General features: G+C 42.7%; 23 protein-coding genes across 31 annotated transcripts in view; 13 read left to right on the top strand and 10 right to left on the bottom strand.

Annotated features, from left to right (window-relative positions):
• Nucleotides 1-29,596: 29,596 nt before the first annotated feature.
• LOC128255819 (uncharacterized) lies at nt 29,597-47,967 on the top strand. Of its 3 annotated transcripts, XR_008267685.1 has the most exons (4): nt 29,597-29,611; nt 46,898-47,015; nt 47,079-47,806; nt 47,870-47,967. XR_008267685.1 is itself a non-coding variant. In XM_052985580.1 (3 exons), the coding sequence occupies exons 2-3, from the start codon at nt 46,962-46,964 to the stop codon at nt 47,196-47,198; spliced, it is 174 nt and encodes a 57-aa protein (XP_052841540.1). In that variant the 5' UTR covers nt 46,708-46,835; nt 46,898-46,961; the 3' UTR covers nt 47,199-47,375. The 3 variants fall into 3 exon arrangements, 2 of the variants coding, with proteins under 2 accessions (XP_052841540.1, XP_052841539.1); XM_052985580.1 differs by lacking the exons at nt 29,597-29,611; nt 47,870-47,967 and adding an exon at nt 46,708-46,835 and having other exon boundaries at nt 47,079-47,375; XM_052985579.1 differs by lacking the exons at nt 29,597-29,611; nt 47,870-47,967 and adding an exon at nt 46,737-46,835 and having other exon boundaries at nt 46,895-47,015; nt 47,079-47,375.
• Nucleotides 42,169-42,493, top strand: LOC128255817 (uncharacterized). Its single transcript, XM_052985578.1, has 2 exons — nt 42,169-42,299; nt 42,353-42,493. Exons 1-2 carry the CDS (start codon nt 42,198-42,200, stop codon nt 42,425-42,427), a joined length of 177 nt encoding a protein of 58 aa, XP_052841538.1. The 5' UTR covers nt 42,169-42,197; the 3' UTR covers nt 42,428-42,493.
• Nucleotides 43,565-44,086, bottom strand: LOC128255814 (diptericin-A). Its single transcript, XM_052985575.1, has 2 exons — nt 43,934-44,086; nt 43,565-43,876 (listed from the first exon to the last, which is right to left on the bottom strand). The coding sequence occupies exons 1-2, from the start codon at nt 44,054-44,056 to the stop codon at nt 43,628-43,630; spliced, it is 372 nt and encodes a 123-aa protein (XP_052841535.1). The 5' UTR covers nt 44,057-44,086; the 3' UTR covers nt 43,565-43,627.
• On the bottom strand, nt 45,526-46,036 carry LOC128255816 (diptericin A). Its single transcript, XM_052985577.1, has one exon. The coding sequence runs from the start codon at nt 45,979-45,981 to the stop codon at nt 45,670-45,672; it is 312 nt and encodes a 103-aa protein (XP_052841537.1). The 5' UTR covers nt 45,982-46,036; the 3' UTR covers nt 45,526-45,669.
• Nucleotides 47,414-48,213, bottom strand: LOC128255813 (uncharacterized). 2 transcript variants are annotated; one of them, XM_052985574.1, is made up of 5 exons: nt 48,079-48,213; nt 47,936-48,027; nt 47,749-47,830; nt 47,603-47,690; nt 47,414-47,544 (listed from the first exon to the last, which is right to left on the bottom strand). In XM_052985574.1, exons 1-4 carry the CDS (start codon nt 48,179-48,181, stop codon nt 47,641-47,643), a joined length of 327 nt encoding a protein of 108 aa, XP_052841534.1. In that variant the 5' UTR covers nt 48,182-48,213; the 3' UTR covers nt 47,414-47,544; nt 47,603-47,640. The 2 variants fall into 2 exon arrangements, with proteins under 2 accessions (XP_052841534.1, XP_052841533.1); XM_052985573.1 differs by having other exon boundaries at nt 47,419-47,544; nt 47,882-48,027.
• On the bottom strand, nt 47,850-49,656 carry LOC128255815 (small ubiquitin-related modifier). Its single transcript, XM_052985576.1, has 3 exons — nt 48,917-49,656; nt 48,657-48,853; nt 47,850-47,920 (listed from the first exon to the last, which is right to left on the bottom strand). Exon 1 carries the CDS (start codon nt 49,455-49,457, stop codon nt 49,098-49,100), a length of 360 nt encoding a protein of 119 aa, XP_052841536.1. The 5' UTR covers nt 49,458-49,656; the 3' UTR covers nt 47,850-47,920; nt 48,657-48,853; nt 48,917-49,097.
• Nucleotides 49,657-50,471: 815 nt separating this feature from the next.
• On the top strand, nt 50,472-52,408 carry LOC128255809 (juvenile hormone epoxide hydrolase 1). The gene is made up of 3 exons (XM_052985568.1): nt 50,472-51,029; nt 51,093-51,297; nt 51,427-52,408. The coding sequence occupies exons 1-3, from the start codon at nt 50,629-50,631 to the stop codon at nt 52,225-52,227; spliced, it is 1,407 nt and encodes a 468-aa protein (XP_052841528.1). The 5' UTR covers nt 50,472-50,628; the 3' UTR covers nt 52,228-52,408.
• A 1,209-nt stretch (nt 52,409-53,617) lies between these two features.
• On the top strand, nt 53,618-56,111 carry LOC128255826 (juvenile hormone epoxide hydrolase 1). The gene is made up of 4 exons (XM_052985589.1): nt 53,618-53,907; nt 54,210-54,409; nt 54,531-54,738; nt 55,202-56,111. Exons 1-4 carry the CDS (start codon nt 53,710-53,712, stop codon nt 55,985-55,987), a joined length of 1,392 nt encoding a protein of 463 aa, XP_052841549.1. The 5' UTR covers nt 53,618-53,709; the 3' UTR covers nt 55,988-56,111.
• Nucleotides 56,112-56,862: 751 nt separating this feature from the next.
• LOC128255831 (juvenile hormone epoxide hydrolase 1) lies at nt 56,863-58,584 on the top strand. The gene is given in 5 exon segments (XM_052985593.1): nt 56,863-57,122; nt 57,201-57,400; nt 57,452-57,662; nt 57,721-58,438; nt 58,441-58,584. Coding segments are annotated over 5 exon segments (1,422 nt in total). The 5' UTR covers nt 56,863-56,912; the 3' UTR covers nt 58,524-58,584.
• Nucleotides 58,585-58,955: 371 nt separating this feature from the next.
• LOC128255833 (microtubule-associated protein RP/EB family member 1) lies at nt 58,956-60,113 on the top strand. 3 transcript variants are annotated; one of them, XM_052985598.1, is made up of 3 exons: nt 58,956-59,154; nt 59,234-59,367; nt 59,424-60,113. In XM_052985598.1, the coding sequence occupies exons 2-3, from the start codon at nt 59,238-59,240 to the stop codon at nt 60,038-60,040; spliced, it is 747 nt and encodes a 248-aa protein (XP_052841558.1). In that variant the 5' UTR covers nt 58,956-59,154; nt 59,234-59,237; the 3' UTR covers nt 60,041-60,113. The 3 variants fall into 3 exon arrangements, with proteins under 3 accessions (XP_052841558.1, XP_052841556.1, XP_052841557.1); XM_052985596.1 differs by having other exon boundaries at nt 59,231-59,367; XM_052985597.1 differs by having other exon boundaries at nt 59,208-59,367.
• On the bottom strand, nt 60,030-61,147 carry LOC128255832 (coiled-coil domain-containing protein 130 homolog). The gene has a single exon (XM_052985595.1). It carries the CDS (start codon nt 61,058-61,060, stop codon nt 60,110-60,112), a length of 951 nt encoding a protein of 316 aa, XP_052841555.1. The 5' UTR covers nt 61,061-61,147; the 3' UTR covers nt 60,030-60,109.
• A 276-nt stretch (nt 61,148-61,423) lies between these two features.
• Nucleotides 61,424-65,188, top strand: LOC128255952 (methionine--tRNA ligase, cytoplasmic). The gene is made up of 6 exons (XM_052985874.1): nt 61,424-61,660; nt 61,748-61,869; nt 61,944-62,779; nt 62,836-62,940; nt 63,001-64,152; nt 64,208-65,188. Exons 1-6 carry the CDS (start codon nt 61,558-61,560, stop codon nt 64,950-64,952), a joined length of 3,063 nt encoding a protein of 1,020 aa, XP_052841834.1. The 5' UTR covers nt 61,424-61,557; the 3' UTR covers nt 64,953-65,188.
• Nucleotides 65,189-65,435: 247 nt separating this feature from the next.
• Nucleotides 65,436-75,385, top strand: LOC128255954 (protein dopey-1 homolog). The gene is given in 12 exon segments (XM_052985877.1): nt 65,436-65,577; nt 66,115-66,365; nt 66,492-66,670; nt 66,725-67,957; nt 68,032-68,332; nt 68,392-69,160; nt 69,289-69,397; nt 69,429-69,819; nt 69,821-73,757; nt 74,001-74,196; nt 74,258-74,600; nt 74,663-75,385. Coding segments are annotated over 11 exon segments (8,097 nt in total). The 5' UTR covers nt 65,436-65,577; nt 66,115-66,212; the 3' UTR covers nt 75,149-75,385.
• A 174-nt stretch (nt 75,386-75,559) lies between these two features.
• Nucleotides 75,560-77,536, bottom strand: LOC128255953 (uncharacterized). The gene is made up of 4 exons (XM_052985876.1): nt 77,287-77,536; nt 76,036-76,103; nt 75,815-75,977; nt 75,560-75,743 (listed from the first exon to the last, which is right to left on the bottom strand). The coding sequence occupies exons 1-4, from the start codon at nt 77,405-77,407 to the stop codon at nt 75,646-75,648; spliced, it is 450 nt and encodes a 149-aa protein (XP_052841836.1). The 5' UTR covers nt 77,408-77,536; the 3' UTR covers nt 75,560-75,645.
• Nucleotides 77,537-78,531: 995 nt separating this feature from the next.
• On the bottom strand, nt 78,532-82,183 carry LOC128255847 (putative ATP-dependent RNA helicase BoYb). Its single transcript, XM_052985623.1, has one exon. It carries the CDS (start codon nt 82,139-82,141, stop codon nt 78,923-78,925), a length of 3,219 nt encoding a protein of 1,072 aa, XP_052841583.1. The 5' UTR covers nt 82,142-82,183; the 3' UTR covers nt 78,532-78,922.
• A 1,434-nt stretch (nt 82,184-83,617) lies between these two features.
• Nucleotides 83,618-85,092, top strand: LOC128255844 (uncharacterized). Its single transcript, XM_052985619.1, has 4 exons — nt 83,618-83,910; nt 83,973-84,058; nt 84,299-84,455; nt 84,650-85,092. The coding sequence occupies exons 1-4, from the start codon at nt 83,724-83,726 to the stop codon at nt 84,781-84,783; spliced, it is 564 nt and encodes a 187-aa protein (XP_052841579.1). The 5' UTR covers nt 83,618-83,723; the 3' UTR covers nt 84,784-85,092.
• Nucleotides 85,093-86,043: 951 nt separating this feature from the next.
• On the bottom strand, nt 86,044-89,745 carry LOC128255739 (submandibular gland secretory Glx-rich protein CA). 2 transcript variants are annotated; one of them, XM_052985460.1, is made up of 3 exons: nt 89,462-89,745; nt 87,708-88,208; nt 86,044-86,481 (listed from the first exon to the last, which is right to left on the bottom strand). In XM_052985460.1, the coding sequence occupies exons 1-3, from the start codon at nt 89,514-89,516 to the stop codon at nt 86,159-86,161; spliced, it is 879 nt and encodes a 292-aa protein (XP_052841420.1). In that variant the 5' UTR covers nt 89,517-89,745; the 3' UTR covers nt 86,044-86,158. The 2 variants fall into 2 exon arrangements, with proteins under 2 accessions (XP_052841420.1, XP_052841419.1); XM_052985459.1 differs by having other exon boundaries at nt 86,044-86,484; nt 89,462-89,742.
• Nucleotides 89,746-91,989: 2,244 nt separating this feature from the next.
• LOC128255722 (kelch-like protein 17) lies at nt 91,990-101,624 on the top strand. The gene is made up of 6 exons (XM_052985422.1): nt 91,990-92,232; nt 95,547-95,739; nt 96,136-96,319; nt 97,135-97,231; nt 99,275-100,607; nt 100,666-101,624. Exons 2-6 carry the CDS (start codon nt 95,714-95,716, stop codon nt 100,877-100,879), a joined length of 1,854 nt encoding a protein of 617 aa, XP_052841382.1. The 5' UTR covers nt 91,990-92,232; nt 95,547-95,713; the 3' UTR covers nt 100,880-101,624.
• LOC128255732 (prohibitin-2) lies at nt 101,564-104,502 on the bottom strand. 2 transcript variants are annotated; one of them, XM_052985451.1, is made up of 7 exons: nt 104,393-104,502; nt 104,160-104,304; nt 103,250-103,596; nt 102,954-103,187; nt 102,667-102,744; nt 102,505-102,604; nt 101,564-101,836 (listed from the first exon to the last, which is right to left on the bottom strand). In XM_052985451.1, exons 2-7 carry the CDS (start codon nt 104,290-104,292, stop codon nt 101,712-101,714), a joined length of 1,017 nt encoding a protein of 338 aa, XP_052841411.1. In that variant the 5' UTR covers nt 104,293-104,304; nt 104,393-104,502; the 3' UTR covers nt 101,564-101,711. The 2 variants fall into 2 exon arrangements, with proteins under 2 accessions (XP_052841411.1, XP_052841412.1); XM_052985452.1 differs by having other exon boundaries at nt 104,399-104,444.
• Nucleotides 104,503-111,338: 6,836 nt separating this feature from the next.
• LOC128255730 (putative inorganic phosphate cotransporter) lies at nt 111,339-118,800 on the top strand. Of its 2 annotated transcripts, none has more exons than XM_052985445.1 (4): nt 111,339-111,740; nt 116,213-116,349; nt 116,994-118,079; nt 118,363-118,800. In XM_052985445.1, exons 1-4 carry the CDS (start codon nt 111,653-111,655, stop codon nt 118,525-118,527), a joined length of 1,476 nt encoding a protein of 491 aa, XP_052841405.1. In that variant the 5' UTR covers nt 111,339-111,652; the 3' UTR covers nt 118,528-118,800. The 2 variants fall into 2 exon arrangements, with proteins under 2 accessions (XP_052841405.1, XP_052841406.1); XM_052985446.1 differs by lacking the exon at nt 111,339-111,740 and adding an exon at nt 114,791-114,951.
• Nucleotides 118,801-125,915: 7,115 nt separating this feature from the next.
• On the top strand, nt 125,916-131,305 carry LOC128255728 (putative inorganic phosphate cotransporter). The gene is made up of 4 exons (XM_052985443.1): nt 125,916-126,303; nt 128,939-129,129; nt 129,500-130,579; nt 130,644-131,305. The coding sequence occupies exons 1-4, from the start codon at nt 126,255-126,257 to the stop codon at nt 130,818-130,820; spliced, it is 1,497 nt and encodes a 498-aa protein (XP_052841403.1). The 5' UTR covers nt 125,916-126,254; the 3' UTR covers nt 130,821-131,305.
• Nucleotides 131,306-131,689: 384 nt separating this feature from the next.
• On the top strand, nt 131,690-133,810 carry LOC128255729 (putative inorganic phosphate cotransporter). Its single transcript, XM_052985444.1, has 4 exons — nt 131,690-131,916; nt 132,005-132,141; nt 132,261-133,358; nt 133,424-133,810. Exons 1-4 carry the CDS (start codon nt 131,856-131,858, stop codon nt 133,619-133,621), a joined length of 1,494 nt encoding a protein of 497 aa, XP_052841404.1. The 5' UTR covers nt 131,690-131,855; the 3' UTR covers nt 133,622-133,810.
• A 15-nt stretch (nt 133,811-133,825) lies between these two features.
• The window catches only part of LOC128255718 (mucin-5AC), an 8,882-nt gene continuing 6,654 nt past the window's right edge, over nt 133,826-136,053 (bottom strand). The window contains 3 exon segments of the mRNA XM_052985417.1: nt 133,826-135,148; nt 135,200-135,480; nt 135,546-135,731. Coding sequence (XP_052841377.1) covers nt 134,329-135,148; nt 135,200-135,480; nt 135,546-135,731 — 1,287 coding nt within the window. The 3' untranslated portion in view covers nt 133,826-134,328.

The following is a 136,053-nucleotide window of genomic DNA, read 5'->3' as shown; positions in this document are numbered from 1 at the left end:
GCGGCAACAATGCACAATAGCGTGCTACAGACAGCCGAAAACACCAATTGGTGTCAAAGCAACAAAATGCTACCGAATTGCAACTGCCACAGCTAAGGGAATTTCTCGCTGTCGAAATTAGCAATAAATCAAAGATTGCGAGTACGGAACGCGACTAACTAATTTCACTAAAGGGAAACGCGCAACACAGACAAAAAGTTGTTTCAACAATTTCAAGGCTTTATAAATTTGTTTTAAAGATGTTAGAAATGTTAAATTTATTTTATGGTTGATATGTTAAATGAATTGTATCTCTAGTAGATAATAAAATGGTATTTTTTTGTAAATAATTTATAATAATTTGCTTGAGGGAGCTTAGCAAATAGTTAACTTAAATCCACAATCATTTGAAATTCCAAACTACTTTAAAAGAAGTTTGAAATTGCTAATGTTGCTAGTAATTTACAATACTTTCCCAAATTTAATTGTTATAACAATTATTTTTGTTATCTTCTTCTCAATGTCAGTGTATTGCAAAATAAAAGCATCGATCAATAGATTTAAGGATTTTATTTTCAGCTCTAATTTCAAGCCGACTTATTGCACCAAAATCGATTGAGGTTTTTCAAACGTCCTTAATTTAATTTACTTTGGAATCGCCTCACATTTAAAATAATTATTGAGATTTACTAAGTTTGCTTTAGCTGTTTATAAAAAAAGGCATACGATTATTGCGATAAGTAAATTAAACTAAATTTTAAAAATGAAAAAACTAATTCTTATCCAAGCTAATTTTCTATTATAGAAATAATTTAAAATATAGGCAAAAAATAAATATTTTACGAAAATGTGTGCCATATTTTTTTCTCTGCACTTGGAGCACTTTGCAACCGTTTTGGACTGCCGAAAACGCGCAGAAAGGCAGCGAAAAGCACTTGGAGCCGCGGAGCTGCCCACGCCACTTGAGAGAGCAACAGCAGCCCGCCAGTCACATAAATAAGTCACCATCAGAGTCAGATTCAGATTTAGATTGAGAATGAGCGACGCTGACGCCGAGCGCACACTTGGCCATAAATCTCCAGAAGCGTGGGCAGGTCGGAACCCCCTCCCCCCTCCCCCTACCTCTCGACCCACCTCTTTAGCAAACCGAAAAAGACGTCAGCGGCAAATGGGGCCACGCCTCAACGAGCTTGTTGGCCAAAAATCTCCAGAGTGAGAGGTGGCATCAAGTGCGTATTAAACACTCTGCCAGAGCCATAATCAAGCTAATGCCAGCTTATGACTCAACTTGAAAGCATCTCCTCCACGGCTAATGGCAATAAAAAGAAAAGTGAGCGCTGCAGTATTTGTTCATAATCTGTTTATGGTCAACAAAACTAGGCCTCATTTCCATATGAGCCCGTGCGAGCTGCCACAAACATAAATAAGCCAGAAAGTTGCCGTTAGGCCAACGCACTTAGAACCAACCAATGGAGACGGTAATTCGGGCGAAGAGGGAGCGGATTCTCCTCAATTGACACATTTGGCACAGAGTTGGTTTCTCGCTTTTGATTTGCATTTATTTTTAGTAAATTGCAGGAAAAATAGCAATGCACTTGAGTTAGTGCCAAGCCAGTGCAAAATGGGAACAGCTTTTAAAGTCCTAAAGAAGTTGTTATGACACATTAAGAGCACTAAAGTATACATGTTTTCAATAAATAAATAAATTTACTAGCACATAATTGTAAAGCTTTAAACTTTTTAATTGTGTTTTTATGGCAAGAAAATTGACTTAAAACATGTCAATTCTTTATTGTACGTATATATGGGCTTAGCCTTCAATCACATGTAACTTATACGTTGTAACATATATATTAAAAAATGCTAATCCCCAACTTACCCAAACAAACACGTTGAGATGCGGCAAAACCAAGTCAGAAGCTTTTCTGTAACGAGCAAACGGGGTAAAACATGGTTTTTAGTTATTCGCAAGGTATTAAATCAAAAGGTGCAAAATTTATGGGACGTAAAGTAACATAAATTGATTTACGCTTTGGGTCACGTCGCGAATTCGACTTAAATTATCACTTGAATCTGTTGTACGAGTTGTTGGAGCAAACACTTTCTATGACAAACTTGAGGTACACTCGTGTGCATACGGCAACAATGGCCAGCACATGTACTGCGGCTAGCTTGTTAACTCATCCAAAAAGTAAACCACATTCTTGAGAGCATTAGAAAAATAAAACTACAGGCACAACAAAAAGATAGAGCCATGAATAGCTGGACCACAAAAAACATGTTCGGCGCGTGTAGCAGCAGCAGCAGCAACATCAACTTAAATATCAACAACAGGGGGGGGGGCGTTGGGCGTGGCCCGAGTGCAAAATGCAAAACAACATTGAAGACGAGAAAATCTGGCTACTGTAATTTGTCTGCCCACCAAAGACACGACCCCCAATCCCCCTCGTCGTCCCCTTTTCCATATCTCCAAGCCCCCAAACTTGGCTGCAATATGTTCGTCCATTCGTTCGCTGGGTTGTTGATCGCGTTTGCCCAGCCGGTTGTTGTTGCTACCACGACTTGGTCCGGGCCAGTTTGCAATTGCTGCTCTACTTTTGAGTGTGTGCTCTGCTCCGACCACCCCCCACCCCCCCCTTTGCAGCCCCTCCCCCCCGCATTCTGTCCGGTTGTATTCGCTTCCTAAAGTTGCCGGCGTCGTTGGCCGCCTTTTGTCGCTGAGGTCAATTTTTATGTTGCAGCCGTTTTTCAGCGACACAGCAACAAAGAGACTAAATAGAAAAATTTGTTTTTTGCACTGAAAAAATCTGTGGAAATTACAGAATACACTATTAGGGGCAAGCAAATGATAGCGATTTAAAGTTATTATAATTTTAAGATTAAATTTACATTTTAAATTGCCATTATTACTGTTAGAAGACAAAAGTAATGAAGTTTTACTAGCTACAATATTTTGTATGGTTAGTGCTAGTAGTAATAAATTAAATTAAATTAAATAATTAATTAAGTTGCTAGAGGCTCAGCAATTTATGAAATTATTGGTGTATCAAGTTCCCTTGCACATTAAAATCTGTGCTTGATTTAAAAAACTTTTTGATAATATATATAATAATGATAAAAAAAAATAATTTTATCACTTAATTTTCTTAATTAATTTAAATTAAATGAAAAAATGAGTTTAGTGATTTATATGGTTTTGGTCATGACATAATTTATATAATTTGTTTTAATTTTTAGTTATATTGCATTTTGTTAGTTACAATTTGTTCCCTCTGTGTATTGTCTTTGGATTGTTTTTCTTCAACATACATTTTTAATAACTAACGTATATTTTATACCCTTTTTAACGCCCTTACGTAATCAGTATATGCGCTATAGCTTATGTCAAGGGCCTGTTATTTCACGATGTTTATGCATCCTTGGGGTGATTTTTCTTTTATAATTGTTTTTTTTTTTGCCCTATTGGCGAACAATTTATCAAATGTGCGAGAGCTGTATCTTTTTTATTTTTACAGAGTATTAAGTTTTCTGTATTCAAGTGTACAACCTCCTCTGCTTCTTCCTCTGGTTTCTATTCCACTTCTGGTGATTTTTTTTGGCTTTGTACATTTTTCGTGTTGTCTGCTGCACTTAAAGTACGTATGAACATTTTGTGTAGGTCCACTTTGCCCCTTTTTTTGTTACAACCTTTGTTGCCGACAAACTTTTTCAACTTGACACTTGAACTGAGAGAACTCCAACCGAATGAACACTCGACTACAAGAGGCAGCCTCAATGGCTTGACACTTTCAGTTGGTAATTAGTTTTGCGGCCATGCATGTAAAGTGCAATTTTGCACTATAGCCCCAAAGAGGAAGCTGCTCAGACCAAAAGCAAAATCCCAATTCCGATCCAACTAAAATGATGAATTTCGACTAGACAATAATCGATAGACTAGCAGTGAATAAAGTTTTGGGCCCTTTGTTTACTGGTAACCTTGAACTGTTGCAAGTTGCCGAGTTGCCGAGCTGCGATTGCAACAGTCCGAAGTGACTGGCAAATGATTGGGGCAGTACTTTCGAGTGTCTGTCAATCAAGTCGAATCCGAATTAAATCATTGACAAATAAATATAATCAGTAACAAGGCTGTAACCTGCTGCTGCCTTTGCCTATTGTTGCATGCGGCATGCAATGTTGCAGCTGCCCTGCAGCAATGAAAAGTGAAAATTCTTGGCTGGCTGCTGAAAACTTTTGGCCCACCAGCGGGGATTTCTGCATGTTTTTCAAACAAATATGAAGAGGCGCCCTTTCTCCTTCCGTTTGTTGATTGCAAACTGTGCCGTCGTCATGTGCCACATTTGCAGTAAGCTGAAAGTAAAAATAAAGCCCACTGAACTGAAACTGAAACTGAGCATGCAGCATAAGTATGTGAATAATGCATAAACAACTAGAACACATTGCAGTGGCAGTGGAAGGCAGCAACTGTTGCTGTGTTGCATGCTCACAAGGCAACAAAAACCTCGAAAAAATGGCTCAGCTACAAAAATAAATATGAACATTTACTGGGAAAAGTTTATGCACAGGTAATTAGAGCCAGCAGTTTTGTTTGCCCATGCTCATGTCGAATGCAACTGCAGTTGCTGCGTTCTTTTTACCCAAATAAAGCGGACGAGTCCAGACTTTGCTGCTACTTTAATTAAATTCTTCTTCGTACAATCGAGGGGGCAGCAGCGGATTCTTTGCGGCAAACAATTGGCGAATGCTCTTTGTGCGCATGTTTCAATTCATAATATGAATGGCAGTCGGCAAAGTTGTAAAACTTTAAAAAGAAAATAGGGGCAATCAAACGAATGGTAAATACTCTTAAGTATACCTAAGAACATAATAAGGCCAGGTACTCTAAGACTGCTACTTCTTCAACAAGTTTATCAGAAACTTGTTAAAAGAAATTCGTATCTTTCATGTTAGACAAAAATAGACTCCTGCAAATCATTTTGGTTTGCATATATTTTTTATAAAATTTAAGTATGCTGTCAAATAGGAAGTGACTTTAGTATTTCGTGAAGAATGCTTATTGTATCTCCAGAAAACCTAACCCATATACCTCAATAAGTAGCCATAATCTCAGCCAGGGGAAGAGGAAAAAATGGGGAAAATGAGGAATTTTCACAGTTGCAGCCCAAAGTTCATCAAAACAGCATAACTACAGTTGCAGTTGCAGTTTGCCACAGTCAAAGCCAACGACCAGAGCCACCCACTCGGCGTTGAAGCGGGTAAATAGGCCAACTAGAAGGGGGTTACTGCCACAGAGGCGTGGGGGAAGGGAGCCGAGGGGGGCGAACTGTGCCCAAGGGGCTCTTGGCTAACAATGCATATGACAAACTTTTGTCAATTTATTAAGAAGCGAAGAAATATGGTTTCTCTCTGCAAGCCAGGCTAACCTGATTCCCAGGAGAAACCAGGCAAAGCCAAAGTGGTCAGCTGGAGGAAGAGTTTCCTGCTGGATGCACTCGTCGTGGAAGCCCCTCACGGATCTCCCTCATGTTACCACTGATACTCATCAACATCATCATCATCAGCAGCAGCAGTTGCAGTTGCAGTTGCAGGAGCAGCAGCAGCAACCAAGTCGCAGTTCAAACAACTTTCGTTCGCATAAATTGATGATAACAAAGGCCGGGAATCGGAGTTGGCTACCCAAACTGGTTGCACTGGACCTGGACGCGTTGTGCACAGAGACAAAAATAAATGATAAATAAATATTATTATCAAATCTAGTTTGGTTGAGGAGGAAATCAAAAAAACTGGTAGCTTAATTCAACAGTCGTAACAAACCGCATATTGCTTTTGTATCCTTTTAAAAAAAGGACAAAACAAACAAAAGTGTCGTATTTACAAAGTATGCTACTTTAAATTTGTTCTAACTTTTAACCAATCTCCATGATGTATTGTTTTGAGTGTTCTGTTCCAGCGGCAGTTATGAATTATGTCAAATGGCATAATTGCCAGTCCAGCATCAGCGGCTTCAGCAGCTGCTGCAGTCGTCGGCGGTTTTAGTTTTGGGCTTAAGTTTGAGTTAGAGTTCGAGCTCGAGTTTGAGTTTGAGTCGTAGTTTTGGGTTTTGGCATCGCGCGCTGGCAGGAAGCAATAAATTCTATGCATTGCACCCGATACAATTTGTGGCTGATGGGATAGGATGGGGATAGGATAGGATAGGATGGAATGCTTGGGGATCGCCAGATAGATGCCCGTAGATAGATGGCTGGCACAGATGCGGAAATGCGAGGAGCAGAAGCCGCCGGCTAATGAACGTGGCTCTCTGCCTTAACGGTTCTGGTTAAATTGTTGGTAATTTGCCTTTTCAGCATGCCGCAGCCAATCATCAATTTATGCATTTATCTCAATACAGTTATGGCACGCATCTTGCCGTCTACTCTACATACTAGTATAAGCAAACATGTGATCCATACTATACTGTAGGGTACCCCTTGTTTACCCAACTTTCCCTTGCTCGCTGGAGCTTTGCAAGCAGATTTGTACTCTAATTATCAGGCCTCATGAGCTTCAGCTGTGGCCGCTCCATCTTGGCTAAGGTTTCACACTCGCGCTGATGAGGGTCGCCTCCTCCCCCCTTTGGCCATTTTCCCCAGCGCCCCTGCTCGTCATGCACATGAATCCGAATCTGAGAACTCGGCTGGTGAAAAGTGAAACCGAAAAAGGGAAAACTCTCGGCGAGAAACATGAGAGCTCCCCCGAAGACTTTTACCCTTTTAACAACAAATGGAAGATGGCCAAGGGAGGCGGTGTGTGTGTGCTTGTCTGTAACTCGGATTGAGGTTATTAGTAACAAGGCCGCTGCAGCCCACACAAAAAGTGGGAGGTAGGAAGTTGGGTTTCGGGCGGGGGCTGTATGCACTTTGGCTCTCAAAATGATAATTTATGTCGGCAGTATTTGAATACAATTGAAGTTGCCAGCCAGCTGGCATAAGCAAAATTTCAAATTTTCAATTTCCCTTTTACACAGAACAGCCATTGCAAACAATGAGCAATAGGAAAATTCACAAATGTACGAAAGCAGCATTTGAAATTCAATGTGTAACTGTAGCTGTCACAAAAAATGGCATAAAATAAATGCATACTAGGAAATTCAGGCATTTGGAAATGGTTTGTCAAGCTATTATATCCAAACATTGTATAAACGTTTTTTTTTCATTTGGCTTATCAAAATGTGTTCATGGAAAATGTAGAATATTAATTTATTATACGAAATGCGGATAACTATTTGACCAGCTGTTTCCCCAAATTTGTTTTTTTTTTGGTTGTTCATTTTGGCCAAAAACCTTCAACATCACCCTCTCACATACATGACTTCACGTTATGACATCAGAGGCAAATTCTTTGGGATTCTTTAAAACCCCATTTGATACGCAGAATGACAATCAAACCCCATATTTAACCAAATTAGCGGCTTATAACATCATAAAACAAAAACTAAAGCAGAGACCACAAAACATAAAAAAAAGTTGATGGAAAAGGCATAACAAAATAAACGCAAACAAAAGCATATTTTCGCATTCGATGAAGAGGCAAACAGAGAACATATTAAACGTTGTTCACAATTATAATAGTTGGCCCAGAAAAATGGGTAAAAGCATTTTATTTTTAAGTTCTGTAAATTCAAACAAGCTTTAAATTCCATAAAGGTTTCAGTAGTATAGTAGCAGTATAATAACAATAACATTCTGTTAAATAAAAAAATGTAAGCTAAAAAAACAAGTTTACAGTTAATTTAAATAAAAAGCAACAACTAAATGCGAAAATACATAAATAGTTCTAAAATTTATTTAAACATATAGGATCTGCTATTGTTTTGACCTCAGCTGTAGCTTTAGAGAGGGAATAGGGAATCAAAATTGAAGTTAATTTGCATGTTTCCAGGGCGTTTCGGAAGAAACTCAAAAAACGCAGCCACAACAAAGCAAATAAATTATGCTGAGCATTTCGAAAGAACTTTGTGCAACACAGAGAGGGGCTGGCCACGACCACGCCCACAATCAAGGCCAAATACCTTCATTTTTTTCGCTGTATTCTTTTGCCTCTGAGAATTTATTACGAAATTGATGCGGCCAAGAGCTTGTTGCAATTTGGATTTCAGGCAGCTCCGAGACTTTGTTTTTGCGAGCGCAGAGTTAACGTTTGCCCACTGACCAAACATTTAATTACAAAAAACGTCGCGACCTGCAATAAATTTCATTCCGCAGTTGCAATCGCCTCCCTTGGCCGGAGGCCCGGCAAATAAATACATAAAAATTGCCACTTTGCCCGCAGCCCCTTTGTTCTGGGCCAAAGTTGCTGCAGCACTTATCCGGCCGTTTCGAAAAGGATCATCCTTATCCTTGGTCTTAGCCTTGCATAAATATGTTTTTATTTATAAGATGGGCGGCCGGGTCTGAAACAAAAAGCCAACTTATTCAAAGCCAGCGAAATTTGTAGCCCTGGTCGGCCTTTTGTTCCAGGCTCCCCCTTTCGCCCCGCTTTTCCTTCTCTTTACACCCTTTGGCATAAAGAGTTGGCGAAACGAGAATATAATATATATATACATATAAAAAAAGCTGAAACTGAAACTTTGTTGCCGCTTCGTTGCGCCTTTTTGCCGGACTTGGTTGCCCCTTTTTCTGTTGCCTCTTCTGTTAACAGAACTTATTTTACTACAGCTCTCTTTATCCCCTCGAATTTCCCCATCTTTGGGGGCAATCTAAGTTTCTGCACTATAAGGATATTCGTGTCGGTGGGAGGAATAACTAAATGATAAGAGTTTTAATCGGATCATCATCAACTTGTTCGCGCGAATTCTCAGCACTTTCAGAGAGTGAGGGGCGAGAAAAAATTAAATCCGATGGCAATATGGTGTGAAGAGATTAGGAAAAGTGCTGTGAATATATGGAATACGGGTTGAACCTAGAAAGCAATCTCATTTTTTCAAACCTACATTTTGTTTTAAAATGTAATAAGTAAATTAAAAATAAGTAGCCTACGCCTTGTGAAGAGATTCAAACCCTTATTACAATCACACTTAATCTGGAGTATTCAATCATCGAGTCTTCTTTCCTTAATATTGTTGTTTGATATGCTTTAACTTTCGTTTCTTCAACATCCACTCACACCTGGTAATTGCATTTCAGCCGCAGAGCAATTTTTAACTTATTACAATTTATATTAAAAAAAAAATGTGGCTTACATCAGCGTGGTTGTGTCCACTCGCCCGCAATTGCCACAAACATCTGCCCTCCGCTTGCGAGTTAATTTCGTTTTAATTAAAACTCCAAATGTGCAGCGACAATGACAACATCAGCTCTCAAGGGAGAGTCCTTCGACTTGGGTGCTTTTCCTTCAACGGCCGCCGCTTTTTCTTTCCACAAGTTTTGTGCTGACGACGCCCATGCGGCGTATATGTAACGTTATGTGCTTGCCGCCCATTAACGATTGCGGCTGCCACAGAATTACCTAGGAAATTTCGTGACCTCCACGAACACTCGACCCTTTCCGCCCACTTAATGCCCCCAGCTCCCCAATCGCCAGTTCTTAGTCACTTTAATCAAGTGCACGTTGAGGAGCTCAACTTGGCTGAGTCGCTTTATCAGGCCATGTAGTGTGCATGTTTATGGCCAGAGAGAAATGGTGTGGCGAAAAGCCGAAACAAAGGGCAAAAAGGAGCCCAAAACAGCTTTGCATGCCTTTTCGCCCGGACTAAGCCTGATGTCAGCCAAAGTTTCATATGTCATAATTTTATCAGCCAACTCTGTACGTCGCACATATGTGTGCAGGCAGCCCTAAAGTGGAAACATTGCGATGCCATTCATGACACGCAGGCATTAAAGTCTGCCACAGACAACACAGGTGAGAGTGGAAGCCGCAAGGAGCAGATTAGCTCGAGAACCCGAATTCAGGAATACTCTGGCACTTAAATATGACTTCTGGATATTAATCCTTTTAATTTAAAACAAATAATATCTTATAAAACATTTAAAGTGAATGTGAATTTGAAGTATCACAAATTTAAATCATAATTGGAACATTTTTGTATCAAGAAGGTGTAAAGCATGTACAATTGTTGTTATTTATAGGACAAATTTGAAACCGGATAAGTTTCATCCGAATGAGGGTGAATAGAAACAAATTTTATAATAAATTTAAATAGAAAATAACTATATTTTATCTTTTAAAAATATAAAATAAATCATAAAATTAATATAAAATTGTTACATTTACTTGTAGCTATACATATTATTTTAAAGGAATGGCTTAGAATAATCTCTATACCCTTTCGTAGAGTAAAATGACAGGCGGCAAAGTCAACTCGACTCAACCTCAAGTCAAACCAAGTCGCTGGCAGGTGCTCACACATGTGTGCGAGTGTTGAGCATGCTAACAGGTACATTTGCTGTTGACTTTGATTACGGCCAGGGGAGAGCTGACTCAGAGGGTCGGGCACTGTGACTGCCTTTAAGAGTTCTGGCATTTTATTAACTATTAGCTGCAAGCGCCCTGAACCCTCCGCCCCGATCCCTTCAGCAACACGCGAACTTGCAACACACTACTTCAATGTGAGCGCAAAGTGCAATAGCAACTGCAACAGCCACAAGAACTATGAAAAATATTATGTTATTTTTAACACACTGAAAGCGTGTGGAAAAGCTATTTTTAGACGAATCGCCACGCCACAAAAAGTGGAAATGGGATTAAAGAGGAGGAAAAAGTGGTTGGAAGAAAAGCAGCAGCAGCAGCAGCAATGCCACAAATTGCAGAAACTTGAACAGAGACTTTGGCTTTCTCGTATTTTTCTTGGTGGCATTTTCCTCGCATTTTCCGCTTCTCCTTTTTCCGGCTCTCAACCATTTCTGAGCTCCATGATTTATAATAAATATGGCCAATAAATTGCGCTTTTTAAGTGTGTCCTTGGTCAGCTCAAAAAGCTTAAAGAATAAAAATGCAATTTTATGGAACAAAACGCTTTATTTGCCTAACATGTGATTTGGTTGCGAAGCGAAAGTAAACAAGATATTGTTTTTTGGCTAAAATTGAAAATAAACTTAAGCTTGGCAAACACAGCCGCAAACACGTTGCACAAACAGTGAAGCGCCAGCAACAGCAACAACTTGTGACAAATGCAACTAAAAAAGCAAAGACAAATAGAAAAACAAAAAACTTCAACCGCAAATGCATTTCGTTGAAGTTTTTAGTGCTGCGGGAATTGAAGCTGGGTGGAAAATCTAAATCGAACTGTGGCATGTTGGGAAAACAACAGAAGCAGAGTGAAAAAAATTCAGATCGATATAAATTTAATGTTTATTTATTTGGTAATATCGATGATGATTGAAACATATACAGAACTAGAACAGAATTGTCAATAGAGAGATCAGCTAGAAGGTCAATTTAATATTTATTTGGAATCAAGTCTCAAAACACGACTTCCACATTTTTAAAATACTAACTGTGTTAGTATACAGATTGAAAGACAAAATTCAACATTTGGATTAATATATTACAGATATTGGTTTCTGTGCACCGGTCAGCCGCTAAGCTAAATGCATATTAAAGTAAGCACATATACACACGCGAATGCAATTTCATCGATGGATTAGAAAGGGGTTGGTGGGTTTCGGGGGCTTGAACGAAAGACATTGATTTGTTTCCCTCTCAAGGCTCGACTTCCAGTCTCTCCAGGGCAGACAGCTCACGTAATGCCAAGTTAGAGGTGCAAAAACCACATACCCACAACAAACAAAAAAAAGATTGAAAAATACACACTGAGATTTGAGTGCCAAAAACTTTTGAATGGAATTTACGACTCTGCATATCAAATCATTTGGAACACAGCAAGTAAAAATAAAAGAAGTACGGGCTGGAGAATGTGAAATTTATGGGGAGATAGGGCGGACAGCAACAACAATTGCGAATAAAATATTCATCGAATGGATAAAATAGAAAAAAATGCAGGAGAAAGACAAACACGGGATTGAAGGCTAAGTGAATAGTTCCCCTTTTTACAGTTCCCCTTCCTCGTTTACCTACGAAATAATTTATGTTATTATTTTAATATTGTGGCTTAATATTGTTCAAGCAGATCTACTTAATTCGCTTATTGAATGTTTAATAGAATGTGAAACATGAAACTTATTGAGTAATATGCAAATTCATTCATATACTTGCAGCTTTTGTAAAAAATACTTAAATATACTTAAATAAATACTTACACTCACTTAGTATATAATATATTTTATACAAAGCTAAATACCTTACGGCGGAAACTGTTATAATAAGTAGATAGGTCATAACACGCATAATATTTTAAGGCCAAAAATGAATTAATTTAAAGAAATTTGGTGTCGAGCTATTTTTATGAACATTTTCGATAAGCCCACAAGGAATTTGGCCCATTAATTGTTTTAATTAATCTCGGGCGAAAGCAGCCTTCATTAAGGCTTGAATTTCCTTGCCCTCCGCTCACCTGCCTACTTCTTCCTTTCACTTTAAAGTTAAAACCCTCTTCAGGAGTCGGTTGGCCCACTCCATCATTATCGCCCGGCACTTCCGCAGACGCCTTTAAGCCATTTTTCATTGTAATCAAAACCGAACTCGTTGCTGCGGTTGCCACTTGGCTTACTGTGACAGTAACTGTTACTGGCACCGCGGCAAGGCCGCAAGTCAGTCGAAAAAAAGAGAAGCAAAAAAGGTTTTTCACACTTAATTGGTAGCACAGCAAAGTACAAACATTCACGCTCCCAAATATCTGCTTATACACAGAGTTACCCAACCCGCAGCGGTGATAAATTAATGAATATGAACTGCAGCCGAGTGGGAGAGAACCGAAATTGCCCAACTGCTGGTTATGAAAACTCGTTTCTACTCTAAATGTGTAGCACATAGATACCGAGCACAAAACAAACGAACAACGAAACCAAACGAAACAAAAAATATTCCAGTAATTTAAAACGGAATATTTAAGCCAAGTGACGTTCACGTTTAACTGAATATTTTTATTCGTAAAAAATGTGAAACAAATCAAGTTGCGGCAGGTCAGTTGATTTGGTTTGCTTCGAGTGTTGAAAGCCGAACGCAGTTGGGAATGCCAACTGTCGACAAATAAATAAAATAAAATGAGATGTGTAATTTATGCACGAGCTTATGCGAATTGAGTGTGGGCCTAATCGATTCAAAATGCGTTGTGAAGGCTCGTTAACTGATCTGTCAAAGAGTAAATTATGTGAGCTTCAATAAACCCAATTTTCGGAATAACTTTCTAAATACGATTGGTTTAATGACTAAGAAGGATTCTTATTCTCTAGCGAACTGAACTGATGCGATTAATTTAAGTTGGCATTCGAATGAACCTGATTTTTCAGCTCAAAGTTTGTTTGTAAATTAAAGCATAAGCCTAAGAACTTTACTAAAAGTGATATTATACAAAAAGCCACTTATACAACACCAAATTAAGTTCCACATTTACTGTTAAAAAGAATCACATATAGTAAGCAAACCACAATTTTCACTGAAATTCAGATATTATAATTTCAAGTTGATTAACTGAAACGAACTGGTTTCGTTTTGACTTAAAAGCCATCATAATTAACCTGATTCAAAGCTCTTGTTTAACTTATAGCTTATGTTCTTATGCAGCTTATCTCATCTAAACTCATTAGGCAAACACTTCAAATATCTTTGACAACTCAACTAGAATTTCCACTTAATCGAAGGGGTCAATGGCTGTCAACACTTCTCCCTGGCTTCTAATTCCCACATCTCATTCTCCATGTCTCTATATCCCTTCTGCGCCACCCAAACAGATGGACAACAAATTGCATAATGGCATTTAAATGGCCCAGACGCATAAATGTCACAAAATGCTACAAATTGCCTTACCAAATGAACATCAATAAAAGCACTTTATGTCGCAAGTCACTTACAGACACAAATGCAGATGGCCACAGATACACACGTCGGCACACACAGCACACTCAGCACACTCAGCACACAGCACACAGCACACTCAGCACACAACACACACAGGCGGCAGCAGCGATAAGTAGCTGATGGAGGGAGTTGGCTCCGAGCTGGTCAACAAACATGGCCAACATGTCTATTCAGCAGCTCGAAAAAATACCTCCAAAGGGAGTCGCCATCAGGAATCGGGGCTGGGCAAATGGAAATGCGAATGCGAATGCGAATAAACCTGGACCCTGCAGTCCTAACACAGCCCAACGAATCGAATCGAATCGAGTCGAAACGAAACGAAACGAAACTCAATCAATGATCAATGAAAGGGCCTGACAGGGGCTCCAAGGGGCGCACTCGGGGGTCGGAGCGGTTGCCTCTTGGCGGCATTTAACATTTCCGTTGTTCGGTCTTTGGGGAGGCCCCAAGCAAAACGAACAGAACACAACCGATGAAGAGCTGCACTCGGAAAAAAATTGCACTCAAATCACTTAATAGCCTTTTTCCAAACAGTTGTTAAATTCTATTGCAATATATCAACAATACAATTTCAGTGACTTCAAATATTTTAAAAGTCTTTAAGAACCGAAAAAGGTTCAATTTTTTATAGTTTAGTTGTCTTAAATCGATTAAAAGAAATCTTATTTTATAGAGTGTTTTTAAAGATGCAAAACTATATTTCAATTAAGCTAAAGAATGCAGTATTTTAATAAAATAATAAAGCTTATTCTTGAGTTTTTATAACTAATTTTAGGTGCAATGTACTATAACGACTTCTTAAAAAAACCATTTTCTTCGCTTTTTTTCCCCTGCTATACAGTACCTACATATTCATTGCAGAAAAGTTTTCCCAGCTCCTGGACAATATTTTTCTGAGTGTGGCCGTTGGTCTGCGGAAGCTGACGAGCAACGGATGTCACTTGCCACTTCGCCCCGCACTTCCCCCGCCCTTGATTAATTCAGTTTTGTTTCAGCTGCATTCTGCAATGGCAAATATTTTTATTGCTCTCGAATGCTCTTGCTGCTCGACACGAACTAATCGCTTTGGCAAATGCAAATTTGCATTTTAAGCGGGCGACTGCCATGGGAAGAGAAGCTCTCTGTTGGCTTTTATAAATGGCCATATCCATGGCTGATTAGCTCCATCTGGTCACTCGATTATGAGGCAGTGGTGGCCGGTGCATCGCATCGCATCGTATCGCATCGGCGGCTGCCACCGTATCCTGCCACATAAGCAATTAAATGGATCGCCTTGCGGCCCGCCTCTCCGCCGCTCTTTCCTGGCCAATTGCCAACTTCCTGCCGCAGTCATATGGCTTACAAATTATGAGCCAGCTGCCAAACTGACAAACGGGCCAAGAGCACCAAGAGCCACCATTCTGCCGATCGATCCCCATGGGATGCGTTTTATTTTGTTTCGTTTCGATGGGCTTCCGTGGAGAGGGGGTCCGGGGATTCGGGGGTTCCAATGGGTAGCAATTTGTTGCGGCGACAGAAAAATATTTGCAAATTAAGCCGCTTGGGAACAGATCTAGCAACAACGTCAGAAAATGCATGTTCTCAAATGGCAAATAGTGATTAAATCGCATTTGCGTTGAGTGCTGCTCGGATTTAGGCAAAACATTTCCGATATATGTTCAAGCGTTTTTATGGTCGGACAAATTTCGGAAACCGGGCAGGCAGTCTCGTATTTGCTAGGCTGGCTTAACTTTGAATTTAATGAACACAGCCAGCTAATTTAATTAAATATGCTTTGTGTATTTGCTCGATTTCGGTTTGTTGTTTGAAGCACTCACTAGTTGTACGTGTTGCAAGTAAGAAGCTCCCTTAAATGTATTACAGTTTCCTGTATCTTGCATTATCGGAATCGATGCAATCAAACAAGTACTACCTGAACTATAAATATCACCAATAAATACAGCACCACCTGCAACAGATTTCAGTTTAATAATATTCCGAACGTTAGATATCAAGAAATTGAATGTCCAGTCCAGCTGTTGTTTTCATAACATTTCAGATATACTCTAGTAAAATCGAAACTGTCAAGCTGTAAAAATATATCCGCTTACAACGACCCCTTTGTAGGGGAATCAATTTCGCTTGAGGAACTCTCCATATAAATGCTTTTTCAATTGAACTCTCGCACATGCACACGTGACAGCAATGGAAAAAATATTTGAGACCGGCAGGCGAACATGAAATTTTCATCAGCGCCAGATGACAGCTGCTCTTCTGGGGTTAAGCCGATTTGCTTGAAGCAAAAAAGCACATTTTTATGTGGCAAGATACGTTTCTGCACTTGAACTTGAGGAAGGAGAAGCGGCATATGCGAATTTCAGCCATGTTGACGTCGCGAATATCTCTCTTTGCCTCGGCCAATTCCTCTCTTTGACCTTAAACTTCAACTTCGGGTCGGGGGGAAAACGAGAAAAGCGAAAAAAGGCGAAAAAAGCGAAAAAGCAGAGGAAAAGAGGTAATGAGGTAAGGAGAAGGCACGCAAGCCGGGCCAAAAGCAAATAGCCGCCAGCTTCAGCCAAGCTTGATGCGATCGTTGGCTGCCTCGCCAAACGACATGAGCAATTAAAAATTTGCTAAATTAATTTTTTCTCCTCCTTCGGCGTCGCTTCTTTTTTTGTTTTTGTGCAACTTTAAATAATTTTTCATTCGTTGCGCTCTCCCGCATTTTGGTATAATTCATTAAGATGGCTGCTTCAGCTGTCCCTTTTCTGGTTTATCCCATCTTTATTGCAACACTTGACATTTTGTCAGCAGTTGTGGAATATTTAATTTCATTTCGGTTTTATTAAATGCGGGCTCAGCTTTGAACGGGACAGGAAGAGCGGCTGCAGCCGCTTCTAAGTTGACATTTATTTGTGCATATTGCGTATACGCCATGCATGCCAGCAGAACATGGAATGGCACGGAACATAACAGAACAGAACAGTGTGCAGCATGCAAACTCTGCCATGGCGGTTAGCCAAGTTTGTCACAAGTTCTGGCAAACGACCACGCCCCCTCCCGCCCCAAAAAACATGTGCGCAAATGTTGGGTGTTTATCTTCATTTCGGACTTCTGGCTCCGGGCTTTTCCAGCAGCAAAGTTTTCAGTCGGATTTGGCTCGGAGATTGGATTTGGGCAACATTGGAGCGGCTTCTACAAAGTGCATAGATTCAATTACAGCTCTGTCGAATTTGTAATTAATTTAAGAAAATCATAATCTACAGTTGCCCTACCGAAAATGGAAATGTTAATGACCAGGAAATGCCCCAAGATAAAATAAATAGATTCCCTTCACTTGATTATCCTTAGTGCAGTTAAAACGAAGTTTAATTTCAATTTTAGAATGCTTATAAATTTCGGATTTAAATTATAATTTAAAGTAGAATTATTTAGCATTACCCAAAAAATTCCTGAAATATTTTAATATTGCAATTCACATGTTAAACAATTAAAATAAAACAAAAAGGCAAATTCCCTCTACATTAATTTGGTTTGCATTGAGATAAAAATACACATGACTATTACTTTTAGTCGACTTTGAAGTAGATTAAGTCCTCTTGATTGTGATCTTAATTTAAGAAAATCATAAATATAAGAGGGCAGTGTACATGCCCGGGAAATGACCCACAGAAGAACAGCAACAAATTAAATAAGTTCAGTCGATTAGCAATTAGAACCCAGGGAAACCAAAGACACGATCGCAGGGTTAAGAACTTGGGAACTTGGAGCTTAGAGCTGTGAGCTGTGAGCTATGAGCTATGAGCTATGAGAAACCTGACAGCACGATTTAGCGACAGCAAAAGGGCCAAGCTCGGGAATTATGGGCCATATTTCGTGGCTGCAGCTGCAATTGCCCGCTAACAGTTAGCAGTCGGCGGATTGAGGATTGCGGATTGAGGACCGTGGATTGCGGATTGCGGATTGCGGCTCGTTGACAGTTGGCCCGGTCAAATCGAAGCCGATTTCTAGCCCCAAGCGGCGGTCGCATTCCATGAGGAACAATAACAAACTCGATGAAAATTGTGAGCATCGATCACGATCTGACAGTCTGACAGACTAACTGACTGACATCACCCGCGGCCGGTTTATGAAGGGAAAAATCAGATTTTTGATTGCGCCCCAACCTTTGGCTAAGGTCGCCAGCCGGCTTAGGGTAACCACAAAATTTGCTGGAAATTCCCCGAAAATCCTCTTTCTCTGTGGCGCAATTAAAACTTGTTGAATGGTTTGGAAATTAATACAGCTTATGCTGCACACAATTGACAATAATTTCTAACAGCAGCAGCGGCAGCAAAACAAACAACGGCGTGTAGCTGCAAACAACGGACAATTGCCACATGCAAGCCGAAAAGTTGAGTCACTTTTAAACCGATTATCAGTCCCAAACAAAAGTGCTTTCGGACCCAGCCCGGCCAAGCTGGTCCGGGCCGCATTGCTGGCTGGTCTAGGCCGAGCCACAATTAAACAATTGCAGCGGCAGCAAACAAATTTATGAGCAACTCACTTCTTTTATTCTCGGTTTCCTCTTGTTTCCAGATAAGCATAAAGTTGCCATATGAAGGGGCCACAATGCAGCCAGCAATTAAGTTGGGTTTTGTGTGCGAGACAGTGGCCGAGCCGCACAACATGTCAAATGTCATTTGTCTGGCAATCACGATCCAAACATATTAGATAACTCCGGATCGCAGAATCGGCGAGAGAGCTGAGAGGAAACTATTGGTGATCTATTGATGGTTTTACGGCCAGCTGGCTCAGCCTAAGGTGCTTTGTTTTTAAATACCAAATCAATCAGTTATTGACTTAGGCAAATCTGATGAGTGGTTCGATTAGAGAAAGAGGATCGGTGGAAGCAGTAAAATTAATAAAAAGCAATTAAGGGTACTGATGGTAAGTAATTTATTGGCAGAAAATCTTTTTTTATACCCTTGCAGACAGTATTATAATTTCAGTCTGTGAAGGAGACATTTCCGATCCTATAAAGTATACAAATATATTCATGATCGTCCGTTCGTCCGTCTGTCCGTCCGTTTATACGCTACTAGTCTCTCAGTTTTAAAACTATCTGCATGAAACTTTCCCAAAAGTTGTCTCCCTATTGCAGGTAGTATATAAGTCGGAACTAGCCGAATCGGACGACTATAACATATAGGTCTTACAGGAACAATCACGACAAAAAATAAAAATAAGTTATAACTTAGCTGTTTTTCAATTTTGGTTGATAGTTCTTCGATATTTAGTGATAGCTTATTATTTTGGAATTGCGGTTTAAATTTGATCAAAATTGGACGACTTTATCATATAGCTCCAATGGGAGCAATCGGAATATTTAAAAATATATTTTACAAAATTCTTATTTCTCAAATTGTTTTTATAATTTGTTTGGTTATAGGAATGGTTTAATAGCTGCCATAAAAACGATCAAATAATTGAAGTGAAAATCATCATAGCCCAATGCTTTTTATTGGTTTTTATTATGTATTCAAAATTTAAATGTTTAATTTTGCTTCCTATTTTGATTTTAATTGTTTTTGATCCAAATGTTTTGAATGGAAGAAAATAGATTTATTCTAATATTTAACTAACGTTGATCATTCCTTCCAGCTAGATCGCATGCAAATATTGGCATATCCTTTGACTTTGATGAGGTCTTTCATCAAACGCTTCCCCTTTTCAGTTCCTGCACCGTTCTGTGGATCCCGGTGCAGTGCTCTTCCTGCCCCTTAACCCAACACGTTCTCCCTAAACCCTTTACACCCCTGCAGCAATTGCTGACAAATCATTTGGCATTTGACTGCGCTGCGCTGCGCTGGATTTTTTCCGACCACATTTTTTGTTACTTTGGCATTTTTACGCTGCGGTTGCCATTTTGGCATGTGCCAAGCAGCGTTTTTTGAGCCCCATATGTCTGCGTTGCCAACTGTCTGGCCATCTGTCTATCGACTGTTGTTGCATGTTGCGATGTCGCAACAACTGAGGCCCACAAAAGTGCTGGGTGAGGAGTGGAAGAGTGGTGGAAAAGTGGAAAAGTGGAAAAGTTTACCTGTCGGTCCTGTATCGAGGTATTTGTCACTTTTTTGGGCCAATTTGACTGCGCATTGTTGGTGTCGCTGCCAATGCAGTTGGCCATTTTTCACACATATCAATATGCTTTTTTCCAGCCCATGTCCCCGCTCCCAACGAACTCGTACCCCTTTTGTCAGTCTGTGGGCGCGTGCCCCAAATTGCACGGCCATGTCCGGTGCAAAAAGTTGTAAGCAAAAAGAACCAAACATGCATGAACTGGATTTATGTAGAAAAAATGCTGGCCCACAAATAGGCACTTTTTTTTTACTCCTTTGTCTGCTTTTAGCCTCGGCTAATGAAATTATTTACTTAAAGGCGCAATACCTTTTCTGGCAGCTCTATAGTTTTTCCGATAAATGAAGTCCCTTTCAAATACACATATTTTTTGTTCCAGATGTTGCTGCAAGTGAAAATAAAAAACACTGAAATTCGCCACATTGTTCCATTAAACAAAAAGTAAGGTGCAAAAAGCCATCAGTGAGCAGCAGTAAAATTTAATTTGTTCAAACTTCTATGAACTAAAAATGCGCATGGCTGAGGGGAAAATGTGGATAAAGTGCCCTCAGGAATATGTCTAAAAGCCATTTTCACTGTTTACATAGTCAGCTGCAATTTTGGGTATTGCCAACTGAAATAATCGAAAAACAGACACGATTTGGGCCCAAATTATGAATTGCAAATATTACAAAATAATCTCTGTGAATTTCTGCATTAGGCTAAAGAAATTTGAAATTGAGTTGTTTGTGGAAAGGGAAAATTATGTAAAATGTGCGCAAAAATCATCAATTCGTGCCCGAGTCATTCAAGTTCCCCCTCGAAAATAGTTTTTGTAGTCGATGATGCTTTTTTGCACTCCCCTTTTGCTTTTTTCCACCTCTATCTCTGCATTTTTCCCTTAAGTTGTTTGCCTTTGTTCGTTCATTCTGGCTTTTTGTCCAGACTGTCACCAATTGGTTTTTGTTTTCATGACTTCAGTATTGTATTTCTCCGAACAGTGAGTTTCATAACTTGAAAACCAATTTCGGTAAGTTGCAACTTTCAAGCGAAACTTGGCAAATTCAAAAATAATTGCCAAAGAATCGACGTTTACCGCATCATTAAGATAAATATTTTTCGGTTGTTGGGAAGCGTTGGCAATTGCATTCGAAACTTAAGGGCTAACGACCTGCATTAAAAATTAAAGATGTTGGCAATCTATGAATATTTACTAAGAAATCGTACTTCTTTAGTTATACTAATCTTATTACCATTAAAGAACATTCTCCTGGTATCTCTAACTAACATTTTGTCTGGGTTTGGTTGTATTCACTGTTCTTCCCTCTAGATTGCCCCCTAGTATTGATTCGTTCTTGGCAATTTTTCTGGGGCATAATTGATTTGCTGAAATCTCGATATGGCAACTTGTAATTGAATATAATTTGCGGGCATCGATTGCGCTGACCTGAATCTAATCCCCAACCGAGTCCCTTAATTTGTGGCTGCTGTCTCTCGGACTTTACTTTTTTTTTATTATTATTCTGTGCCCAACTTTTTCTTGGAGTTATTTCCTGGCGGAGGTAGAATTTCATTATCATTGCCGCGGGCCACTCGAAGAGGGAAGTTGCAGAAGAACTTCACGATCTGGCCGGCAACAACAACAACAACAACGACATACTTGCCACATGCAACATGTTATTTAAGCGTAAATCATTTCTCAACGCTGGCTAGCAACGTTGTGGCGTTGCAAGTTGCAAGTTGCGACTTGGAATTGGAATTTCGATTTTTCACAAGTTCACATGTTGCTCCCCGCGATTTCCTTGGCCGTGGTAAATGCACTGGAGCGCGGAGATGATGATGAAGCCGCCAACGCCGCCAACTACAACTGAGGATACAACTACAGCGCAGACACAAGAAGAGGAGGCATTTTCCATTTTCATTTTCACACGCGGTCATTAGAGTTGAACCCACTTAAGAAGAGAGTGAGACTCGCGCTGGAACTCCTATTTTGCTCGTTTTTCACACAGCAACAACAATGGCAAAAATGAAAATAAAAAAAAAACCAAAAACTCCTCTTCAAGCTCAGCAATTGCTGGAGAAATAAATTAAATTTAACTTGCATTTTCCCCGCCGCCGCGAAGGGCCCAAGTAGTTCTCGTTCTCCTACTTGGCATTGCATGTATACGTATCTTACAGATACTTGGTTCTGCCCTGAGTTCTGCAGCTCCGCTCGAGCGCGTTCTGCCATATGCAAATTAAAATTAAAAGCCTTTTTGTACTGCTTAACTTTATTCTCTGAACACCCCAACACCCCTCCTTCCCCTCGATCCCCGCCGCAGCCACTCGAAGAGGACCTGGAGTTGGTCATGGACTTGGACTTGGACGTGGACTTGGACTTGGACTTGGTTTGCGAGTTGGTCTTCGCTTTTCTCTTGGACTTGCTCCATGGGTCTGCGGCTGGTCTCCACTCTTGGCTATGACTTTACAATTTGTTTGGCCTGCTGCGGCCGCCGATAGGCCCTCTGAAGTGTGAAACATGGCTTCACACAAATGTACAGCGAGAGAAATGTATTTTTCTCAGCCATTTAGATCTTAAATCTATTGATTTAACAGCACACATTACCTCTTTCATCAAATTCCAACACACATCAGTTTAAAAGCATTCAAAGGATTTCTGGGCTAGGTGAAAAATAAATTTCGGAAATTTAGTTACAGTTTTTCTATGCCAAGCTCTCAAACATTTAAATTTTTATTTGTTTTCGATTTTATTGCTTCTTATTAAGTTACCCAACGTAAGAGGGTTAAGTATACAAGTAAATTTCATAATTACAATTATTAACTGATTTTGATTTTAATAAATAAATTAGACAAACAAATGGTTATTTCCTTTAAAATACTATCTTTTAACTAAGAAAAACCAATTTCTTCTTAAATTTTGTTCCAAAAAGCTAAAAATTACCTTTTGGTCAATTCTTTATGTGGCACAGACTTTAAATATTTCGGTAAGGAAGTGATGGTTTTTTGCTGTTTTTTTCTGACTGTGTAGACACACAAATAAAGATTCAGACACACAGATACAACTCAGCACAAAATGACTGCGGACGAGGCTTCGTCTTCGTCTTCGTCTTGTCATTCCAGCGCCTCCCCCACCTCCTCCTCACCAACGCCACCGCCACCGCCACCGCCACCAGCAACAACAACAACAATAATATCAACAACAACAATAACTATAACAACAACAAAGTCCGCTGGCCAACTCTGACTTCATTGGTTTGGTTTGCTTTGGTTTGCTTTGGTTTGGCTTGGCGCTCTGAACTGCGCTGAACTTCTTGAAGCGGAAGTTCAAGGCGTTCACTCAATTGTATCGTGTAATGAAATGTTTTATAACACCAAAACAGACACCAAAACACCAGCCGGCACTTGGGCCGCTCTCCGATCTTGGCCTTCTTTAGATCCGACACCCGAGACCCGGGATTCTATCAATCCAGCGTTTTATTCCGCCGCTGCGCTCTGTGGGTCATTGGCTTCTGCCACTGCCACTGCCACTCAACTCGCCCTTAATAGTCAGCGGTTTGATGGCTCATTAGCATTAATATATGTAATATTTATGCAAATATTTACTCGCACATCCAGCACGCGGACCAACTTCTGTTTCTGTTGGCCCGTTCACATCATTTGTCATAGGGCAGCCAATCAGTTTATAGCAGCTAATTATGCGCCAATAATTAAACTGAAGCAGCAAATCTAAGGAAATCGAAGGTAGCTTTAAGGGCGAAGATTGGGATACTCTATAAATAGGTATTTAAAATTTCTTTGCAATTCCGTAACTTTTTATGTGACCCTGCTCCATAATCTTTCGAACCAATGCAGATTAAAGTGGGAGCATTTGTTACCCTAATGAATCACAGCAGGCAATAAGAACTTTTAAAGGGTTCGAGAAAGACTATATCCTCGAGTAGGAATTTTACAATTGTAATTTCGATTAGCAGACAGTTTAAGGCTCTGTATCATCTCTAGTCCCGCTTAGATATGGTGTGTGGGAGGCGAAGCCCTAATCTTAGCTCATGTACCCTCAGCAGAACAGTCTGTCAAGAAGAAATCTCCTATATCGCTGGAGTTGAAGTGACAGCCAGCTCCAGTAAAGCTGACTTAACTCTCCCAAGGTTGTAGACCTTCGCAGAGCGAATACCAGAAAAGAACCAGAATAACAGCGCGAAGGGGGAGTTCGCTTGAGGAAGGGGCTTTAAAGATGGAGGAGTAGGAAGAACAAAAACGAAATGATAAAGTATTCCAACGGCCAGGGCAGACACACACAAAAATTGACGTAACTTATTCGCATTTATATCACTCCTCTCATCGGGAGAGCCTTACCGCCGATACAATGCCGCGGCATCGGACATGGCCGCAGATTCAGATACAGATACCATCATCAGTGTCGGCTCACGCAACAACCATAAACAACAACTACGGGCTGGCGCGTCAAAATTAATACGTTTTTAAATGCCAAAGCCACGCAGCTTCCTGTAGAGAAGGAGAGCGAGGGATAACCGAAAGACAGAGAAGGGAAGATACCCCCAACCCCAGACCCCCGACCCCAGAGTCCAAGATCCAAAAAGATCTTCAGGTCTCCAGTTGGCCCAGCTACGAAGTTACCAAAGTCTTACGCACATGCGTGTAATTGTTTTTATTCTGCCCGACTCCGGTTTCCAGGTCGCGCTCAAGACCATCATATTTTGGCGGGGGCAGTTTGATGAGTTTCGTGAGTACAGAATTTGTATTCCAACTAAGCAAATATCTGCCAACATAAAGCTAACTCCCACCGCCGTCCGAATTAGGAGTAGTTGACATGTTTCTTACATTCAAATTTACGGAGCTTTCCAAACACAAGAAGATCTTTTTAAAAGTTTCATAATAAGTGTTATAAAATTTTAAAAACTAAGTTTGTGTCACATAAAATCGGTTGAAAACATTAGTTCAGTTATTAAATACATTGGGATATGAAAATAAGCAATGTTTAATGAAATTTGAAATTTACTTTTATACTCAGTCATCACTATTTTATAAAGCAACAAAAGTGGCACTTTTCCTTTATTGTTATATCTTCTTTCTGTTGGTCTTGTTAGATTTCTTCGTCGACAACTCTGCTTCAAGCCCTCGCAAATTAATGATGCTTGGACCAGAGAGCCCAAAACCGAACCCTCTACGGAAAAGCAAAACCGAAATGTAAATTGAATTTTAAAAGGCAATTTAACGTGCGCGCTTGGGCCGACTGTGGCCATAATTAAAAATTATCTTCAATTTAACACTCGACAGGGCAGAAATGCTTCAATTTTTGATCTACGCAATTTATTCATTATTTTGTGCCCTAGCCTTTTGTTTTTCTTTGCACGGAATTTATTTTTTCTTTATTATTGCCATACCCAGGGAAAATATGAGTTATGTGCTGCATTTGGAATTATGCGAATCCGATTTCCGTGTTGATTTATTGGCATTTGAGATAAACCAACAAATTGCTTTAAAATTAATGCCAAATTAATTAGCTGCAAAAGGAAAATAAGTGAGAGGAGGAGTTGTAATTTCATTCAGAATAATTCCGCCCACCAACTGCTGCATTTAGTGGATTTTAATTGCATTTCTGTTCCGGCATTCAAGTGGAAAATATTTTTGGTCCAACTGAGACGAATCTCCATTGGGGATTACAGCAGAATTAAGTCGTCAAGGGAATTTATTTTTAGACAAATAAAAGTTTTCTGTTAAGAAAATGTCCGCAGTATTTAATCACAAAATTCCTTTAAATTTTCTAGTTATTTATACGGAAATGTATTGTTTGTCAAGTGGGAAATTCATAAGCCCTTGTATGTTGCTGCTCCACGGCAGTCAATCGAAAAATGCATTTAATCTCGTCTCTCAATTATAACTTTGTTTTGCTATGCGAACTGTTTTCAATTTACATAAATCAAGCTGATTCGACCTAAGCCAACCAATGCCCACGTGTATCAATTGTACACATATTTCCATCTACACAGTCAGAGTTACAGTGCGGTACAAAATTATTTGCTTTATTAATTAATTTGTAATATTTGCAAGACATTTAAAGTCGATTCCTGCATGAAAGCTTTCTTTGTTGATTTTTAGTGCGTTAGTTATAAATGAAAACTAAAAATACATTTACACTCATCAACCGACTTATGTTTATGTATTGTACTTTCCGTGCCGCATCGACAGCTGGCGAATAAATGTTGTGCATAAAATTTTACGCCTTTTTTATGATTAATTCGCTGTCATTTAATTGCCACAAAATGCGACAAAAACAGATAAAATGCCAACAAAAATGTTAAACAAAAAATGTTCGCCGCTTTATTTGCATATTTTGCAAAATGCTTTGCCCAATTGGCTTTTGAATATTCGAGAGTTGGCCAAAACATAAATCGATGAAAACGCAGCAACAGAAATAAATAAAGAGCGGCAGTTTATGCAAATGTTGCACGCGTTTGTTGATATTTGTTTTGGGGAGATATTGGAGGCCCGTCACCCTCCTTTGAAAAGAGTTTAAAACGGCAAGCATCATCATTTAGTTAGTGCAGTCGTAAAATCCCAGAGACTTTAATTGATTTGCCCCACTCGAGCATGCCGAGCACGTTTCGCTGGGCTACCATGTCGTATGGGTAATTTATTGTATATTAAGCGGCCGTGAGTGAGTGTGTAAATATACAAAATTAAATAATTGAAAGATGCTGATTAGATAGCATTACACCCGAAATACGAGCAGTTTGAGTTAGGCAAATGGGGGGTGCAAATGAGATGCAAAACAATCCAATTTAATTGCAAATTTAAATTGGAATTATGGCAAATTTACTTAAAAGCCCCCAAGAGAATAAGAGTAAGAGGGAAATAATAATGAGGACTTTAATTAATCATAGTTCAAAGATTTAGGAATAGCACAGTCTGAGAAACCAATATAACATTATATCAACTCACTTTGTCAAGATCCGATGTTTTCCTTATTTTGAAATTGTCTTTCAATCTGTTGTGATTGTTTCCACTTGATGAACGTAAATTGTAATTAATAATGAAAAATATCGACACAAAAACGAAACCGGCTTCAAAGTAAAAGACACAAATATTCAATAAAACACATTAATATTTATAAGGGAAATTTCCTTATTTTTGGTTACACATTTTCATTCAAAAAACACAAGCACAAATATTTATGGAAATTAAAACCAATTTGTATGGTTTTTGGTTGGGAACTAAATCCTTGTTTATGTGAAAAAAACTGCAAATAAAGAGAGAAATAAAAAATTAATGGAGAGTAAAGAAATAAACAACAAAATATTGTTATATAAGGAAAACAATTGCAATAGCTCTAAAACAAATTTCTAATATAAGATTAGGTTTTATGTTTATGCTTGTTGGATTATTGGCCAAATAAAATTTTGAATTGGAGTTTTTTGGAGAATTACAAAATCTGTCTAAAAGTTCTGAGAACTTAGAACCCAAAGTTATGCCCATTAAATAATCAACAAAATTAAATGATAGAAGTCGTTGATGATAGAAATTAAATTTGTTAAAGAATTAAAGCCTAGCCGTATAAATTATGAAAAAATCTGCCGGCAAGCAAATGTCTGCAAATTTTCCTTTCTACTTGGCCAACTGCCTTCCCCTCCGCCCCCAGCTTCCGCAGTCCTCCTAATTCTTCGCTGGATTCTGGAGGGATTAAGGCTATATCAAGGGCTGGAGAGAGTGCGCAGGGGGACACTGGCTACTAAAACTGTCTCAAGTTAATCGCTTTTATTTATTTTCGCCCTGTGCCAAGCAAAAAAAGCCAAACACACGCACACACACACAGCGAGTGGGAACCTTAACTGCAACCGGTTTTTCCACTCGCACACACAGGGACTTTTTTCTTTTCTTTTTTTTTTTGCGCGCTTTTAGCTATTTTCTTCTTTTTAATATAAACTTTTTTCGTTTGTTTGCTGTTGAAGAATTTATGAAAATCATAAAACAAAAGCGAATTTCATTCCACATGTGCACTAGTGTGTGTGTTTAGTCTGGGCTTAGTGGGCGCGTGTGTTGGTGAGCGCTTAGGTTGCAGTTGCAACAGATAGACACCACAAGCTTTCATGTCTAGCCAGGTAGCTAAGGTAGCTGCTCTTGGCCAGGTTAACACGCCAGGCCTGGCGACGTCATAAAGTCAGCTGCCGCTTCTGTTTTCTTTTGTTGTGACTTGCTGTCAGCCTTTTGTTGCCAGTTGTTGCTGCTGCTGTCGCTAGATGTTGCTGCTGTTGCTGCAGCAGCAACTATTCGGTTGACAGAGGCTACGAGCCAGCTTTCAAGGCTGTTTAGAAGGCAGCCATCTCACACACACACTCGGCCAAACTGGCATTAATTTCTCTTGCGATCAAACACTTGTATTATTTGCCCAAAAATGTCTGGCAAAATATGTATATATTTCAAAAACAGGCTACCGTCTATAATTAATTCAACAATTTTGTTGTGCTTTCTGTTTTTGGGTTCAAATTACCGTTTTCAATGTGCGGGAGTAAAACGTGTTTTGATTTTGTTGCTGCTGCTGCTGCTGCTGCCGCTACTGCAAGTGATGTTGCTGCTGTAGCTATTGCTGCTGCTGCTGCTGCGAGTGATATTGCTGCTTCTTTGGGTTTTCAGTTTTCAGTAGCGCGGACACGATTTGAGAGATTTGGATTGAGGATTGGGAAAACCAACACGCAAAGAAACGCAGCGTCGTATTCGACTTTTTCGTTCGGCTGGCAAAGCTCAACTGAAATGCCAAACAAAAACGCTCGCGACTGAAGCGTTGTTGGCCAAGTATAAGAGGAAGAGTTGGCCACGAACTGGTTTTCGTGCATCGCCGGCATGGCCCGAAGTCGAAGGCTTCGGCTTTGGGCCCCCTTTTGCCCACCAAGTCCATTAAGTCCACCAAGCCCCCAGCTGTTGCTCTTTTGGCCACGAATAGTAGTAGAAAAGCGTAGTAGATTTGGTTTAAAGTGGCCTAGAGCCAAAAATCCAAGGCAGTTCGCTAGTGTAGCCACAGCCAAACAAATAAAGGCAATTAGCTCCGTACTCCCATGTCCAAATTCTTCCCAAATCCCTTCAGATGACTTGGCCTTTTCCAAGCCTCTCTTCGCCTCTTGGCCCGCTCTCTTAGCTGGAAAACGCCGTCGCTCTTCGACGGAAGTAAAACTGCATCAGCCGGTTTGTTTACCTTTTTTACGTGTCATACTGTTATACCGGCTAAACAGCTGTGACTTGGCCAACACACACTCTCTCAACTTCCGTGGTGGCTTTCTCAGTAAGTGGGTGGTTGCCATGGCGTGTTGATAAATAAGCAAATAAATAAATAAACAGTTTCAAGTGTTTGCCCAAATTGAGTCAAATTTTCACTCTTCTCGATTGCAGTTGCTGGCGGGGAAGTAAATCGAAATAGTTTTAGCCCGATTGATGACTTCATTAAGTGCAATTGCAACAATTAGCCAAAGTTTGGCCCCTCGAAACACTTGGCTTGATTGGTTCCTGCTTTTTCGGGGTGAACATTTAAAGTGGTTATTGATTTACAATTTTTCAAATAGTATAAGTTTTCGTTCCATTAAGAGGCGAATGTTTTAAGGTCTGTATTAATATAAATGGCATGTCAAATGGTGAAATCTATGTAGTATTTTCGTATGAAAATCAAAACTGATTCAGGACAACATATAATTCATCGAAACATTTTTTATATTTTCCATAAATATTTAGTGATTTAAATGAAATGTGTACGCTTAAGCGAACATCTTTTAAATTTAACAGTTTACATGCACTGAAATGGTTTTTTGGACAACTAACACTTAATTGGAAAAGAAGATGTTAAAAATGTATACAATTTACATTTCCTTAAATGAAAAATTATAATAAAAAACTTAGAGATGTAATTGAGTTACTTTAAACAAATGTATTATTTTTCGCATATGGCTAAAAAAGTGACATTATAACTTAGCAGTCAGAAAACTGGAGGACACATAAACAGAAATTGTTTTGGAAAAATGCTAGTAAGCGCCTTTGTTAAAATGCAATAAATACATTTTGTGCCTTGGGATTAATCAACAGGTATTCAGGTTAAGTCACATACTGTCGCCTAATATGCAACTTGATTAATTCGAAGTCCCTAGGCGAAGTATCCCAGCTGCAAATAAACTAGATCTATAGGTTGAGTAATGTGGCTTATCCTACATTAAATCAATGAAAATCGATTCAGTTAATTGAATCGCTTAATCTAAGACAAGCTTTGGCTTGACCCACTGCAAAAGTGACAAATAAACACATTCCCCCTGCTTTCAAATCGCTGGCCTCAATTATTTTCACAAATTGTAATTACTTAATCGAAACAATTGAATTGTTTTCCGGCTACTGTTGGCCCCACTCCCACTCCCCACTGAATGCCTCCACACCCAAAAATAAATATGGTATTGAACACGGTTCGATTGTGAACCTTTTTCTTAGCCATTTTGGTGATTTCATAACTTTATTAATTCATTTGTTCATTGTTTCCTTTGATGGCTTTTCCCCCGTTGTTTACGGGTGGCAATTCAAGCGCGACAAAAGACAAGAAGCCAAAGCCGAAGCCGAAGCCGAAGCCAACAACCAGGCTACAAACTGCGGGATTCAAGTCGGACCAACGAAATTCCAATTAATGAAAATGGGACCAGCCCGGGGGAAATCGAAGGGGAGCGAAACAGGCAATAAAATTATGCAAACAGCAGGTGTTGTCCATTAGCTTTTCCAGCGTTTTGCTGCAGTCGCCAATTTGGGTCATTAGCAGGTGTTGTCATCTCTGCCAATTTCCTTTTTATGGCCATGTTACCCCGACAAGCCGGCACAACCACAAACTTCGCCTCGAGCTGTGCGCAACCAATCAAAGTTATTAAAACAAAAGAGGAGCATAAGAGTTTTTTATATTTTTAGGGAGTGGAACGGGGGCTTTCGAAGTGTAGAAAATTTAATTAACTGCTAAATTAAATACACTTTTCGGCATGCTTCTCGGTTTGTTCTAACCCTGTTCTTTTGGTTATTTTTCTGGCTTTTTGTTTTCTGTGCTTCCCCAAAGAATGGCGAACTCCGCACCAGAACGGGCACGAACTACTCGACGACCACCACCCGCAATGGAGCGTCCAGTTTCGGGTAGTTCCCATTGTTGATATTGCTGCTGTTTTTGCCGCTGTTGCCGCTGTGGCCGCAGTGCGTCGGAAGTTGTCGCCGGCAATCAACAAACCATAACGCACAACAAACAACGGTACTCCGGCGGCCGTGCCAAACTGCCAGGGAAACATTTAACGCCGCTTGCCTGACCGCCGCATCCATCTCTTTCGCCCCCTCCGATGGCATATTCTAAATAGAAAGAGAGGTGAATAAATGAAATTCATTAAAAATTTCTTTACCTCAGCGCTCAACAAATTAGCCCAAGCTTGATAAGTGGCTGCAAAGAAAATAGAACCTGAAAATAATTAAAACCACAAATAGGTGCCGAGGCCCACAAATTGTTCTAAATGCATATATTAAAAGTTTTAAAGGCGTATATCAGAAGAAGATATAATGATGAACAATAAATTAATTTACTCTAAAGATAGTCCCAATTAGTTAGAATAAATGACACAGTAAAATGCTGGAAATATCGTGTTTTATTTAAAAAAGGATTCATAGTCGATTATGTATATTTAATTCAAGTCATGTAAAAATATTGTTTTTAACGTTTGTTTAAAAAGATTTTATTGTATAAATAAATTTAAAATTAGCTATCAATATTTAATTTTATAATTCATCAAATTCAAATAAATAATTTCAAAAATAAAACGTACCCAAAATGCATTGATAAGCATTAATAAATAAAAAGCAATCAATTAATTTTAAAAGGTCAGTAAAGAAAATATTGGATACATAAATGAAATGTAGACTCTAATGCGTATTTAACTATTAACATCTTTCTTATTACTTTTTCATATTAAATAAAGAAGTTGTACATATTAATATTCTTATTATTTTTTTCATACTAAACAAAGTAGTTGTATATATATTAGTATCAACAAGCTTGAAAAATGCACACATAAATATTTAACTATATTAATGGCAAACATTTTAGGAAATTAAATAAAATAAATCCGAGTCAAGTTGGAATTAATTCTATTATTAAAACCATTACTGCACTATATTAACATTTTTTGGCTTTGACATCGGTTTAAATTGTCCATCGTTTCTCCATTTCCCGAATATTTTTGGTTTAGTTAAATAAATGATCTTGCCTAAAACATGATTAAATTTTTAAATGTTTAACATAAATTGAAATATAATTAAAGTTAAGTAGCCACTCTAAATACCATTACTGTATGAAATTAAAATGATATAGCATAGGACATCTGGCAATATCAAAATAATCGATCGTAATGAATAGTTTTAGTTCGCTTTAAATTGTCCATTGTTTTCGTTTATCAATTTCCCGGCCATAAGCTGTCAATTTTATGGCCAAAAGCGGCGCTTCTCTTTATGAGTTTCAACACCCATTCCCCAAACATTTTCCCCCTGTCTGCCCCTGTCTGCCCAACGCACTAAAAGTAAATTTATGTTGATGATTTTGTGTGCGGCGGCCTATTGCCATAGTCAGAGTAGGAATTTTGTAGCCAAAGTCATGGACATGGCCGATTGCTGGCGGCGCACGCAGACAGAGAGCCTCAAATTGGAGTTTGGAGCTGAAGTTGGGAGCTTCTATATAGTATATCCACCGAGGAGAGGCAGACAATGCAGCTCGGACCGCGGTCATTGGACTGCTGCCCACCCAAAAAGGCGGCACTAAATTGCTTTGAAATGCCGTTAGAACAATAATTGCGCGCACACCATACTGCCAACATATGATTGGAGCGTGCAGATAGAAGAGCCTTTGCCAATTTATTGAGTTGTAAAATTTGGCGGGCGGCGGCAAGGAGTCCGAGTGCGAGTGCCCCTGAGTGCAGTGTGCAGTGTGCAGCATATTAAAAATAAATAAATTAAAAGATGTAAGCCGGACCCGGACGGAGGCTGAGCTCATTAGAGGCCAACAGGCCAGGAGATGGGGGACCAGATGGAGCAGAGCTGCGAGAACAGAACGCAAACTGAGATTTAGGCCCTGTCCCGACTAATTGGATGGGAAATTCACACGAAAACCTGTGCAGCTCTACCCTAAAAACTATCAAGAACATTTTGTTGAATATGGATTATAAATCATATTCTGATGTTTATGCTTAATAAATTTTGAAGAAATATAATGATAAATAATTGTAAAAAAAAAACTAGAAATCATTAATATTATTTAAAGTTGTTTAACTACAATACCTAATATTAACAATAAAACAATGTGTTTTTGAAGGCAAAATGTTTTTGAAAGCATACTAATAGTTTTTTTTTAAAGATCTGCATTTAACTTAGGCTTTTATTGGGGAAATAAAAATCCAAATTTTCAAAATTGGTTTGTTATATGTTTGGAAATTAAAATAAATAAATTTCTTAAATATTTGAACTTTAGGAATAGATAAAGGCACTTTCCCATTTTTTCAAAATCACATAACTTGTTAGTTATTTAAGGAAAAACTTTTTGGCGAAATAGCCCCAGCTAAAAATATTTTAATACTTGGAAAACTATGTGAAGAGTTGGTGATCTGGCTTTTAAATGCATTTGTTGCCAGTGCACTTTTAGTGCTGCTGCTTTTGGCAGAGACAGTGACGAATGCCACTTCCTTATTGCAAGGTCAGTTGGCAGTATGCTGCACTCCGGGAATCCCCTCCCACAAGCTCTCGTGGAAGCCACTGCATCTGCAAATGCAACTGCATTGATTGATGCTCTGCCAGCTGCCGTTAGTCGCCGACTCGGCCGCCAAAGGAGCAAATGCAAAACTTCACACCAAATTGGCAGAGCCTAATCTGTCCCAGACCCACGGACCAGGTCCAAAAATAGTTAGCCGGGCCAATTGGCGATGTCGCTGTGTGTGTTAACAATAAACATAAATTAATGAAATGCTAAAGCAGTCGCGGCAACGCAAACTGCGAACAAGCAAATTGGAAGGGGACATGTTTATGGGAACCGATGGGAAGGCAGCATCCTTTGTATTTGCTATTGCCGTTGCCTCCGCCTTTCCCTGCCCCACTGTACAGGTCGCACTCGGCGAGTGTGTCTCACCTTGTTCGGCGCATATTGTGTGGCCATTTTCGGGGTAATTTGTTGTATCTCCCATTTAATGTGAGGGAATTTGTTGGCTTCGTGTTTGGATTTTATTTGGTTTTGTTCGGGTTTCTCCACTAAATAATTAAAATATCCAGAGAGACGGGAGGGGGGAAAAACGGGAAAACGCAGGAATGTTAACGACTCAATAAAGAGATGCAAACAAATGACACCTGTAGCGGAGGAATAAGTTTGCGTTTTCTTGGAGTGCTATACAATAAAGCATACACAGATCAAAATCGTTGACTTTGTTAATAAACTTTTGTTTGTTAGTTATAATAATAATAAGAACTTTATTAGAAACTGTATAACAAATAAAACATAATAAAATAAACAGAGACTAAATATTTATTTTCTTCCTTTTAACTTACTAGTATAATATACAAATTTGATTAAATATATATGATACTGAAAAAAAGAATTAAGAAAACTGAACAATTGTATATATTCCCCAAAAAGAATATATTTATAATATTTATAAAATAAATTTATAAGAACAAAAAGTTTTTACAAATTTCAGTTTTCACATATTTGAATAAATAATAATAGGGCGAATTTTTGTCCAGTCGAAAGTGATTTTTTTTTCCGAGTGATGCAGGCTTTCAGCGTCTTCCTCCTTCAGCTGGCCATGCAAATCATTAGAGTGTTTCAGCAGCCTCCGAGTAAAAGATGCCACAGTACAGTAGTTGAAGCTCATCATTCGGATGTGATTAACTTAAATACACAAGACATAAATATTTAAACGCTTGCGGCCATGGACGGCGAGCGTTGAGGGAAAGCCTGGCCAAATGAAGCGTGTTAAGTGCGGTCAGTGACGGACTTGGGGGGCGGGGCTGCACAGGGGCATAAAATTGCTTTTAGCCGGCAAAACGGTTAAACGGCTTTATGCAAATGCCGGCCAAGAAGACCACGTAAAACTAACAGGCGCAGAAGTATACCCCAGCAAAGGAGCGAAGGGGGCAGCCCTCCGCCGGCCAATGGCCAGTTGGCCATGGCCGATTGTGGCACCTTGTTGATCAATAATTGCCACACGACAGCTAAATGGGCTTTAATGCCACGTTAGCAGCGAAAGCCAAGGCAGCAGCCGCATCGCAAGGAAACGCAAATCAAATTCTAATGATGTTGTAATGCGGACACCCCGCGAAGGAAAACCGCACAGGGGTGGAAGGGGTGAAAGGCGGGCGCAAACCGTTTGGACAATGCCCAGGCACGCAAATATTTCCGAGGCAGTGCAAAATAACGGCTGCAGGAGAAGATTATATTATTAGAATTGAACATGCAATCTGACAAGTGTTTAGTCCGGACAAAGAGATGGAAAGCATCAGAACCCAGGCTGGCCTAACAGGAGCGGTTTTACCCTATACACCCTTTCGAATATTATGAGTACTTTTCAAGTACAACTTATTCATATGTCTTTGGCTTATTTTTATTTTTAAAATTGCCTTATACAGTTTTAATATTTATTCGCTATTCATAAGGCGTATTTTCATATAAATAAATATTTTCATATTTATGTGCAGTCGAACTTTCATAATTCCAACCACCATTTGCCACCTTAATAGGCTCCAATTCTACATTCTAATGCCAATAAAATTAGTTTGGCTAATAGAGATATCGTGTTAAAAAAGTGTGACTTATGGAGTTTTAAGAATGGCGAGAACATTTAGGAACAAGTAACATTAAATGTTTTCTGTATTAGTACAAAAATCCATCACCAAAAATATTTTTTTATCAAATATTGGGTATATCTCAAAAAAGAAAATGCTAAAATATGAATGAGAGAATTTAAATAATGGCTGCAAGCGATTAAGCATATTTATTTACAAATAATAAATAATCAAATAATCAGTACCACACAATCAATAGTTATAAATTAATAAAAATATAAAGGAATTTTTTAACATTAATAGTCATTATATCAATCACAGTTAAAAAAAGTGTTTAAGTAATTATAACGAAGCTAAAAGTATTATTTTTGTCTGCCATCTAGCGACTAGCGCACTATATATAAGTACATCGCTCTAGGTTATAATATAAATATACTTATCTCAATAAAAACAGTCTCCCTTCCTCCTGAGCGTTGCCGAGTTCTAAGAAAAATTTGAATACCCTACGCATAGTGTGCTGAGAATCGTTTCCTGGTTGGGCCCAGATCTTGGCCAGGCTAATTGCCACGCCATAAACATAAACATCGACCGATGGGACAGGGCTTCGCTAAGACGCTGCCATGGTCATCGTCATCATGGGCGATTTATGATTGCATTTCCTGTGAGTGCGACTGCGACTGCGACTGCGGCTGCGACTTTGAGCTGCAGGCCAAAAGCCGAAACGCGAATTGATCGGTCACCGTTGCTTTGTCGCCCATAGTGGCACCATGGGACTAGTTGGCGGACCAACGGAAATGCCACCGCGGTCGTCGGTACTTCGTTCTCCGTTCTCATTGATATTCCATGGAGACGGATTGCCGGCGACTTCGACCCTTGTCTAATAAGGTATTAATAAGTTTTTGCCTTGGCCAAGACCAGACAATTGCCGTTGCATTCTTGGGCTTCTTTGTTGGTTGTTAGCCGGTTGCCGATTGTTTTTGTTGATCGTGCTGCTGAATTTTAAATGCACGATTACCAATCCACACTAGGCAGCAGTGATTTCATGGGTTGTGGGCTTGACTGCCCGTAATGACGGAATATGATTCTCAGAATGATAAAATATAAATCGTTAGCCGATACTAAAACTATCGTAAGCAGCATCGGATATATGGTCAATAAACTGGCATGCTTATAATGATTTATTCACAATATAAATAATTGCTTTTACATGAATCTTCGAACTTACTGCATAGTTTAAATTGAAACTTACCTTCTTAAGTCTGGGCTAAACGAAGGCTTTAATATTTCAAAGTAGTACATATTTGAAATTATATTTGCTTTAGTATGCACCGTGTTCCGACTCACACTTCTTTTTCTGATCATTGAAACCCTATTTTCGTTAACATTTTTGCTGTTCAGTGTAAATGTAAGACAATGACACGGGCAATCTGACTGATGCAACAAGCTAAAATTAACGTATGAATGTCAGATTGCTTCTGTAGCTGTTGCTGTTGCTGATGGGTTGCTGTTGCTGCTGCAACAAAGGTCAGCCAGCGCGTGCTGTTGCTGTTGCCAGTTGCCGGTTGACGTGACCCGTTGGCAAAGCCAAGCCAAACCAAGCCAAACCAAGCCAAGCCGTTCTGGAAGTGAAGTTGAGGCTTAAAGTGGTGATTAATCGGACACATGACAAAGATGCGTCAGGTTGTGGGAATCGAGCGGAGTCTGCGACCTTAGCCGAGAGTCGGACTGCTGGTTTTGAGATTGGCCATCGATTGGCAACCACTTGGACTGGCTGGACCTGCAGTGGTCACTTGTGACACACTCGAACGGGCTACGTGAGATTGGGGAAATTGGCTGGAGAGTGACTGTGGAGTGCTGGAGGGGCAGGAGGGGCAGGGATACCAGTCCTGGGCCTGCTGCAGATGCCAATCGAGAGATAACCGCACACAGATACAAGCACACACTCACATTGGCCTACAATTTCAATACAATATTTGAAATAATTGGCTACAAATCGACATTGCAGTTGCTGCTGTTGCTGGCTGCAGTTGTTGGTTGCAGTTGCTGCTGCTGCTGCTGCTGCTGCTGCTGCTGCTGCTGCTGCTCGTAGGCCACAAATTGCAGTCGGCTTAAACTGCTGCTGCTGCCTGACCTACGACACCATCTCTCCTCCCCCAAAAACCGCCTCAAATTACTATTGATACTGATAGCAACTGCAACAGCAAGTTGCAGCTTGCAACTGGCAACTGCCAGCAGCAACATCAGCAGCATCAGTAACTTTTGTTCTTGTTCTCTTAATGCGTTACGGTAAATATTTTTGTCTTCATTTTTACTGTTAAGATCGAGATGAAGTTGAGGCATCATTCCCTGCCTCCTTCCTGTTGGTCAATGCTGCTGGTTGCTGGTTGCCGGTTGCTGCTGGACTCCAATTAGCCAAGCACTCCCCATGCAACACATGCGGGCTTTGATGGCTCAAAAAAGCAGGTGGGTAGGGGGCTAGGGCCATCGAGGCTTGGCCAGGTGCCAAGAACTCAATCATTGCATTTGTTGAAACAATTGACGGTTGCTTAATGTGCAAAACGTGAGTCCAATTTGCATGACAACAGCAATAGCTGGCAGCAACCAGCAACAAACACAACGGGCAACCTTCATTAGGAGAGAAAAAAAGCATAAGTATGCTGCGCCGAAAGACTTGTGCAGCTTTTGATGTCGATTTATTTTAAATCGAAGTTGAACAATTTATTAAACTGTTGCCCATCGTAAGCTAAGCAGATCTTCAGAGATGACAGTGGGTAGCTCTAATTGATGTTAAATATCAGCAGAATAATTTATTTTTTGATCACTCAATGATTTTTTTAATTAAGAAAAAAACTTATAAAGGGAAAAAAAACCTTAAAGATGTTCTGCATTTTGTTATTTTAAGTCAGACTTCCTTTTTCAAATTTCCATTTTTTCCCAATATTATATTTAATTTTTATGTTGTATTAAAGTTTTTCAATTAATTTAAATCTGTTATTTAAGAATTAACCAAACTGGCAACGATATTTTAGACTTTGTAGTTAACCAAAATTTAATCACCTAATGACGGTTTAAACGTATGTATTTATTAGATTGAGTTTATATACAAACATATTAGTTGATTGAAAATATTACAAAAGGATACCCGAAGTAAAAAATTGATGAATCAAGTTAGGGCTTTTCATAATACTTAGCGTAGATACGACCACATAAATTTTTTGTTAGTATTAGCATAAATATATCATGTATAAATAAAATGTAAAATTAATTTAAAACAATATTTACATTTTATAACTAATAAAGAAATAACCAACATGAATAGATTTGAGAGACTTTGCAGGTAATAAAAATTTAATCACCTAATAACTGTTTAAAACTTGTATTAATTTAAGATTACATTTTTAATATTTCAAATATTAAATTATTGAATTTAACAGAAAAGGTTACTAGAAGTATTTGAAGCGTATATTAAAAGACAAACTGTCAGTGCAACCGATCCCCATCTTTCAGCTACCTGGTGACCCCGATTCCGCTCCTCTTTTCGTGTCACGCAGCCATCGCGAGACTCACGCTCTGTTGCGATGCCTCATCGGCTGCTGCTCCGTTGCATAGGTCACGTGTTTCGTCGTGTGTCTGGCCAAAATATCAGCAATTGAACTATAGACATTTTGGCCAAATGCAGTAAGCAGGCCAAAATGCCGCGATCCCGCTTTTTGTCTAGCGGGAGTGGAGTGAAGTGGAGTTGCGGTTGCAGGTCGGCGCATCTTGGCAAATGTCAGATGCAAATGCGAAAAGCCAAGAGTCTGTCTGGCACCTGCTAGCTCTTGCACTTTTCGCTGTGACCATTTCTTTTGCCAGCAACAGTGTCAGTCATAATTAATACGCTTAATTTGAGTTAGTTAGTCTCGCTGGTGGGCAGGTTCTCGGTGGCTTCATTAAAAAGCCATTAGTGGGAGATGAACTTCGCTGACTATCATCCGCCACCGCAACCGCACCCTTCGCAACTTTCTAATTAGAAACTTTTCCAATGGAGAGCATAAATTTCAGCAATGTTTGTTCGGTTTCCGATACAATCAAAGACAAGAGCCGAGTGTTGAGTGTGTCAAACAATTTAACTGCCTTCGGTGCAAAGGCAAGTTTGCGTGGGAAATGCCGTCGATCGTCACGATCAAAAACGGCGACGGGAAAACTTCCACCGTCAACTCCAACTCCAAGTACATGGAAAATGCAAAGTTGATTTTATCGCCGTCTCTAACTCGGTCTTTGGCTCTCTGTTACTGTCTTGGTCTAAACTGATTTGCCACTTGACAAATGAGTTGGCTGCCACATGTGCAATTTGGAAAACAATCCACCCACTTTAGGCCCTCTTTTCCCCTCTGCCTTCCCCTTCCCCTTCGATCCAACAATTTTCCGAACAAGCCAATTTGCCTCTATACCAGGCTAAACCAATGGAAAACAGAGCGAAGCTAAACAAAAGAATTCTCCTGCTTTTGACTTTGACAATTTGCGCATTGATTTAGAAAATAGCTCTTCCACTGAATTGGAGCACTCTCCATATGAAAATGACATGGAAAACAGAAAAAATGAGGAGAAAAGTGCAGCTGAATGAAGTCAGTCCTTGGGCAGTTCAACCATCAAATGCTCTAATATTTTCAAAATTAATTATTTTTCTCCAAAAAATTTAAATTTAATGTATATAGATAATACATTTATTGGTTTAATTCCTATTATCGTCTTATGCAAAATAAATAAAATATGTTTTAAAATAGATTTATTTAATTAAATTAGCTTTTTTGAGGCTTAAAAGATTTAAGATAATATTTTTTTTTTTTTTTGTACAAAATGCTGAGCTCAGATTATAACCTATAACGTAGGGTAAAAAAATAGAAAAATTGGCCTGAAATTGAAGCTATCAAAAAGGAACTTGCCCAGTTAAGCCAAGACAACGATTCAGACTCAAAAACAAAACAGAGGCAAAGCGCAACGAAATTTCTGTTTCGGTTGTTTCTGCTTTTTATACCCTTGCAGAGGGTATTATAATTTCAGTCAGAAGTTTGCAACGCAGTGAAGGAGACGTTTCCGACCCTATAAAGTATATATATTCTTGATCAGCATCACTAGGAGAGTCGATCTAGCCATGTCCGTCTGTCCGTCTGTCCGTCTGTCCGTCTGTCCGTCCGTTTATATGCAAACTAGTCTCTCAGTTTTAAAGCTATCTGCATGAAACTTTCCCAAAAGTTGTCTTTCTATTGCAGGTAGTATATAAGTCGGAACGAGCCGGATCGGACGACTATAGCATATAGCTCCCATAGGAACAATCGGAAAAATAAATGAAAAAAAATTATAACTTTGCTGTTTTTTAATTTTTTGTTTAGTTCTTCGACATATAGTAATGGTAAAATATTTCCGATTTACGGTTTAAATTTCATCAAAATCGGACGACTATAGCATATAGCTCCCATAGGAACAATCGGAAAAATAAATGAAAAAAAATTATAACTTTGCTGTTTTTTAATTTTTTGTTTAGTTCTTCGAGATATAGTAATGGTTTAATATTTCAGAATTACGGTTTCAATTTCATCAAAATCGGACGACTATAGCATATAGCTCCCATAGGAACAATCGGAAAAATAAATGAAAAAAATTATAACTTTTCTGTTTTTTAATTTTTTGTTTAGTTCTTCGACATATAGCAATGTTTAATTATTTCAGAATTATGGTATAAATTTTATCAAAATCGGACGTCTATAGCATATAGCTCCCATAGAAATAATAAAAATATATAAAATAACTATCTAATAATTGAGCTGCAAATAATCATAGTTTCAATGTTTTTTTTTAGCACATACTCAAGTAAATCATAATTTAAATGTTTTCAAAAGTATTTAATTAATGCAATAGCTGCAAGGGTATATGAACTTCGGCTTGCCGAAGTTTGCTTTCCTTCTTGTTTTTTTTTGTCTTTTATTGGTAGGATGGGGTTTCGGTGCAGGAAAAAAGTCATCATAGCCTGACCTTCATTGTTGTGTTGCTTCTAACATTTAAATTTGTTTTGCTTTTCCATTTTTTCGGGTCTGCTGTGCTGCTTTTGTTTGGCTTCTTTTCGATTTCAACAGAAAACGTGCCAAATTTGGCTGCCAGTTGCACGTTCCCCAAATTTAATACAGTTCAGCTGGGTTTGGCTGTGGGTCTAGCTTTGACCTGGTCTCCATTCCATGGGCAATGGTCTCTAGTCAGCCAGCAAGCTCTTGACACACATCCAGGCACCCGTCGGCCTTATCAGGGTCTTATCAGCCGGTCGACGTTGAGAACTACGTCCAGAGGCAGTCGAAATGAGGGCCTGAATTCAGTCGGACGCAGCATCTCCCTCTGAAATGTTGGACATACTGAATCTGTGGTTTGTTCTCTATCTTCTTAGCCTCAGCTTTATTCAAGGGCGTTCTGTCGGCGGTGGCACGGGAAACTTAAGGGAGGAGGTGATTTTCTGAGTTTCGTTTTAAATATTATAAATCACCACGTTTACTTTTAGTTTTTGGTACCTCAGCCTGATCCCACAATCTTTGCCCACAATCAGACTGATAAGGAGATGCCCTGGGGCAGTTAAATACATAAATATTTTATATTTTTCATTAATATATAATATAAATACATACCTACCTACTCAGATGAGTCTTTTTACTTTTAAAACATATACAATTTGTTTCTAGCTAGCTCAGGCATATTATATTATCTATTAAATAAAATATACACTGTACCCATTTTTTAAATGGTTGTGTAATTTTAAGAACGTATTTGATTTATCGTTTCTGCCGAAAAATGATGTTGGAATTAGAGCTGTGTGTGTATTAACAATATGTTTTGATCTAAAGTATAAAAGCCTGAGGATCGAAAAATAAATTCATATTAATAAACACCCAATTAAATTTGTATATCTTTGCCGAAGGTATTATAATATCACTTTGCAGGTAGTATATAAGCCGAGACGAGCCGGATCGGACAACTATATAAAAAAAATCAATCAATCAGAAAAAAATAAATAACTATAGAAATATTTTAAGAGCTCTGTTTTATATATTTTTTTTAAGCTTTCTTCAAGATTCTGGTTTAACACATCAGGATTACGGTTTACATTTTTTTAAATTCGGAGGAATAAATAAAATTAAAAATAAGAAAAAAATGTATTAACCTAGCTGTTTTTTTTAATATACTTTTAGATATAGTAGTGGCTTATAATTTTATAGTTTTAATTTTTTTTAATCGGACAGCGAAATCATAAGCTGTTTTCAAACATATACGAATCAAAAAAATGTTGTTTTGAAGAATATTTAATTTTTGAAATGGCTGCAAGGCTATACAAATTTTTGCAGGTCGAAGTTTGCTTTTTCCCTTGTTTTTTGTACTTTGTATTTAAAAAACGTTTACGTCTAAGCCATTTATCTTGAATTGGCCATAACAATTCTTAGCAATTGCAAAATTTATCAACTCAGGTCTAAACAGTATTTTGCAATCAACATTTACAAATTTAATAAATAAAACCTTTTCCTACCTAGAATTCGAAAAACATCATAATTTTATAAGATTGCTGACTTTTTTTTGGAACTTAATTTTTTTACGATAAATTGCAAACCTGTTTCTCTTTTTTTTTTTTTGTTAAATACTGTTTTTAGTATTAAACGTGAAAAGGAGAGTAATTGTATAGTGAGATAACTTAAAAAAAGGTAAAAATACACCAAAGATTCAATTTGTTTTCAAAGTATGGTTTTTTATTTATTCTAAATAAATATTATGAAATTGAGCTAGTTAATCAGAACCTATAGGTGTACACTCCTCCAGCTCCGAACTGAGGTCGGCTGTTGCCATAAGGTCCTCCAAGGTGCTGAGCATACGATCCCGTGGCGTCAAAGGAGTGGCGTCCATTCTGGCTCTGCCAAACTGGGGCACGGGCGTTGAGGTTCAGATCGAATCCCTGTTTGGAGCTTCCACCGCCACCGCCGTTTAATTGGAACTGGCGACGCACTCTTTGCAAGGGCACAACGTCGAAATTGGGGGAGTACTGGAAAATAGACTAGCTTAAACCTTAAGCTATATACATCTTTCTTTAGCAACTTACCGCCAAGGGTTCAGGGGTCAGGTTCACAATATCTCGGGGATCTGGATAAGGATAGGCCAAGGCGCTGGAGAAGACACAGGCACAAGCCAGGCCAATGAGGAGAAAACAAGAGGCGAATTGCATTTTGCTTTTGGTTAGACTTTGTCAACTGAATACGGCTGGAATCGAACTCAGGTCTTATATACCTCAGATCGGTCGCTTATCAGTGTTGGCAGATGAATCCTCCAACAGGGAATCCCATTCTAGACGACACCGATTCAGTGGTTCACTAGTGGATCCCCACATCTTATTGATAAGAAGTACGTGTAGGCTCTACAAACAGAGGCAGACGACAAAGTGAATCCCAACCAGAAACAATAAATGCAGAGGTATTTGGCTTTAAAAGTCATTCATGTGTGGCAGCTGTGTTAATAATCGCCTAAATGCGGTTAAAGGGGGAGTACTCAACTTATTACCTTAGGTTCACTTAATAAATGTGACATTCGTGGAGAAAAAAGAACCTGCATGCATATATTATATCGCCATCACTTTTTAAATAGCATTTGTGTATACTTTTTATAAGTAGTTTCTTCTTGAATAAATAGCGTCAATTTTGTAACCTAATTTTGTTAGGTTAAAAACAATAATTCTATCTTTTGGCACATTTATTATATCAACAATTATAACTTGTTAAAAGAATTTTTTTCATGAATAAAAAGCGTTAAGAAATTTCTTAATTTTATTAGGTTCAAAACAATTATTAAATTTTTGGCACATTTATTATATTTGCAATTAACTTCGTATCTTGTTTTTCATTATGCTAGATAACTAGCAAATTCTAGTCATGTCTTTCATCCAGATACTTTCTTTTTTATGACCCAGCTTTAAATGCAGACAATAAATCTTATGTTTCTGTATCACTATTTCGGGAGCACATATCACCAGCTCATCTTCTGGCTTTTAATCACTTTTAATCGCTACTTCAACTTCGGGTTCCCAATAAAAAGAATCTCGGACACAAGACTTTCGACAAAACCTTAGTACCTCAAAAAAAATAAAAATAATCAACCCACAGATTTCACTTCCCCAGGCAAGAACTCAGTTTCCCAAATCGATTCATCATTTTGCAAGGTCAACTCAATTTGGCTTTCCTTAGGTCAAATTAATGATGTGAAAAACATTTCGTAATCCCCCAATTTGTATGTAAAAGAGTTTAGAACACAGCCTCTTCATGAATCATTTGTTAGCCATTCATTCGCTTTCGTTGGGGATGGCGTAATATTTTAATCTTGGGGTTAGGCTGCGGATGTTGCGGATGATGCGCCAGCGGCATGATAAATTTCCATCGAAGGTTCTTTCGACAGTTTACGCAATAAATCCAATTAGCAAAAAACGTTTTGTCTTGGCAGGTTTCATTAAGACCGCCTGTCATCGTAATTTGTTATTACCCAACGGAGTTGGCCAAACAAGATGTATCAACAATTAGCCAAACTGCAAGATCATCTGTGACCCAACCTCTGTCTCTAGAAGTCTGCCTGAATGTTCCGGGGTAAACACACAGCGCCAAGGACATTGATGGCATTTGAGATAGGGAAATTATGGTCAGGTATACGCTATGTTGAATTTGGTAATATATTTCACAAAAGTATGAATATGGTTTTTTTTAAGCAAAAATCTTTGATGACAGTTTAGATAGCGAATTATGGGCAGGTATTTCTATGTTTATATTTGATAGTAGGTATGTCTCGCCAAATCTTCTAGAATCTGAAGCGGTAGACGCCTCCTAAATCATAGCTGGCTGGTGAGTTTCCATATGGTCCGCCCAAGTGCTGGCCATATCTTCCGGTCAAATCGATCTCGTGGCGTCCGTTGTCGCTGGTCCACACATTCTGTCGCCCCCCCACATTGAAGCCGAATCCATCGCCTTTGGCACCTCCACCTCCGCCCTGCAGATTGAGAGGATACTGAGGTGGTGGGGTGGGCTTCATGGTCAGGTCCTCGGGATTCGGATGAGCCAAAGCAGCGCCGAATGCGCAGCACAGCAAGACGAAGATAATGGTAGATTGCATTTCGGCTGATCTCGATTAGAAAGCTTGAGTCTGTTGACTGATGATCCTGCTGTAGTTTTGAAGCTCTTTTATAGGCCGATTGCCAGTCTGAAAGGAATCCCCGATGCAATCTTATATACTTAGTTATCTGATATATGTATTACACTAGAACGTCACCTTGTGCTGATAATTGTCTCATAATTGTAACCGATTGCAGGTCAGCTATAGGGAACCCCAAACGCGTCCTCATCAGAAAAAAAAAACAAATGCTCTTTGTTCAATATTTATTTTATAAACAACATAAAAACCTTTTTAAGAAGCGTGTTGAGTTATTATCTAAATATTAAAGAAATCTGCTATATACTTTTGAAAAGCACGTAAATGATCGTAACGTTGAAATTAATTTTAATATTAATTTTTTAAAATTACTAAGATTATGATTAAATTAAATGATTACTTAAATAGTGGACAATTTAATATATTTTGGTTATTTTTGTTTAGCATGAGGTCCTCGAGCTAACTTTGTTTCTCTTCTCGGGTAAACTCATGTATTTCCCCGAGAAAATTATTGTTATTATTGAAAATTATTTCAATAATTATTTATTTCAAGGCCCTAAAGGCAAGACTAATTTCAAAGCAGAAAGCAGTTAAATCAAAATTCTAAAGGGTTCTATGTGTTTTTAAGCCAAAACTTAATAATGTAGACAACTATATAGTAAGTGTCTTTTTGAAGGATTCAGGCCAACACTATGTTATACAGTTCCTGTTTAATCTTATTCTTATTTCCAAAATTGTATTTTATGATTGAACTTTTCACTGTGCTGTGGATTAAACTGAAATTGTCGCAGCAGCAACAGCGGCAGATAAAGAGCGTTGTATGTGAACAATCGAAAATACAAACACAAATATTTAATACGCATTAATTGATTTAAAGCAGAGGTCATATGTAAACACGAAAACAGTTTCTCAACAGCATTCGACAGACAAGGCAGCAAAGAGAAATGTTGATACAATCGATATTTATTAACACTTTGGCCATCCTGTTGGTCTTCTGGGTGAGTGTAGGGCACCGAAAAAATGTATATAAAAAATCTTTAAAAAGCGTGTTTTATTTACAGCTGGGACACGTTACTTGCCAATCATCGGCCGATGATCAAGAGCTTGAAATCGGAATAAAAGGGGAAGGACCACCGGAAAAGGAAGAATTTCCTTGGACGTATGATGGCCAGGAAAACTGATAGTTCGGGGATCTTTCATAAGTCATATTCAGTAATACTTTGATTATATATAAATATTTCAAAGATTATATTATAATTAACAGTTGCTGCTTATCAGTAATGGTATAAAAGTCTTAATTGTAACATATTTTTGGGATGATGTAAAACTGAGCTTGGGGCAAATTAGCAAATTGGAGAAACAAATAAAAATAAAAAAACTTTGATAATCATTTTATGACTGATAGTGTTCAATTTCGCAAGTACAGTTTTTGTTTAAAAATACGTAAGTCACTGCAAAAATTATACGTACAATGACCACAAAAATTCATTTATGTAGCATGATTTCAGGCTGATGACAATTTAGAATCTGAAATACAAGTCCATCTTTAATTGTTTGCTTTATCAAATCGTACTCAAGTTTTAACCTTTGAATAGTTGATTGTAAATCAAAGAACATTGTAATTTAACCGAAGTAGTAACTAAGGGCTGCCAAAGCAATGGAAACATGTGCCACTGTTAAAAATAAAAACTCAAGGACAGGATTATCATTATAAAGCAATGGAAAACTCACCAGCCAAAGGCCAAACCGGAAGACAGGCGCACGGAAAAGCCATGCTAATAAAAATTCCGTAAATAAAACATTTTCGTTTGGTCTGAAACATAATTAATAATTAGAGATCATTTGATTATAGCAGAAGTTTCACCCCATTTAATGCCAGGCACAGCAATATCGTGGATAATATCTGTAAAAACATTACCATAGTAATTCCGATAACAATATCTTGGTTAATTCTACCGGAAAATGTGTGATATTTGAACTGCCTTTTCTCGTGCTCGGGTGGATAATTAACTGAAGTAAACAATGAATATCAATTATTTGGTAGAACATGATTTAACTAACAGAAGCAATCCAGAATGTAGGCGTAAAACCCGAAACCGCTCACTAAGTTCCACGAGGCCAAGGTGGTGATGACAAACCAACGTACATCCGATTGATTTGGCATACTTTTTCTGGGCCTTTTGTTAAAAATAGTGTATATTTGATATGTAAAACAAACTGAATCACTTTGCCTGGCCTGCCCGAACGAAAATCAATTTAGCCAAAGGTTCAATGTACTTTTACGACAAGTGCGTGTCAGCTGGATGAAAAACTAATTGCGGCCATTAGGACCACGCCCCCTCGGAGTGGGAGGTGGGTTGCTATGGGCAGCCGTGGTGCCAAACTTTAGCCCTAACTGGAGCACTCAATAAAATGGGAATTAGCCTGGCAGAGCCGGCATTAATGGGCTGCGATTGGGCCCCGGAACAGGGACTTCTCTATTGCCCCCGGAGGTGGCAGCTTTGACACGCTTCCAAGTATCAATGCGATTTGTTTGCGGCACGCGAACAAACTTTACTTTATTCAGCTGCAGTGCATCGGAAGTGAATTTGAGTCCTTTGACTGCGGCGCGGTAATTGCGTTAATTTCACTCGAATTACCTTTCACATCATTGTTTTTGCCACGGCGACCACGCCTCCTTTTTCGGTGTCTTGCATGTTTGGCGGCACTTTTGTGGATTTTTCGAGACCCTCTCCGCTTAAATCCTTCGATAGTTGCATGTCGACAGCATTGTTGTTTGCTGACAATTTACAGAAATTATACCCGGACATAGAAAGAAAACTGCTGTAATTTCATACTTCATTAAACAAAGTATTATTAGTATAACAAAATATTTAAATATTTTTTTAAGAAAACCTACATTTTTGTACAATTAATTTACGAATTTTTAATATTACAAGCAGGCATTATTTACTTATATATTTCATCAAACGGCCTAATCAATTTCTCTCTGTGCTTGCCAAGTACATGCGGTAGCTTAGTTCATTGACTCTGCTCTGCAATTACGTGAATCAAAAATAAACAAACATGTTTTCATGGCATTAGGACACTAAAACGTCTATGATATCATCATCGTCCATGGCCAAAGAGTCGAAGGTGTCCTGATCCTGAATTGGTTTACCATCAAAGACCAGGATCAGGGAACTAGGGGACACGCCAATTGCCTCGGCATATTTATCCTTGAGATAGGCGGCCATGGGCTCATCGATTATCACATGGTACTGCAGGTGAGGGCCATCTTCAGAAAACAGCCAAAGGATTTTGCTCTGATGGGCCATTGCGGGGGCTGTGAATTTGGTGATGGTGTCTAGGATTCTATTTACAAAGTGATAGTAGCCACGTGGCCTTCTGATTCGGCCGAGTTCATTCATTTTTTCGCTTCTTGCTTGGAGCCACATCATCAGTGGCAGAAGGGCTGAGATTTACGATCAGTTGCCGGCGGACCGCTTACCAATAAACAAGTTCCGAGAGAGCCCCGATAAGATAAACGTTGCCTTTAAGTAGCTGCGACTATTCCCAAGTCACCCTCACTCTTGTCTCACATACTCATGTGTGGGTCAGCCTATCTCGCTCCGAAATCGATGGCCATTCAAGGTGCAGACGTGGGTAAGTAGCCCAGTCTAACCCGATGCGCACCTTGGTCTCGAGTCATTATAAAAACCGATACGATATATTATAAAATGGTTCATTCCTGGATGAGATGTGGCAGGAAAAGTTTTACAGAATAAAAGAGATGAAACCAAAGCAACCAACATTTTTAGAGGTATAATAAAACCATGAATCAAAAATACAAATTATTTCGAATTTTGGAAAAAATAAATTTATAATTATATATATAAATATATATATTAATTATTATTAGTACCTAGAATACCCTATCCAATAGGCATACTTTTGAAAATATGGTATGATAAAAAGATTTATGTAGAATGATTACTTGAAAGTTTTATTAAATAATAGTATCTAAGTATCATAGAACTAAAAAATATGTATATCAGTTTCTGTTAATCAAGGAAACATAACTGTGAAATTACTAATGCAAGGTATTCAAAAAGTTTGATAGATAAATACACTTTGTTTTATTACTTTTTAGTTTTACTATTTAGCTTAGTGCTTACATGAAATCAACTGGCTGACCCATCAGTTCGTGCTTCAAAAAAGCAGTAATTAAATGACAATGTTTTGACCCAAACAAAACAAGACAAGCACCGAAAACATGAACTTTGAAATAAAATATAATAATCGCAAATGGGTTTAATGAGCAAAGAGCAAGGTGACGAGCACATTTTGCACCACTGTGCACGATAGCAAGCGGTATCTAAACGAATTTATAAATATAATACGAACGTATACTATAACGGCGACAGCGAATTTCGATAGAGCTTTGCGAGACAATTTGGGGAATGAGAAAATGCGACGGCAGTCAGTTCTTCAGCGGCTTTCTGGGGGCAACGGTGGTCTTTGCTTCGGATTTGGACTCGGATTCGGGATCAGAAACCATTATCTCTGGTGGGAGGTGCGAGGCTCATTTAAATTCACAACGAGCGGAAGCTAATTGCGGCAGCGGCCAGAATGAAGTGCCTGATAGTGTTCGGGCTGATTGTGGCCCTGTTCGGTGCCTTCGTGGGCTACGGCTACGTGGTGTTCACGGACCTCACCAAGCCCCTGCCCAAGCCCGAGTTCAAGGACAACACCTACTGGGGTCCTGGCGACGGCAAGGACTTTGTGCCCGACGAGAAGATCTACGAGTTCAAGCTACAAGTGCCGCAGGAGGAGATCGATGAGCTGCGCAAGGAACTTAACCGCACCCTGAAACTCACCGATCCGCTGGACGGGATCGCCTTCGAGTACGGTTTCAACACCTATGCGCTGGAGCAGTTTGTGGACTACTGGCGGGACAAGTACCTGACCAAGTGGGACGAGCGCCAGGAGCTGTTCAATTCGTTCAAGCAGTACAAGACCGAAATCCAGGGGTGGGTGGAAAAGCCTTTGTTTATATATTCAAATGGCATACCAATGACCTGATTCTCCTGCAGCTTGAACATCCACTTCATTCACGAGCAGGCCTCTGAGGAAGCCAAGGCCAGGAAGCATGTGTATCCGCTGCTGCTGCTCCACGGCTGGCCAGGATCGGTGCGCGAGTTCTATGATTTCATACCCATGCTCACCAAGGACCAAAACATCACGGACTTTGCTTTCGAGGTGGTGGCTCCCTCGCTGGTGGGCTACGGATGGTCTGATGTGAGTAGCTGTGAGGGAAATCTTTAAACGGTTCCAAAGCTTTGGTAAAACGGTAATAGTAAAGACCAAAAAGCTTATTAACCACATGACAATCATCGAATACCACTGATAACAAAATCTTTACCCTAGGCTGCTACTCGTCCCGGATTTAATGCCGCCGAAATGGCCACCGTGATGCGGAACCTGATGCTCCGTCTGGGCCACAAGAAGTTCTTCGTCCAGGGCGGAGATTGGGGCAGCATCATTGGCAGCAACCTGGCCACTCTCTATCCGGAGAACGTGATTGGCTACCACTCGAACATGTGCGTCCTGCACTCGCCACTGGCCATTCTTAAAGGAATCTACGGCAGCTTCTACCCGGAGAAGTACCTGCCCTCCAGATTCTTTGTAGACCATCACTTTCCCGTGTGGGACAAGTGGCTGGAGCTGCTGAAGGAGAGCGGCTACTTCCACATCCAGGCCACCAAGCCGGACACGATTGGAGCAGCCCTGACCTCCAGTCCCGTCGGCCTGGCCTCCTACATCCTGGAGAAGTTCCAGACCTGCACGAATCCCGGCCTACAGCAGGACTTCGGCGCCATAGTCACGGTCTTCGGTCTGGAGGCGGTGCTGGACAACCTGATGGTCTACTACCTGACCAACTCGGCCACCACGGCGGCCCGTTTCTATCTGGAGAACGTGTCCAAGACGTACAGGGATCTGCAGCTAGACCGCGTCCAGTCCCCGGTTCCCATGGGCTGTGCCCGCTTCCGGTTTGACCTGCCCTCGGTGACCGACTGGCAGCTGAGGGACAAGTTCCCCAACCTGAAGCACTCCATGTACTTCCAGCAGGGCAGCCACTTCGCCGCCCTGGAGATGCCGGCCATGTTGTACAACGACTTCACCGCCTTTGCCGGCAAGATTGGTCTCCATGATGAGGAGAAGAAATAAACTGTTTCCTATTACAAGCACTCAATCTTTGTACTGTGGTTTAACCAGACCTGAGGTAATAATATATTGACGTGCTGTTTAAACTAGGCACCTATTACTTTGTAGTCCTAATGTCGTGATGTAAATTTCTTTAAAATTAAACATGCAACGTAAGCTCAATACAAATTGGCCATAAAATCTATATTGATTTTTTGTAGCTAAGTTGTTTTTTTTTATTTAAATGACATCAAATTTTCTAATCTGCGGCTATATTTAGTATCGTGCGCATCGTCACTACATTTACAGCCGTCCTTAGTGATGTAGTTTAAACAAAATATTTTAAACACCATTAACAACTTTATTTTCTGTTAATCCAAGTCATTACTTTTAAACATTTTGAAATACATGTCTCTAAAAAAAAATGTGGGAACACTATAGACGAGTTTCCCGACTATTAAATAACCCTTACTCAGCTAATTAACTTCAAACTAAGTATTGTCCCTACAAAACGTTCAAAGGCAGAGGACTCCAAAACCGTATAACTTCTAAATTATTAGATCGATTTTTTTTTTGTTTTTTTTTTAATGATAAATATGACCGAGACACACACCCAGAGTCCAACATCTACAGTTTAAAATGCCTCAGGGTGACAGTTCATACTTTTATAATTTGTGGGCGTTAGAGTGGGAGTGGCTCCGTTTAGAAATAAACTTGCACTGAGTAGGAACTACGAGAAACTGCTTGCCAAGTCCCAATTCGGAAACGCTTCCTTGTACCTGTTACATACTTTTCAACGAATACAATATACTCTTTTACTCTTTTTACGAGTAACAGGTATAACTAGCAAGCAATTGACTAGAAAAGCCTAGAGCCTAATAGCCTCATTAGTTGTTTCTGATATAAAATAAGAATTCCAAAGGTCTCGTATCGAGATTACGATAGGACAGCCTTAGTGTATTTATGATGTAAACAATTGATTTGAATTGTACCTTATTTACTGTCATTTCATAAATGCGATTGATTGTCTATTGACTTGAATCGAAGCTTTAGCGTGTTAATAATTGAAATTCGCAATCATTATTATTTGATTTACTTTGTATTCAGCTCAACCACAATAATTTATTTACATTCTAAGCATGAATCGCTTCTCCCCAATTTAGTTCTACGCTTTTGCAGCTTTGACCAACTGATAAACGCAACTGCATGATCATCCTCATTAACTAGCATTAAAGCTTTGTTTCATGACTTGCTCTCCTTCAATTTTTGTGCAAAAGCTCTCTCTCTCTCTCTAGCATTTTTTGCCTTATCATGCTCACATTGCAGTGCAGCTGGACATACGATCCAATTGCGATCCACTTGCGATCGACAAGCCGGCAAAAGCTTTCGTTTGCCGGTTGTTTGCTATTTAAAATCATTTGTGCTTGGCGATCGCATACAAGCAGCTGTGCAGTTGATGTCTCCAAATATATATAGTATATATATATAGAATACTGTAGTGACACAATGGCGAACGTCTGGGTGCGGATCCTGATCGGAGGCCTGGCCATACTGGCGGCCGTCGGCTATAAGAACTATCGCGAGCTTTCGGCGCCCGGCAAGAGGCCCGATCTGGACAACAATGCCTACTGGGGTCCAGCGTTAAAGGAATCCTATCGAGAGAACAAGGCCATCCTGCCCTACGACATCAGCGTTAAGCCTGAGGTAAGATTCGAGTATGGAAACAAATTATATACATATAAACATGTTTAGCAGATACGTACGATACAGCTTGTACGTTTTATACTCTTCCTTATCAATATGGGTCTTATAACCAAAATATCATGATGATATTTAATGATTGCCCAAGTATTGAAATATGTTTGCTTCAAATGAAGTGATAACGTAATCAAGAAGAAATAAAAAATGTATCATTTTATAGATACATATATTATTTTATAACAGAATCATTAAGCTAATTCTACCCAAACCTTTTTTTAATAATCCTTATCCTTTCAATCGCCCAGGTAATTGAGGATCTGAAGAACCAGCTAAGTCGTCCTTCGAAGGCCCAGGCGCCGCTGGAGGGTGTGGGATTCGAGTACGGTTTCAATGCCAACGAGTTGGCCAAGGTGGTGAAATACTGGCGTGATACTTATTTGGCCAAGTGGAGCGACCGCGAGCAGTACCTCAAGAAGCTGGATCACTACCAAACGGAGATTCAGGGGTTAGTTGCGGAACTCTAATGCCAATCCATTGCCCCCATGCATAATTAGTTGCCGGCAAGTGGACCTGCATTTGCACATTAACCCCGAGACTTGACCCCAAACGCGTTCCTCTTTTCGCAGTTTGAAAATTCACTTTATTCATGCCAAGCCCACCCAGGTGAAGGGCCAGAAGCCCAAGAAGGTGCTGCCCCTGCTCTTGATGCACGGCTGGCCCGGAACCGTCCGCGAATTCTATGACTTCATTCCCCTGCTGACCACGCCGAACGAAAAAGACGACTACGTCTTCGAGGTGATTGCGCCCAGTCTGCCAGGCTATGGATGGTCTCAGGTTAGTACTGTCGTTCCATTAAATATTTATTGCCTTAAGAATGAGTAATTAAAATTAAACTACTTAATAACATATTTTTCGCAAATTTGTTGTGCAATGGTTTAAGCACAGATAATAAATACTTTGCAATTATTATTAATGTTGGATTCGTCGATCTATTTACTTGTTGTATCTATTTGCCGTTTTGAAATCAAGAATTTGTTAAAAAAAAAACATTTTAATACATTTTTGAATATCTATTTGCTCATCTAAATAAATTGTATTATATAATATATATATAATAATTGATAAATATATTTTTCACTTCAGAGATACACAACATACAATAAGTATTTCTTAAACAAATTTCATTACTTAATATTCTAGCTGTTGTAATATTTGCGCATATATTACGTTTCATTAATTTGCATTGTAAATTCACTAGGAGTTTATTATTAATGACCAATCAATTTACCATTTTTAGGGCTCTTCGAAAACTGGATTCGGTGTGGCCCAAGTGGCCGTGGTGATGCGCAACCTGATGCTGCGAGTGGGATTCGATAAGTTCCTGGTGCAGGGCGGCGACTGGGGCTCGATAATTGGATCCAATGTAGCCGCACTCTTTCCGGAGAACGTACTGGGATACCATTCGAACATGTGCGGAAACAACAGCCCCCTGGGCCAGATAAAGTTGGTGCTGGCCTCGTTCTTCCCCAGCTGGTTTGTGGACAGCCGGCACGCCAGTTTCTACAAGGGATTGGGACACATGTTCGGCATTATATTGCAGGAAATGGGCTATGCCCACATACAGGCCTCAAAGCCAGACACCATCGGCAATGCCCTGATCGACAGTCCAACAGGACTGGCTGCCTATATTCTAGAGAAGTTCTCCACGTGGACGAACCCCGCATTTAGATCGCTTCCGGATGGCGGACTCACCAAGAGGTTCACCTACGACCAGCTGCTGGACAATGTGATGATCTATTATGTGACCAATTCCATTACCACCTCCGTGCGCCTGTACTCCGAGTCCATGGTTGCCTCGCAGTTAGCCCTGGCTGTGGACAGCTTGCCCATCAAGGCCAAGTCTGGATGCACTCGCTTTGCCCATGAGATCGTGCACACCCCCGACTCGGTTCTAGCCAACAAGTTCCCGAATCTGGTGCACAGTACCCACCACCAGGACGGCGGTCACTTCCCTGCCTTTGAGCTGCCCCAGCAGCTGTACGATGACTTCGTTAGCTTTGTCCAGAAGGCCGATTTGTCCTGAACAACTCATAATTAGTTCTAGGAATGTATTGTAATATTGTGTTAATGTAGACTGTGTCTGTTGCGAAAATTAAAACAAATCGGCTTGGTGATTGAATTTGCCTTATCTGCTTTGAAAACCAAAAGTGGAAGAGTTTTTTGTTTGAAAACTTTGATAAGTGAAAGATTGGAGAACCAAGGGGCAGTTTTGTGTTTGCTTTATATAGGTATTTTTATGCATACACAGATAAATCTAAGCTGGGAACATTCTTACGTAAGTTTCACTGGTTGTCTGTAGTCGGCTTGGAAATACCCTCTATAAAGTGGTTTTTAAATAAATTAATTTTTGATAAAGTTAAGTAAATATTAAAATTCACAGTATTTAGTAATAAATAAATAACATTTTAAGCTCTTTTTAAGTAATTTTTGATAAATCTTAAAGATATATTTATCTTAACCGAAAACTTTTTATGTCAAATTATAATACACTTAACAAAACTTTAATTTTGAACTCTTATTTTCATGATAAATCAAGGCTAGCTTTGATTAAATCCAAAATACAAGGTATATCTACCTAACCTGGAACACCAGCTGCGTCGCAAAATATCAATTATACCCGCACCCCCCTCTTTCTCCATATACCAATAGGTTCCCCCTAAAAACTTCAAACATAAACCGATGCGAAAGCTTTGCCGAGTAAATAAACAAACAAATTGCTCCAGCCGAGTAATAGTCATCCACGATTTGAGAAGCCGCTACGGCGACTCAGTGGAGTCCAAAGTGAACCCGTCGATAAGCCTTAACTGATCGGCTGTAGGGCGGTCACTCAAAGTCGCTTATCATGGTGAGCGACGAAAACGAGAGCTGCGCCCACGATGATATGCCGGAATCGTCGGAATCGGAGCAGCGATCCCAGTCAGTGTGAGTGGATCTGCCGACAGCGAAGGATGGGTGTTACGGTTAAAATTCTGGTCTTGTTACTGGCCATTGGCGGCGGGTTGGTCTACAGGAATGTGAGCCAACTGTGGGCCGACTTGCCCATTCCCCAGCTGGATCCTCAGCAGTGGTGGGGCGATGAAGCCGAGCCGAAGGACTATGCCGCCTACCTAGCCAACAGTTCGGAGGTGATTGGCAATAGGCTTAGCTACCCGGAGAAGGTGAGTGGGGCTATCTGTTATTTGATTTTTAATTACTACTACACATTTATTGACACATACTATCTGGACTATCTGCAGACCATTGCTGATTTGAAAAGCCGCCTCAACCGCACCCTGCGCCTAACGCCCCCTCTCGAGGGCGTGGCTTTCGAGTACGGATTCAACACGGATTACCTTAAGGAGGTCGTGGAATACTGGCGTGACGACTACCTGCCTCGTTGGCGCGAACGCGAGGTGTTCCTGTGGCAGTTCAACCACTTCACCACCGAAATTCAGGGGTGAGATAAGAGCGGCACTTATCATATCCACAGATAGTAACGGACTTTTAGGCTACGCATGCACTTCCTCCACCTGATGGTTTACGACGACAACAAAGTGGGCAAGCAGCACTATCCGGTGCTGTTGCTGCACGGCTGGCCGGGATCGGTGCGGGAGTTCTACGACCTCATCCATCTGCTGCACCAGAGCAACCTGGACAAGAACAACAAGTACATCTTCAACGTGGTGGTGCCCAGTTTGCCGGGCTATGGCTGGTCGGAGGTGGGTATGGGCTTGTTCTAAGGCCTGTTCACAAGCTTATCCTTCTCTGATCTTGCAGGGCACTTCGAGGAAGGGTCTGGGTCCCGCTCAGGTGGCCGTGATAATGAGGAATCTTATGCTGCGCTTGGGCTACGACAAGTTCTTCATCCAGGGTGGAGATTGGGGCAGCATCATTGGCAGCAACATGGCCACCTTATATCCGGAAAATGTCCTTGGTTACCACTCGAACTTGTGCAACAATATGAGTCCTAAATCCTTGGTTAAGGGTTTTGCGGCCAGTTTTTGGCCCAGTTTGTTTGTGCCCTCCGGCTTTGAGGACTTCTTCTTCCCGAAGTCCAATGAACTGAAGTACCTGATGGAGGAGAGCGGCTACTTCCACATCCAAGCCACCAAACCGGACACCATTGGAGCCGCACTCACGGACAATCCAGTGGGACTGGCCGCCTATATTCTGGAGAAGTTCTCCACGTGGACCAATCCCAGCTACCGATCACTGAAGGATGGAGGACTCACAAAGCGCTACAAAATGGACGCCCTGCTGGACAACCTGATGATCTACTACCTGACCAACTCGATCACCACCTCGCAGCGTCTGTATGCGGAGCAGTACGCCCAGGAGCAGCAGAACTTGCGCCTGGAGAGGGTTCCCACTAAAGTGCCCACGGGATGTGCCCGGTTCAAGAGTGACATCATGCATTTCCTGGACATCCAGTTGAAGGACAAGTTCACGAACCTGGTGCACAGCACCTACCACAAAAAGGGTGGGCACTTTGCCGCTTGGAGGTGCCAAAGGTGCTCTACCAGGACTTTATCGAGTTTGTAAAGACGGTGGAACGCAAATTTAGAATTAAGTCGCTGTAAATGTTGTTGTTAATAAAGACAGCTCCTTTTCAAAAAGGGCGGTTTTGTGCTGTTATCGATATTTTATTTGGTTTTGATCCTGGAGGGTATAATTTTTGCACTCTTCGTACCTAAGTTGGGCTTTAAAATAAAGGCATAACAAAATGTAATTAGTTGAAATATTTTAAGGGTAACCAAACAGAGTAAATCCATTAATTTTTTTAAATATAAATAATATACAATATATACACAAATTTCAAAATACAGCTTATTATATACATTTTATTGGGGTTTTACTTGTTGAGATAGGTTATAAATTTTAAAGAAACTTTTTTGTATTATATTTGGGCTTTGAGCTTTATTTGCATAATTTATATTTTTTAAAGTGGGTAAAAATACTGAAAATGGTACCTGGCTATGCAGCTAGGTACAGGCGTGTTAAGATGCCTCCCATCACTGATCCTGGAAACATTACAATCGGGAATCGAAGTAAAAGAAATTGCAAACCATTTCGACTAGGAAATTGATCAGCAAACTAAGCAAATAAAACTCTATAATTATTTTGTGTGAGAAGCAGAGCAGGCTGGACCGTAAGCTCACTGAATAGTCTATATACATACAACGTTCCACCAAATATCAAAAAGAGTAAACGGTAATTAGAGACAAAGAAGCCCCTAAAGACAAGTAAAGGAGTAACAGTAAAAGGTTGACATTTTCTACCATCCAAGAAGAACGATGACTGACCTTAAGTTAACCGTGGCTTTAACCAGCGTGAATGGGGAGAATATGTCCCGGCACGATATGCTGCAGTGGGTCAACAACATGGTTCAGGGTCACTTCAAGAAGATCGAGGAGCTCTGCTCTGGTAAAAACCCCCAAAATATTTACTTTTACGAAGCTAACAGCGATGATTTTCCCAAGGTGCCGCCTACTGCCAGATGATGGAGATGATCTTTCCCAACTGCATTAACCTGAAGCGCGTGAAGATGAGCGCCAAACTGGAGCACGAGTATCTGCACAATCTTAGGCTCTTCCAGGAGGCTTTCAATCGCCTAAAACTGGACAAAACCGTGCCCATCGATCGTCTGATTAAGGGACGATTCCAAGACAACTTCGAGTTCCTGCAATGGTTCAAGAAGTTCTTTGATTCGCAGGCACCGGGCCTGGAGAACATCAAGTCCTTGGCCAATGCACCGGTGATCAAGCCCATCAAGCCGCGTGTTTTCGCCAAGGAGCAGTCTCCAGTCAACGCCAGTGATGATGCCCTCAAGGAACTGATTGGGGAAATGCAGACCCTTAGCCTGAGGAGAGACGACATTATGGAGGAGACTAACCAGTGCTTCAACAAGTTGCGCTTGGTCGAGGATCTGGTGAACGACATGTTCAACGACGCGAAGCACGTGGAGTTGTGTAAGCGCATTCAAGCGGTGCTCTACAAAACGATAGACGGTGGGATAAACGAAGAACCCATCGAGGTGAATCCGGATGATGGAGGTGAAGGCGCTAAACCCGCGGATGAAAATGAAGGATTGTATTAGGGTTTTTTTTTGGTACAGCGTTCTGTTTTTATAATTATTGTATTATGTATAAACAAATCCCTTGTGAATTCAGCCATTTGAGTCATTGTCTGAGGAGGAGTAGTCGCCCACCAAGCTCTGGGATTTGGCATTCGAGGTGGGGGCTTTAGCTTCGTCTAGTTTTCGGCGCCGGATGCCCAGATCCTGAAGTTGAAGCTGGCTATTTAGCGCTTTTTGTCGCTTGAGGCCACCAAAAGTGGTAGCTGTCGCACCCGGCAGCGCTGGGCGCATGAGGAGCTCCAGCCGCTGCTCAGACTCCCTCTCCAGAGCAGACTTAGTCTGCAACTTCATCAGGGCGGCCATTTCCCGGTCCTGACTGGTTTCCGGCAGGAGGGCAATGTCCAGACTGCTTTTGGCCAGCAGCTGGCGGTCCTGCTCCTGCTGGCCCTTGATCTCCTGCTTCTGCTGGCGGAACTCGGCACGCAGGCGACAATTGGCCATGTAGCTGTCATCCCAGAGAGTCATGTTGCGCTCTACCAGCTTCTGGAGCACCGGTTTGGCGTCCGCCGCTGCCTTGGCATCCTTGGCTTGGTGTTCCAGCTTGTACATGGCGTCGTCGAAGAGGCGCTTCTGCACCTCTTTGGTTTCCGGCACAACCTGCTCGTTCTGCAGGGGATCCCAGCGGTTCTCCTGCCGTCGCGCGCCCGAGAGTATGACATAGTCTAGATTGCCCGGGTCCGTCTGAATCTCGAAGTGGTTATCGCACAAGTGGCACTTCATCCGGAACTTGAAGATGGGCGTGGTGTAGTACATCCCCACCTTGGTCTTCTCCGCATTGTAGCGCACTCCCATGCCGATGTGGTTCTTGCATCCGTCGCACCAGATATTGTAGGGCATCTCGAAGCGGATGATGATGATCCCCAGGTGGATCTTGCGGGCGCGTTCCCGCAGGGCATGGGTGCCCTGGAACTTGTTGAGGCCGCCCTTCTTCGGGTCATAGTCGGGCGGGTAGTATTTATTCTGACCCTTGCGTTCACCCATTTTGAAAGTGCTAGGAGAATCAAACTAAGAACAAGTTTGCTATTCGGAAGCCAAAACGTAAATAACAACTTGTAAATTTTCCAGACAAAAGCTAAATGCTATAAAACTGCAGAAGAGACAGCTGATTCGAAGCCGCTAGTGGTGGCCCTATCAGTTAATCGAAAATAAATCAAAATAAAAACGATATTCACGCTGTCTGTTAAAGGTTTATAAATGTAGAATTTAATTCTTAAATAGTTATTTTTTTTGTAAAGAAGTTATTCACTTTGGATATTTCACAGTACATAAAGAACAAGTGGTCTCAGAAGCTTGCGATATTTTCGAATAGGCAGACCTAGCTTGAAAAGTAAATCGATAACAGCACTGACGGCGTGACAGCTTTTCTGATCGTCCCATCTCTAATAAAATAGTTTCTCGTGGGCATCCACAATTAGCTTGGATTTTAAACCGTTTTTGCCACGTAAATTGAAATAAAACTAGTGCCCGATCCCGGCAAGATGATAATCTACACGAACGAAGGCAATCCGCTGGGACTGCAGCTGCTGATGCTGGCCAAATTCGCCAAGCGGCCGGTGCAGGTGCAGTTGGTTAACCTAAATGGTGAGTTCCTCTTCGGATTCTTAACGAATTCCGGGGAAATGCACTCCAGTGACTAATTTCTGATGCAATAACTGTTGGCCATTGCAGATGCCAAGTACAAGGATTTGCTGGTGCTGCCCACTTTGGAACTGGACAACGGGCTGCGACTGTTCTCGCCGGCTGCCATTGCTAAGTACCTTCTCGTGGACGAGGGACAGCTGCGGGATGAGGTAGGGCTCCCAAAAACATTTTACTGGGCCGCGACCCCTGAAGGTCAAACTAATTTGTGTGTGCTTCCCCGCAGTGGCTGGAGTGGTCTGCCACGTTGCTGGCTCCCGCATTGGCCCACCACATGGCCGTGGGCCACAAGGCGGATGCCAATGCGTTGCCCGTGCTGAACGCTCTGGTCAAGAAGCTGGATGACAGCCTGAAATCCTCGCCCTTCCTGGCTGGCGACAAACCCAGTGCCGCCGACATCGCCGTATGGTCGCTCCTGGCTCCAGACGGCACCCTTAAGGGCGCCCAGAACGTGGACAGTCTGAGGGATTGGTATGGTAGGATTAAAGCCCTGCCAGAGGTGCAGGAAGTCCTGGCCGAGCAGCCGCTGAAAGATCTATCCTTCAATGCGCTTCAGCAGTCCAATCGGTACGGCGGATTGCATCATGTCCCACTAAAACGCCTCAGCCTGGCGGATGTGGGCAAGCTGCTGGTGGATACCACGCCCACGGTAGCGGATACTGTTACAGATGAGGAGATCTCCGCGGCACAAGCTGCTTTCACATACACAGCTCCCAAGGAAATTAAGGAGGAGCGAACTGTGCTTCCCAAGGCTGGTGAGCGCAACGTGCTCATCACCTCGGCTCTGCCGTACGTCAACAATGTGCCCCATTTGGGCAACATCATTGGTTGTGTCCTGTCTGCGGATATCTATGCCCGTTACTCGCGTTCCGCTGGATACAACACACTGTTGATCTGCGGCACGGATGAGTACGGCACAGCCACAGAGAATAAGGCCTTAGCCGAGAACCTTACTCCTCGAGAGATCTGCGACAAGTACTTTGAACTGCACAACGCCATCTACCGCTGGTTCGGCATTGGTTTTGATTATTTTGGACGCACCACCACCCAAGAGCAAACAGAGTGAGCACCGGCTTCTTAAGCTAATAATCCCTAACTAACCATTTTTCGTTTATCAGCATTGTGCAGGAGGCTTTTAAGGATGTCCTAAAAGCTGGCTACATTATCACAGAGAGCGTGGAGCAGTTGCTATGCCAGAAGTGCGATCGCTTTTTAGCTGATCGGTGAGTGCTTGAGATTTTTTTTTTCTCAGCAACTCAAACTGATTTATAAATTCCTAACAGATTCGTGGAGGGCACCTGCCCGCATCCTGGGTGTGGATACGAGGATGCCCGTGGCGATCAGTGCGACAAGTGCGGCAAGCTGGTAAATGCCACTGAACTGATCCGACCTCGCTGCAAGGTGTGCAACAGCGCCCCTGTGCTGCGTTCCTCCGATCAGTTGTTCATCGATCTGCCAAAGTCGGAACCACAGCTCAAGGAATGGGTGGACAAGTCGGAGGGAGGATGGACCCACAACGCCAAGGTTATAACGAGAGCGTGGCTAAAGGAGGGTCTCAAGCCGCGATGCATTACCCGCGACCTGAAGTGGGGAATCCCCGTTCCGCATGATGGTTTCGAAAAGAAGGTATTCTACGTGTGGTTCGATGCTCCGTTCGGATATGTGTCCATGACCAAGCGCTACACCAAGGAGTACCAGCAGTGGTGGCAGCCAGCCAAGGGCACGGACGTGGAGCTCTTCCAGTTCATGGCCAAGGACAACGTGCCATTCCACTCGGTGGTGTGGCCCAGTGTCCTGTTAGCTATTAACAAGGGCCACACGCTGGTCTCCCACATCATGGCCACCGAGTATCTGAACTACGAGGACGGCAAGTTCAGCAAGAGCCGTGGTATTGGCGTCTTTGGCAACGATGCTCAGGAGACGGGCATTCCAGCTGATGTGTGGCGTTTCTATTTGGCCTCCGCCCGGCCCGAAGGTCAGGACTCCAGCTTCAGTTGGAACGATCTCGCTGCCCGCAACAACTCGGAGTTGCTGAACAACTTGGGCAACTTTGTGAACCGCGCTTTGGTCTTCTGCGAAAAGAACTTCAACAGCACTGTCCCAGAGGTGGCTGCCACTCAGGACGAACTTGTGCTGCTGGCCTTGATCAACCGTGAGCTACGAGGTTACATCAACTCCCTGGAAAAGGCGAAGCTGCGTGATGGCATCCGTCACCTGCTGGCTATTTCTCGACATGGCAATGGTTACATGCAGGCCCAGCAACCATGGGTGCTGCTTAAGGGCAACGATGATCAAAAGAAGCGTGCGGCCACCATTATTGGACTGTGTGCCAACATTGCCTGCCTCTTGGCCAATCTCCTCTTCCCTTACATGCCATCCACGGCCAGGACATTGTTCGGTCAGCTCAACGCTAAGCAGACGCCTCTAAATGCGGAGTAAGTGCTTTTATAATTGATAGTCAAAATTATTCTTATTTATACTTTGTCCCAGAAAACCGCTTGCCACTTTGCTACTCCCCGCTGGTCACAAAATCGGCAAACCTGCTCCACTGTTTGCCAAACTTGAGCAGTCGTTTATCGATGAACTCAAGGGCAAGTACGGCGGAGCCCAAGAAACAAAGGCTGCTGTCCAAAACCAAACCAGAGCAGCGGATTTGGAGCAAGCTGTGCAGGCTCAGGCGGATAAAGTGCGTCAGCTGAAGGCGAGCACCAAGGACAAGGCTGTGTGGCAACCCGAGGTGACCAAACTGCTGGAACTCAAGAAGCAGCTGGAGGAGGCTAAGAAGTCCGCTCCTGCTCCTGCTCCCGCTCCCGCTTCTACTCCCCCGAATGGCTCACAATCAGTGCAAGATCTGGAAAAGGCTATCCAGGAGCAGGGTGACAAGGTGCGCAAGCTGAAGGGCAGCACAAAAGACAAAGCAGTGTGGCAGCCAGAAGTAAACATTCTGCTGGACCTCAAAAAGAAACTGGAAGCGGCACAAAAAGCAGCCAAGGCATCTCCTGTCGCCGAAGCTTCTGCTCCTACTGCCTCCCCCTCTGCAGACGCAGCCCAAGTCAAAGCATTGGAAGACAAAATTGCTCAGCAGGGCGAAAAGGTCAGGACCCTGAAGGCCTCAGGGGATGCCTCCGTGTGGAAGCCCGAAGTTGACACCCTGGTCGCCCTGAAGAACCAACTGGCGGCACTGACTGGAGTCCCAGTCGCTGGTGGTCAGAGCAAGGGCAAGAAGAAGAAGTAGGGCTTAGGCCCATCGCGCTTCATAACTATTAACCATGCTGGACATTTTTTACCTCAACTCTTCTAATCACGCATTCGATGGCAGTTTTTAGTCACGAACTGGCACAGTTCTATTCATTTTTTTAAGTTATGCGCTTGCATTTAAAAAACTTTCGTATTTATTCGAAGTATGGCTAAATATTCAGTTAGTAATTTATTGAGTTTGTGAAGAAAACATTAAATCCATTGACTTTGAAAGGAGTTGAATTTTAAATTTCGATTAAGCATTACGGGACTTGTTATCGATATCATGGCCTAGTGATGTGCCACAAAGTGATTTGTTATTATCATGGTAAGTGCTGGTAATAAGCATTTTATTTTGTTAAACTTGTAGTCAATGTTGGTTAATATTTAAAAAAATTAAGTTTTTAAAACATGTGTTGAAACAGTTTGCAGAGTTGTGAAACACGCATCTCACATATTGGTTATCGCGGCTTAAGAGTACTGGTGAAGAAGTCACGGTTATCAATCGGTGGTCCATCGCTAGCGAGTTACAGCAAAAAATTTGCCATGTAAATTAAACACAAAAACAAAAGTGCAATATAAAACAATGTAAAATGTGTTAGAACTGACAAAACTAAGCTGCGGTAAGGGGGCGAATAGTTAAAAAGTATAAAGTGATATGTGGAGTGATGATTAACGAATGGGGCACAACAACAAAGTGTGTCTGTCCCGTCACGCGCCCCCTCCCCTCCCCTCCCTCATCCATGAAATCAGCAGAATATTCGTCATCAGCTGGTCGTCTCTTTTCGCTGCTCTCTCCTCTCTCCCCACTTAACTGCACTTTTCTGCCGAGAGAGAGCAGAGCTGAAATTTATTCAGAAATTTATTTTGCTCCTGCCACGCGACGTTAGTTTCAGACCGAAATTGCAGTAGAGCGAAGCGGAGCAGCCGATATAATATAGACCCGATATAGGGTCAATTGGCAGCCCCTCCAATTAGGCAGTTAACCAGCAAGACAAAGAATCCCCAGTTTTTCACAGGTGCTCCGCCTGCCACACTGCTCAACTATGCAGCGCATTAAAATTTAAGCAAAGCACACCAAGTGTGTGGGAGTTGGAAGTCAAGGACGCAGCAACAAGTGTTTGCTAATTGATTATTTCATTGGCATTGATTATTCGCAGAGCTCTGCAACCCCAAGCCATCAAAACACACATCGAACCGAGCCGAAAGTCAAGATTTAGAGCCAGAGCCAGCAAGCCCACTGGCAAAAGACGTCGCCATGGAATCCGCGGACGCACTCGTCGAGGAGCAGAAGCTCATGGCCGAGGCCAAGTACCGCACTTACATGACCAACATCGACAAGGCGCTGCGCAATTTCGAGTACTCCAGCGAATGGGCGGATCTCATATCGGCCCTCGGCAAGCTCAGCAAGGTATAGTTGCCTTTGTGGCAATCCAGATAAGCCCCGGAGCAGCCTGACTCACAGCAATTTCCGGGGACTCACACAGACCCTTATCTCGAGTCGAATATTTAAACATTCATTCCCCTCTTTCGACAGGCCATATCGAGCAATGCGCAGTACCAGGTCATACCCCGGCGGCTGAAGATAGCCAAGCGTCTGGCCCAATGCATGCATCCCGCCCTGCCCTCCGGGGTGCATCTCAAGGCCCTGGAGACCTACTCGGTGATATTCAGCAAAACAGGGCCGGAGCGCCTGGCCACGGAGTTTATATACAGGTCAGTGGCCCAGATTACCCAAATTGTCGCACAACTTATGGGTTCTTTTTCCAGTGCTGGTTTATTCCCGCTCCTTGGTTACGCGGCCATGAATGTGCGTCCCGCCCTGCTGGCCATCTATGAAACCTACTTCGTGCCCCTGGGTGACAAACTACGGCCCGCTCTGAGCGGATTCCTCAATGGCGTACTTCCCGGCTACGACTGTGGACTGGATCACTTCGAGCGCATTAGCACTCTGCTCAAACAAGTGTGCAATGCCGTCAACCCCATGCACTTCTACACGGTTCTTTGGGAGTCGGTGGCCAACAACGCGGCCATTCGTCTGCCGGCCATCACCTACCTGCTGGAGCACTTCAACAAGCGGCTGGACATGCAGGAGCAGATCTACATAATGGGGCACAACAGGGAGATCATGATGTCGGCCTTGTGTGTCTGCCTGAACGACTCGCTCATCTTGGTGCAGCGCAACACCCTGGAGTTCCTGCTGCTCGGCTTTCCCATGCACACAGCACTACTCAGCGAGGATGACTTGGTGAAACTGGTCACCAACGGGCTCAATACTATCCTGCGCAGAGACATGTCGCTGAACAGGAGACTGTTTAGTTGGCTATTGGGCAGCGAAGTGGCGAAAAACTCGCCAACCTACGACACCCTATCGTTGGACACCTCAAACGCTCCTTTGGAGGAGGAGCCGGAACCATATTTCGTCAAGCACTCGCGGCACATTCTAATCAGAGCATTAATCACCACCCTGCGACTGAGCTTGGAGTGTGCGCCCATGGACCTGAAGCCCTACAGGATCATGCTGTCTCTTCTGGACAAGGCGGAGATTGGCAGTGCCGTACTGGATTACGTGCTTCATGACATTATAAGGGCCATGTACATCTCGAGTGGCAATGCGGAGGCCTTAAAGTCTGCCAACCTGCTGTTTGCCACTTTCGACCCAGCGTACATTTGGAGCTACATGACCAACATGTTTGAGAGAGCCTGCCTGCAGGCAAGCTCCACGCAGGAAAATCCTCAAGCGGGTGAAATAACCGGAAAATACGCATGTGAAGTGGGGTCTGGGGATCCCTGTGTAATGGAGATCTGCGTGCTGACCGAGTTTCTGCTGGAAACAGTTTCTCTGGAGATGTACACAGAGACCACCAGGGTCTATCTCCCGAAGGTGTTCCTGGCCATCACCCAGCTGCTCTCTCTACACATGGATCACGTGAGCAGCAGCGAGATCACCGCTTCGCTCAAGCTCTGCATGAAGATCGTCTCGCGGGTACAGCCCATGATAACGTAAGCGAAAAACAAGAAACAATGAAGCATCAGGCGATTCTTAGTAACCCCCTTATCTTTTGTTTTCCCCGCAGAAGTCCCATAAAACTGAACAAGGTGATAGAGCAGGGCGGTGGCTCATCGTCGGACGAGAAGATCACTGTGCATTCGGCGAGTGAGACCCGAAAAGTAGAGGGCGCAGCGCAGGGGAGTTCCCTAGAGAAGAGCAAATCCGACTCGCGGCTTAATCAGCTTGCAGAGAACTCGCTGCACGGCACGGATCCCAACGACGAGGAGCTTATCCGGCGCTCAGCGTCCAATCAGAGCGTTGGCCGTCAAAGTCCCAGCAAGAAGAAGGCGAAGTCAATTTCCCGACTCTCAGAGTTGGATAAGGATGTGAGTAGTCGTAAACGGAAAAATGTATATATATTTAATAAATATTTTCTTAAATTCAGATCAGCGCCTCAGACACCGGACAGCAGTCGTCCTCGGATCTCGACACGCCGCGGAGCATTAAGAAGCTGAAGGCCAAAGCCAAGGTGCCCTTCATACGTAGCCCCAAAAAACAGCGACCCAAGGATATAGTACTGATTCAATCAAATGTTTCCACGGAAGTGGGCGATGGACCTAGCGCAGAAGAGCCGAAAAGCGCTCCGCCGGATCAGTCCCCGCAGTTCCAGTTGGATGAGGAGAGCCGGGCCACACAACAGCGCGGGTTCTCTATTCTGGAGAAGTGCATCCGCCAGTACGAGATCTTTTTCGAGGTATATTTGGCTAAAAAACTGCTGCGCATAGATTCGGAGCCTAAGGAGTGCGCAGTGAGGGTTCATCTGCAGCGAACCACCAGCACCAGCCATACCTCCAACCTCTTCATGGCCGAGCAGGTGCTAGAGCACGAATGTCCAGTAAGGGAGTCACAAATCGAGCGGCTGTTTAACCTGCTCCGCGTGGACATTGTGCCGCGCTCCAAGCAGCTGCAGCGCTTGCTCAACCGATCCTTGCCGCTGCCCGCCAGTGCCAGTGACCTGAGCAGCGACAGCGAAGCGCCGGAGGACAAGCAGCAGAGCCTGCTTATCGACGGACAAACCCAGCGCAGTGTCCAGCAGCTGGCCGAGCTCCAGTTGAGCCTCTCGCTGCGTGGTGCCGTCAAACTGGCGGCCGTTCTGCTCGTGGAGATGTCAACCTTTCCCAACTGCAACAAACACTTTGTGCTGGACAAAAACGGTGAGTGGGAGAGTAACACTTGGTGACTAAGATGGGATAAGGGAAAAGATTGAATCACTACTAGTTTGGTTTAGTTAATTCCAGTTGGCCAACTCATAAATTGACGATTCATTGCTATTCCCTTTCAGAGCCTGAGTTGCCCAACTGGTTAAAAGTCCTCTGTTTGGTGGCCTGTTTTGCCCAGAGCGACAAGGAGCTGCAGGTGTCCTCGATAACCACGCTCTTCGATTTGATAAGGTGAGTGAAAACGAATACCATTTTATTTAAGTCATTCAACTTTATTAACTCTTTCAGCCTTACTGCGCTCCCAAATCGAGCATAACACTAGTCCGGGAGTAACCTTCGTGGTTATGCTGCCGCTTCTAAGGTTTGGACATGTCAGCTACATGGAACAGTACACGCGGGTCTTTCAGTTGGTGAGCTCCATTCTATGGGATTACCTAGGAGCTGCGGGCATAGATCCTGCCCAGATTGCAGCGCTGCTTCATCAGCTGCACAGCTGCTTGGAAAGCGGTCTGGTGGAAACGGTTATCGGGAATCGAATGCAGGCGCAGCACCTGCTCCAAATACAGCCGCCATCCCGTACAGACTTGGGCAGAACTGCCCTTCGCAGCTTCCAAATGGAGCGTTTGGCGGATGCTCAGCTCCTGTGTCCCACCGGAATCCACGGAGAGATTGCGAGAGAGCCAGGCCCGAAGCTTTAAGAAGTTCGAACTGTTGTGGCATCTGGGCAGAGACAAGCAGACTACACGCGGATTCGAGAAGACGCTGCTCAAGGTCCTGGACACCCTCGCCTTACCACACTACATGTCCGAGCGCACTTTCGTGACCAACTGGCTGCAGGCGTCGCTCCTCCGTGGCGATCTCGCCCGCCTCACCAAGCCCCTCTACAAGATCCTACTCTCGGCCAGCTCCAAGCGCGTGGGCATCGTCCACATGCAGCAGTTGTACCGCGAAGCGGACGCCGAGGCCACGCCCGCCTTCGAGCGCGATGTGTACGCCATCAGTTCGGAGCAGGGAAATGTCAAATACCACCACATGGAGACCTCCAGCGGCGGCAAGAAGAAGAGTCCCATCAGAAACTTCCCCAAGAAGATCTTTGGCGTCACCTTGAGCGGTGGAAAGGCCAACAAGGTGTCCAATTTCGTAAGCGACAAATCAACTGTTTCCACTTGCAACGAAGCGGCGCAGGATGTGAACACCATCGGCCTGATCATCAATCCACTGGAAAACGCCAACGACTTTGACGACGAAACGGATCTGGAAGAGCCCCGCATTGAGATCCCGCACAAGGAGACGCCGCTGGAGCAGAAACTGGCCTGCGCGATGGACGAGAGTGAGCAAGCTTCGCAGGAGCATCCGCTCCAGCATCCGGCTACTGAGAGTCTCCAATATGATCAGGACATTACCGACCATTCGGACAGCAGTGACTTTGAGTCGGATTCGGAGCTTCGCGAAACCAGCCTGGAGAAGGAGGACAGCATCACGGTCAGTTCCAGTGCTGGTGTTAGTGACGATGTAAAGCGCTTTGTGGGCGACTGTGAAAGTGTCACCGAGGCGTTGACCCAGCACGAAAAGATCAAGAGCCGCAAGACCTATCGGTTGACCAGAGAGAAAACACCGGGGGAGACCAGTCTCAACTCCCTGGAGCAAAAGGACCACGATCATCAGAGCATACCGGACCTCCAGGCAGATGCGCTTCCAGCGGATGAGTACTTCAGAGAGGACAAGAAGCTGGGCAAACGGAAGAAACTGTTGACTGCTGGGGACAAAAAACGGCTCAGCTGCATTTCAAAGACCTCCACAGACAGCAATCTCAGCGGCTCGCACGCGGAGCAGCCAGACCAAGAGGAGGAGGTAACCGAGCCGGGAACTGAGTCCACCATCAATGTAGAGGACAAGCGACGCAACCTTAGTCTGGAAACCAGCAAACTTCAGCCGGACATGCAGAAAACCCTGGAGAAGGGCAAGCAGAATGTGGAGATCCTGCGGCAGAATAACGCAGCTGCAGCCGCAGCGGCGGCAGCAGAAGAGCAGATCAGCCTGCGCAGCTCGGTGAAGAGCAGCGTTTCTCTGCCGGACGCGGCTCACCTGTACCACAACCACCTGCTGATCTACCTGGCTATATACGACACCCGTCAAACCTTGTATGCCCTTCAGACGCTTCGCAACATTATCTGCTGCGATCGCCGCACCTTCCTGTGTCTGTCGATAACCACATCCTTTTCGAGCGCCAGTCTAAAGCAGTTGCTCGTCCGCCATCGCAAGAGCATTTCGGGCAAGGGATTCGACGGCGGGGTGGGCAGCTCCGAGTATGCTCAAGGATATCGGGGCTGCATGCAACTGGAGCTGCTGGTCACGCTCTGTTTGTTCTACGCCCGTGGCTACTTCCAGAAGGAATCGCTGGACGCCCAGCGACAGCCGCCTATGCTGCAGGACATTGTGAACAACCGGCGTATCCAGCTGGAGAGCATCGAGCTGCTGACCCTGATCTGCTCCGAGCTGATAGAGATCGTCAAGGGCATGGGTCGGGGGCTGGCCAACTACATTGCCGATTTGTTGGCCCGCGCCAAGCTGCAGAAGGTAATGCTGCACTGCCTGAACAGCTCCGTGTGCAGCTATGGCCGCAAGGCTTGTTCCAACAGCGGCAGCTATGCGGAGCAAGTGCTGAGCTTCAATGATCCCCAGGACGATCAGTTGCATGCGGACTGCTTCCAGCTCCAGCTGCTGCGTTTGCTGTTGGCTGTCATCCGGCTGGAGCACGAGGTTCACCAGTTGCGGCAGGATACGCCGTCCGCTGCTGGCGAGGATTCGGCGGGAAACGCGTCCCCCACCCGCTTGGCGGAGGGAGCGGCGGCCAATGTGAAGTACCTGCCCAACTGTCTGATTAGCCAGCAGCCCATGTTCTTGGCCGCCGTGCTGGGCGCACTGCAGCAGGAACGCTTGCGCCACTTGCACCGCAACTGGACGGACTTGGTGACCTCCTCGCTCAACTGCTTCTCCTTTGGCTCACTCACGAACATTGTGATCAGCGTGGTGCACCAGCTCTGCAGCAATCTGGACCGCCTGGCCAAGATGGGTCTGCCCCAGCAGCGACACTTCCCGCCCGACTATGTGGTATCTCAGCTCGAGGCGTTAACCATCTTGTGCCACTACTGTTTGCTGGACAACACGCAGCAGACGGCGCTCTCGCACCTGTTTAACCAGGCCTACCCGCAGACCAGTTCCTCGGCGCAGAGTTCCAGCACGGGCCAGTTGCTCAACAGCATTGTGCATTCCTTCCGATCGGCCAGCGAGTCCTCAGCCTCGGCGCCGGCCCCAAGGAACCCCCAATTGCAGGCTGCCCGGAACGCAGTCCTCTCGCATCTGCCGCGGATCATGAGCAGCGTGGCCGCCATCTGGGACAGCGAGCTGGGCCAGTTGCGCCCGGTTCGCCAGCAGCTGCTTGAGTTCCTTTCGCCGGTGTCCCTGCACCACGGCTGCAACTTCCTTGCCGCCGTGGCTGTCACCTGGCAGCAGCGGGGGATGGCCTCGAACATGAGCGGATTGAGCATCGCCGAGCAGTTCCAGAGGAACTCCACGCTGCAGGCGTGTCCTGCCCAGCTTTCGTTGGTTTCCCTGGTCTCCAGCATCCGGGTGATGCCGATGGACTCGTTTGTGATGACGCTGCACCACGTGGTGCGCTCGCCTCCGCCGATCCACCGACCACCTGCCCAGCTCAGCATCGAGGTCAGCTCTCTGGAGCTCTTCTATTTCTACATGAGATCCGCTCCTGCTCCCCAGCTGGCGGATGCCTGGAGCTCACTGCTGGCCCTCATCCGGGACGGTTTGAATCTGACACCGCCGGCGCAGTTCGCTTTGCTGATGCTGCTGAACGAGTTTGTGCAGCGCTGCCCGCAGATGCCTTTCCAGGACAAGAAGGAGGTGCGGGAGCTGCACGACGTGACCTCCCGGTTGGTGGACTCCCTTTCCAGCGTGGCTGGATCCTGCCTAGAGCAGACCACCTGGCTGCGTCGCAACCTGGCCGTCAAGGAAGATACCGATGGCCTGGCCAAGGATAACAGCGTGGGTGGCGGCGGAGTGCAGCAATATTCGCTGCAGGCACAGAGCGTGCTGGCCGCCATTCTGTCCAATCTGCTGGACGTGGCCTACGGTTCGCAGGAGAAGGACAAGGTGGTCAACATAGTGACGCCGCTGCTATACAACATCACCCCGTATTTGAAGAACCACACTGCCCGGAACGTACCCTTTTTCTATGCCTGCTCCGCTCTGCTGGCCAGCCTGAGTGGCTACCAGTACACGCGAAAGGCCTGGCGGAAGGACATGCTGGACCTGCTGCTGGACAACGCCTTCTTCCAGATGCACCTCTCATGCCTGCCCTTTTGGCGCATGATCATGGACAGCCTGATGACCTACGACAACACCACCTTCCGGGAACTGATGACCCGCGTCTCGCTCTCGCAGGCTGGCAGCCTGAACATCTTCACGTCGCGGGATCAGGAGTACGAGCAGCGGGCCATGCTGCTCAAGCGGCTCGCCTTCGTTATATACTGCAGCGAGTTCGACCAGCACAACAAGTACATGCCAGACATCCAGGGTGAGTTTGGGAGAAAAACTCACGAATTATATATATATATGGCAGTTTTTATTAAATTTCTTTATTTGCTAAAAGAACAACCAATGAACAAGAACCAAGAACATTTGTAGTCCTAGACATAGGGACTACAACAATTTTTGAAACAATCCATTAGGATGAACATGTTAAATGTTCAGCAATTAGGAATTTCATTACTTTAGGGGCTTAATTGACGTAAACACAAACTCTTTTATATTTCCCCAGAGCAACTGGCCAACAGTCTGCGACTTGTCCCCATGGGTCCTTCCGTGCAGGCCGCAGTGTTTCTGTGCTTCCGTGTGCTGCTGCTACGCATGTCACCCGACCACGTCACCTCGTTGTGGCCCATAATCATTGCGGAAATGGTGCAAGTGTTTTTGCAAATGGAGCAGGAGCTGAAATCGGAGAGCGAGGAGAGAAAGTAAGCTGTCCACCCGTCACACAAGCCATTCATTTAACGTCTATTTACCCAAATCTTGCAGCCAACAGCTGCGCATGCCTTCAGGGATCGATGTGTCTTGGTCCTCTGCTTCTGGAGCTAGCAATGGCTACAGCTCGCAGACTACGATGCAGCATTGGCGATCGGTGCAGTTAGAGGCCTGCAAACTGCTGGAGCTGGGATGCGTGCTGCCGGCCACCAAGCTGCCACATTTCCAGATGTATCGATGGGCCTTCGTGGGCACCGAGTTCGATGTGCACGTGGAGGAGGTGGGCCTGCCCAACGGAAGCCTGGATAACCTGGCCACATTGCCCAACGCGTTGTATGTGCCGCATGTAAGGCGCGTGGCAAGGTTGATGGACATGAAGTACACCAGTCAGTCGCCGGTGAGTTATTTTCTCACTTTCATGTGCTTCAACTACTTAACTAATCCTTGTGTTACGCACAGATACAGCAACGTCCCAGCAATAGACACCTGATGCTAAACTTCCAGCAACTGCAATCGCTGCAGGATCTGTACGCCTTCTTCACCACGCTGGGCATTAGTTGCCCCCAGCCGCGTAACTTCGCAGACACGGAGAACGATGTGGCCAACTGCCTGCAGGAGATCGAGGAGGTGCTGGCCAACGATTTCCTGGAGAAGCTGCCCAGCATAACCACGCCAAGATGAAAACCGGCCGTTGCCCACCGGCAGACACAGTCGCAGATCCAAGCGAGTGGGTCGCAATTCGAGCTCAAGCTGAATCTGAGTCTGGGCATGGAGTCTGCCATGGAGTCGGGCAGTGCTGGCCAGGCGGCCCGCATCCTGGCCGCCGTGCAGGCCAAGCTAACCAGCCAAAATGCCGAGACGAGCTTCACGCAGACCCACAGCACCCACAGCACCAATAACAGCAGCAACAGCAATAAGAAGACCAACTTTCCATTTTATGTTTAAGTAAGGAGATGGAGCAGAAGACGATGCCGAGTATGATAGCTAGCTATATAGATAGACAACTGGGTCGAGTATATAAATGTCCGTAGTGTGATCGATCGTTTTAAATGTTGAGTGTTTAAGAACGCGGTAGCCCAATAGCCAATAGCACCCTGTATGTATATGTATGTAACCAATGTATTTAACTGTTGATAGTTGCTCCCCGAGTCGATGTGAATAAAAGAAGTGTTTAACGATAAACTGCAATTAAATACAAATCGCACTTTATTAAAAGCACTCTGTGTTAAGTAGAACTGGGGGGCTTCCCCGGCAAATAATTTATAGGTTATAGGCACTGCACCACATTCGCGGAGCTTGAAGGATTACTGCCTTCAGGATTGTTAAGCTAGAGGTAGAAATAGTTTACAACATGAATGCAGAAGGCAAGAATTAACTTTATTCAAAACGGTGGATTAAGTAGAATGTGGGCCTTCCCCAACAAATAAACTAAAGTTTAGGCACTAAACCACATTCGTGGTGCGTGGAGGATTGCTGTCCGCGCGACTCTTAAGCTGCAGGTAGAATGAGTATACAATACGGGTGCAGAAGGCAACAATTACTGAAAGTGTGGAGGAGAATATATGTCAGATTTTGTCAGATACACTTTTGCATGACATCACGATTACTTACAGAGCGTAATGATGTAGATGAGCAATGCGCCAAAGAGGCTACTAGTACCGACGGCCTCACGGTAGCCTCCGTAGTGGAAGATTACACCGAAAACGGCAAACGGAAAGCTGATGGCTTCGATTGCGGCGAAAATCAGCCAGACGAAGACCAGCCCATGCTTCTCCTGGAATTGATAAATGGCGGATTTGTTTATACAAATCATAAAAGTTTATCAACATTACCCTCTGGGTTCCGATCAGCAAACAAATATTGGCGACAACTACGATGGCAAATCCAATAAAGTTGATAACTGCAAAGAAAGTTTTCGTTACAACACATGCATATGGTAGGTATATTTAATAAAAACGTTTGTCATCTTTTGAGTCATTCGATTTTCAACGTAAATCATAACTTTTTCAAAACGTATTCTTCGGGTAATTTTAAATTGTTTGCTTTAAGTTAATGCCTAGAGTTTGAGCTTAAATGGATGTTATCTTACGATTTATACTTTATAATTTTGCTGAATATACATAAACCAAAATAAGAACTCGAAAAACTATAAAGTTAAATCCGTAATTCTAAAGTACATCTAGGAGTATAATTTATAATTTGATTTAGTATTTAAATTGTTCCTGTGGTAGCTGTATGATATAGTTATCCGATTTGGCCTGATCCGACATATATACTACCTGCAATAAAAGTCTTTTCGGAAAGTTTCATCCATATGCATATTTAACTATATTTAATCCTATGTGACGTTCAGATCAACATAATTTCATAGAATTTTTCACAACATTTTATAAGCTTTTTTAGATTTTTATTTTAAGAGGTGAAATTTGGCTAATAACTAACATTTTTAATTGTCTTGAATAAACTAAACAAAAAAAACTCCTGTTTAAGTAAGTTTTGTCAAAAAATTAAATAAAAAACGAGTGTTTTGCTTAAAAAGTATGTTTTTTAAAAACGTATTATGTTGCCTCAAGTGCTATTATTTTGACCAATACTGTATAAACTTTATAGGGTCCGGAAGTTCTCCTTCACTGCGTTGCAAGCATTTGATTATAATTCCCTCTCCAAGGGAATTAATACCATATCCATTTTTCTTTATCACACACATACGAAACGAGCGCCCGAAGTATGTACATAAGTAATGGAAGTTTAAAAAACATAACCAAATGGCCACTCAATTTTGCATCGAGTTTGGATAATCGCATGTATGTACATATGTATACAAAATACATTTATAGAATGAGAAGACACGAGCTCGATTTTGTCACCGATGTCGTCATCGATAGAAGTGAGGTATTCAAAATGTTTGTGAATTGGAACGAGTTTGTCTGGAAAGGACTTAGCCCATTTTATTATTTTGTGTATTCGACGTTTACGAACATACATATGCTATGTATGCATATATGTATTTTGAATGATAATAGCGTCAGCTTGGGTGTTCATCTCTGGAAATAAACAAATGCCACGCCTCGAGTTTCTCCTACCATTTGGAGCCAAGAGCACGCCAAAAGTCATGGTAACGAGCCAATAGATCGCTATTCCGAGGCACCAACTCCTCAGTTCAGTGTTGCACGGTCCATTATCTACCACAAGGTCGATTTTCATTTTGAGATTCTATATTTTCTTCTTAGTTTTCCAAATATAACAATGCGGCGGCACTAAACCGGTTTGGGATCTCTTAGCGCACGGAAAAACGACCGCACTTGGCAAGAATCGAGTAGCTACTGAATCGCATAAGCAGTCGTCTCTGAGAGAGCAACAGTTGGTCGAAACTGGACAACAAAGTTGTTGTTTATTGCTTACCAACATATATATATTTTAAAATTGCTATATTTTGCTTCTTAAATTTAATTTTTAAACGCGGAAATATAATTAAGTGTTTGTTTAACATAGAGGTGTTCATATGCTACGTTAGCTTTGACGCGTGATAAGAGGGTTGAAGTTGAACCATTAGATAAATTTGTGGGTAGATGGGTCAAGAACACACACAATTTTGATCACGTAAAGTGGTTTTGGTACATGGAGTCTTAGAAACGAAAAACTACCCTACATTTATTTCTGTGGAGTGTAATGTAAGGTTTTACGTAAGCGAATGGGCATTAAAAGGATTTACAACTTTTAAAGAATTAGCAACTAATAACAATGCTAGTGTTCTTTGCAGTCTGAAATAAATCAACAAAGTTTTTACTTGTTGTCTAGTTTAAATTAATAAATACAATTGCGAGCGAACCGGAAAAATAGCAGAGTGGGTAGATGTTAAATATAATATACATTCAAGATTAGATGTCATCACAGCTTAAATTTAAACATATTTTAAACTTCTTTGCCAACGGTTACTATTTGAATGGTTTGCAGCCCTGATTGTGTGCCCGTTTAACTTGTCAAAGGTCTTGTTAATATTTAAACTGCGAGAGTTAAATGCGTGGAAACACAGGACTGTATTTTTAAATTATTTTGGAATATGCCAACGTTTTTTTAGTCAAAATAATTTATTAATTAGGTATTACTTGAGTTCAAACACAGGTGCCCAAAAACAGAACCTATGGAATTTATTTTTGTTTTTGCTTTGAGTTTTTGGCTCACTCGCACTCTCTTTTGTGTCCTTGGGAATCATCAAAATAGGCCTAGAGCTCCACAAGCGAAGCAAAAGTGTAGATATTTATTTATATTTAATAAAAAACTTATTAAAAAAAAACAGTAGTTTATTTATTTCAGTAACTTACTGTTAAGTGATTTAAAATCAACGTTTGATCATTTTCTTATTTTTTGAACAGTTACAAGTTGTTAGTAGCTTAACGTAGTTGGTCTTTTAAACATTATATTATTGAATAGGATTATTTGAACCATTCATCCAGTTTAAGAATTTAATTTAAGCTTGAGAATTTCTCTTTGTTAAAGGTTTTAGAAGTTCTTATACCCTTAAAGATGGTTCTTTATTTTTTCACTTTATAATTAGACTTTTGAAACAAGCACTCTAAAGCGTAAAGTCAATTTACGCAGATATACTGGACTTAAAACCAACGTAAAAAAGAGTAAATCTTCTTGTGAATCAATCATGCAGTTTGATTAAAAGCAAATCCCACGTGAATTTGTAAAACAAAAATTTAATTTTTAGGTTTATTAGTCGATTATTTCATTGTAGTCTCCACGCTCAATCCCGTCCAGATTCCGCTCTTCGTCTTCACTTTCCTCGCTCCTGTCCTGCAGCTCTATATCTTGCTTTATATAACCGAAATCCTTCAGACAACGGCTTAATCGTTGCAGGGCCCTCTTTCGGGGGTCATATTGCTTGTCGAACCCATCGTGATTGGGCTTAAGGAATCGGTACTCGCCAAATGCCAGCGGATAGCTGCAGGCAAGCGACTTTGTGATACTGATATACACGGTACGTCCCTTGATGTGATGACGCAGTACACCCAGTGGGAATCTAAGGGTCAGAATGAACTGCTGTATCAGTTCCGAGGACTTTGAAATTGCCCTAAAGAAAAGCTGCGATTCAAAGAGCATAGTCTGGTACTCGTAATCATCTTCCGGCAGGGACACCTGAAACTCCAAGGTGGTGGTGGTCTGATAGTAGGTCACCGATGGCCGTACCACGTTGTGCGGTAGTTGGATTTGTATCTGAGCTTGGTTAGCTGGATCAACCGGATCGGTGGCCGCATGACTGGAGTTCTGTACGGACTCTTTCTTATCCTCCAGTTGTAAGCGGGCGCAGTTCATAAAACACTCGTACAGCTCGGAAAGTGGGTCTTTGTTGGACTGCGGCCTGGCATCTTCTTTAGTTTCGGTGGAAGGCTTGGCCATCTGGTTATTTGATGCGTCTTCAATCGTAGATTTAGTTTCCAGTAACTCCTGCTGCAGCTGGTTCTCCTTGCCCACCTCAAGAGCAATCTGCGCCAGCCGTAGGCATCTGCCGCTTAAAAGGCTTGTTGGATGCTTCTCCGGATCCTCCACTGTCCCCTTGGGCTCGCTCTCCACACTTTCCTTGGACTCCTGAGCATCTTTCTCCTTCTCCTCCTCCTCCCCTATATCTTTATCTATAAACACGTCCTCGAAAAAGTTCAGGATCATGTTGGTCGCCTTCTCACATCTTTTTACCAAAGTGGTCTTGATCAGTCTTTGGGCTAGATTAAGATGCCGCAGATGCACTTTGAATTGGTCCGCATACACAATGGCCACCAGATTCCGGACGTACAGTGTGCCTGCGGCGGCGAACTGAATTTTGGCCTGCAGAAAGTGTTCCTTGGGCAGTTGGGTGAGCATATACTTGACATTGCGGCAATCCTCTTTAGTCCAGCTGCGTTCCCCAGAGTACGGCACCAAGCCGAGCAACCGCAGATCGCAGGCCATCGGTGGCTCCCGCTGCATTGCCTCCGGACACTCAAAGAGTCGTCCACAGGTGGTGGAGAAGATGCGCGTGTCCGTGTCCAGGGCCTGGACTTCCACCGACAAATCGGATTGGACTATATTGACGTTCTGTATGTTCGCCACTTTCAGCACGCGAACCCGCTCCTTGGTGATCGTGCTGTGGTATATGCAGATGGCTCCGACCACCAGGGGCCAGTAGCGTGGGGCTTCCTTTTCCAGCTTCAGCTGCATGCGCAACTCCTGCACGGCGGGAGAGGGCAGCGACTGCCAGCTGCCTTGCAGCGGCATGTGCTCCAGTATGCGAACGCAAAAGTGCGTGGGCGAGTAAACCTTGACCAACTGCACTTTGACATCTCCGGACGCAGGCATATAGTCAGGACGTCTGTCCAAATGGTTTACGTGATGACGATCTGGGCAGACGGGATCGTAGCACTTGCCCAGCACTAGAATCTGGCTGCACAGAGCTTTCTGGTCGCTCTTGGCCTTGCCCATCTCCTGGCGTATACGCTTGGCCACCGCCACCACGCCGGGATCTACCTCCTGGCGCAGCTGAAGAAAGTCCACCAGACGCGGCAGTTCCCGGTGGTTGTTGTCGGCAAGGAGCACCAGCGAATGCAATGACACCCTCACTGGATTGGCCCTGGATGCCAAACTGTTGTGTAGATTGTCGGACAGCATGAGGTGCCTCATTTTGAACTTGCTCCACGAGACGCTCATGCTGTGATGGATCAGGGTGTGCGCATCTCGGATGCTCAGCTCCGGGCAGTTGTCCGTGCATAGTAAAATTACGCCACGACTATTCGCCTGCCAACCATGCACCTGCTCGCGTACAGCCAGATCCGAAGTCTGGTAGTAGGGCAGGCAGTCATAGCCCTGATCATTCAGAGCCATCTCCAGGCGCTGCAGATCCCAATCATCGGCGCAGTAAATCACCGTGCGGTAATTGTCGGGAGGACGCTGCTGCAGCAACTGGACCACTGCGTTGACTTTGGCTGATGAGCGAACCAGGGAAATCCGTATGTGTGTTCCACCGTACAGAGCTGCCTCCATTATGTCGCCGAAGACAAGAGCCGGCTGATCATTGAGCGCTCTTAGTTTGGCCATTAGCGTGGAACTATATGACTGGGACACCATCACCACTTGGGGTGAGTGTGTTAGGGGCAGGATCTCCTGCAGCACCTGCTGGACGCCCTGCAGCTGCTCGACGGACATCAGATCCACATCATCGTAGACCAGGAACTGAAGGCAGGGAAAGCGCATTAGACCAGGAGCCTCCTGCCAGAACCATACCAGCTGGGCAGGAGTGGCCACCAAGCAACCCACTCCGTTCAGGAGCCGCAGGAAGAACTCCGAACTCTTGGTCGAGGGAACATTGAGGATCAGAGTGAACCAATCCTCCTTGTAAGCCTTGCGCAGCAGGGCGTGGCACAGGGCGCTCACCTGGCGGACGCGACGCAGATCGGGAACCAGGATCAAGGCCTTGGCGCCTTGCTGATCCGGTTGCCAGGCCCCCGGCTTCAGACCGCTTAGCGTGCTCCTGCTTTCCGTGATGGCCTTGCAAACCGCATGGCAAACAGGTGGCACGTACGAAAAGGTGCGACCACTGCCCGGAGCACCCACAATCATTGCCCCGTGTCCGGCTCCTCCGGCCAAATGGGGCCATGTGTAGCTCTGCAGGCGGAGCAGTTTGTTCAACCCCAGTTTCCTCATCGTCTCCAGGATGTGCGGCAACAGGGAGACCTCTGTGAACTGGCGAGCCGGAAGCAGTTCGCGTCTGGCATGGGCCACCACATATTCGGAGCAGTTGGTGACCACCATAGGGCGGATGGCATACTCCGCAAAGGGGTCGCCCACTTCGTGGTTCGTATCCTTGCTGCTCGAACTGGCGGAACTGCTGGAGCAGCTCCTCTGCCAGACCTTCTCGAAGTTCTCCATAATGCTGGCCAATTTTTGGTCGCAAATATTTCGCATTTTTTATTCTTCCCGCACTGGAAACCCAATAGCAGATTGAAAACTGATCGGTTATCGATAAGCTTAAGGACGCCATTTTGAATTAGGCTTAGTCTACACTGAAACTGACTAATTTGTTAACTATGAACATTACATTTTTAAATTTTAAAATGTAAAACCACCCTATTTGGGATTCTTATATTCAGTTTAATGTTTTTATCGAACAAATTTTCGAAGAATACAAAAGTTATTTGAATTTTTAATTGGCTTCTCTTTAGAGGCCAAGACATTAGTTATTTTCATTATTTATATACTTTTATTAAATTATTTATATTGTTTTCTTTTACTTTCATATTAGTGTTTGTAAAAACATCAGTTTTTTGTTAAACAAACTAAGATTTCGTATCAATAACAAAGACTTATTTATTTTGTGTCTTTTAAAGCATCATTTAAAATTGCACACCTCTTTGAATACGGTTTCTTTTTACTTATCGTAAAGTGAATTATATTAAGGTTGAATGTACTAAATTATCCGTTGTTTTAATGGAAGTGTATGGAAAGGCCATCAATAACTGTAAGTCCCAGCTGTCCGTCAATCGGCTATCGAAGCTTACGTCAAATCACATCGCGTGCAGAGCTGCATCCGTTTGAAGTTTATCTGGAGGAGATGATCAGCACGCAACTTACCCACGAAGTTCCCGATGAAAGCTATGCCCGTGCCATCAGTGCTGCCATTTCCGTTTTTTCTCGTCAAGTCTGGTTATTTTCTGGATTTTAATTTAAAAAAATTTTTGGCTTGTTTTCAACTTTTTTCCAGAATGACAAATAACATTAAATCCAAAATTACAAATTCGTTGCACCTGACCACGACCAACAGCATTCTATAAAAAAGGTCAAGTTTTAATGAACGAATTCAGCAGATCAACATGATAACTGGTCAATAAATTTATTTAAATTTTATGAAAATACTGCTTCACTTATGAAGTGACTAAAAATTATCTGCGCATGATCGGTATGAACTTAATTTACGAAAGCGAAGATAACCCAGAAAAACTTGATCAAATAACAAATATTTTCCAGCTCTGCCTTAAACGTTTTTTTTAAATTTTTTTAGATTATTTGTTGATTTTATCCCTGCCGTTCCATTGCTTATTTTAAAATATTTTTTTTTAATTTAGAACTCGAAAATAAAGTTAAGCCAGATCACCCTTAAAAAACATCCAGTAACTTGTGCTTACGAATTTAAATATTTATTTTTTTTAAAGAACACATCAAATTTGGATAATTCGGACCATACACAAATATTTTTTAGCTTCATGCTTCAAACCCAACATTTATAAGTCAAATTTTAAATAAAGATGTTAAAGTGAATATATTAATAAAAATATTTTATACTGGCAGCGTAAAAAAGTCACATATTGTGAACTAGTCACGGTGGCTGCTCTTATTAATTCCACCAATCTGGCAACGCTTTTCCTAAAAGCTTTCAATTGTCAGATAACTGCGACTTATTTTGCAATTGCATTTTTACTACGCCGGCGAACGGAAGAGGTTCTGATTTTATTCCGACACCGCAAAAAGGGGAGTACCCATTCCAGTGAAAATGTTGAGCAGGGTTTGTTGCATGCGGCTGAACACCTACGGTGTCGTCGTCGGATGGCTGGGCGCTATACTCTCCTTCTTGGCCACGATCCTTTTGGCAGTGGGCCTGGGATTCGTTGATGAAATTGCGCAGCAGATCGTCGACGCCGACAAAAATCCTGATGTAACTGTCAGCCAGGTTCGCTCCGGTAAGGGTTAATCCTCAAGTGCACTCCCAAGGCAACAAACTTGCAATTTTGTGGTTTTTCAGTGCTCATCATACTCTTTAGCGTTTACCTGGCCCTGAAGGTGATCAATTGTTTGGCATCGGCTATGTTGGTTGTGGGAACCGTTAAGGTAAGTAGATCTGTGTACATGTTTCTTTGTCTAGGGAACATCCTGAAACCAGGGCACCTTTAATCTATGGTGCAATCGAGGAAGAATTTCATAGAAATTTAAGAAAGAACTGCATTGCACCAAACTTGTTTAAATCAACATAAGCCATTACAAAGCCACGTGTTTATAACAAGCTCTAACTCACAATTGGTATTAAAAATTGATCAATGCGTGATTCTCAAACGATGTTTTACTTTGCAGGAACGCCATCTGCTTTTGCTTCCTTGGCTGATCAACAACGGAGTGCTCCTGGTCACTGGAATCATCGGCCATATTACTCTGTGGGCGGAGCTTATCGAATCCTCGACGCCATTCATGAGCGCCCTGCCGGTCGTCTTGCTCTCTGTGTCCATGCTCGGTAAGTTGAACGTGACTCATCCGCTTCAATAAAATATATATATGTGAGGTATATTTTATCTGTGTGCAAATGGGTATACACAGCCTTTGTGGCGAAATTGTGAATCCCCATTGCGCTTATCGCTCGGGCGTTTGTGATCGTTCTGTAATTATACTCTGACACGGTGATGACTGTTCTCTATTTGTTTGTTTCAGTGCTCGCCTGGTATCTCTACTACGGCATCTACTCGCTCTTCAAGCAGATCCAAGCCTCCAGTGAGATCCAGCGCCCTCTGATCCCGCCGCCAACCCAGCAGGCCAACTCCTATCCCAGTTATACCAAGATATAGGCTGGGCATAAGTTTCTTTAAGATGTATCTAACCCGAACTTTGTCTGCATCGCATACTTTTCGAATTAAAAAAAAATGTATAGCCCGTATTTGAACACCAAAATTGGGTACTACCTAGTAATTTCGATGCAGCAAAGGATCGATATTTGTTGTACAATTAATTCTTTGAGTTTCTTTTGGCCATTACGCCATTTCACATTCTAACATACATATTTACTAGCACTTGATGTATTTGTATCTATTGGACTGAAATTGCCAAAATCCCTTCGATTGGCTCATAAAATATATTTTCTATATACGCATGAAAAAGAGTTTATTTGGTTGGTGAAACATTTCCTTTTTCGTTCGGTTTTAGATTATGCTGATAGGTTAAACTACTTACGTACTAAGTGAGTTTAAATGGAGTTTTATGGAAATGAGTTATGATGTTTGATATCAATTGTCTTTCAATCATATGTTGAAAAATACTTTTTCGGCCAAATAAACATAACTGTACATCTTAAATGGGTGCTTACATATATAATAAACGCAAGGCAGCAATTTAAAATATATTGTCCAAACAAATCGCACTTAGTATTTGAAAAACCCCATCTCGTTTATAGTATATGTGCGAAGGGTGAAGTAAGTGTTTTAAAAATGACCTATTTATGATTTAATCATCGACACACCAATCAACAAATTTCTCAGTACTATTTTTGTCCGTGGCATTGAGGTTCTTCAAAGAAATTTATTCCAAGCTAGGAATCTAACAAATATTTCCAATTGGCTGAACGCACAGAAAGGTTTATGAACTTTGAATTCTATTTTACAATGTTCCTTTCACTGTTCGATCCTCAGATTTAAATCAAATGGCTTACGCTCAAGAGGGGGTAACCCATTTGACTAATGATGTCATAGATCAAATTAGATCAAAGCTCTAAAAGCATAAATATTTCCAGTGTGACGACTGGTATCATAGTGCACCAGCTAGTTGCAAAATCGGTGGCCTTCAAGGTAATTTGTAATTTGGTATTTAATCTGATCCTTGGCGTTCCTTGTGAGTATTTGGCGAATCATACCAAATTCCAACAAAATTGGAGGCAATCGTGATTGTTTTTAACTGATATTATAGTACCAGTGGAATCCATATATAATATGTAATATATGGACAGCGACAGCCCCTAAGGAAGAATATAATTAAAGGTATAATCCTGGTGAAAGGATACCAATTTGAAACCTTAAAGCTTCAAACAACATTCTTAATTTTTGCTCTGACAGGCATTGAAATATATTTTCTACACACACAGAGGGGCATAATCTAAAATATGTCTCGGGGCGGCATTCGTTGCAGCTTCTTAGGTACCTACTGTTGAATGGTTGGCCGGTAGACTCATTGTCATTTTCCCAGGCCCACCCACATGTAGCTGGGGTCTATGAACTGGGAGCCGCGGTATCCCTGCGGATTGCGGGACACCAGTGATCGGATCTTCTGGGAGGGTCTGTAGCTGCGCAGGGCGTGCAGGAGCTTCGATGTTTTCCGGTCCTGCTCCTGCTGCTGGTCATTCTCATCCGGAGCCTCGGGAGGCATGGGCGGCAAGTGCAGCGGATGGGGGTGCTTCCCCTCCAGCATTCGCGTTTCGGACTCGCCCAGTTGCGACTGCTCCGCGAAGCGCAGGTTCGCCTCCAGCTGGTTGAAAAAGCCCCCCAGATTGGTCATGGCTCCTGGAAGGAAAATACGGAAAACGGAACTAACAACGGTGTGATACCCACATCAACTTATAAACAAATGGTCGGAATTAAATGGTCTCGAAAACAAAACAAGAACAGACCAATTAACTTAGCTAACAAATTTCAAACTAAATATTCCCCTACAAAACAATCGGGCACCATCTGTCGATCTGTGTTGCCAAAACCATGTCGCTCTACTTAAGCGATCGCCACGACCCTAAAAACTTAATAATTTTTAAAATATTAACTTGATATTAAGAATTTTTCTGTCAACCAATATATATGACTGCGTAAGAATTACTAGCATGTCAAATATTAAGTCTCTAGTTTCCGAAATCTTGACGTTTATGCGGACAGTCAGACAGACAGACGAAAATCAAGAATATTTATACTATACAGTCAGAAACGCTTTCGTTACTCGAAAAGTAAACTATATTCCTCACTACGTGTATTTTGTTGCTCAGAAAACTATCGTGTATATTTGGAGTTCAAAACTGGTCTTCTAAAAAAAGTCAAATAAGAACGGAAGAAAATGAAAAGCAAAGTCATAAAAATGGTAAAGTCACCTTCGATTCAATGGAGCTAGTGGCCATATAAAAAGAATATATATTCATTATCAGCATGATTATTCAAGTCAGTTTGTTTCTATATTTCAGTTTCATTATCTTTAAAAAGCACGCAGAAATACCCACGAATCGGACGTTTCTACCCTATATATGCCATAGTAGCATACTGGTAAATTTTAAGAATTTTGCTGACCGTCCGTCTCCTTGCAGTTTAAGTATGCAGTTGTAGTTGAATAGATAGCCTACTTTTCGGAGACCTTCATCCGACTTTTCAAATCCTTGGTTTTAATGTAAACCTTACTTGTACGTTAAAGTAAGGTAATGTAATTTACATATGCATAATAAAAGAAAACCAATTTGCTTAAAAGTGATGCATTATTAGATCATTTACCGGAAATTCCGCATTAAGGTAAGGCTTAAAAATATAACATACAACCGATATATATACTTTTCGGAGAGCTTCATCCGCCTTTTCAAGTGCTTGGTTTTAATGTCAACGTAAAGTAATGTAATTTACATATGCATAATAAAAAACCCATTTGCTTAAAAGTGATCCTTTACCGTAAATTCCGCATTAGTGGTAAGGCCACAAGTCATGGACTATGCTGCAACTTGGCACAGCAATGGATACCAAACACAACCCGTACTCACCAGCACTGATCGAGGGCCTGTATCGGGGCGGCTGCGGCTGGCTCTTGCGCTTCCAGGGCAAGGAGTAGGCGTAGGCGAGTGGGGGCATCTGGTCCGCGTCGTCGGGTGGCCACTTCAGCGGCGACCTCTTGGCCTTGACTGCCGCACCTGGCGGAGATTGCCACTTGTGCTGCACCTGCAGCTGCTTGAGCTGGCGCAGGTGCCACTGGCGCCCGAACATCTCCGGATAGGGGGCCAAATGGTTATCTCCGAATTGGTTGTCCATTTCCGCGCCACTTGATTTCGGCTCGGGGCTTCCGCTGTCAACAGGGTAAAGGTCGTCGGAAGCGCGTGACGTCGGCGGCGCCATCGAGTCCCTGAGCCCGTTCCAGTTGAGGTCCCAGTCCGGACCCAAATCCCAGTCCCGCTGCCACTCCGGCGGAATTTGGCTGTCGCGGTCAGTTGTTGTTGATGTTTCTAGTGCCACCTGTGCTCCGCCGAGGGGTGCGTTTCGCAGTGGAGCTGTCGGTGAAAATACATATCGGCAGAAGGGACCATTAATTGGGTGCTCCCGCAGGATTTCGGGTAGTCACTTAGGAACAAACAGGGTTGGCGTCGCCAAACGGCATGACATCCAATTTCCGCTCCCACCCTACAGATTTTAATTAGTGATAGGCGCAATGACTGCTAATAAAAGGTCAAGTTTCATATTAAAGCAAGTGCCGAGCAATGAAAAATGGGTGCCAATGTGAGCTACTTGTGTTTTACTAAAGAACCTTACCTATATTCTACATTTTATACTCTGAACCACATAAAATAAAATGAATAACAAAAATGTTATTTACTATGAACGACTCTAATGCGTATATGTATAAAAACAATAAAGTTATGTTGATTTTGCGATCGCAGGTATAATCGATTATTAGAAATGTATTTTTTAAATCGAACAAAATACGAAGTTGTGACGATTTTTCTTTTACATTGTTTTTATTGGATATTTCATTTGCTGCTATACACTAACAATAAATATTCTGTATCCCTTGAAATAGTTTTTCAAGCTGTTGTTAAAAGTCTTTCAAATATAAAAAAAATTCCGCAAGATCGTTCAAGAATACTTATTTACTTTAAAGTTAATAACTCGATTTTGAAAAATGTGGAGTATATCGATAGATATGACCGAAACACACATACAGAGTACGTGTAATTTGAAATAAACTTGCGCTGCGTATTACTAAAATCTGCCTTTCATATCCCAAACCAAAGTTATAATTTTTTTTATTTATTTTTCCGATTGTTCCTATGGGAGCTATATGCTATAGTCGTCCGATTTTGATGAAATTTAAACCGTCATTTTGAAATATTTAACCAATACTATATCTCGAAGAGCTAAAAAAAAAAATATTAATCAACAAAGTTATAATTTTTTTTTATTTATTTTTCCGATTGTTCCCATGGGAGCTATATGCTATAGTCGTCCGATCCGGCACGATCCGACTTATATACTACCTGCAATAGAAAAACAACTTTTGGGAAAGTTTCGTGCAGATGACTTCAAAACTGAGAGACTAGTTTGCTTAGAAACGGACGGACAGACGGACATGGCTATTATGATACCATCTGCAGGGGTATAAAAATTACAATAACGAATATGGAATAAGAAGGGAATAAACTAACAGTGAAAATGATTTGAATTTATTTAGTTTTCGATACCAAAGGCCTTAAATACTTATTTATATCCCCGATGTCATTTGGGACTTGTAAGCTAACCAACTCACCTGCAAAGAGCAGGACCATCAGCAGAATCCGTCGCCTCATCAGCAGGTGCGACATTATGTGGCTGCGTTTTTAATGACCGCCTTCGGGGTGTTGTTTCATTTTACGGATTCACCAACGCTAAATAGTTTGCAAACACATCTCAACCGAGGGTGGCGAAATTCCAAAGAAGAGACCTGCTCCCACGGCCAAGACAGATCGTATTCCACGCCGGTGGACTGGCGACTGACGGCCAAGTGGCCCGCACCGTGCGCTTTTATAGCTCCTCGCGGGCTGCGGACCAAACCCAGCTGCACGGGAACCCTTTCGGCCACCGCCACCGCCACCCCGACCATACACCACCGTGCTCGCAGCACCTGTTGCCCGACGACAGGAGCAGGACAGGAACAGTGGAGGACACTGGGGACATGCGCACCAGCCGGATGGACGTGTCACCTTTGCTTGGTTTTTGAAGTGCGACTTGAGCTCCGGCAATTTTCTAATATGCACGGAAATGGCGAATGGCGAACGGCAATTGGGAGTCGAGTGTCCAAGTGCCGCTTTGGATTCCATTCCACCATTCGGTCCAATAAGGCTCAGGTGTGCCAAAGGACCCTTTTATGCAATTATCCTGTCATATTGCGCAATTTTCCCAGCAACCGATATTGCTCCAGGTGTAAGCCGGTCTTGCCTCACCTTTATTCCCTGGCATCCCAGACATCCATCCGGCTGACATGACGTCAAAGGCTTTGCCTTTGAGCTTGGCCACCGCCGTATTAGCATAATTGGGTCAGTGGCTGGCTTCGGTGGTGTCTTCCACCGGCCATTGTGAGCCGTGCATCCATTTGGCCGTCCAGGAGCCGCACCACCTTAGGGCCTTGGTCGCTCCTCGCTCCTAATTAGATTTGCATGCAGCTTCTTTGTGGCACGCTGGGCGTGCTAATGGTCCGGAGGTCTGCTGGCCCCTCGCTGCATTGGTTCATTGGTCTGGCAAACGCCAACTTTGCCTCCACAGCATTTAAAAAACTTTCAAGCACAAACTGTTTGTTAATTAAGCTTCAATTGCAAGTTAGTTGAAGTCAACTCACGGCGCATCTACCTTTGGCAAACTTTAAATCAATTTCAGCTCAATAAACATAAGTTTTTTAAATAATTTAGCAATTAACAGATACGTGTCTCTCAGTTTTAAAGTCATCTGCATGAATCTTTCCAAAAAGTTGTATTTCTATTGCAGGTAGAATATAAGTCGGAACGAGCCGGATCGGACGACTATAGCATATAGCTCCCATAGGAACAATCGGAAAAATAAATTTAAAAAAATTATAACTTTGTTGATTAATAATTTTTTTTTTAAGTTCTTCGAGATATAGTAATGGGTTACGGTTTAAATTTCATCAAAATCGGACGACTATAGCATATAGCTCCCATAGGAACAATCATAAAAATAAATGAAAAAAATTATAACTTTTCTGTTTTTTAATTTTTTTTTTAGTTCTTCGAGATATAGTAATGGTTAAATATTTCAGAATTACGTTTTAAATTTCATCAAAATCTGACGACTATATCATATAGCTCCCATAGAAATAATAAAATTATATAAAATAACTATCTAATAATTGAGCTGCAAATCATCATTGCTTCAATGTTTTTAGACATATACGCAAGTAAATCATAATTTTAATGTTTTCAAAAATATATAATTCCTGCAATAGCTGCAAGGGTATATAAACTTCGGCTTGCCGAAGTTTGCTTCCTTTCTTGTTTAATAAGATTTAAAAACTAACTGCAGTATAAATTACCTGAGATTTTGGTTTGGGATTTAATCAAATCTTAACTAACCGAAAACTTCGAATTCAAAACTGTTTAAGAATACCGTTGATTTAAAAAGATATTTGTCAATACCCAAAAGTTTACATTTATGCTTATATGATTTGACTTGGACATTTTTTTTTGTATACATTTGAAGGTGATTCAATAGTTATTATATTGAAACGCAAGCAAACTGAGCGAAACATAGAAGTCTTTAGAAATAGGCAATTATAAGCATTTGACCGAGTAAAATCGTTAAATGGAGCGCTTCGCAGATCCTAGCAATTTAGACCAAGGTATTGAAAGATGGTTTGTGTTCAAGATGGAAGCAATCGATCATTTCAATAAAGTATTTTTAAAACCAATACTTAAAATGTAATCCATAGGACGTTCTATTTCTAGTGAAACAAGCAATCCCAAATCGGTTATTCAGAGCTTTAGATAAAATATAAAATATGCATGAAAACAGGTTAAAAGCGTTAATCCCATACAAAAGAAATGCTACCATACAAAAAACGTTGAGTGTCATTTTTTGACACTGGATCGGAAAATCAAGGTTTGATCTCTGGAGTATTTTGTTGATTTAAATTTGTTAGCCAGTGTAATATGTATTATTCATATATTCGTATGCTTCTCGACTGTAGGGCTTACAAAAGTCGCAAAGAACCTCGAGCTTTTAGAGTGTTCCGGAAACCAAACGTTCCGCTCCATAAAAGCTTAGGGGCCATCGTTTTTGGGACCCTCTGCGTTTTCGCTCAGTCGCTCTTGAGCTTTCGTGCCGCGAAGTTTTCGTTAGCACAGCGCTGTAGTTGCAGCTGCGACCGAATAATTGGCTTACAGCAGTTAAAATTCGTAGTGAAAAGTGTACGCCACCCAAAAAAGGACTCACAAAAGAGCCTGCAAAGAATTGAAGTGCAATTAATAATAAAGAACTCTATGAGGAAGAGGAGTATCAAAGGAAATCCACGCTATTTTTGGATTAAAGGTGCGGCGGGTCTTCTTTTATTTTTTTTTTTTTTAATTCTGGGAGGAGGTTGTGCACATGCCGTTGCATCTTAACAACTCCTTTTGGGCCACCCCATGGAGTTTTCACACGCCAGTGCGCCGGCGCCATTGGGGAAAACGGCTGTTTTTCACATTTCCCGCGCTGCCAGCAGGTTGACGACCCGCCCCCAAACCCAGACCAAAAGCCCGAAATGCCGGCTTACACACCACTCACTTTCGTTCAGTGCGTTTCCCAGCCCTTTTCGCATTTTCCTCGTTCCGTTTTCCCGCTCTTAATTGTAACATATGTGATTACCAAATAGACCAATCTGTCGGCTTACGCCGCGTATACTTACTGCTGACTGCCCATCGCTGGTTTTTGTTTGTCTGTGATTACTTGGCCCACATCCAGTTGTAACCCTCAGCCATTTTCGGAGGTGGGAATCTTTTTACCAAGCACGCACTGGCACTTGATTTTCGATTTGGGCGCGGGCGTCTTCAAGTGACTCTTGTTCTTTTCGCTAAAACCGAAAAAATGTGTTAAACATTCATGGAACTTATTCACGGGGTGAATGAAGAGTTTTGGGTTGCCCTACACAACTGAATAGTTAATTCTGTCGAGAAATTAATCATTTTTAATAACAACAAGGCAATATATAGACTCCTTGTTGTTTTTAAAACAAATTTTTGATAACAACATTTTTTTTTTAAATGCTTGAAACTAAAAACAAATCAGATTAACATTTTAAGCAATTTTATTTTATTGTACTCTATTGTATCTAAATATCTAGCGATGTGACAGCCGGAATTCCAGTAAAGAATTATAGAACTCTACCCACGCAGAAAATTAAACAGAAGAGTACCCATTTTAAAGACAGACAAACATTTAACCTTGGAGGGCACAGAATATTGCATTGCACCAGCAGCAACAATAGCAGGTTAATCATCAATGAAGCGTGCAAGAAGCATGCTTAAGGCCTTCTGATTTTGCATTGTGATTTAAGCTGGCCAAGTCACGTGGAGGTGGAGTTGGATGGAACGTACATAGGTGGCCAACAACAAACGGGCGAGTGGCTGGGCAAAAACTACAACCGGTTCAATGTTTGCACAATTTTTGTGTGGCTCCGTGTGTTTTGGGTTCTTTTATTTGTTTTTTTTTTTTTCGCTGCTCTGCTCTGTCGCCAAAAGCATTAAATATTACTGAATGACTGCGGTTCTGGTCGTCGGTTTACCCACATTTCGGGCTCTACGTGCGGAGCATGCTGGCTTGTTAATTTGAATTTCACACTCGAAACACAAACACTGGCTACGACCAGATGTTGCTAGGGACCAGCTTCCCGCTCTCTCTCCCAATCTCTTCTTTGATAATCATATTTTTAGTAAAGTTTGTTTTATATATAATGCCACCCCGGCAAGCTGATTCACTGGCCCCCAGCTCATCGCACACCTGAAGGTCAGCGAGAGTTACACCCTTGCTTAAACCGGCTTCCTGCTCCACCTTCGCCACTTCCGGTTCCTGAACCTCCGCCCACACCTCCCCTTTTTGCGGTGTTGCGTGTGTGTTAGACATGATTGCCCCTTTAAGTACACAGGGAAAAAGTGAACTAATAAATACAATTCTTAAAATTGAAACAATAATCATTAAAGAGAAATAATATGAGGTTGACATCACAAAACTATTAAATGTATAGGCTAACAATAAAGAATTCTTATTTTCATTGAAGATTTGAAGTTTAAAGTTCGCTACATTTTACGAAATAAAACTGTTCTAGTTTTATTAAAGATTTATTAATATTAGAGCTTATTGTTTAGTGGATTATGTATGTATATATCAATACATAGCAATCAAACTATCGTTAAAAACCAGTGAAGATTTTTTTGAATTGTTACTTTAAAATTTTGATTTTTTCTTTAACTTTAACTGATAAACTCTTTTCCTGTGTGTAAAGTTCACCTCTAGCAAAATTACATTGTTTTATGTTGGCCACAAGCAACCGTTAGACGTGTTACTGCAACTGTTATGTTACTGAGACTCGGACTCACCACATTCTGACCCTGGCTGGGTACCTTTAATTACTCATACGCCGAGTGTGACGACTACCGCTGACCCCGCCCAAAAGTGAACAGCGAACTGGGGAAACTGGCTGCAGAATGCACCACGAATTGAGGGCTGTCCCACGATGGCAAGTGGCCTGCTTTTGATTTGGCAGGGCAGTTAACATTTAGCCTAATGGGGCTTCTTTTCAGGGGGTTTGGGGTGCCTCGCGGCGCGGACATTGCCCTCCAGCACAATTGCGCCCTCAAGCATGGCAGGCCGCCTCGCTGGCTGTTGCTCAGTTAAAACTAAAAAACACAAACTGAAATTGTCGTTAATTCGTTTTGTGCGCAAAGAGAAATTTTGTATGTTTTAAGCGGCTGCTGGCTTTTAATGCTGCTACTGCTTTTTCGCTGCCTTGTTTTGTTAATGCAGCGATAAATTCGTGACGTTAAATTCACAAACATGTGCCAGAGACACGTTTTGTTGACCCCAAAGAGAACTTTCCAAGCGTGATATGAAAGCTTTCTTCCACGTTAAAAAATGGGTTTTTTGCATGTTAAAATAAGTGTTTAATAAAAATAAATCAAATCAAAATCTAGTAAAATATTCTAGTACAAAATTGGTAAGCTGCAAAAAAACTAATTAGAAGTGAAAAGAGAGCTTTGAAGTTACTCTAAAAAAAACAGCTATAACATAACAATCTGTACTGCAGTTAATTGTTATTATTATTATGAATAGCAGAACATACAATTTATTAACAATCTAAATGTCTCAAGATATTATTTAAATGTTTTAAAGTAAAATTATCAAACATATTTTCTCTCGATCTCACTATGCATACATATTTGTCAGAAGTTCCGACCTCCACTTCGCATATTTTTTCTGTACATAAATCTCTTAGCTTTTTTTGTTTGCCAGTTTATTAGAATCGCTGGCAAAATGCGCCAGTTGCATGCGACAAGCAATTTGGCGAGGCCACATCCTGCCCCATTTCCTGGGTCCTCCAAACGCCCCCACCCATAGCCACTCCATATCCTGACATCAACAATGCTCCGCTGCCGCGAGAACAATGGTTGAGGCAGTGGAGGAGGCACTTAACCCAGTTTTTAGTTTCATTCAGATGCTTCCTTCACTTTGACATGCCAAAAAGCCCGAATGATATCATGACAAGCCAACCCTCCTTCCATCCGCCTGACCCAAATTTGGAGCCATTCTATTCCATGCGGGTGGCCACAACAATTGTCCCAGGTATTGATTTTTGCTGCCTCCCTTTCCAGCCGAAGTTGGAGCTGAACTGCCAATGAAAAGACTGAACTAAACTGAAGACATCAACCAAGGACCAAATCGAGGAAATGTTTTAGGAGCAAGCAGCTGCAGCATTGCGATAAGGAAAAAGCGCCACTTACCCCATCATTAGCATAAACATCAGCCAGACGAAGTCGCAATGTTTCTGCCCGTGAAATCAAATCAGTGAGTACACAGAAAAAAGAGGAAAACATGTAAATAATAGGTTTTGCTATTGATATTGTATATTATTTTAAAGAACACTTTATTTAAGGTAAATAATTGTTTATATGTATAATAAAGATAGAAATTGTGGAATATTATCTGTGCATTAAAGCCCAGTGAAATTCGAGTGGCGACTTGATGCTCCACGTTCGCTCCATTCAACCCCCAAATATAAAAGCCGCTCGACATAGCATAAACATGAACATGAAGCATAAACAACCCCTGGGTTTACAGCATGGGGGGAGTTCCTGTTTCTGTTTTTGCCGACGCGTTGTCGCCAGCATTACCATTATGTTTACAAGACGATGATTTTATGGAGGCAAGGATTTCACGGGCTCATCAAAACTCTCGTTGCAGTTCTGGCGAGGCGAGTGGCAACAACGAGGATGTCACCACCACCAGCAACAATTCCACGCAAACGCCCAGCGACCTGAGCCCACCGGGACCCAACGAAGAGGTCCTTCCCCAGGCGCACCACCAGAATCCAGGCCACTGCATCGCCTCCTTTGCAGCCATTAACCAGATGCGGAACAATGCACAGGTGAGCGGGGGATCAACGGTGTAAACTATTTATCTATGATAGGAAATATCAGGGATTTCTCTAATGGGACTTAATAAAAAAATTACGGATTTTCTGTTCTTTGCTGTCGGATGCAGAATAACCCAACTGGTAAGAGCAAAAAGCAAATTGCAGCTCTGATAATCAAGTTAGGGTCATGGCCAGATCGATTGCTTTCGCTGAAATCAGCAAACCCATATCATAGAGTTCATCTTCTGGCAAATATTCATTCCGTCAATTGACAGATCTTGATATTGCTGTACTAATTGCGTTAGGCGTGAACATAATTAAAATATGAATTTAGAATGGGCGCGTGATTGAGGTCGTCGCAAGTCCGCGTTGAGCTTGCCCACATGGCGCATACATAATGTCTTTCGTTCGCTTCTCGTTTATTTGGGCAGTCGGCAACATTAATTGCGCCCGAGACCGCCCCCTCTCACAGAGTTCAGCTGGGTGAGGCTATTAGAGCAAATTGCCGCTTTAGACGCCCAGCGGGCGGCTTGGATGGATGAGTTGGCCTTAACCAGAATCGAGCCGTGATGTAAGCGACACTTTGCCATTAAAAAGTGCCTCCACTGTCGGGGTCATTGACTGCGAGGACCCTGTCAAAAGTTATTGATGAATTGCCCTTCTAAGGATTCCGGGTGGGGGGAATCGCGGGATTTGGAGTGCAAATTGAGCACGTAGCCGGGCATTAATCGGATTTGTAAAGCGACACTTTGTCTCCGCCTTCAGGAAGAAAGCCCATGTCTCAACAGCCCTCCACTCTCCACTCACACTTCTCCTGCCCATTGCAGCTCTGCGATGTTCGTCTGGAGGTGGGCGGCGACACCATCAACGCCCATCGAGTGGTCCTGGCCTCCGTCTCGCCCTATTTCTATGCGATGTTCAATGGTGAGTTCAGTTGACAAGGAGTTGAGCCACTCTTTCTCATCCCAGTTCTGCACAACACATTATTCATAAGCTGCAAATCTTTTTAAAACTTTTTTCAATTACAATTTGCCACGTTAAAATTCAACAGAGTGCAAAAAATTTATTTAAACATAGAGCACACGAAAAAAATGTAAATTTTTGTTTTATAAATTTAATCTTGCTTGGAAAAAAAATTTGTTTTTTTTAACTTTTTAGACTTTTAGTATGGAAACATTTGCAACTACCATTTAAAAAAAATTAATAAATTAAAATAGTCAGAAAAATATTTGCTTCAATATATAGCTGATTGCAGGTATAGATTCTCAGATTATAATATCAAGAAATCGATTTTATTTTTACTTAGTATTTATTAATTAGAAATATTAATTCGGGCAATTTGATTACCTAAAGATATAGTTTGAATTTTAGAAAATTCAGAAGCGAGCTATGATGAGTACTGCCTTTCAACCTTAATTCCCAGGCGCTCCAAAGTAATTGCTGTTATTGCCGTATTATTTAACAATTTCCCGTAAAAATTTAACAGAATATTCCATAAATGTCATACCATAATGCATTGGTTTTTACAATTTGGCTGATTGTAGGTATAGATTCTTAAATTATAATATCAAGAAATCGATTTTATTTTTACTATATATTTATTAATTAGAAATATATGTTTTTATACCCTTGCAGAGGGTATTATAATTTCAGTCAGAAGTTTGCAACGCAGTGAAGGAGACGTTTCCGACCCTATAAAGTATATATATTCTTGATCAGCATCACTAGTAGAGTCGATCTAGCCATGTCCGTCTGTCCGTCCGTTTCTACGCAAACTAGTCTCTCAGTTTTAAAGCTATCTGCATGAAACTTTCCAAAAAGTTGTCTTTCTATTGCAGGTAGTATATAAGTCGGAACGAGCCGGATCGGACGACTATAGCATATAGCTCCCATAGGAACAATCGGAAAAATAAATGAAAAAAATTATAACTTTGCTGTTTTTTAATTTTTTGTTTAGTTCTTCGACATATAGTAATGGTAAAATATTTCCGATTTACGGTTTAAATTTTATCAAAATCGGACGACTATAGCATATAGCTCCCATAGGAACAATCGGAAAAATAAATGAAAAAAATTATAACTTTGCTGTTTTTTAATTTTTTGTTTAGTTCTTCGACATATAGTAATGGTAAAATATTTCCGATTTACGGTTTAAATTTTATCAAAATCGGACGACTATAGCATATAGCTCCCATAGGAACAATCGGAAAAATAAATGAAAAAAATTATAACTTTGCTGTTTTTTAATTTTTTGTTTAGTTCTTCGACATATAGTAATGGTAAAATATTTCCGATTTACGGTTTAAATTTCATCAAAATCGGACGACTATAGCATATAGCTCCCATAGGAACAATCGGAAAAATAAATGAAAAAAAATTATAACTTTGCTGTTTTTTAATTTTTTGTTTAGTTCTTCGAGATATAGTAATGGTTTAATATTTCAGAATTACGGTTTTAATTTCATCAAAATCGGACGACTATAGCATATAGCTCCCATAGGAACAATCGGAAAAATAAATGAAAAAAATTATAACTTTTCTGTTTTTTAATTTTTTGTTTAGTTCTTCGACATATAGCAATGTTTAATTATTTCAGAATTATGGTATAAATTTTATCAAAATCGGACGTCTATAGCATATAGCTCCCATAGAAATAATAAAAATATATAAAAATAACTATCTAATAATTGAGCTGCAAATCATCATAGTTTCAATGTTTTTTTTTAGCACATACTCAAGTAAATCATAATTTAAATGTTTTCAAAAGTATTTAATTAATGCAATAGCTGCAAGGGTATATAAACTTCGGCTTGCCGAAGTTTGCTTTCCTTCTTGTTTGACTTAAGCTTGGTATTTAGGCTATCAAAATTGATCCCAAAATTTTTGTCACGTTTTTTTTTATATGATGTTTTTGTTTTGGGATCAATAATAATAATGATCTAATACTTACCCTTTCCCGCACACCAGATGACATGCTGGAGCGCACTCAGGGATTGGTCCGGCTGCACGACGTGGACAGCTCGGCGCTGCGGCAGCTGATCGACTACACGTACACCGGCGAGATCACGATCACCGAGCAGAACGTGCAGGTGCTGCTGCCCGCCTCCGGACTGCTGCAGATGCACTCGGTGCGGGAGGCGTGCTGCAAGTTCCTGCTGCGCCAGCTGCACCCCTCCAACTGCCTGGGCATCCGGAGCTTCGCGGACGCGCACTCCTGCAAGGAGCTGCACACGCGTTCGCACAAGTACGCCCTCCAAAACTTCCAACAGGTGGTGGGCACCGAGGAGTTCCTGCTGCTGCCCTTCGAGGAGGTGCGCGAGCTGATCTCGAACAGCCAGCTGAACATCAGCTCCGAGGAGCGCGTCTTCGCCGCCGTCATCAACTGGGTGCGGCACGACCTGCCCGCCCGCCGACTGCACATTGCCGAGCTGATGTCCAATGTGCGGCTGCCGCTGGTCAGCCGGGACTTCCTCATGAGCTGCGTGGAGACGGAGACCCTCATGCGCGACGACTCCGAGTGCAAGGAGCTGCTGCTGGAGGCCATGAAGTATCACCTGCTGCCCGAGCAGCGCAGCGTGATGGGCAGCCAGCGGACCCAGGAGCGGCGTCCGGAGGGCATGAAGCCCTACGTCTTCGCCGTCGGCGGCGGCAGCCTCTTCGCCATCCACAACGAGTGCGAGGTGTACAATCCGCGCTCCAATGCCTGGAGTCCCGTGGCTCCGATGCTGTGGCGACGCTCCCGGTCCGGAGTGACCGCCCTGCACAAGCAGCTCTACGTGGTTGGGGGCTACGACGGGGTCAGCGATCTGGCCACCGCCGAGAGCTACAATCCGCTGACCAACAAGTGGAGCAACATCACCCCGATGGGCACGAAGCGCAGCTGCCTGGGCATCTGCTCCTACGACGCGTTGATCTACGTGTGCGGCGGCTACGACGGCGCCTCCTGCCTGAGCAGCATGGAGCGCTACGACCCGCTCACCGGCATCTGGAGCTCCTGTCCGGCGATGAGCACGCGGCGGCGCTACTGCCGCCTGGCCGTGCTGGAGAACTGCATCTACAGCCTGGGCGGGTTCGACTCCACCAACTACCAGTCGAGTGTGGAGCGGTTTGACCCGCGCCTGGGTCGCTGGCAGCCGGTGCCCAGCATGACGGCCCGCCGGAGCAGCTGTGGAGTGGCCTCCACTGACGGACATCTCTACTGCATCGGTGGCAATGATGGCACCATGTGCATGTCCAGCGGCGAGCGGTTCAATCTGCGCCGGAACAGCTGGGAGCCCATTGCCGCCATGCACTCGCGCAGGTGAGTAGTCCAAATCAGAAGTGTGACCTTGCTTAATCCTTGGATATTCATGCAACAGATCCACCCACGAAGTGGTCGAGGTGGAGGGCGCCCTGTTCGCCCTGGGCGGCAACGACGGCAGCTCCTCGCTGAACTCGGTGGAGCGCTACGATCCGCGGCTGAACAAGTGGAGCGTGGTCAACGCCATGGTGGCCCGCCGCAGCTCCGTGGGCGCCGCCGTCCTCGAGTGCTTCCACCTGGAGCGCGGCCTGGTGCAGACGACGAACTTATGACCCTTGGCCAGCATCACCGAGTCCTTTGCCGCAGCCGCAGCGAGCGGCGCTAGCAACGGCATTGGTTCGGGCGGAACAGTGCCTCCATCCACGGGGGCGGGTGGCACTTTGACCGTTCCCAGTCGAGCGGAGGCCGCTGCCTTCACGGCCAACATTGCGCTGAGCAGTTCGGCGCCATCGGCCAGCTCCACGCTTCGGCGCCATCGGCGGGATACTCCGGGTCTGGCCGAAAACCGCCGGGCCAACAGCAATGCCAGCAGCAGCGGCAGCGAGAGTGGAAGCGGGAGCAGCAGCAGCGGAGCCAACGGATCCGGCGGGAAACCACCGGCGACGGCCTGATCCTGGTCCTTGTCGCGCCGCTTTTGAAGCCACCTTACAAACTAACACTTACATACAAAGCTAACCCCACGCGCCTAATGCAGGAATTTGATTGTTCGAGTTCGTTATGAATAGATATAGGAATATTTATAGGACTGGGAGGAGGCCCCGGGCGGTGGATGAACATCGACTTCGATGGATGCGATCCCACAACACACACTCACACACACGTTTCTAGTCAAGATCTCTCACACACCACATGGGAATGCCGCGGGCGGGGACACATCTCCCGGAGAAGCAACCTAATCTGCCTACAATTTACATACATAAACCTCTATACACTTAAACTATATACTGTATACACTCTTATGTACTATTCTTATGTATTTTATACACGCAATTAAAACGATAAGTATGTGTTTCGTAATCGTGTGCGACGAAGTCGGCGTTCTGTTCAGTGCGCTTTGTACTAGGATCTTGAGAGGAAGCCCCCGCTAAGGAGTGAATCAGCCACTCACATCATCCGCTCGGCCATGCTGCTCGCCACATTGGCCACGTTCTTCTCCTTCTCCGCCGGCTGGGCCACCTTGGCGGCCATTTTCCGGGAATCCAGCCAGTCCTTGGGCAGACCGGTGCCAACTGCAAAGACGGGGGATTGGGATTAGTGGAGGGATCGCTGCTCGGGGGCTCCGCTTCGTTTTTTCACGCATCAGCCCCCGGCAGCTTCGATTTACAGAGGGACAACACGAGAGGCAGACAGTTCTCAGTACGCATTTATTATCAGTTTCCGTTTAACGTGACTCTCGATGATGGGACAAGGAAAGTTAAATGCTGGTGCGGCCGTCTGCCCGCATCGGTCTCATTGGTTAACTAAGAGCCGTGCCGTGCTCCGATCCTTGGCACCCGGCGAACTGATGTGGGATGAAGCTGCCGCTGGGTGGCAAGGACTTCGCACTTGGCAGACAGTTCGTGAAAAAATGAAGCCGACGCGCCGCTTTTGGGTGGTTAAATCTAAACGGTACTTAGGCTCTAGCTCAAGGAATTGCAATACGAATTAATTAACAACGAATGTGGAACGCCTCCTAGTCCAAGTCGTCGGCTACTGGATGGCGCGATTGGGAGAAACGTTAACAGAACGAAATTTGGTAGCAAAAATGGAAGAGAGATGAGGTACGGAGAACGCGTTAGAATTACTCAATTGTAAGGGCTATGTCTAAGTTTTGGGCCAATGTGATTGAAACCAAAAGCACAAGTGTGTTCAACTTAAAAGTAAACTCTTTTTGTTAATCAAAACGAGAGCTATTTACTTTTGTAAACCTTCTCGGTCATGTCATCGAAGCCAGAGTCCTGGATGTTGAGCATCAGGCTGTCCGCCGACAGGTAGACCTTGTTCTGTGAGCTGGCAATCTGTGGGCGGAACGAGTGTTGCATTATTTCTGAGTCAGATTCGGGGGTGAGTACAATCCTACCGTGCGGGCAATGCTTTGGGCGGCACGCAGCTTTCGCAGCTTGAGGTAGGCTGGGTTCTGCTTGACGGCCAGACCTAAGTGAACATATCAGTTAAGAGAACCATGTGGTGGCAATAAAGAAGGGCAAAAGTCCCATTCACACATTACTTTAAGGCCAATACTAGCTGGTAATCTAACGAAACCAATGCAGTTTCCGTAGCCTAAGAGATAATAACAGCCTTTAAGTGCGAAGTAGTGAGTGGTTAAAAGTTTCAGGGTTAGTTAGTTAGTTTTTTGTAAAAGGATATCATTTTAGCAGCCTCGGCTTCTCCTTCGGCCTGGACAATCTTCTGCTGCTTCTCCTGCTTGGCGCGCTCCACAAAGAAGACGGCCCGCTGGGCCTCCTGCTGAGCCACCTGCTTGGCCTCAATGGCGGCCGTGTATTCCTTGCCAAAGCTCAGCTCGGTGAGGGACACATCGTCCAGGATGATGTTGAAGTCGCGGGCACGCTCCACAAGTTCCTTGCGGATGAGCAGGGAGACCTAGTAGCAGAACATCTTGGAATAAAGTACATATTTAATAAAGTAGAGTAAAAGATATTCACCTGCTGGCGCTGGGTAATCAGCTGCGAGGCATTGAACTTGGCAATCACGCTCTTCAGCACCTCGTTGCAGATGGAGGGCAGCACCTTTTCGTCGTAGTCCACGCCCAGCTGCTTGTGCAGGAAGGGCAGGTTCAGGGAATCTGGACGCGACAGCACTCGCAGCGAGATGTTGATCATCTGCAGATCCTTGGAGCCAGTGGGCGAGGATATTTTGCGGGGGCGCGAGCGGATGTCATAGATGATAGGGTACTGGAACCAAGGGATGCGCACGTGCAGGCCCTCGGAGTAAATGTCGCTCTGGATGCCGCCAAGACGGCTGAAGATAATGGCCCGGTGACCACCCTCAACTGTTAAATAAAGAATAGTTTAAGTTTGAGTTATATTATTACAATGAAAACAATGTGTCCAGAAATGTACTAAACTGTGTTATAAAATATTTTTCAAGTTTTATAACTAGTGATAAAAATAAGTAAAAGTTAGAAATACATATATGTAAAGTAAGTTAGCAGATATCTGTTTATATGTGATGATGTGATAATATCAATAACTACTTTCTTATTTTGAACTTGGTTATGGGAGGCCAAGTAAACATTGACCAAAAATAAATGGAGTTTGTTATGCAATCTTCTAAAGCTGAAATCGTGGGTTGAATAATAACAATAACTAAATGGAACCATGGGAACTGACAGCTTGATATAACCAGCATACATGGGCATGACTTATTGGCTCCAAATAAGAATATTGAAAATCAAATTGTAAGTTATGAAATCCGGGAAACAGCAGAGACACACACACATTCATCTATGTATGTGCAACCATTTGAGGTTAGGTGCACATGCCGCTTGTGTTTCCATGTTTATGCTGTTTATCCCTTAAATTGGTGGCAGTTCAAGATCGGCTATATCCTTACCGGTGTACAGGGACTGGCTGACACCATAGGCAGCTGCTCCCACGGCGGCCAGGACCTTCAGTCCGATTCCCAGTCCCGGCGGACCACCTTTGCCCAGCTTGCCCGCAAGATCATTCAGTTTGCTTTGTGCCATCTTGTTTGTGTTCTGCAGCAAAGAATTTCACAAATATTAGAATTGTCGTTTATCGGAGATATCACTTTCTAGAATTTGATAATATAGGAATGATTTTTACTTGTACAAAATTGGGAAAGTCTCACACGTTCTGTTTAGAGGTGGTGAAACATCGATGCCAACATCGATGTCATCGATTATTTTAAAATATCGATCCTATCGATACTGCACCGGGTGTGTCGATGTTTATTATCTCTATCGAGCATTAAATTTTAAAAAGTGGTCACATTTAAAAACAACTCAAGTTTTCCATTACATTTAAGCTAAAAGTAATGAATTTCATCTCAAGATTTCACCCCATTCACCATTTTTTTGCTGAGAATTTTTTGTTGAAATTTTATTTTATTTTAAACCTTGATGATTTCCGCCAATAACATCAAACAAATCGATTGCAATCATTTATGTTTCCCCACCTCTAGTTCTATTTCACCGATAGTCGCTTTGACCGCAAAAATATCGATAAGAAATAATAATTTAAAAATTCCATTTAATTAAAAATATATTTAAATTTATTCTGTTTCTCTCCTTTTTTTTGTTTTTCTTCAAACTGTTTTTAATTTAACCATTTGTTGGGTTGTTTTGTTTATTCAAAAGATAATAAAAAAGTCGGGCCTATTAGTAGGGTTGTTGTATTCGCTAAAAAATACTTGTTGGGAAATTCAAACAAGAATTCTGGGATTGATTGGCATATTATAGCCATGCAGATAATAACAAACCCAGTTAAAAAGAAATATATTATTTAAGCCAAACTATAGTAGTGAAAAATATTGATTTTTGGTTGGGTTGATGTATTCGCTAACAAGTCTGCAAACACTTGTTGGGGAAATTCGAAATAGAATTCGGGGACTGATTGAATTTGGAACGCGGTAAAGGATTTTTTATCTTATAAAATATTTATTAGGCAAACATGTCTGTCAGTTTAAAATTATCTGAATGAAAGCTTCCAGTAAGTATATTTTTCTATTGTACATGAATCAGAATTGGCCGTGCCGGACCAACGTGTCACTTGAGAAAACCATGGAAAAACTGATAACTTCTTTTTTTTCTAAAACCTATAATACGCATAACCTTTTATATATAGTAATTTTGTATACTTTTAAAAATTCGGTGTTAGTTCTGGTAAAATTGGTCGACTATGACCCTAAGGAAAAACTGGAAAAAAAAAATAAAAAAAAATAGCTAAACACATATACAATAAAATAAATAGTCTTTATATTTTAAGCAGTGTCGAAAAAATTAACCATATATTGTATTGTAACATACCTTTTTCATTGAACAACTATTTTTGGCCACTAAATCTTTAGATTGAACATTTTAGTTAGGGGTTTACTGGCACATTACTCTTTTTTTTTTTGTAATTTTTCAATCAATCTCAATCTTAGATCGAATTTGGATTGATTGTAAGAGGAGGCCACTCTTTTCGTTCATTGTGAGAAAAAATCGTAGTAAAGGCTTACACGGCAAAAGAATATGTTGTTTTTGGAATGCCTGCTAGGGTATTGCTTTCTTTCTTGTTAATGTGTGTATTTAATTTTTACCTTCAGTTCTGCCTAACCGATTTTTGTCATCGAAACCTTCAAAACTATTTCACCAGCCTTTTTTAAGTATATATATTCTTGATCAGCATCACTAGTAGAGTCGATCTAGCCATGTCCGTCTGTCCGTCCGTCTGTCCGTCTGTCCGTCCGTTTATATGCTAACTAGTCTCTCAGTTTTTAAGCTAGCTGCATGAAACTTTACCAAAAGTTGTCTTTCTATTGCAGGTAGTATATAAGTCGGAGCGAGCCGGATCGGACGACTATAGCATATAGCTCCCTTAGGAACAATCGGAAAAATAAATGAAAAAAAATTATAACTTTGCTGTTTTTTAATTTTTTTTAGTTCTTCGACATTTAGTGATGGTTTAATATTTCAGAATTATGATTTAAATTTTATCAAAATCGGACGACTATAGCATATAGCTCTCATAGGAACAATCGGAAAAATAAATGAAAAAAAATTATAACTTTTCTGTTTTTTAATTTTTTTTGTAGTTCTTCGAGATATAGTAATGGTTAAATATTTCAGAATTACGGTTTAAATTTCATCAAAATCGGACGACTAAAGCATTAGGAACTAGTAACGGATGAGTCCCTTTTGGCATAAGAAATTAATAATAGGTTGTAGATCTTTTTAGATGACGGCTGCGTTCTGCCTCGACTCTTCGTCGCATTGGTAAAAAAAAGGCGAAAAAAACCAAATTTCCTAAGAAGTGCATTCATTTGCAAGTTGTATTTTTAGTTAAACTTCTTTCCCGTTTTTAAATATTTATTTTAATAGCATTTCGCGACTCATTTTAAACATAAAGCTACATTTTAAAACGGATTTTTGAATATTTTTATTTTATTTAAAACTTACATTATAGCATTTATAAGCGACTCAAAAAAAGATATAATAAAGCTAAAATATTAGTGCTCTCTGTGCTGTTATATATATATTTTTTTTTTTCGTAGATATTAAGCAATTGGGTTTAAAGTGCAAAAGAAATTGTCTTTCCAAATATTATTTGCATTACTGTAGCTGCCATAGAAAGAGTAATAAAATATAATAATATAAAATTTCACTCCACGATTCTTAAATTATGGTAACTTGAATAAACATATTTGAAAAACGTTCGACTTTGTAGATCATCGAAATCGATATAATATTTTAGACCACGAGACTTTAAGTCTGAAAAATAAAAAAATTAATTTGAAAACGTTTGACAATCGACTTAAAAATTAACTTTTCTTAACTGCAACTTAAATAATTTATTTTTAAAAAATTAACAATACCTTTTACTCAGTTTAATTTTGATACTGATAGTGGATTTCTAATTCTTGCGTCATTATTTAACTTCCATTATTGTTAATTAGAATTTAGAACTGACGAACGCTCGTTTCTTAAATATATAAATGCAAATTCAAATTTAAAAATTAATTCTTAATAACTAAGCTCCAATTACTTTGAACTGCAGGCAGTGGCTAAAAATAGACCAACAAAAGCTTATGATGAAACCCGTCTGGGGTTTTTTTTGTTAGCAGCACTAAAAGGCACTTGTTGTGAGTTTTTGTATTTGTTGTAAAATTGTGACAATTACAAATTCGAACATACATAGCTCCTGTGTGCTGAAGCGGAAAGGAATTCGAATAGGGCGGAGAAATTATTTATGCCCCTTATCGCCGCATTCAGGGGCCTCTGTTTTTGATTGTGTTTTGACAATCTTACTTCAGGATTTATTTTGTTCTCTGCGCAGTATTTACTGTTTAGCGCTCCTGATACGGAAGTGGCCGATTAGACTGTATTGCTTTATGGCGCTTGTCGCAAATTGGCAACTGATGGATTTGTAATTAATTTCGGCCAGCATCGATTAGATAAGGGATGTGAAAGACTCTGTGTTTCGCGGCTGTCAAGTGGCGCGGAAAATTCCTCGAATAAGCTGCGCTAAAAGCTGAAATTAGGAGGGCCAGCTGACGCATCTGCCACCTCTCTTTGGATAAAATCGCGTTAACATGTTAACAAGTGCCTCATATTGGCTGTTGAATTTCGCTCTGACGTCGACAAGGTGGGCACCTGCGAGCCTAAGACAACGTAGCCCAATTCAATCGGATTCATTTGGAATTCGCAACGCAAAATGAATAAAATTGTATGACAGTGACGTTTATGTTTGCATCCCATGAAATCCCCAAGGAAATCTACATATTGAGCTTCCCCACACAGAAAACAATTTATGATGTTCTAGTCAACACAAATTTATAAGTGGTAAATACTTATTGGCATTACAGAGTAAAAGTTCACGTTAAAAATCTTTAGCAAAAATTTACTACTGCTTAATGAACTGATTGAAGTGAATCATTTTAGTAATGCTCATCCTATGATTAAGTTTTTTGACACATTTATTTCATTGTTCAATGAGCTATGACTAAAAGGATATTACTGATGTTTTGTGTAGGATATATGTATTTTATATGTATCACTAGGTAAACAAGTGGTGAATGTTCAATACCAAAATAATTGTTGGTTGATCATAAAGTATAAATTCATTAAAGAAGCATTGGCGGTTTTTTGAATTTTTTTGTAAATATGAAACTAAAAACTATATTTTTTTTTGTGCAAGACATAGCTGATGAGTTCGGTTGAAAGACCGCAAAAACTCACTATCGGAATACCCAAGTTCTGGAGGGGCGGTGGTATGTGGAAGTGGGTGGAAGTACCCCATCAATGTCATCTGAGCGCGTTAATCGCCGACCAAAATCGGCTATCGGGCGGCAATTAACATGCGCAACGGGCCGCTCAAACAGCCAAATGGCCAACATCGGTCGTACTTAACTCAGTTATTGGCGGGGCCAACAAAGCTTGCCAATTTAGCGGGAGTTCGTTCGATTTCCATTGAGCGGAGCGACAGACACTTGAACTTGAATTTCCATGTGACACAGCGAGGGGGTGGTGTAAACACTATAGCTATAGTTTAGTATTGAGGAACTAAAGTCGACTTGACTTGTCTGTGGCCAAGTTCACACAAACCAGCACGTTTTGCATATTAAGAACTTGACAGCCACTCATCACAGATATCGGGCAATCGGGGGAGCCTGCACTTATGCAATCCGCAGAAAGTATGTGTAGTAGGTGCTCGGCAAATCTGTAATTCATTAACAACAGCTGGCTTGAAAATATGTGTAACGGAATGTAATTGGCCGAACACCCGCCCCATAAAACCCAACGGACGGAGGATGGGTAATTGCATTTACGGGCAATTATTTCGAACCAATTCTCCGCCCCTTTGGCCGCCTGACACGTAAAAAGCGAAAAGCTGAAACAAAAACACAGTTTTGCCAGTGGAGCATAGCGTGATCGGTCGTTTGGGGTGGTGGTTAATCGTTGGGGGTCGGAAAATGCTGCATCATTCAGCAGCGGAAAAGATTCCCTGTGACAGACCTTTCCAATTTACATAAACCAATAATCGATTTGCATCCGACAGCGAGTTATTTTAGTCTCTGATGGATCTATAAACAGCCAACTTTCGGGTTTTGTGGGGGACCATTTGTGCCTAGCACGAGATCGGTGAATTTAAAATCACAATCGGAACATGATTAATTCGGTACTGCCAGTGGGGATTTTAATAATTTATAAGATCTTACTAGGTACAAACTAAATTGGGCGAACTGAAGCTTAAATAATGCATTCGAATCTAAGGTTACATCAGCGTTTTATGATAGTTATAAATGTAAAACAACACTATAAGGATCCAAAAGGCGGCTTTGATTCGATGGTTTCCTGAAATAGCTATACATTTTTATACCAGAATCAAAAAAAAACATTAATAACTATTTGTTAAATCCTACGAAATCTAAAATGATGTTTAGTCATATGAGGAACTTGAAGAACTAATGAAACTTTTGTAATAAATACAAAAATAAATGTAGCGATCTTGAATCAACGACATCCATCACAGCTTTAAAATCTCTAGCAAATTTTAATGGAATATTATGAAATATGAAATCGGATGGTAGGGTTTTTAGTTATTTACACCAACTCCCAATATCGGCCAAAACAGCTTCAATCGATTCGTGACTCGACCATCAACAATAAACCGAGTTAAGTTCGCTCTCATTGACCCGCAACTCGCAACTCGCTTGATGAGATCGGAAATCAAATAGAGGCATCACGACAGGTGGCCTATTGACGAGCCGTCCCCCCGCCTGTTACCGATTTGAGATTCGATTGATTGGGAGGATTTAAGACAGATTAGCACACCCATTCGGGAGCACGCGTTCGACGGTTTTGTTCGATGCTCGACTCCGTTGTTAGCGTCTGGAGATAATCAGTTTGTTTTCGTTTGTTTTCACTTCGGCAATGTCTGGCAGATACTTCGCGGAGCTATCTAAGCCACTTGTTTGCCCTGCTGACGCACCATTAGATCGAACTTTCATTCGCGTAGCCATAAATTTGGCAATGTGCGAACCAAGCCCGAGATTCGAGGCAATGAGATATCTGTATCTACGTGTGGCGGGGTAATTGCAGAAATTCCACTTGGTGTCTAAAAAAACACAATGAGCAAAAAAACACAAAGCGTTAGAGAGAGGCGAGATCCGAAACGAATTCCATTGGGGCGGCCAAGCATGAACTATGCATAACTAAGAATGTTAATCAACACCCGGCAGCTGAGCTCTTACCGAGAACACTTCTAATTGGCCCCTTTGGCCGGGTGAAAAGTGAAAGTGAAAGTGCCCTAATGTCAAGAGCATCACACAACACTCCACTCCACTCTACTCCACTCACTGGCAGGAATTTCGGAAAACCCCTAGATAGTTAGGCACATTGTTAAGCTTGAAGTTCCGTGGCATCCACGAGTACGGCAAGTGATCGCTTAACCAGTTTTTAAGCTACGCCACTTTACGCTCTTTTTTTTGTTTTTTGTTTTGCGTTTCGTCTGTTCGGCTCGGTTCGGGGCTTCCCTTGTCTCGGCCATAGCCAATAACTCAATCTCTGTTTACCAAAAACGTTTCATTCATTCACCATAGTGAAGACCCCCGTGGGCCATAAATTTTCCACTGGCCCATTTCCGTGCTTTCGGGGTGCAAGCCATCGCACCGCCCTCGGGATTGAATGTTTGATACCCGCGAATATATCATTGTGTCAAAAGCATCTTATGAGGGTTTCCTTTGATTGGGTGCGAGGTCCGCCCACTTGAGCGGTACCACAGTATGTGCTGTATGTAGTAGTATGTAGTACAAGGCGGCCCTGACAAGACGGGGTAATCTAAAGATGAGTTCGATAAGATTCGATTGCACGGATATCTCTACGCCCACCCCACGGCCTGTCCACGAACGGGGCAAGTGGCCAAGGAATTTCTCCGTCCGCCGGAACGTGGAGTGGAGTGGCTCGAACCCCCGGTGACGTATCTGGAGCCCCGGCGTCGGCGTGCGAGCGCGGAGCGTGTTTGAGTGGCCGATCTCGATCGGGCAGCGTATAAATGGAGTCCCCGCGCCGACTCAGCGTTCAGTCGGTCTGAAAACGCGGCGGCGGCGAGAGCGGTAGTCAAGTGGCTCACATCAAACCAACCGAAATCAGCGGGCAGTAACGAAAGCAATTGCAACAGTTGTGAATATGGTGACATTTGCCTCGAACGCTGGCCAATATTCAATTAGTACGCCGCATTAAGAACGGCCAGCCGTAAAAGTGATCAAACAATACTTGTACAACCAAAAACCTTCCACTCCCACTGCCAACTCTCAGCGAAGAGAGTTCGTATACCTAGTACATATTTATTAATATTAAAAGTAGTCAACAAAAAGCGGACATCATGAAGCTGTTGTGTTGCGGTGGCAGCAATGGATCCATGAACATGGACGCGAAAAACTCCACAAAAGAGGATGAGGCCGTGGGCAAACGTAAGTGGAGCAGTTCGATAGCAGCGAACTACGGTTAGATAACCGCAATAAGTCGGGCCTTAAGTAACTATTGTCCGTAGAAAATGACAATTAACCTGGGGGCTCATAAATGCACTCGAGAATGCGTTAAAAAATAGATTAGAAAAATCATTTTAGAAGTTGGTTACGACATGGAATGTGTTATACGTTTTTAAAATAATAATTAAAAAAGGGTAGTAAAAAGGCCAACAAATTATGAAAATCTTAGTAACTTTACTTAAAATGTGCGATATACTCTACATAAATAGAAAAGATATTCAAAAAATCGACTGAAGATTTAAACTTTTACTGGCAATATTTATTGTTAACCTGTTACTAATATACATAGTTAACTTGTTGCTGCCAATAAAAATCGCCGAAACTTTTCAATGCTGTTTGATTAGGTTGAACAATTAATACTGAAGTGCGGGTAAACTGCTAATTTCAGCAAATGTGATTAAATCTTAAGTGGCAGTGACGCAGTGAACTTTTTGTTTAGACGCTATTCGGCAAGTGTGTTCTCACTTCAACAAGTGTTTTCTTGGTGCCAAATGGGGTTTGGCTCGAAGGGGCTTAGTCACTGGCTCGAGTGCAGTCTAATTATGGCCCAAAACGGCTGCTCATTAAATATGAGTTAGTTGATATGCACTGGCCTTAATATCGTGTGGAGATGTGAGCCTCAGGGGCCTGTCCGGAAAACGGATAAATCGGACAGACAGGAAGCGTGCCCACTAATATAAATCATCAAAGTTCGTATGCAAATCTGGGTCCAGGGCAAAAGCAAACACACACACAGCTATTCAATTGATTTCATTTTTTGTTTGGGTGGCAGTCAACCGGGCGTATGTGGAATACGCAAAAAAAAAGCAGATTAACAAAAACAAAACAGATCACAAAGAGATTGGAGCCAATACTCGACAGGCTGTCTGAGGCGAATCCAGTTTAGTACCGGCGGCTAATGAGCAACTATTGCAAAAATACTGCGACTAAACAACGGCAAACATCGGCTAGAGATTCAGATTGAGCGATACGATTCTTTGAACAATTAAAGTCGGCCGCGTATATGGCGAAAACATAAATCTCACATATTTCCTATTATGTTCCTGCTTTGACTAAACGGAGCAACAACCACTACTTGGCATGCCAGCCGAGGGGGAAGTGGATAAGTGGCTGCATATGGGAGGGGGGCCAGCCTTTAGGGATGAGGCCCCTTGCTAATTACATATGCACACACACACACACTGGTTTTATCACTGATAAATCGCAAATCTTTATTTAGAGCTGCGTGCAATTATCGGGCGCCAAATGGCCTGCATGCAAATTCATTAGCACTTGACAAAATGCGGGGAGCTCTTCCGTCAGAGCATAAATTACGCAAGTGCGCTCAAAATAAACAACCATGTTTGGATTACTTGTAATTGTATATTTAAATAATTTCGCTAAATATTCAAATCGGCAAGGCAGGCGCCATGGCGCCCGATAAATAACGCAACAAAAAAATAAAACACAAATCGAGACGAGGCTGACACCGCAAGTCGGGTCACAAATCACAGGTGGAACGGAAGGTTATGGGGGGCTGATAGGCCACCAAATCCACAGCAAAAAATTGCATTTGTAATAGATCTACCTAGATTATTAGAAATCATAAACAAATTCAATAATGAACTTTCAAGTTAATTCATATGCTAATCAACAAAATCATTACAAATGAATTTTGATAATGTAAGTTTCATCAACTCTGATCGTTAATATCCTAATAATTATCGTTGAAAACAACATTTCTCCAAAAACGTAAAACAATTAACTCGATCTTTATACATGATCAACTTTTGTAGCTGTGTTGGGGGTGGTTATAGCGTTTAGCGAAACCCGCTCTGCCAGTTTTTTTCGTGCTTTCAGCTGATACTGGTCAAAAAGTCGGCCAAAGAGCTGGCTTATCAGCCGTCCATCCATCCATTCATCCATCCATCCATCCATCCATCCGACTATCCAGCGGCACAAGGTGGCCCAGTGACTGGGCCTTGTCTGTGGCATGTTGTGACACCTATGTCGGATACACCGGCCACTTGACGGTCATGTCGCGGACACCACCAGACCCTCACCCACCTATCAGCGGCCATCGAAAATGCCATCGAGTGGCGCTCGCTATCAGCTCAATGCGCAACTGAAGTGCCTGGACATTTGAAAGTCGTTGGTCTTAACGCGTTCGGGGGAAACTCCACTCCACCTGCCACATCGGCCATCGGTGCCATATCCTTATCAGCCTTGATAGCGGTAATACCCCCAAGCTGTGATGGATTTACGCCAGAAGCGTGTCCAGAGGTCGTACTGAAATCCATTCATTGAGTGCAAATGCATCAATGTGGGAATAGAATTTAATTAAAGTTTATAATTCCATTAGGTGATAGCTGGTTTAATTACATCTGTAATTGCGTGACTTGTGGTTAACAAGAGCTTGAAAGTTTAGTTAATGTTCGTTATAGTGATAGCCCACTGTGGTAAACAATAACATTGGCGCTTTTGGTAGCCAGCTTTTGGGGCTTGAGCTTTTTGACTGAATGAAAAGCTCTAGTTAGTATACTACGATCCAATTTCCCCCTGCTCAAAACTTGGAAGCCAACGGAAAACGATTTGAAAATTGGCAGGCTATAAATCGCACATAATTCTGGATCACTGATAGGAGTGCAGCACGCCTTGGCCCAGTGATCAGTAATGCCCGAATTGGTTACATCAAAGGCTGCAGATAACCTCCACCCCCGCGGGGTTGAAAAATTCAGGGGTTCTCGCGGGTGCAAGTGGGTGAAGCTGTTGCTCGTTTGCATTGGACGAGCAACTGCCACGCGCTTTTACACAGCCAACAAATCACAGCGACAGTTAACGTCACAGGCCAAGATACAGATACAGATACAGATACAGATACAGATACAGATACAGATACAGATACGCCCCGAGCTGTAGCTTTATGTTACAGATACTTATACCTACACATCCAGCAGGCGATGCTAGTTAGGTGATCTGACTATTTGCGTAAAGCACCTGCGGATGCTGTGCCAAGAAGCCATCAGTTAGTGAACAGGCTCCAAGCCGAACGGTAGTGCCTGGCTGTGAATTACCACATAATTTAATTCAAAACTTATTAATTCAATTACAACTATGGTTACCACAGTGAAGAATCGTCGCTTTGAGGACGAAGGTGGGTCCTGTCTTAAGGTGTTCTGTAAACAGAACCTGATAAGGGTCAAATCTTTGTTCTTCTAAAATACAAAAAAAAGGGAAATATATAAAAATAAAATAATTGTTTTGAGTGCTTAAAATTAAAACGCTATTTAAATAGACCTTAATTAATTTAAAACTTGTTACTCCTGCAGAAAGTTTTAATTGGTATTTTCTAGACATTCAATCAAATAACAAAAAAAAACACGTGAAGTTATAAAATCTCCAATGAATGTTTACTTTTTATTTCTGATAAAATTAAATAAAATTATCTTGCAACTTCCCAAATGACAAGAAGAATTTCTTGAATCCTGTCAAGTAAAAAGTATTGTCAAACAATTAAAAAAAAACAAACATTCGACCTCAAGGAAATCCAAACTTAACCACAGCTTCTTCCCAAGATCTTTTAAGACACATGGAGTAAATATGTAGCTCTCCAAAGACTGAAAAGAAATTGCGTAGGATCTCTTATCAGCCATGATAAGAGAACATCCATAAAAGACGAGCCCCCATTTTTCAGCCAGAGCATATAAAAGCAAAAAGGGGCGCGATTCAGGACTTTACGAGTGCACTTAAGCCCTTGGTGCAAGCCGTTGTAACTAGCATTTAATGGCCCACTCACAGCTAGTTAATCTCTGTCAGTAAACTTGAGATTAAACAAACACAGAAAACTAACCCACTACATAGGTATATATAGTTTCATATCTAAAATCGGAGTGGAAAAGGGGTTGAATGTGGGTTGTGCAGAGTGCCAGACACCGCCGACATTTCGGCGCCATATCTATGAATGGAATTTTTCCTTTCGTAATCCAGAAACCAGAAACAGAAGCTGCCCCTCTAATGCAAATAGAAAGGCAAATAATTTTGTCTCCAGCGCTTGTCTGGCAGATAAGGGATGATAAATTTAGGCGTAAATTACGGCTATAATGGGCGAAAGAAGCGCCAGCTTCAACTACACTGTCAGTCATAAATCTATTTCGCTGGGGGCCCGCTTTCGGCTCTTTTGCTGGTTGCGCCACTGGAAAACGGCAACGGCAAATCCCGAATCTTGGCCACAAGCGTCCTACAGGTGACCTACCGACACAGCCGCAATTCCATAACATGTATGCCTTTGATAACGCGCCTGATAGCTGATAAGCGTGGCTAATCGATGACTGACTGCCCATTGATTGGGCTGAAGATCAATACGGGAATCAGAATGCCCAGCCTTACCTAATCGATTGCGTTCTGGTTGCTTTCAGATTCCGGCTTGGGCGTGCGTCACCTGCAGGTCTTCCTGCTCTTCTTCGCCCTCACGGTGGCCTACGCCCTGCGGGTGAACCTCTCGGTGGCCGTGGTGGCCATGACCGACGCCGCCTCCGTCAACCCCGATTTCCCTGTAAGTATACTTAAGTATTTTTTCAATTACTATTATTATATCATTTAAAATGTATATTTTTATATTAAACAAGTTTACCTATAAAAACCACGAAACGTATAGTAACATACTAAACATATATTTTAATGATTACATTATTTGGTATGCCTGACTTAATAGAGAAAAAAGTATTTAATATCTTGTTAAGAAGTTGATTTTGACATATGAATCTTTATATATTTATTTATTTAGGCAACGTCATGTATAGTTAAACCTTAGAAAAACAATAAAAGGTTTAAGATATACCTGCACTTACCTGCACCTTTAGTGTATTTATGTAAAGCTATTGAATTTGTATTTTAAAAATGACATCAACATAAGAAATAAGAAGAATAAGAAATTTAAATGAACTTAAAGCTAACATACAGTTAGCATTTTCTAAAATGCAAAATGTAACTAATATTGTATTTTAACAAAATTAAAAACTATATTTTATAAATTGTAAGCTTGGGATATGAATTTTTGGCTTAAACAAACACTTTTTAATTGTTTTTTTTTTTTTGTAAATTATAAACTTTAAATGTAAATTTTTCTTGCTAAGTCGATTGACTACTTATTTTGTTTTAATCAAGAAAAACTAACATTATCTACTTAAATTTTTTCAGGAATACAAGTGGTCGGAGAAGACAAAGTCCCTGCTGCTGAGCAGCTTCTTCTGGGGCTACGTGGTCACCCAAGTGCCGGCGGGTCAGCTGGCCCGCAAGTATGGCGGCAAGATCATGATCCTCTCGGGGCTGGCCATCTGCTCGATCCTGAACATCCTCACGCCCCTCTGCGCCCGGATTGGGGGCTGGCAGCTGGTCTGCGCCCTGCGCGTGGTGGAGGGTCTGTGCCAGGGCGTGGTCTTCCCCTCCACCCACACGATCCTGTCCCAGTGGGCGCCGCCCAAGGAGAGGGCCACGCTGGGCACCTGCGCCTACTCGGGCAACCAGTTCGGAACGATCGTTATGCTGGCCACCAGCGGAGTGATCGCTGCCTCGCCGATCGGCTGGCCCAGCATCTTCTACATCTCCGGCGGAATCGGCTGCGTGTGGTCGGTGGTGTACTTCTTCTTTGGCGCGGGATCGCCATCGGAGTGCAAGAGCATCTCGGCGGAGGAGAAGAAGCTGATCGAGATGACGCAGGCCAGCGAGGTGAACAGTGCCCAGGAGCTGCCGAAGGAGCAGTTGCCCACGCCCTGGCTGAGCTTCTTCACCTCGCCCGCCTTTCTCGTCCTGATCGTGGCCCACTCCGTCCACAACTGGGGCTTCTGGACACTGCTCACCGAGATCCCCAGCTACATGAAGAACATCCTGGGCAAGGACATCAAGTCGAACGCCCTGCTCTCCTCGCTGCCCTACGTGTGCATGTTCGCCATGTCCTTTGTGTTCTCGACGATCTCCGCGCAGTTGAACAACCGGAACTGCATCACCACGGTGACCAGCAGGAAGCTCTTCAACTCCATTGGTCTGTGGATCCCCATGATCACACTGATTTGCTTGGGCTACGTGAACAAGGATCAGTCGGAGCTGGCTGTGGTACTGCTCTGCTTCACCGTGGGCATGAACGGAGCCACCTACCTGGGCTTCAACATGAACCACATCGATCTGTCGCCCAACTTTGCGGGCGTCCTCATGGGCATCACGAACGGAGTGGCCAACATCATGAGCATCATTGCCCCGCTGATCGTGGGTTTCATTGTCACAAACGAGGTGAGTCTGCAGTATAATATCGTTCGAAGTCACAAAGCAATGTTACTGAAACTAGAAATCTTTTATTTTTCTTCAGTCCAGTACATAAAGTTCTCAAAAGAGTAGAGATTTCAAAAAAAAATATGTCTAACCAAAATGATATTTAAAATGAATATGCAATATATTTTAAGTCTACAAATCTTACAGGAATTAAAAAGAAGAATATAATACTTATTTTAACAAAATCCTGATGTTACATTTTTAAATTTCACTAATAAAATATAATCCTCTATCTAAATTCCAGCACGATCCCGAGCAGTGGCGCATTGTGTTCTTCATCGCCGCCGGATTCTACCTGGTGGGCAACACGCTCTTCGTGATCTTTGGCAAGGCGAATGTCCAGCCCTGGAACGATCCTCCGGCGAAGCCTCGTCGCAACTCCACGCCCCAGGTGGAGTCGCAGCACTAGACGGGCGGGGCTTGAGTTTGGTGAACTGGGTCCAGGATCCGCTAGTCAGCTAGTTCCGTTCTGCTCCGAACCCACAACTGTCAATCCTAACTGCAGCCTGGCGCAATGCATTCTCGCATTGGGCGTGTATATTTGTAAATTGTATTTGTTAACTGTGACTACATTGTATTTGCATTCCCCTTGACCTAAGTTTTAGCTTGTATAGACTAATTGATAAGATCAACAATGCGAAAAAAATAATAAAATACGCATGTACAACATGTGCAAAGAAAACCACAGAAATGTTTGATTCCCACCTGTGGTGGGACTTTAATGTGGGTGGGGTCATATAACGAGGGAACTGTTCGCTTTGTGAAGGTCAGATATTTTTATTTACTTCAAAGAAAAGTAATCAATATAAGTCAAGACTCGGTATTTTGAGCATAAACTTTTAAGTACAGGATAAGGTCAAGGATTACGTGTACCAAAAATTCAATACGAAAAAAAGTATTTTATAGCAACAGATCAAGAAATGTGAAGGGATTACTTTTTTAAAAGAAATTTGGCTAGAAATATTTCATTTACTTTCCTACCAGGTCTCGTTAGTATTCTAATTGTTATTTAAATTTGTTGTCTTACTTTTTTAGTTTTCATATAATACTAATACTTTTATAGCGCCGGAAGTTTATTTTTTAGTTTTATGTATCGCTTTCAAAGAAAAACGGGCCAATGATGCCGCCTGACCACATACCGCACCAAACATTAACTCGATGTGGATGCATTGGCTCCTCCAAGACGTACCAAGCGCTGGAAATGCATCAATAAAAAATAAATAAAAAACAATGTTCAGTCGTTTTTTTTCTATAGTTTATCCATACAGGGAATATTTCAGAATTACGGTTCTAATTTATGCAAAAGCTTCAAGGGTGTATAAACTTTGGTTTGGCGAAGTTTTTTTCCATTCTTGATTTTTTCTTATATTTTTTTGTTTCGTACTCGTAGTATTTGCGTGTCCAATTAATGAATGGCCACATTGATCAATGAAAGTTTTAGATACATACTTTGAAATTGCCCCAGAAAGTATGCTCCAAAAAAGGTAAAGATCGTATGTAGAATGCAAGTAGTGTGTAAGTTACATGCACATGTAGCAATCATGTAGAATTCATGTATAAGTAAATGATGGATGATCTGCGAACGATAGCTCGGAGTTAGATATTTAATAATCAACCTGAATTAAACTTTGTGTTGTCAAACACGTGGTGTTTTAGATTTGCCATTCCATATAAGGCCAACTTCTTTAAAAAGGACTCTTTGCTGATGTAGCAAATAATGTAGATTTTAGCTGAAAACTATCCCATAAGCTCCGCCATCAGATAAAGTTGGTTTACAAAATTAAGTCGAGCTGGCAAATCAATTTGGCAATCATTTAATCCCCATTTCGAGCGTATCTCTCACATGCTATGAAGAGTGCCGTGTACATTTTATAGCTTCGGACTCGGCGGGCAAATGGAAAGTGAGGGAAAAGGCGGTTGGAGCGGGGGGATTGGGGCTCTTGGCAGTGGCGGGGCAAACTTGTTGATAAGCGGAATTTGAATAAATGTTTTTTTTTTCAAGCACGCGATATGAACAAAGGCAGTGTTATGTACACGGCGACATATATAAGCACAGAAGTATTTTTAGTTGTGTGACGGCAATGCGATAGTATTTGAGTCAACCAAATTTAAATTCGATTCCCAGTAAAACTAGCATTTCGAATCGGATCTCGTGCTGTGTAAGTTCCGAGTTCTGGGGATTCAGCAATTTTCATTTCTCATGCACATGCTCAGGAATCGTGAGCTCTTAAGCAAGCTAGTGATAAGGGAATCCATTAAATGCCCATTTAAGTGGAATTATTTTTATGAAATCTAGAGTGATCTTATCAAGTCGCAATAAAGCCGTAAAACTAAACCGTGGCCACTCGAACAAGCCATTTTCTACACAGAGGAAAAGTATACAAAATTATTATACTTTTTGTTATTAGCTTTATATCTGAATTTAGAAAAAAAGAAAGATTATATTTTTCATAGATTTTTTAAATTTGAAAATTAGAATCTTCCTTTATAATTATGTATTCATAAGTTATGCAATTTTAAATACTTGTTTTTAAAAAATTTTGGGGTTTCTTTGAAGTAATATTGACAAAATACTTGATATTAATTAAAGAGTAATTAAGGGACTATTTAAACCACTGACCTTTCTTGAATGTTTAAATTATCTTTTTTTTCTAGGAAATGTGATAAGAATATCACAAAATAAATTAAATATAAATGGAGACTCAACACTTAAAATTGTATAGAAAGTCGCCTTTCCACTTCATTTAATTATTTTTCTTTCATGAGGCGATGTTAAAAATAATAAATTAGAAACTGCAGATATGGTAGAATGTTTAAAACAACACCCAAAAATACAAAAGGCTTTCAGTATTCTTACAGTTTCAAATGCTTTTTGATGAGGTATTATTAAAGAGAAATAAAGCAGATACCAGAAGATGAATCTTTACTATTTTCCCGGTGTAGGGCTTCGTTATGCTTCTGGCCTCGGTTTCTGGCCATCACCGTAAACTGGTCGGATGGGGGTCTGTGCCGGGGGCCCAAAATAAAATGTGCAAATCTCGACCGGAATGGGGAATGAGAAATGCGTGATAGTCGGCCGACTCGGTGTGAATCGGCAGTTTCTCGACCGTCTCTACCTCTATCTCTCTCTCCCTCTCTCTCTCACACAATCTCTGCGGAGCGCCTCGGTGGTGAAATCATGGGCAGCACACCCATGGATGGGCCCCCAACTCCCCCACCACAGTTGCAAAAAATGGCAAACTCATTTTGTGACTCGTTTTCGACATAAAGACATAAAGAGAGGCGAGCCAGCACATGGTTATCACGTGAACGAGGCGCCGAGCGACTGAATCGGGTGCCTTCGTCGTGTGCGGGAAACGTGATCAAAGATCGGCCGAGAGAGGCGAATGCGCATGTGTGTGTGTGGATCGGATTGGGGCCTGCAAAATGGCAAAAACAATTAGCACAGTGCGGCGCCCCATTCTCTCACGCTCTCTCTCTGCCTCTCTCTCCGATCGCATTCTTTGTCCACCTCTCCCTCTCCCTCGCCCTCGCCCTCTCCCTCTTTCTCGATCTCCCTGTCCCTGTCCCTGTCTCCGTGTCTCCGTCTTTAAGGTTATCGCTTAATCATTTTTGCACTGTTAACGCAAATACTCAATGCGGTTTGTTGTTTTTTTGCCACAAATTATATTCGTATTTATATTGAAGCGAGTGTTCAGCTGTCTCCGCGGCGATAATGAATTGTTAAATTCCGATTTCACAGCCAACGCGATGCTCGTTTTAGCTATCTATGTATGTACTTTTCGGCCCTATTTTAGCCAAGTCACTCCAGGCACTTTTCGCCTGATCTTTGAATCTTCATTCCAGCGAGCCCTGTGTGGCTAGATAATCGCTAAAAGCCCCGTGATGTCACGCAGGTGATAAATCAGCGCTACTGGCATTTAGCCGCCTGCAGATGATAACGCTTACACAACAAATGTGAAATACGCCTTTCTTTATGGCCCCTCGAAATCTTCCGTGAGATAAGATTTTAGATTCTGCAGTCGCACTGCGTCCACGAGAGATTTGTCGAGTGACTCAAGGCAAGGCAAGCTTTCTTTCCACCTCCGGCGGAAATAGGCGACCCGAAATGATCTATTTATAAAGCGGATCGCCATCTCTTAGTCTTTCCACCTACAATTAAATTAAATTAAATTTTGAATATTTTATTTTTCCGCAAATACAAGTCATTGACTGTTTGCCAAACTGGCTGACCCACAGACAATTTCCTAGACCTTATACCCCTTCCCCTACCCCTCTGTAAGGGTGCTAATGAAGAGCCACGCCCCCACCGGCCACACCCACCCAACTGATCAATAACCAATTGCTAAACATCCGATAAAAGTTTCCAGCGCCAGTGGACTCACGCTAATTGAAATTGGCGGGTGGCAGTGTACAATGGACAATTGTCGCTGATTGGACACAATTCAATTACGCCGCCAGTCGGTAACTCAAATATGCCTTAGGAATTCACACAATCCCAATCGATTTGATCCCCCGCTGTAATGAGCCGTTTGCCCAAAAATTTAGATGCCACAGAAATATAAATTTCAATATTGTGATCTATAATCTGGACTTGTTTGCATGCAAAGCAATCTAAACTTGGGAGAAACCTTAGCGGTCGACGCCGAAATACTCTTTTCAATTTATTGGCCTTTATTGGCTGGCGAAACGGTAACTGATATTGATCAAAATTAATTACTGCTATCTGAAGGAATGGAAAAGTTTCTGCTATTTAAAGATGTTAGGTAACGTGGCTCGGGTTTATGAAACCCTCACGACATTTTTGCCAAGTTAGGCAGTATCTAATTGGTGCAAGTTTGATATTCGTTAAATGTAGTACGTTAAGAAATGTTATAAAACAAGTTTTTTGAAGGTGGCATAAAGATTGAAGATTATTGATTTATATATTGCATAAATCTTAGGACTGTGACAAACATTATGAAATAGTTTAATAAACATTATTTTATTAACACAAGATTTTGTGTAGTAATCTATAAGCTTCTAGTTTATAAATGTTATTTAGTCTTTTACATTATTAAATTCGTTTAACTATGATATATCTGGAGCCTTAAAATTTCAGCAATCTGTTCATTGATTTGGACAATGTAAGGATTATAATTAAATTATTATACTTAAGAATAGATTAAGGATTTTTTAAACGCCCCTCAAGATCAACCGCTGACGAACTGCACCACATATTGTGATATTCCCTCCCCAAAGAGTGCCAACAATGACAAATTTCCATAGAACAACATTTGTGGAGGGCATCAAAATGCTGTTGGCGCCAACGCCCCAAACAATGTCCATCTGTCCGCGGACAACGTGATTAGCATTGGAAAAAAACTCCCGACGAGCGGTGGAAAGGAGCTAAACCATCGATATTGATTGGTACACAGCAACAATGTAGCGCAATTAGCCCGTTTAGAGGGTTTTTGTTTGGTTACACCTGGCGTATACGTAATGCAGCGTAAATAATTTTCCGCTGAGATCTCGATATTTGAATAATTCGCCCAAGAAAAAGCTGCATATTAATTAGACTAGAGCAGAGCCCACATGTGGGGGTGCGCCATATGGTGGAGCTTCCATCCCCCGGATTCTAAGCCTGATCCTACCCCTTACACCCGCAGCCCCCCCAATAACTGACGTCAAGCGGACTGACTGTTTACCATTCGCCAGGCGATAAGACCTGGTGCTGTAACAATCACATCCATCAGTGCCTGCCTTTTGAAGTGGGCGTGTCACTCGATTAGATTGCCATCGCAGGGATTTCTCGACATTCTCTAATTTTAGCCAGCCATAAATCCGCAATTCGCCCAAATCACTTACTAAAAGTGTCCCATTAGAGGCGATGGCCAATTCTTTAGCCGCAGATCCGGTGCCGATAAGCGGGTTATGGATTGGGTCCCGGGGGCCTGGCTAATCGAGTACCCTCCGAATTCGGAAGCCGATAAGGTTCATATGTCTCGAGATTCGCCAGTCAGGCAGTCAGCTAATGAACGTGCCTTGAAACGTGTATGCCATGTGCCAAAATTGATTTGCCAACGGCGAAATGCACGGCAAATAAATAAATAAATACAGCATATGAGTAAAAGTCCACCACTGAGAGTATTTTCTGTATTTGTTTTGAAAAATCAATTTAATGATTGAACCGGATTGAATTTTTATTTGGATTTAACTTAATTGGGGAAAGAAGGCTTTTGTTTAGATGCAAAAATTAAAATAATGGTATTGCGTGCCAATAATTGTATGAACTTAACAATATTATAAACTTAAATATAACAATTCTTAGATTTACTCTTTAAACATCCTACAAAAAAAAAGTCTGCACATATGTACAAATTTGTATTTTGTTTATTTGAAATATCAGAGTAAGATCAAAACCATTTATAAACTCTTTACTCATTGCCAATCTTAATTGAATGTTTTGTAAAGTTAACGTAGCACTGTAATCAATTAAGCACTATTTTTAGCTGATTGACTTTTTCGTGCTTCTAGGTAGCTATTAATATATTTCCCCTATGATGGTTAAATTTACAAATTCAAATGTCATAAAAGTGTAATAAAATGGGGCACATATATTTTTGTTCTCTGTAAAAACGGGAATGGGAGTGGAGTGTTATCAGCCAGCGGCTGTCGTCATTGGCCCCTGACTCCTGGACCCTCTCCCCCCTCGCAGGCCAACGTCCCTTAGGTGTTTGTCCGAATCAGAATGAATTTGCAGAGCGTTTCCTGGGCGGCAGTGGGCAGAAGTAGAAGTGGGGATCGCCAGCGCTCGGCTCATTTACTTAGTCGAAAATCAAAGTCTGAAGTGTTGTCCGCTGATAAGCATAAATAATTTGTTTAAGTCATTTCATTTTCAGCAATTATATTTTGATAAGCCGAGTGTGGGGAAAACAATAACAGCAACAGAGAGGGCAGCCAAATAAACAAGTCAAGTAATTAAATGGAGGGGGGCCCTTATAGAAACCGTGTCATCTTGAAGTGAAAATTACTTTGATCAAAGGGTCTGTGACTTATGCAAGCGGGTGAGTCAAGGGTGTCCATCGATCACTTAGAGCGGTGTAATGGATCCTCTCGAGGCTAGATTATGTCATTAGCCAGCGCGCACAGAGAGTTCTCAGAAGATGGGATGGGACCAAGATGAGACTGAGCCGTCCTTATCAGGGGAAACAATGACCTCGCCTGAGGTTTTCGTGGCTCGTTATCTTGCGATTCCAGCGGTGTAGCTGTTTACCTAGATGTCCGCAGGATGCGTTTCATTCATGCCTTTGCTCGGAATGTATTGTATCTGGAAGATACCAGATGTCCCGAAGAGAGCGCGCGCAGAGAGCGATCTGTGACTAATGTTACAGCCTGCTGCAGTCCATACCCATACCCATACCCACACGCATACCCACACGCATACCCATACTCATACCTATACCCATACCCAGAAAGCGGAGGTCTAGAGCGGGGAGCGAGCGGTAACCACTTGGCCCGAACTGATAACCATGTGCTGGTCTGGGTGTTGTTTACTTACTCCCGTTCGCCGGCTCGAACAGAGAGAAATCCACTACCAGCGCCAGCACCAGCACACACACAAAGAGTATCTGTGTCTGTGAGTGCCAGCGTGTTCGCTTTGACTGATAGCGGAATTCACGCGATACACTCAGCTCTCTGGCGATGGCGATCCGTGTGTGTGTGTGTGTGTGTGTGTGTGTGTTGGTGAGAGCGGTAGAGCGTACAGCGTAGAGCGGTCGGGCGGCCCGAGTTCGATCATATTTATAAAAGAATCGACCGCCGCCAGTTACTCAAGCAGTCGCAGTCGTTCGCCAGAACGTTCAAACCCGCTCGCCGTCGAACACAATTCTGAAAGTCAGAAATTCTGAAAGTCCTACGCCCAGAATCTCTGGACCCGTAACCGTTTCCAAACCGAGCGAAACCAAAAAAAACACGCGTAAAGAAATAGAAATTCGGGCAGCAGCAGCCACACATGTGCCGCAACTTCATGACGGAACCGGAACACGCTGCGTGAGATATCGAGAAATTCCAGTGACCCCACGAAACGCGAACGTTAACGTTTCGAAACACATAAGAAACAAAAGTATACATAAAAACTCAACCCGCGCCGCACACATGACCACCGCATTAACCATGGTGAAAACGGGTGGTAAATACGCCAACGGTAAGTACCATGTAGACACCCCCACCGAAGCCCCATCGTGCTGCTCCGATCTCTCCGAGCCGTAGATCTCGGACAACTGTCCAAAAGCACGTGTCTTATGTAAGCGCCGCGATCGTTCGACTTGATCCGAGCTTGTGTTGCCGGAAACCGCTTAATTGGTTCTCCAGCGCCAGCACTCCCATATTTGTATCTCGATCTCGATCTCGATCTTGATCTCTGTCTCAGTCTCAGTCTCAGTCGACAGCTCAGACGACAGCTCAGTTGACAGCTCGCTCCATTTGTAGACACTCTTCCTAGTGGCCGTTTAGCTGGAAGCGATGCTTCAGCAGTTCAGAAATATCTGAAATAATGATGCATTCGCACACACTATAGACGACCTCCACTGCACAGAACTGCATCCTACGAGATACAATTTAATTTTTCCTCAATTTATTTACGTGCGTTTTTTTTTTCTTTCTGTGATTTTTGGTTACGCTGACAAACAAAATAAAATCACATTTTAGCACTTTCGAGTGATAAAAATAAACAAAACGAAGAAAAACGAGAAAAGAGAGACAGTGATTCTGCGCCAATGAAATGAAAAACTTTAAATAGATCCCGCCGTCCCGGATTCGTGGAAGGGGGGGGGTGGGTTGGGATGAGGGGCCGCCAGTTTGGTCAGCTGATTAGCCGTAAACCCAAAGACAAATTCTCTGTTGTAAACGGTCCGCCGTTTGTTCACCTACACGTTCCAAATGCATGTGTGCTCGGCCACCCCCGCCAGCTCCGTCTTTCAACGGTAAACATATAGCCCGAGTGGGTGGGATAACGGGAAGAGCGGCGCTGTAACCAGCGGTTATCTTATCGCCTCGCGGTTACCTCTGTCCGCGCCTGGAAAGCGCGGCGGCGTTCCAGTTTTATCGGGGTCCGGACCGGGCTATCGGTTATCAATGCGGCACACTTGACTCAGTTATTACTGTGTGTCCTTCGCTTGTCCCGTCCCACTAACGGACAAAAGCGGTGACTGTACCCCAAGGCCCGGCAATCAATCAAAATATACGCGAATATACTATAAATGGCATCCAATAAACACTCCAAGCTGGAGCTCCACCATTATGGGGGCTCATAAATGCTGATTGATTTGGCTCGGCGTGTATTCCGCAGAAAATTGGTTTGCAATCGTTATTTTGGACGGGGGTGTTCTTTTCGGGCACTCTCCGTCTCGAGACAAAAAGTTCTATATCTTGGCCATAAATTTGCCGAGCGTTACGCCTAAGGGGAAGACATTGCGCAAATAAATTTAAAAACGTGTCAGATAAAGCGTTCTCACACGACCACGAGTCATCGTCGCGTTCAACACGATAAACCCATGCGAAAGAGACGGTGCGACCACAGGGGAAATAGAGGGGGCGGGAGAAAGAAGGAAAGAGAGAGGGAGAGAGATAGAGGGAGCGCCACTTAACCAGTGGAAGTGGGAGAGAGAGCTCAAAGTTCGGACGTCAGATTCGGACGGCAATTCAAATGTGAAATTATTGAAACCACAGTAAAACTTGTGTAGCTTGAATCACCATCTATGGAAAAAAAAAATATATTTTTAGCCTGTTTTTTTATGGAAGCTAAAGTGGTTGATGAAATAAGGTCTTTGTAGTTCCTTATCATAAGTAAACAGTATTGTGAACATTTGGTATTCCTCAGTTCCTTATGCTTAACGAGTAATGCGATGAACAATTATACCCCTTTATCAGTTTAAATCCTACATGATCATTAAAATCATTTTAGAAAATCTGTATTTTAACAAATCAGATTTTGGGAAGTTCGAACAAGAGAGACTGGACTGTGATTTTAATTATTGGTTTGGAATCAAACTCGAGCTTGGAGTTCAACAGACCCCAACGCCTTGTAAGGCCGCGTTGCAAGGTTGCCAACGGTGGAGCGGTGTTGCAATGCCCACCACCCTCCCACCGCCCACAGCACACCGCACACCGCCTACCGGCCAAGTGCCCACTCCTATTTGTAAAGACTAAGCCATTTATGGCAAAACCAAAGTCGGGTTTAAAAATAGCCAAACGCACGAAAACAAATCCGCGTAAGGCCGAGACCAGCGAAATGCCTAAGAGATCGTCACGTGAGGATCACAATCGCCCGATCACCCGATCACCCGATCTCCCGATCTCCCGATCGCCTCGAACAGGTAGTGTGGGCCACATGTACCTTATACTCTGCACTCTGTAGTATATGTACATAGTACAGCACCGTCTCGCTGCAGTTTACACAACAATAACACGGGTCTCTCGATGTCCGATGCTCAATATTCGCAGCCAACTTTGGCCGAGTGGGTGTCTCTGTATACGTGATGTTCCACCCATCTCTTTCTGGCCCGCTGGCAAGTGCGTGCGTGAACAAGATTTTGACATAGTCAAAGTGTTTTATAAATAAACGCGCCCCACATACTTACATGACTACCAGTTTTGGGGCTTAGTGAGCAGCCAAAAGAGAGAGACAGAGAGAGGGAGGGAGAGTAAGAGAGCCCAGAGAGCTGGGCATTGATAAGGGGCTGAGAGAGTTGGAGAAAAGCGCCACATGTGATGTTAGCCCACCCCCCCGCCCCCTCCCCCCCTGCTTTGATCCTTGTGCTCACCTGCTCTTTCACTTCCAGAGAAATTCTTCGGGGTGAGGCATGTGCAGTGCATCCTGTGCTTCTTCTGCCTGGCGATGAGCTACGCCTGGCGGGTGAACCTCAGCGTGGCCGTGGTGGCCATGTCGGAGGACGGCAACAGGACGGCCCACAACAACACGGATCTTAGTGGCGAAGTGGACGACAATGACTTTAACTTCTTTGATTCCGAGGTAAGTGGCCATCCTTCATAGTCAGATCTAACTCTAACTCTCTTTGTCTTTGTTTAAATATGAGTAAATATTCTCTTCAAGGTCGTCTTTTAACAAAAAAACTTTAAAACCACACAACTTTCGCTTTTGTTACAAATAATAGTAATCATTGATTATACAGTAGGGCAGGTTTAAATGAACGTGTTTTTCATTAAACCTCCCATATTACATTTGTTTACTTCTAAGCACTTAAATTTTTTTGTGGTTTTTGAGGTTTTTATTATGAACTTAAAGTTAGAACTGATTATCAATAAATGTGAAAATGTTTCCTAGGTTTAAAGGTTTTAAACACTATTTTATACTAATACTTAACTCCCCCTTTTCCCCTCAGCGTTACTACAGCTTCACCAAACTGCAAAAGTCATACATGCTGGGCAGCTTCTTCTACGGCTACGTCGTCACCCAGGTGCCCGGTGGCTACTTCGCCCAGCGCTATGGAGCCAAGACCATGCTGATGTACGGATTGGGCATTGCCGCCATTATCACGATACTGTCGCCGCTGTCCCTGCAACTTGGTGGATGGTTCGGCCTCTGTTGCATGCGATTCGTCATGGGCTTGAGCCAGGGTGCAGTGCATCCGGCCACGCATGCGCTGCTGGCCAAGTGGTCGCCCGCCGACGAGCGAGGACTGCTGGGAACGCTCTGCTACTCTGGCGCCCAGTTCGGAACGGTGGTGATGCTGGCCACGAGTGGCCTCATCGCGGACTCCTTCATGGGCTGGCCGAGTATCTTCTACGTGGGCGGAGCCTGCGGGTTCGTCTGGATGATCTTCTGGTATGTGTTCTCGGCCAGCACGCCCGAGGAGCACCGTCTCATCTCGCCCGAGGAACTGAAGTTCATCACGGAATCGCGCAGCGATGGCAAGATGCAAACGGCTGAGAAGCTGGCGCCCACTCCATGGAGGGCCATCTTTAGCTCGCTGCCCTTCCTGTCCCTCCTGGTGGTGCACTGCACCCACATGTTCGGCTTCTGGCTGCTGCTCACCCAGATTCCCACCTACATGAAGTCCATCTACGACGTGGACATCAAGAATGGTGCGCTGCTCGCCTCGCTACCCTACATGGTGATGCTGCTGCTGAGTTTCTTCTTCGTCTGGCTGTCGAAGGTGCTGCAGAGGAAGGAGGGAATGTCGCTGGCCTTCAACCGGAAGATCTTCAACACCATTGGCCACTGGATTCCCATGGTGTCGCTGATCGCTCTGGGCTATGTGCCCCAGGACAACGCCGCGCTGGCGGTAACTCTGCTCACCCTGACGGTGGGAATCAGTGCGGCCACCTACCTGGGCTTCCAGGTGAACCACATCGATCTGTCCCCAAACTACGCCGGCACTCTGATGGGTCTCACGAATGGAGCGGCCAATGTGATGAGTGGGATTGCTCCAACGATTGTTGGCTGGATCGTTGAGAATGATGTGAGTTCAAACGCCCTCAATTCGAAGAGAAACCATTAGTAATGATTTTATTCTGTTCCCATAGACAAACGTTGCCGAATGGCGAATGGCGTTCTTCTTGGCCGCCGCCTTCTACTTCGTGGGCAATCTGCTCTTCGTGATCTTCGGACGCACGGAGGTCCAGTGGTGGGACTCTCCGCGGGACAACAAGGACGATGCGGAGCAGGGCACGCCCCTCGCGCCCAATGGCCAGGTCAAATAGAGGCTGGCATTTTCGCACCGCTTCCAGAATCATCCGGGCTGTTGTTTCGTAGTTTCGTAGGCGTAGTTAGTTAGTTAGAGACCAGACGAGCTGAAAGTTAACTTTAGTGACGATCGCGTGCTTCCATTAGCGATATTATACGGTAATTGCTTAGTCCTAAGGCAGCGTAAATTATTATTGTTTGCAGTATTTTCCATAATGTACATAATCCAAAAAGAAAAACAAAATCAAACAAACCAATTAAACTTGCAACTTGAGAAAGCGTTCAGTGTAAATAGGGACAAAGCCCGCGACGAGTGTGTTCGCTGCTGCGACATCAACTCTAGTAATTGTTATGTTTTAGTGTTAAGTTAGGCATTAACGAAAACCAAACTTGTGATGAAAGAAAGTAATCTAAAAAAGGCAAAAAAGAATGATGAAGACAATACTAGCCATGAATAAAACAGCTCAATTGGCAGCTGCAAAAAAGTCAAACTGTACCGAAATCAATTGTGTTTTATTTGAACTGACATTTGAATTTGATAGGCATACGTCGATGGTTGACTATCGATAAAAGTATATCTATCGACTCCAATGCAACTATCGAATAGTGTGGAGTAATGATATACCGTTTTCACTAGTTGCGTTTATTGATGCACATGTGCATTTTAATTAATTTTGTTTTCAAATTAGCTTGATACCACTAAATTTAATTTTGTACTTTTTTTTCGCAATTTCTGGCTTGAATCAAATCAGACATTTCTTGCTTATATACTTTGTGAAGGACCTCGAGGTATTTCTAAAATATTTCATATATAAAGTTGTTATTTATCACGTCTCCCCAAACTATCGTCGCACTTGTTAGAGCGATAGTTTCGATAGTTCCGCCTCTAAGCGAGTGGGCAGCAGCTGGTGCGTTGCTATCAGCTGTGTTATGTTTGGGAGCTCATCCGACGCGTACTCCCCCCCTTTTCCAAGACTCCCCGTCGCATTAATCCAACGCAGCATCTTAGTTGGCTACGTGGAAGAGAGTGCACCTGCAACTGCAGCTGCAATATGGTGCTCGGATGCCTGCCCTGCTGCAGTCGCAATGGATACCAGCAGATTGGGAACACGGGTGAGGTTGAAAGGATAGCATGACCTTCTGGCCTTTGTTTCGCATCCGGAACTACTTATGTATGTGCTTACTGCGCATTATATTTCAGGTCCTCGGTTTGGAGTTCGTCACCTTCAGTGCATCCTGGTGTTCTTCGGACTGGCCGTGGCCTATTCCCTGCGGGTGAATCTCTCGGTGGCCATTGTGGCCATGACGGATCGGAATGCCAGCAATCCGGATTTTCCTGTAAGTATGCAAACTAGGGATATGATTCATTGTTTAAAATTGAACATTTTAACATTCGAAACTCTAATGCAAATTAACAATCTTTAAATTGGGCAATTAAATATCACTTATTTCCGCAGGAGTTCGACTGGAACGAGAGCACCAAATCGTACCTGCTGAGCAGCTTCTTCTGGGGCTACGTGGTCACCCAGATTCCTGGCGGTTATCTATCCGCCATTTATGGCGCCAAGTACATGCTCTTCTACGGAGTGCTCATCTGTTCCTTTTTGGCCCTGCTAACACCGTTTTGCGCCGAACTCGGTGGCTGGCAACTGGTGGTGGTGCTCCGGGCAGTCCAAGGCCTATGCCAAGGCGTCATCTTCCCGTCCACACACACGTTCCTATCGAAGTGGGCGCCGATTGAGGAGCGCGGGCGGCTGGTGGGCTACACCTACAGCGGATCTCAATTCGGAACCGTGGTGATGCTGTCGGTCAGCGGATACATAGCCTCCTCCTCGCTGGGCTGGCCCAGCACCTTCTACATTCCCGGATGCGTTGGGATCGTTTGGGCATGCGTGTGGCTCTACTATTGCTCCAGCACTCCTGCCCAACACTCCACGATCACGCCGAGTGAGCGGAGGTACATTGAGTCCTCGGGTCAGGCGAGGAGGCCCTCGGATGCGGGACGCGAGGAGCAGCCACGTCCGCCGACTCCCTGGTGGAGCATCTGCACTTCTGGCCCCTTCCTAGTGCTCGTCCTCGCCCACTGTGCCAACAACTGGGGCTTCTGGACGCTGCTCACGGAGATTCCCACCTTCATGAAGAACGTGCTGGGCATGGACATCAAGAGCAACGGACCGCTGTCGGCGCTGCCCTACTTCGCCATGATCCTGCTGACCTGTGTCTTTATCTGGCTGTCGGACGCATTGAAACAAAGAGGAACGGTAATCCCCCTGGGATTCTCCCGAAAGCTATTCAACACGCTGGGCATGTGGCTGCCCATGCTCGCCTTGATCGGTTTGGGCTACATCACGGAGGGAGAGGCCAATGTCCGGCTGGCCATTGGATTGCTCACCGCGGCGGTGGCCACCAATTCGGCCACCTATTTGGGCTTCCATGTAAACCACATCGATTTGTCACCCAACTATGCGGGTACATTGATGGGCATTACAAACTGTGCGGCAAACTTCATGAGCATACTGGCGCCACTGATCGTGGGACTGATAGTTTGGGATGAGGTAATATTATGGATTAACTACCCTTACTATTGATCTCATTTTTAATCACTTTTAATCGTCCCCAGACAAATCCGGCTCAATGGCGGATAGTGTTCTTCTTCACCGCATTTGTTTACTTCATTGGCAATCTGCTGTTTATGCTTTTCGGACGCACAAACGTTCAATCCTGGAACGCTCCCCTGGTGACAAGGACTCCTTCGCCTGCAGGAGGAGTAGAGCCAAATGAGGCTGCCGAGGATCGAGCTCCGCTTATGGATGCATAACAAAATAACGTACGACGAGGCCTAGGGATTGGTTGTAAATGTGAAACTTTTGTACCTTGAGGGCGAAGCATTCCATGGAATTGATGAATCGCAATTAGTATCGTATTACTAGCTGTTAGCTATACACATGACACATATTTGTGTCTACATATATAACGGAAAATATATATACTATTTATGTACAAAGCATTGGAACACTCTGTGTGGATTTTTCGTTTCGTTTTTATTGGTATTTGTATTTGTATTTGTAGTTGTATTTGCATTTGTATTGTTAGTACACAACGATGTACATATGGTACAAGACTTATATGCTGGCTATGTGGTATCTTGACGTAATGCTAACTCTAAGACCTATCGACTAATTGCTCTAAATGGGAATATCAGGGATATATCAAAGGAAGCTCAATGTGGGGGAAGTTCTCTAATAGAATTTTCATTACTGTTCTTATAGAGTAGAATTTAATCTTATTTAAATTTCTTTCTTTAAGATTCCTGGAACTCCAGGACCCAAGTTGCTTATCCTTAACATATTTGTAGTTAAAGCTAGGTAATTACAAGTGGATACGGTTTTGCTTTTCGGGCCATAGCAGCCGGAAGAGCTGTCCCATCCACCCCCCATCGTCCTGGACCCTTGAACCCCTTCCGTATCCCCTCTGCCCCTATGTACATGACGAATCTCTTCACCGTCCGCTGCCGCGGGAGTGTGCTCAGTGCAGTTTATGGTTGGCGGGCAGGTCCTCGGAGCGGATGCAGCGTCCGCGGTAGCAGATCTCCGTCTCGGAGGTGACTTTGGTCGACGTTGAGGTGGCGTACACCACGTGCTCCATCAGGTCCTTGTGGAAGCTGTCCTTTTTGCTCTGCGCAACGTTGGCCGAGGGCTCGGTGGTGGTGACCTCATCCGCAGGCGCCAGGGTGGTTTTTTCCGAGGGCGTGGTTGGACTGGTGCGCCGGATGCTCGTGTACTCCTGGCGACGCTTGCCCACGGCAGCCAGAGCGGCGGTCACCGCCTCGTCCTCGCTCTCCTCGACGGCAAAGAGGTCGTGCAGCTGCTTCTTCACCTCGGAGAAGATGCTGGGCTGCACCTCCAGGTCGTCCACATCCGCTGCCGTGTCCATGCGGCGCGTGGCGCTCTCCTCGCTCACGGGTAGGGTGGAGGTGATGGTGGCCTCCTCGACGTCGCGGGCGGTGGTCACCTCGTACTCCTCGGGCGTGGTGGGTGATGCTACTGTGGTGGTGACCGCTACCGTTTCCGTCTGAGCCTCGGTGGCGGGTGTCAGCGGAGTAGTGGTCTTGGGCAGCTCCTCCTTTTCGCTTTGGGCTTGAAGAGCATTGTAGAGCTGAGGTCCAAGGTTCTGGGATTCGGCCGTCTCGAAGTTCTCTGCGTTATCGGAGCTGCCACGATTCTTCTTCTGCCACTTGCCACGTCTGCTGAGCCGACTTAGAGTACTGCTGATGGACTCAGTGGTCGATTCCCCCGGCGCCTTGCCCATCACTTCCTCCAGCAGCTCGGCAAAGGATTTCTCTGGCCTACAAGACATTAATCAGTACAAACCTTTTGACATTTAAGTTAGTTCTTACTTCAGATTGGGCGCCATGATGGTGGTGCGCTGAACGGCTGATCCTCCAAGATCTGCAGCCACATTGATCTCGTAGGTCTCCGGCTGATTGGTTGGGCCTGCGGTCACAATCTCCGGCTCGCTCTCGAAGTTGTGCGTCTCTGTCTTGTACTTGGGACTCAGCGGCTTGAAGCTGTTCGAGTTGGCATTGCTGTTGGCCGTTTCCGACGATGGCGACCACTGCGACTCCTGACCCTCCAGTTGGAAGGGCTGCTTGTACCGACGACGCTGGGTAATGGGAGACTATAGATGGGGCCCATGTTAGTACAGGTTTAGGTGTTTGAGAAAATATTAATATATTTAAGTACCCCTGTTGCCTCCTTTTCCTTGGGCTCCTGGTTGTTGTAACGGCTCAGCTTACGCAGACTTGGCTTCTGGGTGACGGGCTCCGATTCCTCCTCGGGCGCCACTGTTGATGAGGAGGCGGGATGCGTGGGACGACGCTGTCGCTGACGCACCTTCACCACTCGACGGGGTGGCAGTCGAGAGCGGATCTTAAGGAATAAATTACAAAAAATGTGTTTAAGAAGTTTATCTAAATTTCGATTTATGTATTCATATACAGGTCATTAAAAACCAATTCAATATTAAAAAGGTAATTACAAATGCTTATTTTCGAATCAGAAAACTAATTTTCTTTGTTGTTACATTCGAAACTAGTATATAACGAATAGCAGCTTTAAAAAAATATAAATGCTTTAACGATCCATCTATATTTTAAGAACCAACTGGCAACTAGTGTTGTGTGATCAAGTTCAGTTGCTCACTTTTTATTGAGTGAACAAACTCACTCACTTAGTTCACTCACTTTTTTAG

This window comes from Drosophila gunungcola, assembly GCF_025200985.1.
Source record: "Drosophila gunungcola strain Sukarami chromosome 2R unlocalized genomic scaffold, Dgunungcola_SK_2 000012F, whole genome shotgun sequence".
In the NCBI taxonomy this organism is placed as follows: domain Eukaryota; kingdom Metazoa; phylum Arthropoda; class Insecta; order Diptera; family Drosophilidae; genus Drosophila; species Drosophila gunungcola.
Note: the sequence above shows the minus strand (reverse complement) of the source record. Positions and strands in the feature narration are given on the sequence as shown.

Bases quoted from the DNA above. Each gene is read 5' to 3' on its own strand.
- LOC128255817 (XM_052985578.1), top strand. From the start codon at position 42,198: ATGTTGGACATACTGAATCTGTGGTTTGTTCTCTATCTTCTTAGCCTC. The intron at 42,300-42,352 runs GTGATTTTCTGA...GTTTACTTTTAG, and splicing joins CGGGAAACTTAAGGGAGGAG to TTTTTGGTACCTCAGCCTGA.
- LOC128255814 (XM_052985575.1), bottom strand. From the start codon at position 44,056: ATGCAATTCGCCTCTTGTTTTCTCCTCATTGGCCTGGCTTGTGCCTGT. The intron at 43,877-43,933 runs GTAAGTTGCTAA...TCTATTTTCCAG, and splicing joins TGACCCCTGAACCCTTGGCG to TACTCCCCCAATTTCGACGT.
- LOC128255816 (XM_052985577.1), bottom strand. From the start codon at position 45,981: ATGCAATCTACCATTATCTTCGTCTTGCTGTGCTGCGCATTCGGCGCT.
- LOC128255819 (XM_052985580.1), top strand. From the start codon at position 46,962: ATGTTGATACAATCGATATTTATTAACACTTTGGCCATCCTGTTGGTC. The intron at 47,016-47,078 runs GTGAGTGTAGGG...TTTTATTTACAG, and splicing joins CCATCCTGTTGGTCTTCTGG to CTGGGACACGTTACTTGCCA.
- LOC128255813 (XM_052985573.1), bottom strand. From the start codon at position 48,181: ATGCCAAATCAATCGGATGTACGTTGGTTTGTCATCACCACCTTGGCC. The intron at 47,831-47,881 runs GTGAAACTTCTG...ATTATGTTTCAG, and splicing joins TGTGCCTGGCATTAAATGGG to ACCAAACGAAAATGTTTTAT. The intron at 47,691-47,748 runs GTGAGTTTTCCA...TATTTTTAACAG, and splicing joins TCCGGTTTGGCCTTTGGCTG to TGGCACATGTTTCCATTGCT.
- LOC128255815 (XM_052985576.1), bottom strand. From the start codon at position 49,457: ATGATGTGGCTCCAAGCAAGAAGCGAAAAAATGAATGAACTCGGCCGA.
- LOC128255809 (XM_052985568.1), top strand. From the start codon at position 50,629: ATGAAGTGCCTGATAGTGTTCGGGCTGATTGTGGCCCTGTTCGGTGCC. The intron at 51,030-51,092 runs GTGGGTGGAAAA...ATTCTCCTGCAG, and splicing joins TACAAGACCGAAATCCAGGG to CTTGAACATCCACTTCATTC. The intron at 51,298-51,426 runs GTGAGTAGCTGT...TCTTTACCCTAG, and splicing joins TGGGCTACGGATGGTCTGAT to GCTGCTACTCGTCCCGGATT.
- LOC128255826 (XM_052985589.1), top strand. From the start codon at position 53,710: ATGGCGAACGTCTGGGTGCGGATCCTGATCGGAGGCCTGGCCATACTG. The intron at 53,908-54,209 runs GTAAGATTCGAG...TCAATCGCCCAG, and splicing joins ACATCAGCGTTAAGCCTGAG to GTAATTGAGGATCTGAAGAA. The intron at 54,410-54,530 runs GTTAGTTGCGGA...CTCTTTTCGCAG, and splicing joins TACCAAACGGAGATTCAGGG to TTTGAAAATTCACTTTATTC.
- LOC128255833 (XM_052985598.1), top strand. From the start codon at position 59,238: ATGACTGACCTTAAGTTAACCGTGGCTTTAACCAGCGTGAATGGGGAG. The intron at 59,368-59,423 runs GTAAAAACCCCC...GATTTTCCCAAG, and splicing joins GATCGAGGAGCTCTGCTCTG to GTGCCGCCTACTGCCAGATG.
- LOC128255832 (XM_052985595.1), bottom strand. From the start codon at position 61,060: ATGGGTGAACGCAAGGGTCAGAATAAATACTACCCGCCCGACTATGAC.
- LOC128255952 (XM_052985874.1), top strand. From the start codon at position 61,558: ATGATAATCTACACGAACGAAGGCAATCCGCTGGGACTGCAGCTGCTG. The intron at 61,870-61,943 runs GTAGGGCTCCCA...GCTTCCCCGCAG, and splicing joins AGGGACAGCTGCGGGATGAG to TGGCTGGAGTGGTCTGCCAC. The intron at 64,153-64,207 runs GTAAGTGCTTTT...ACTTTGTCCCAG, and splicing joins CAGACGCCTCTAAATGCGGA to AAAACCGCTTGCCACTTTGC.
- LOC128255953 (XM_052985876.1), bottom strand. From the start codon at position 77,407: ATGAAAATCGACCTTGTGGTAGATAATGGACCGTGCAACACTGAACTG. The intron at 75,978-76,035 runs GTAATGTTGATA...TATCAATTCCAG, and splicing joins TGCTGATCGGAACCCAGAGG to GAGAAGCATGGGCTGGTCTT. The intron at 75,744-75,814 runs GTAAGTAATCGT...CCACACTTTCAG, and splicing joins CATCTACATCATTACGCTCT to TAATTGTTGCCTTCTGCACC.
- LOC128255847 (XM_052985623.1), bottom strand. From the start codon at position 82,141: ATGCGAAATATTTGCGACCAAAAATTGGCCAGCATTATGGAGAACTTC.
- LOC128255844 (XM_052985619.1), top strand. From the start codon at position 83,724: ATGTTGAGCAGGGTTTGTTGCATGCGGCTGAACACCTACGGTGTCGTC. The intron at 83,911-83,972 runs GTAAGGGTTAAT...GTGGTTTTTCAG, and splicing joins TGTCAGCCAGGTTCGCTCCG to TGCTCATCATACTCTTTAGC. The intron at 84,456-84,649 runs GTAAGTTGAACG...TGTTTGTTTCAG, and splicing joins GCTCTCTGTGTCCATGCTCG to TGCTCGCCTGGTATCTCTAC.
- LOC128255739 (XM_052985459.1), bottom strand. From the start codon at position 89,516: ATGTCGCACCTGCTGATGAGGCGACGGATTCTGCTGATGGTCCTGCTC. The intron at 88,209-89,461 runs GTGAGTTGGTTA...TTTCACCGACAG, and splicing joins GATGGTCCTGCTCTTTGCAG to CTCCACTGCGAAACGCACCC. The intron at 86,485-87,707 runs GTGAGTACGGGT...TTTTCCTTCCAG, and splicing joins CAGGCCCTCGATCAGTGCTG to GAGCCATGACCAATCTGGGG.
- LOC128255722 (XM_052985422.1), top strand. From the start codon at position 95,714: ATGTTTCTGCCCGTGAAATCAAATCA. The intron at 95,740-96,135 runs GTGAGTACACAG...CTCTCGTTGCAG, and splicing joins CTGCCCGTGAAATCAAATCA to TTCTGGCGAGGCGAGTGGCA. The intron at 96,320-97,134 runs GTGAGCGGGGGA...TGCCCATTGCAG, and splicing joins AGATGCGGAACAATGCACAG to CTCTGCGATGTTCGTCTGGA.
- LOC128255732 (XM_052985451.1), bottom strand. From the start codon at position 104,292: ATGGCACAAAGCAAACTGAATGATCTTGCGGGCAAGCTGGGCAAAGGT. The intron at 103,188-103,249 runs GTGAATATCTTT...TTCTGCTACTAG, and splicing joins TGATTACCCAGCGCCAGCAG to GTCTCCCTGCTCATCCGCAA. The intron at 101,837-102,504 runs GTAAATAGCTCT...CCGTCTTTGCAG, and splicing joins GACCGAGAAGGTTTACAAAA to TTGGCACCGGTCTGCCCAAG.
- LOC128255730 (XM_052985445.1), top strand. From the start codon at position 111,653: ATGAAGCTGTTGTGTTGCGGTGGCAGCAATGGATCCATGAACATGGAC. The intron at 111,741-116,212 runs GTAAGTGGAGCA...GGTTGCTTTCAG, and splicing joins GGATGAGGCCGTGGGCAAAC to ATTCCGGCTTGGGCGTGCGT. The intron at 116,350-116,993 runs GTAAGTATACTT...AAATTTTTTCAG, and splicing joins CCGTCAACCCCGATTTCCCT to GAATACAAGTGGTCGGAGAA.
- LOC128255728 (XM_052985443.1), top strand. From the start codon at position 126,255: ATGACCACCGCATTAACCATGGTGAAAACGGGTGGTAAATACGCCAAC. The intron at 129,130-129,499 runs GTAAGTGGCCAT...TTTTCCCCTCAG, and splicing joins TTAACTTCTTTGATTCCGAG to CGTTACTACAGCTTCACCAA. The intron at 130,580-130,643 runs GTGAGTTCAAAC...CTGTTCCCATAG, and splicing joins GCTGGATCGTTGAGAATGAT to ACAAACGTTGCCGAATGGCG.
- LOC128255729 (XM_052985444.1), top strand. From the start codon at position 131,856: ATGGTGCTCGGATGCCTGCCCTGCTGCAGTCGCAATGGATACCAGCAG. The intron at 132,142-132,260 runs GTAAGTATGCAA...TTATTTCCGCAG, and splicing joins CCAGCAATCCGGATTTTCCT to GAGTTCGACTGGAACGAGAG. The intron at 133,359-133,423 runs GTAATATTATGG...AATCGTCCCCAG, and splicing joins GACTGATAGTTTGGGATGAG to ACAAATCCGGCTCAATGGCG.